Raw genomic sequence first — 109,019 nt, forward strand, 5'->3', positions numbered from 1 at the left:
GTATGGCTTTTATTTTGGTGATTTCGAAAACTTTTTTTTTAGTTTTGGCCATGTTTATGTCTATTGTAGTACGGAGTTAGACTGATGGCCTTAATCTTAGTTGTCTTGTGGTTGTTGTTGTTATTTGACTTGCATCCCACTGGGATTTTTGCACACAGCATTGGTGTACGGTGCTATTTCAGGAATATTTTGATATTTTTTCCTGTATTTTCTGTTTGCACAGTCACATAATCACTTTAAGATGTTTTCTTGTTCATGTTTTTTTGTTTGTTGCGGTTGCATCCGATTCAAGAGCCGAATGGCTCACAGGGCTATACCAAATAAATGAACTATGAACTATTTAAGCCTCATGTGGAGTGACGTCACGCGGAGGGCCTCATGTTGAGTGACGTCACGCAGGGGGGGAGCCACATGTGGAGTGACGTCACGCGGGTGTTGGCGTCAAGTAGAGTGACGTCACGCGGGGGTTGGCCTCAAGTGGAGTGACGTCACGCGCGGGACACATTCTTGGATTATTTTCGTCATAATTTCGGGCCCCTTTATCACACATGCTACAGGCCCCGCACTAGCTTAGTCCGGCGCTGCTCGACCCCACCTTTGGGGCTTCCCGAGACACCACCCCCCGCCCCACCCCCCCCGGAGTGGTCGACTTTTTGGGGGCGTTTTTAACAAACGACCGCCAACCACGGAGGCGGTGCCTCCGGAACGTTTCCCGTGACGTTTCGCGCGCGGCGATGATGTGCCCGCCACCAATGACGTCATGTAACCCGGTCCTCGTCGACGCCGGATGCCACGTGCTTGCTCGGTGGACGGAGCGCGTGGCTTGAGCGGTCGGAGTCTCCACGGCTAGGCCGAGTTCCAACTCCCGGCGATTTGGGGGGGGGGGGGGTTTCTTCTCGGTCGGATTTGTCTGGAAGCGACCCCTCGTCTCCTCTACCCTCCCCCAACTCCCCATCCCACTCTCATCATGAATCCGATGATAGCCGAAGTGAGCGTGCAGGACCTGTGCGATTGGTTCACCATCGACAAGAAGCCGCAGAACATTCGAGTGCTGCCGGAGAAAGCTACGGCCAGAAATGGAGGACTGTGGTCTGCAGCGCGGCCCCAGCCGTCGTACGTGCACGAGATGAGCTGGGTTTTGGGCTGATTGGGCAACACGCGCCCGCTAACATTGGGCGACACTTGTTTACTAACACTGGGCGACACGTGTTTACTTACACTGGGCGACACGTGTTTACTAATACTGGGCGACACGTGTTTACTTACACTGGGCGACACGTGTTTACTTACACTGGGCGACACTGCCTACTAATACTGGGCGACACGTGTTTACTTACACTGGGCGACACGTGTTTACTAACACTGGGCGACACTTGTTTACTTACACTGGGCGACACGTGTTTACTAACACTGGGCGACACTTGTTTACTTACACTGGGCGACACGTGTTTACTAACACTGGGCGACACGTGTTTACTTACACTGGGCGACACTGCCTACTAATACTGGGCGACACGTGCCCACTAACACTGGGCGACACGTGCCCACTAACACTGGGCGACACGTGCCTACTAACACTGGGCGACAGACACGTGCCTACTAACACTGGGCGACACGTGCTCACTAACACTTGGGACCTCTCAACATGCGTATAGGGCCGCTACATCCTAACACGGGCGCCTGTAAGTGCTCAACACTTTAGAAACAGCAATATCTGTACGAATTTAGTTTTTAAGATCTGTACATTAACACACGGGCACCTGTGCAATCATACACTGAGAAATATCACTTCAATATGGGGCCCCCTAAAGTAACAACGCTAACTCCCGTACCAGACCTTTCAGAATCCTTAGTAATTTTGTAACAATATTACTCGTAAATCGTAATTCCCGTATATCACTGGATGTAATGGCAATTGTAGTGACGTAAACAACTAGCAAAATACAAAATTACACCGTTAAATTACAATGTACGTACAGCCTAAATGTACTTTTACATAATTTCACGTGGTAAAAGTGACAATTCGGTAAGAAAACAGAATTCGAAGTAAAAAAACGTCCAAACATTTAAGAACTACATTAAATCAGATATAAATTTGCAAGACAGTGATGTTTTTAAAGAAAATAAAAAAGACAAATGAAAAATATATAATTTAAGATTTAAGTTACATTTATAAACGTATCAAGAAACAGCATTTCACCCCACCTCGTGTTTGAACTTGTTAATTTATCTTATTCAGGGGCCGTCCATAAATGACGTCACGCACCTAGGGGGGGTCAGACATTTGTGACGAGGGGGGGGTTTCAGAAATGTGATTGTTATAACAACACTAATTTTGATTAATTTTCAATATTAACTATTTGATTCCTATAATTGACTAAGGTCACCTTTTATTTACTCCATGAAGGAGCATTTTGCTTCTCCTGGGAAGAATGGAGAAGCATGCATTTTGAACATTTTTAATGATTGTTATTAAACATTTTGATTATAATGATTCTACCAGGGCTTTTCATTCTGTGGAATGAATATATGATTGTTATAATTGTACTCTCCATTTTGCTTCGTTCTACTACAAAGTTTCAAGTATTTTTTGTATAGTTATAATTACTTTAATATTTTATAATTACAGTATAAGGTAATTTCAATATAATATTCTGAACATCTGCAGTTTTAGTTAGACGTTGAATATTTACAAGTGAATTTATGCTAAATTTAAGCTTTCCAACGCCTTTTTAATACGTGTTTTCTCCTACAACATTAGAGCGTATCCCACTGTGATTTTTGCACACAGCGTTGGTGTACGGTGCTATTTCAGCAATATTTTGATGTTTTTTTCCTGGATTTTCTGTTTGCACATGCACAAAGTCACTTTAAGATGTTTTCTTGTTCATGTTTTAGTTTTTTTGTTTGTTGCGGTTGCACCCGATTCAAGAGCCGAATGGTTCACAGGGCTATACCAAAATAAATGAAACTATGAGTGCAGCGCCACATTAAATACGCACTACAATGACAATAGTTTAAATCGATTTTTTTCAAAATATAAATATGGTTTTGGGGGGGGGGATGCAGAGCTTTTTGACGTCATATTTGAGGGGGGTCTGACTTTTTGTGACGTCGGTGACGAGGAAGGGGGGGGGTCAAAAATCGTCCCAAATCGCGTGACGTCATTTATGGACGGCCCCTTAATGATCAAATAGTTATACTGTATAATCAATAATTGTTATACATGTAAGTTTATTAATTTTAATCATAGAGTAATATGTGATATAGTTTAAATTGCTTAAATGTAATACTTAGATTATATGAATAATAACAAAATTGTTTTGTAAACTTTCTACATTGAATTACAACATTATTAGTTACAACATTATTAGTGACTGAGCGGAAGTCTTTTTATTTTTCTCGTTTTCCTTTAATTACTACTTCATTCTCAAAAAAGTTTTTGATATAGGTTCACAAATACTAATTACCAATATTGTAGCTAAAAACACCAGAAAATTTGACAAAATCAGCGACTATAAAAACACGAGCAGCAACGAAAACAACAGCGCGTGCTCGGAGCGCGTGCAGACGAAACCACGTGACTCGAAGCGTCACTGTCATTGGGTAATAATGACAGCTCTGACCGGAGTGCATTAGAAGGTTCAAAAAAGTAAATTAGCATAGAGTTTTAGGCTTGTAGGTATATTGATACAGTACATGTAAGCTGGGCTTACGAAACATGTTTTTGTTATAACTAACTACAGGGATGCTTTTATAAAAATAAAAATTCTGCTTAAACACTGCACAAAAATGTTATAGGCAGTCATTTTGGTGTCACCCTCTCTGATGGTGTCACCCGGTGCGGTCCGCACCTCCCTAGTGATGCCACTGCGTACAGCCGCTTTGATAGTCTTATGATGGGACCGCTCAGAATTCAATCAGAACGTAGGTCTCTCGCTGAGACGAAAACTTTAAAACAGGACTTCTACAGTCACATGTGAGACTTCTCAACATCGATGCAGCACCTGTACTCAAACAGCGGGACCTCTCGACACTCATTACCTTGATCCGGCGCCTTTCAGCATTCATCAGGGGACGTCTGCGTTGACGCAATGGGAGCTTTAAACTTATGCTGTAAACCGTAGATCGGTGGTTCTTATTAACCTGGGGTGGGAGACATGGCCAGATGTTTTTTTTAGAAGGTAATTCATCGAAACACAAAGTAAGCACGGGCATGGAAGTGCAACTACTTTGTTCCATCAAACCTATGTGTTAACGTACAGTTTTTGTTTACGATTGAGAAACAACAGGCTGCAGTAAAGGCTTAGAATCACTGCCGTAGACTTATCAAACAACGTCCTCGAACTCTCCCAACAGGACTTAGGGAATCATGACCTCAATACCAACACCTGTACTATAAAGGAGACACATCCACACCTGGGGGTCATCCTCTACTCGCAAGGTGGCCAGGATTAGGGATCCTCCACACTCACTAGGTGCCTCCCGCACATAACTTAACCTTTTACACTCACGCACAACACTCGAGCTGATTCTCACTTACAGTGAAGGAAAAAAACTATTTGATCCCCTGCTGATTGTGTACGTTTGCTCACTGACAAATAAATTATCAGTCTATAATTTTAATGGTAGGTTTATTTGAACAGTGAGAGACAGAATAACAACAACAAAATCCAGAAAAACGCATGTCAAAAATGTTATCAATTGATTTGCATTTTAATGAGGGAAATAAGTATTTGACCCCTCTGCAAAACATGACTTAGTTCTTGGTGGCAAAACCCTTGTTGGGAATCACAGTGGTCAGACGTTTCTTGTAGTTGGCCACCAGGTTTGCACACATCTCAGGAGGGATTTTGTCCCACTCCTCTTTGCAGATCTTCTCCAAGTCATTAAGGTTTTCTAGGCTGATGTTTGGCAACTCGAACCTTCAGCTCCCTCCACAGATTTTCTATGGGATTAAGGTCTGGAGACTGGCTAGGCCACTCCAGGACCTTAATATGCTTCTTCTTGAGCCACTCATTTGTTGCCTTGGCCGTGTGTTTTGGGTCATTGTCATGCTGGAATACCCATCCATTACCCATTTTCAATGCCCTGGCTGAGGGAAGAAGGTTCTCACCCAAGATTTGACGGTACATGGCCCCGTCCATCGTCCCTTTGATGCGGTGAAGTTGTCCTGTCCCCTTAGCAGAAAATTACCCCCAAAGCATAATGTTTCCACCTCCATGTGTGACGGTGGGGATGATGTTCTTGGGGTCATAGGCAGCATTCCTCCTCCTCCAAACACGGCGAGTTGAGTTGATGCCAAAGAGCTCCATTTTGGTCTCATCTTACCACAACACTTTCACCCAGTTGTCCTCTGAATCATTCAGATGTTCATTGGCAAATTTCATACGGGCATGTATGTGCTTTCTTGAGCAGGGGGACCTTGCGGGCGCTGCAGGATTTCAGTCCTTCACGGCATAGTGTGTTACCAATTGTTCTCTTGGTGACTATGGTCCCAGCTGCCTTGAGATCATTGAAAAGATCCTCCCGTGTAGTTCTGGGATGATTCCTCACCGTTCTCATGATCATTGCAACTTCACGAGGTGAGATCTTGCATGGAGCCCCAGGCCGAGGGAGATTGACAGTTATTTTGTGTTTCTTCCATTTGTGAATAATCGCACCAACTGTTGTCACCTTCTCACCAAGCTGCTTGGCAATGGTCTTGTAGCCCATTCCAGCCTTGTGTAGGTCTACAATCGTGTCCCTGACATCCTTGGAGAGCTCTTTGGCATTGGCCATGGTGGAGAGTTTGGAATCTGATTGATTGCTTCTGTGGACAGGTGTCTTTTATACAGGTAACAAGCTGAGATTAGGAGCACTCCCTTTAAGAGTGTGCTCCTAATCTCAGCTCGTTACCTGTATAAAAGACACCTGGGAGCCAGAAATCATACTGATTGAGAGGGGGTCAAATACTTATTTCCCTCATTAAAATGCAAATCAATTTCTAACATTTTTGACATGCGTTTTTCTGGATTTTGTTGTTATTCTGTCTCTCACTGTTCAAATAAACCTACCATTAAAATTTTAGACTGATAATTTCTTTGTCAGTGGGCAAACGTACAAAATCAGCAGGAGATCAAATACTTTTTTCCCTCACTGTAGCTTATTCCCTTTAGTTACTTGCCGAACGGCAGGGCTTTGGCGCAAACTCGCTCCTTCCTGCGTCTTTGCTTGAAGTTGTCAGGTATCTTTTTGTTTATATTTTACTCTCTCATACTTTGCAACCCATAGGGTTTAACCCGTATTATTCTACATGGAAATTGGGTTTTCAGGTCCAAACGGCGTACAGACGTTTCAATACGGGCAAAACAGACAATGTCTTTGTGTTTCTCCCTTGTGATGGGATTTTGTAGGATGATTTCTTCGATTTGTAAGGGCACAGGGTGACCAATAAGGTTTGAATTGGTATGTAATAAGGTAGGGCACTGATAAGGGGTTGACAGGTATGCTTTCTCAACATCCAGAAATTTCTTGTATCATGCTTTCACCACCACTGAGCATGTGCCAAATCCACATCAGCTGGGCGATGGTGGCTAAGCTCGCGTTTAATAACAGCACCGTGGAGTCTCAACGGTTGGTGGATTGCACAAATGTTTGGAAACCCCATGGACTGCACAATAAAAAAAAGTGGAATTCCACTTGTTCCGTTTGTATGGGGATAGAGTGTCTCCCCATCGTATGCGTTGCATTTCTCCAGGTGCTCCGGTTTCCTCCCACATGTAAATATCTATTGGCCGATAAGAGCTTATTATATAGGGGACCGCAGAGCTTGGGAAATTGTTGGCACCGACTATAGCGTGGCTGCTGCCATCCCTGCTTGTCTGTGGTTCATTCTCGTGCCGTCTTGAGTAGTTTTTGGTTCTTTCGGTAAAGTCACGTAGGGTAAAAATTAAAATAAATTTAATCAAATCACGACGTTTCGGAGGCAACACAAGAAGCTTCCGTCCATCAGGTGGCAACAGTCACAGCAAAATCACTGTGGCCACCAGATGACGGAAGCTTGTGTTGCCTCCAAAACGTTGTGATTTGATTAACTTTATTTTTACCTACGTGACTTTACCGAAAGAACCAAAGAGTATGGATCATTGCAGTCACGAAAACTTCAAATCTAGAATTTACGTCTGAGTAGTTCTCTGTAGAGAGAGTGAATGAATACTGTTGCGGAGCGTTGCAAATTTGATCATTTTCTGGATTTGTCAAATCGAACTTCTCACGTGAACCTGCTCCCGAAGAGCTTCATTTCTCTCTTGACCACGGAAATCCATCCAACTGATGTTCTCCAATGCCATACCCACATTGCAACGCATTCCAGTCTCGTGTCTTTCTTTGCCAGGAGTGCACGGGTTTCTTCTGCGGATATCCCTTCACGCAGTGTGCAATGAATGCGCTCCGTTTATAGCTGTTCTGATAATAATTGCATTCGAATTAACGATGTCCAATTCACCTCGATGGCGGTATCAGTTGTGTCTCGGGTAACATGACAACGCGTGAGTGGAAACTTTTAAGAGGAGCCACGGTTGCGATTTGCGCCCATGCAACGCAAGCGATTGACCACATAGTAAACCGCTGTGGTCTCCGCTTCTTCAAAGGAGGAATAAGCAACACTAAATACTCGCCCGAAGCCTTCTCGCGGGTTGCAGACTCTCAGACGATGGCGTTTCATTCCTGAAGGTAGTGGTAGTTTATTTTGATTTACCCTGTGAGCCAAGAAGCTCTTAAGTAAGGTTTCATCAACAACAACAACTACACCGCCGCTTCTCCGACATACGCACAAGTCACAGTCAAAAATAAATCGATAATAACAAAAAAGCGAAAGGAAAAAAAATAGCAAATTATCGCAATGTAAAATTTTCCTATTTTTTTAAAAGACATAAGTTAAATATAGGTTATCAAATAGCATGCTGTATCTGTACAAATTACTAAGTTCACGTATTGGCATTATAGGCAAGACTAGAATAAAATGTGATCCATGCAAGGAATTCATTCCTGTGTATAATGATGAGGAATACTGAACAAGCGGCATGTGTTTAACCACCCTAGGTATGTGGAACTTGTAGCAAGTCTTAAGGTTACGTGTGAATGAATGCGCTAACATATGTGCTGTTTATGCTGTGGTGTTTGCAGTGTCCTCGTACTGGTCTGCCTTTTGGCGGCCTTTCGTTCACGCACTGGTGAGAGATTACCCGACGTTTCAAAAGCTCTGAGATTTCGCGCATAAAACTCCTACCTCTTTAATGTCCGTGTGCAGAACTGAGGAGCCTCGGCAATTGGCTGGGCGGCGGCGGCAGCAGCAGGAGCTTAAGCTGTTGGGGGAGCAGGGCTGCAATCAAGACTACGTGCAGGATTTCTACCAGCACCAGGCACACGAGTACATCCAGCAGCAGCAGCAGAGCGAACAGGAGGTGTACGAGCAGAGCGAGTGCGGCTCTGAGTCCCTCGCCGAGCTGACCGAGTCGGGTGAGAAGTCAGTCCCCTGAACTGGAGGTCAACTTGGAGGAGGGGTAGGGAATCTCAGAAGTAGTGTTCTGCTACATCAACTTGCATGGGCCACTCTAGCAGCAAGGGTCGCCGCTGCTCTCGACAAAAGTTCCGAGTGGATGCTTCGTCTCATGATGAGATGGCGATAAAACAAGTGGAGATAAAACTGCCGGGGGAAATTACCTTTATTAGTAAAAATAAAAATAAGAAGCAACCATTCAGTTTGTGCTAGAGATGGCTGGGTCAGGAGTGCTGAGCCGACCCTGCTAAGATCCTGGGTTCAGTTCCACCTGTGCTTAAAAAAAACACGGTTCTCAAGTGTAGTGAGTTAATGGTTTCAACCCGGTCAACAACGATTGCACAAAATAAATTCCGTGATATGAAATTTATTGGGCACTTGAAAATCAGGCTCATTTTTCTGCCACCCAGAGGCAGCTATTACCTCTGCCACAGGGAAACCACAAAGCGCCCCGGGCATGAGAAGCGCGACATAAATAATGACGGTTGTTCTTCCGCCCACGTGCGTGCAGTCACGACATTGGACAGCATTTACGATCTGGAGCTGGAGAGCTTGGAAGCGAGCTCTGCTTTCACGGAGTCTCAGGCGGGCCGCGTGGTGGGTTGCGACGTCTACCGCTTCTACAACTTCCAGCACACGTACGACGTGGAGCTGCCCATCGCCAAGCACCGCGAGAAGGTGCGCAGAAGGCAGTCCTCCACTGTTGACGATGTTTTGCTCAATTGAAAACTCATTTACTTTAGAACTGATTTGTGTGTTCCGTTTGTTGCTCCACCCCCCCCCCCCTAAGTACGGTGCGAAATAAGTTCAGCATATGCACATGCATTGATAAATGTATGATACTGTATTCGCCATATTATGACACAATCTCCCCCCCTCCTCCCCTCGGGACTGTGAAGCAGAATTTTTGTTGGACCATCTTGTCATCCGGTGGGCATGCGTGATTGTCACCAGATTTGTTTAACTTTTTCACACTGAGCACACGTTTGGTGTCTGTCTTACTTTTTTGGAGCGTCTCGTAATCTTGGCAATATGGTGATCTAATGCCTCTTTGTTTATCCGTGGAAGGGTCATGTCCTGGGATATGTGGTCAGTTCCACTCATGAGCGTTTAACTTGGTGTGGGAGGAGACTTGGGTACCTAGAGAAAAAATCCGCAGATGTGAAGGAAGCACACTTGGAAGCTTCCCACAAATTTATTCTGGAATATTTCATCTGCTACCCTTGCAGTCCAGTATATGTCCATCATTTGAGACGTACACACGCTGCACCAACACGATCACTGCCATTGCTTTGAGAGTGAGTTGGTTGCACTGCAACGTTGTGGTGACCGTTTAAGCACACCATATTTTCATTTTGTCCCTTTTTCCAATTGTGGAAAACCGATGGCATTATTAAATTACTTGAATGGTGGATCAATGAATTTGTCTTCCCGAGTTTGATTCTCTGCCACGACAAACATCATTGGTTGGCAACATTTGAACCAATTCTGGGCCCCCTCCATCACCAACCCGTGCTGACCTGGTCAGCAAACCCCCATGGCCGACACGGCGTGGAGGCCTTCAGCCAGCAGTGGAATTGACCGAGGGCTGAACAACATGCAGTCGAAAGGGTTGCATTAATCTAGCGCGTTGCATATTGCCGTCTATTCTAAATACGTTGGGCCTCCACCACCCCCATTCGCCAAAACCAGCACTGACCAGCATGCTATGGTGAAGTATGGTCAAACAATTATGGTCGACTGAGACAGCATGGAATGAGACCTTTGTTGCGATAACTTTTTTTGTTCTTTGTGCTTTAGTTTTGGTACTGTTTCTTAATTTGCTTATTCGTTTTTGATTGTGCTTGGTTGTAGGATTTCCATTTGCTTGGTAGTGGCTGTACATGGGATTTGGTCCTTATATATGCTGTGCTATTTTTATTTTACCAGGTAAGGGCCCATTGAGCTATTTTGATCTTTTCAGATGTGACCTAACCACAAATTATATCTCAACGAAGTGGCTCATCATGTAGAATTTTATAGCAGCCAAATTACTCAAAACGCACGTTTATAAATGTGGAGGGAAGAACCGAAGGACTTGGAGAAAAATTTATGTGACCACAGGGAGAAGATGCAAACTCCAAATATACAGGCATCCAGGTTGGGATCGAATCCACAACCTCCTGCATACAATGGCGGAGCCAGGATTTTCAGGTAGGGGGGGGCAACCCCTCCAGCAATGAAAAATAATAAGAGTTGTTAGTAAGTAAGGACTTGTCCCTTGCTTTTTATTTGACGCATGTGCGGCGATGGCGCAGCCATCGATTGAGGGTCGAATTCGAACCGCGTTGTGTGATCGGCATCGCGCTCGCTGAAGGTGTTTGCCTTCAGGGAAGTCGTGTACTGTATACGCAACTGCGCACAATTCCGAGTCACTTATAACCGCTTTGCCGTTACTTATTGCCAGTTATGGACTCAGACTATTGTCCTATCATCTCATAGAGTCCCTGGCATGTAATAATATGCTACACAGTAGCAGTGGGGGTCGCAAAATGCCGGTTTATTACTAATAAACCCCAATGATCCGATCGAAATTAGGGATTTCGATCGGATCATTGGGGGGGCACGTGCCACCCCACCCCCCTCACTGGCTCCGTCAGTGCCTGCATACCAGGCCGGGAAGTTAACATCTGGCCACCGTTTCGCTGTACGTTATAATTAACGTACAGCGTTATGGGATGCTATTCGCATGAATGGCGCTGTAAAAATGAAATTATTTATTGAACAAGTGGATAGACAGAGGGCTGTTTATTATTATATTCCAGACGGTTCCTCTTCTTTGCCGGCGCCAGATCTTGCAGATGATCGAGAGCAACCAGGTGCTGGTGGTGCAGGGCTCGACGGGCAGTGGCAAGACGACACAGATTCCGCAGTACGTGCTGGACCAGCACGCGCAGCTCGGCACGCACTGCAACATCGTGGTGACGCAGCCGCGCAAGCTGGCGGCCCGCAGCATCGCCGCGTGGGTCAGCCGAAGCCGGAACTGGGAGCTCGGCAGCATCGTCGGTTACCAGGTTACGTGGCTGTGTGTGCGTGTGCGCACGTACATCGCGCGTGCGTGTGTGTGCATGTGAGGGTGAGCGGTAGCGCAGCGGGAAGCACGCCGCGCTACCGAAATCCGCGACCCGAGTTCGATTCCCGCTCACTGCAAACACCGGCGATGGTTTTCTGAAACGGTCCTGGGCATCCCCTCGGTCGACTCAACATGAAGTGAGTACCTGTTGTGGTGTGTAAACATCGCCACCAGGGAGACTAAGGCGGCCGGGTGTGGTGCTGACCACCCACCCCCCGCTTGTGTGTCGTGCCGGGCTTCATAGGTGCTCGCTAACACCACTTGTCTCAATCTATGACGGCTATAGGGTGGATATGGGGCAGTGGGAGCTGAGGCTTGAATCTGTTTCACTTGACGTGAGTTCACGTGACGCTCACTTGATGTAAATGACTAAATTCCAGCACGAAGCCACCCGTTAGACCTGTGAATGTGCATCGATTCACCAATTCGAATGGATTCCGTTGCAATGCATGCATCGCATCGTGCGCGTGAGGCTATATTAATTTCTTACGTGCATATTTTGTTTTACGTAATGCCTTCACTTGACTCCTTCAGCCACTCGAGGCCGCTACCTTCGTGACACCGTAAGCATTGAATCAGGCCTGCGACGGCATTCACAGCTGGTGAGCGGCATTGTCCCTATTGGCCAAACGCGTGCGTGCCATGCCGTGCCATTGTAAAACACCTCCGGTGTTGCACGTCGGGGCTCACACCCCTTCGGTCTTCTCACTGCCTCAGGTGGGCCTTGACAAAATGGCCACCGACGACACTCGACTCGTCTACATGACGACGGGCATCCTGCTGCGCAAGTTTATCGCCGAAAAATCCATGATGGAGTTCACGCATGTCTTCATCGACGAGGTGCGTGCGTTGGTGGGTCTCCAAGGGCGCGGCAGCCCTTTGTTGAAATTGCATTGTTTCGTTTATATCAGGCTTGGGGAACCTGTTCTTGATGGCCGAGTAGGTACTTCCATTACCCGCGAGTCGGCTGCGACACATTAAGACTCGCACACACGTCGGTCACTTCGGTCTCAGAAAGAGCCGATTTTCTTTTGTTTTAAAAAGTACTTGAAAATGTATCTCTTCGTCGTGTTTTTGGGTTGTGTACCGCGTGTCGTTCGGGACACGATGCCCAACGTTTTCCTTCACATGCAGGGAGCTTCCTTCCAGCATGAGATTTCTGAAACGCCACTTGGCTATTCATATATTTACGGAAAAAGGAGAGTGTTGACGCGATTGTCTACTCTGGGTATGTTTTATTGTTCTCTTTGAATGGCAAAACAACGCAGCCGAACGTTTCTCTTATCTCTCTGTTTCGACACGACCAGGTTCATGAAAGGGACCAGGAAACGGATTTCCTCCTCCTGCTTGTGAGAAAACTTCTCCGAACAAATTCGAGAACCGTGAAGGTGTGTACAAGGTGCCTAATCTATCACTGCCGGAGTGCGAGGATGCACAACAGATCCTGTTCTTAAATTTGAACCGTTTAAGAATCACAGCATCGCCAGACCGATATTAGGCAACAGCCTTAATTTAAATGTTCAACTCTCGATTGGTTTTTGTTCTTTTGGGTATCGCCAGATAAATCATACTTGTAAAAAAAAGTCCATGTGCAGTGGCGAATTGATAAGTGCTTATTCAGTTACCCACAGCGCTCCAAAAAGACACATAATTAGTTGTTATACAACAGGTAATAAGTTGCCGTTCCACATTTCCATCAAAGGCGCACTGTGCAAGGAGTGGGCCGAGAGCTGTGTGCGTTAGCGCACCAAATACTTGGCTGCAGCTTGAGGGTGCCGTCGGTGAAAAAAATAATAACACTGCTAAGCGGCGAATTGTTTTGTTGGATGTATTTCCAAAAAAAAAAAGTAAGCTGACTAGTGCAGGGTCCGTCGCGATAAGGGATGATGTCTGACTGTGAAACATAGCGAGGGGCGTGGCAGCCAAGCGGTGGAACCCGCATCTTGAGAGCGGACGTCCGCCTAAAGGAGGGGGTTAAACGATAACATCAAGACGTGTCGAGGTGTTGTGGCATCGCAGGATGGTTGGAGGTGGCGGTGGGTCCTGGGGAGGTCTTCATCCAGCAGTGGATTGACCATGGCTGATGATGATGTTGGAGTTTGTTAATTTACACAAAGGTAGTGATACTTACTCAGGCAGTCCATTGGGAGTTCCAGGTAAATGTTTCCTCATCCGCTTTGTTGATTTGGACTCTAGTTAAAAACCAGTCCAATTTTGCCACGATTAAGAAATTGTTGCTGAACATTATTGGAAAACTACTGGGCTGATGAATTCAATGTTTGTGCCTATCAGCGATTAAACAAAGCCCCTGATCTTTTTTCCCCATTATTTTATCACAGCCCAGGATTAGCAGCCCTATTTAACACTTAAACACCGATGAAGCAACGTGCGATGTTCACACCTCAGTGTTCATCATTTTTGTTTTTTTACTTTTTGTTTATATTCCAAGCCAACCGGTGTTACAGTCCAAGGGAGTTAGAGGGATTATATTACTGATTGTGTTCGCCTGACTAGGGTGGGGTGCCCCATGTGCAGTGCTAGGTACCTGACTAGGGTGGGGTGCCCCCTGTGCAGTGCTAGGGGGACTCCACGCGTCTTAAGGGCACTTGGCTCTCTTCCCGCTGGCCTGGCGCTAGTGCGCCGCTGAAGAAGATGATTGCACAGTAAATGTAAATCATAAATATTTATGTTTTACCCGCGCGTGATTCGACGTCTCGTGTAAAGCGTAAGAATCAATTTGAAGTTACGACTTTCCGACTCGTCCCCATCCCGCCGGCCGCCCCCCCACCCCCGCCCGCCACTGCCCCCCTCACCACCGCAGGTGATCCTCATGTCAGCCACCATCGACTGCCAGGAGTTTGCGTCATACTTCTCCATGCCGCTGATGGATCGGATGCAGCCGGCGCCCATCATCTTTGTGCCAGACCAAGTCCACGAGGTGCAGGTCCACTACCTGGAGGACATGCCCATCTCTCTCAGCGAGGTCAGGGCACCAACCGTTCCCGGCCACTTGCCCCTGCATGTGCTTCCATAGTTGGCTCCATCGTTGGCTCCATTGCTGGCTCCATTGGCCGCCTTCCTCCCTGGCCTATTTCCCCTCCTTCCCTCTTCTCCACACGGTACAAGCGGGCCAATGCCACACCGCTAGAGAGTGTAAGATTTTGTTGGTGGTGGTTTTCCTCGTTGCTTAACTGGTACACGGCTCCCCCAGTGTGTTTCTGGGTTGCATTGCGGATTGTTGGGCAAGGTGTCCGACTTCCTAGGCTGGGCTGCCCAGGTGAGAGGGGATGGGCATGGGCTGTGTCTTCCCAGCCTCTATTAATCATGATGAAGTTGGTCGTAATCTCCAGAAAAAAACTTTCTCAAGTTGTAAATGTTGAGGGTTTGCTCTAAGACACCGGTGGTGCAAAGGTGGTAAAAAATTGACATGTTTTATTCACCTGACAAACCTTGATCATTGGCTGTGTCGGATTCAATTGGGTTTACGAAACGTTAACACTTAGGCATGTATGTTGAACTTCTTTCGCACCATACGTAGCCAACCATGTTAATTGGAGGTGCGGGAGGGGGGAAGGACAACAAACTAAACACAAAAAAATATTTTTTGTGAAATACGTTTTTTTAATTTAGAAGAAATTAGTTTTTTAATTGTATCACGAATAATATCGGCCGCTTCGTGTTAAATTAGCCTGTTAATGATTGGCAAAGTCACTGGTCTTTGAGTATCATTGCTCGATATTTTGAAACTATTACAAATAAAGCTGGCAGATGCAGTTCATTCAAGTTACCAATTACTCGGTGACTTGAACAGCAGCAAGCACGTTGCTCTGTGCATCGTGGAATGTCACACAACATTGAAATGAAAGTATAAATTAAATATTATGGACAGGAAAATTGCGCCGTTTAAAATTGCTTCAAATTGAGACGAGGATTTTAAAAGCTTTCGCTAAATGCTTTAACAAGCATTAATTAGAGCTGCATTTTGTGTGCTACAGGAGAGGATTGTAATGGGGAAGTATGGTCGGCAGGAGGTTCCTATTTTAGCAACAACAAATGATTTGATTGCAGGTTGGGGAAAATAATGGGCAAATATTGACTTTTCACAAGTGCATATGCTGCATTAAAATCATTTCCCCATGGAAAGCACTCTTGTATGTGTGTTTGTTGAACTTCTTTCGCAGCATACGTAGCCAACCATGCTAATCGAAGGTGCCACAGCATAACGTGAAATGTCCCAATATGAAAATGCATTTTACCACCTGTATAAATGTGTGTGTGTTTATGAATACTATGTGGGGAGCGGTAGTGTAGCGGTTAGCGCACTGCGCTACGAACCCGGCGACCTGAATTCGATTTCTGCTCATGGTCAACACCAGTGACAATTATCTGATCAGGTCCTGGGCCTGTTCAGATAAGTACCTAGTGCGATGTGTAAAATCATTGCCACTAGAGAGACAAAGGCGGCCGGGCCTGGTGCTGGCCACCCAACCCTTTGTGTGCCGTGCCGGCCTTCATAGGTGCTCGCGAACAGCACTTGCCCCAACAGTCTGTTAAGGCTATACATTGGATCTTTGTTTTTTAATAATATTTAATATGAATCTGTTTTAATTAGTGAATCGATGCATAGTTACTTACCACAATGACAAATGTCCCCCATATAGCCTTAACAGACTATTGCGTTCAAGTGCTTCTTGTGGAAGTCTCTTATGACCGGCATAACACACAAAGGGTGGTGTAGCTAACACCACACCCGGCCGCCTTTGTCTCCCCAGTGCTGATGTTTACACGCCACACCAGCTACTTGTATTAAAGTCGGGTCGACCTATTGGCGGCCCAGAACCGTTTCAAATATTCTTCTAATATTATGAAGCCACTGGAGCTATGCACTTTTACATCTGCATTGAAAACTAATTTCTTTCGAACTGCTTTTTTTGTTAAGTTTGTTGTCCTTACCCTGCCGCACCTCCGATTAGCATGGTTAGCTACGTACGGCACGAAAGAAGTTCAACATACATACTAGCCGTGAGCGGAAATCGAAATTGGGTGCGAGAACTACTACGCTACCGCTCCCCGCACGCCCACTGCATTCGAGTGCATAGCTGTCCCAGCAAAAGCCACAGCATGGCTCGGCCAGGGTTAAAACTCGCTGCAGGCAGAGTGAGTGACAGCTTGCGCACGGGGGTCGACCTTGACTTTGTGTTTTTCGGTGGCAGCAGTCCAATCGGGAGTTGTTGCTCCGCCGCCAGTCCCCGAGACCTCTCCGAGATGCCCGGGCTAAACGCTCCAACCTTTGCGTGCGAGCCGTCGGCCTTACAAGCCGCTTTACTGGTGCCGCCACGTCCCTTGCACAGTAACGACCGCCGCAAAGGTCGGCCCGATAAACGGGGGCGGGGGGGGGGGGGGGGGACCACCCCAGGCGGTTTACCAGGCACCAAGCTCTCGCACGCCAGCTCTGATGCGCTTCAAATTTTGGGCCGCACGCTGCGCCAATGCGTTTGACTTTAAACGCCCGCGCAGTGCCCGTGCAGCTCTCCGCCGCGTTTACCCGCTGCACCTGGTTGTCCGGCGTGCCGGGAGATTCTCCAGCAACTGAATCGTGTTCGTGCCCCGTGTTCGTGCTTTTGCTCGCGTCGCCTGTCGTTGCGTTCGCGCCAGGTGTCCGTTGCCGCGTACGTTAACCTCGCGTGTTCGTATCGCGTGTTCGTGTTGCAGGCGGTCATCTTCGACCTGTGCATCCCGAGCATCGCTCGTGAGAGCTACGCCATCACAGAGAAGCTCATCAGGAGCTTTTATGACATGGAGGCATACAAGCAGTACGTGGTGCGACGGAGATGGATCGGTGTTTTGAACGTTGGGAGTTACACTCCTGGCTTCGTAATACATCCTCCCATCCTTACCTCCCCCCCCACCTCCGCTCTTTTCCTCCCTGCTCCCCCACCATCTTTCCCCACATACCGCATGACAGGTGCATTGTTAACCCTTTCCCGTTCCGATGGCGTACGTGTACGTCATAGTTTTTCTTCCAATTTCATTCTGATGCTGTATACATGTGTTCCAGTGACGTATATGTACGTCATCAGAACGGAATCGGAATTTAAAAAAAATAACTTTATCGGTACCGAGACTCCCACAAAAGCCATGCGGGAGGGCGTGTGGCACAGTTTGGCGCCAGCTATCGTACACTGCGGTCGTGTCGCTATGGTTCTCTGTCCTTGGTAGAGGGCCCGGCGTCTCTTCTCCCAATTCTCTTGGCAGTTGATAAGCATCCTACCATACCGTTCACAAATTATCCTCGATAACGCAAGTCAAGTCATTGCCCGCGATTAAACATTAATTCCTGCAAAAGTCACGGGTTTCCTGGAAGCGTTTTAAAAATGCTCTTTTGACAACGGAATGCAAGTGACGCAGCCTCAATTCTCTTTTCGTGACCTTAAAAACATTTTGCAACAAATTGGTTGAATTGTATTTCTGCTTGTAAGCGCGCGTGGGGAGACCGCCGCGTCTGCTTGTTGCGAGCCGTTATCGTTGTGTTGCAGCCTGCAGACTGGCGTTCAGGAGCTTGGCAGCGTGCTCGTGTTCTTGCCAGGTACGCTCTTGGCCGCTCGTGTTATCTCGCACCAAACACACACACGCGCCTCGTGGCGGGAACCTCTGGCCGCTCTGGGGTGGGTGGGGGGGGGGCCCTCGTGCGTTCCTCTACTCCGTCAGTGTTCGAGTCTGCTTAGCGGGTCGCGATGACGACGCGCCCGTCCGTGTGTCGGACTGGACGTTCTCAAGAGGAGGAGCGGGAGGGGGTGGGCCCTGCGTTGGCCCCTGTGAAATTAAATACATTTCAGGCTAAAAAACTAATTATAAATCGTTATGCAAATTAATGTCACTCACCTGGGGGGGGGGTGGGGGCGGTCAGACATTTGTGACGATGTGTGACGAGGGGGGGGGGGTTTGAGAAATGTGACGTCACATCAAAATGCGCAACTTTAAATAAATATAGACAACACGTTCTACTTAATTAAATAGACTTTTTAATCAATGTTTTCTCCTACAACATCCGAGTGCAGCGCCACATTAAATACGCACTACAATGACAGTCGTTTAAAGCGATTTGGGGCAGAGCTTTGTGACGTCATATTGGAGGGGGGGGGGGTGTCTGACTTTTTGTGACGAGGGGGGGGCGGGGGTCAAAAATCGCGTGACGTCATTTATGGACGGCCCCTTAGTTGCCTCGGTAATAAGTTCACGGAGGGTAGACCCGACGAAGCTGTGGCGGCCGTAGTATCGGAAACGGAGTAGTATTTGGAGCAGAGAACCGGGACACACCCCCCCCAGGTGGTTGTTGTGGATGAAAATAAAATATTCCACGTGTCTTTTTGCCCAGTACCCATCGGCCTTTGGGTCACAGGGCAGGGAGCGGGTGTCGCCCGGCAGTGCTTGAGGAATGCGCGCCGTTCACTGACGCAGTTGTGACATTGCAATTCCGGGAGAGGGGATCTATCTATTACGACCGTGCAATTCGGCGTAGCCAGGGTCTTCCCAAATGTCCATTATTAAATAATGATACGTAGAGGGCAGCAGTGCGAGTGAGGTCGCTTAAAACTAAACGGCAAACGTTTGGTTGCTTGAAGATTTTGTCGAATAAGTGTGTCGTCGTCCCTCGGAAGTCGTGCCTCGCCCGTTGCATTTGGCGCGGCGCTCGTCACGTTGAGGTTTGAGAGATTCCCAGGAATTCGGCAACATCTCGTATTTTGGTGATACGGAGCTAGCAACACCTTTCAAACGAGATGGTCAAAACTAGACAACAATAAAGAATCGATCGCTATGCAACACAATTGTTGTTCCTGGGTAGTAAGTGTTATTTCGTAATTGCTTGTGCCTAAAAAGTATAGAAAATGTCTATTATTCCCCACAAACATTTTGTTTTTGTGACCAGGACAGTGATATTTTGAAATTTACCTATTTTCAATGAGAAAACGGGCGATTTTGTGTATTTTCGTTCACATGAAGCCAGAATTTTTTTTTTATGTGTGTTTATACTAAAGTAATACAAAAATGACTCCAAGAGATTTAGAAGTGAGTAGTTTTTCGAGATTTACGATTATACTGTAAATCACTTTCACGAATCAGCCCCCAAATGTAGTCTCCCATCATGTTCTCGTTATACTGTCCTTGGTAGCGGTGTTCAAAGTCCAGTATATCCTGGTGGAAGCGCTCGCCTTGCTCCTCCGAGTACGCTCCCATGTTTTCCTTGAATTTATCAAGATGAGCATCAAGGATATACAGTGAGGGAAAAAAGTATTTGAACCCCTGCTGATTTTGTACGTTTGCCCATTGACAAAGAAATGATCAGTCTATAATTTTAATGGTAGGTTTATTTGAACAGTGAGAGACAGAATAACAACAACAAAATCCAGAAAAACGCATGTCAAAAATGTTATAAATTGATTTGCATTTTAATGAGGGAAATAAGTATTTGACCCCTCTGCAAAACATGACTTAGTACTTGGTGGCAAAACCTTTGTTGGCAATCGCAGAGGTCAGACGTTTCTTGTAGTTGGCCACCAGGTTTGCACACATCTCAGGAGGGATTTTGTCCCACTCTGCAGATCTTCTCCAAGTCATTAAGGTTTCGAGGCTGATGTTTGGCAACTCGAATCTTCAGCTCCCTCCACAGATTTCCTATGGTATTAAGGTCTGGAGACTGGCTAGGCCACTCCAGGACCTTAACGTGCTTCTTGAGCCACTCCTTTGCTGCCTTGGGCCGTGTGTTTTGGGTCATTGTCATGCTGGAATACCCATCCACGACCCATTTTCTATGCCCTGGCTGAGGGAAGGAGGTTCTCACCCAAGATTTGACGGTACATGGCCCCGTCCATCGTCCCTTTGATGCGGTGAAGTTGTCCTGTCCCCTTAGCAGAAAAACACTCCCAAAGCATAATGTTTCCACCTCCATGTTTTACGGTGGGAATGGTGTTCTTGGGGTCATAGGCAGCATTCCTCCTCCTCCAAACACGGCGATTTGAGTTGATACCAAAGAGCTCCATTTTGGTCTCATCTGACCACAACACTTTCACCCAGTTGTCCTCTGAATCATTCAGATGTTCATTGGTAAACTTCAGACGGGCATGTATATGTGCTTTCTTGAGCAGGGGGACCTTGCGGGCGCTGCAGGATTTCAGTCCTTCACGGCGTAGTGTGTTACCAATTGTTTTCTTGGTGACTATGGTCCCAGCTGCCTTGAGATCATTGACAAGATCCTCCCGTGTAGTTCTGGCCTGATTCCTCACCGTTCTCATGATCATTGCAACTCCATGAGGTGAGATCTTGCATGTAGCCCCAGGCCGAGGGAGATTGTCAGTTCTTTTGTGTTTCTTCCATTTGCGAATAATCGCACCAACTGTTGTCACCTTCTCACCAAGCTGCTTGGCAATGGTCTTGTAGCCCATTCCAGCCTTGTGTAGGTCTACAATCTTGTCCCTGACATCCTTGGAGAGCTCATTGGTCTTGGCCATGGTGGAGAGTTTGGAATCTGATTGATTGCTTCTGTGGACAGGTGTCTTTTATACTCCCTTTAAGAGTGTGCTCCTAATCTCAGCTCGTTACCTGTATAAAAGACACCTGGGAGCCAGAAATCTTTCTGAATGAGAGCGCGTCAAATACTAATTTCCCTCATTAAAATGCAAATCAATTTATAACATTTTTGACATGCGTTTTTCTGGATTTTGTTGTTATTCTATCTCTCACTGTTCAAATAAACCTACCATTAAAATTATAGACTGATCATTTATTTGTCAGTGGGCAAACGTACAAAATCAGCAGGGGATCAAATACTTTTTTTCCCTCACTGTAGACTTTGAGGGACATCCTACAGCCCACTGTGCCATGGTTCTTCACCAGTCTCAACCAGCTCCACGTAGTTTTCGACCTTGTGCTTGCCCAGGAAGCCACGGACAACTGCGACAAAGCTGTTCCAAGCCGCTTTCTCCTTACTAGTGAGCTTCTTGTGGAATTCATTGCCCTCCAGGATCTTCTTTATCTGTGGTCCGTCCTATGAAGACACTGGCTTTGACCTTTGCCTCAGACAGCTCAGGGAAGAAGTTTTGAAGGTACTTGAAGGCTACCGACTCCTTATCTACAGCTCTGACAAATTGTTTCATAAAGCCCAATTTGATGTGCAGTGGTGGCATCAGCACCTTCCGGGGGTCCACCAGTGGCTCCCACTTGACGTTGTTCCTCCCCACAGAGAACTCGGTCCGATGTGGCCAGTCCCGCCTGTGGTAGTGCGCCTTGGTGTCCCTGCCGCCCCAAAGGCAAAGATAGCAGGGAAACTTGGTAAAACCGCCTTGGAGACCCATCAGGAATGCCACCATTTTGAAGTCTCCGATGACCTCCCAGCCGTACTCATCATACGTCAAGGTGTCCAGCAAGGTCTTGATGCTGTTGTCATCCTCTTTGAGGTGCACCGAGTGAGCCAGGGGAAGAGACGGGTACTTGTTACCATTATGGAGCAGTATGGCTTTAAGGCTCCTGGATGAGCTGTCCATGAAGAGGCGCCACTCATTCCAGTTACAGGCGATTCCGATTGCCTCGAACAGACTGGTCACATTGTGGCAGAAGCAGAGCCCATCTTGACGGGTGACGAAGCTGCAAAGGTTGGTGACGCTTCCTCGGATCTGCGACTTGCACACTTTCATCCAACAAGTGCCAGTGTTTGAGCCTAGACGTCAAAAGCTCGGCATTGGACTTGGTGAGACCAAGATCTCTGATCAAGTCGTTGAGGTCTTTTTGGTTGGAGTAGTATGGGTTTCTCTCTTCAGCTCCACCTCTGAATTTGTCATCTGGATCTTCAACGTCTTCCTCGCTCTCTGACTTGCTGCTCTCTTCTAAAAACAGCTGTTCTCTCTCTGGAGGAGTGGGTACGGGGAGCTCATGGCAGTGTGGCACCGGGGCGATGGATGAAGGAAGTTCTGGATACGTGATAGGTGCATTCTTGCCAGTCTGACGTTTGGAAGGGTCCACCATGCAGAAGTAGCAGTTGCTTTGAGTGGTTAGTGGGTTCCTGCCAAATTCTTGGGATAACAAACTTCATGGCTCTCTTTTCCCCTCTGTACCATCCTACAAAATTTCATTTTTTTTCACCCATGCTTATGTGCAAGAGATTCTCGCAACATTTTTCATATATGAAATATTTTTTCAATAACATTGAAAATTGTAAAACATTTTTTTATTAATTCTAACAAATTGTATAACATAAAATTCTGAGCAACAATTGTCCATCTTACCTTCCAGAGTTTTATTTTGCATTGCTCGCAGGTGAAATGAGGTGCCCAGGATTTGTCTTGATCCCCGACAGGCATGACGAAATATGCCCTGTAGGCCTCACACATCTTAGCAGAATCTTCCACAGAGTACTTTTTCGCTCTGGTCTTGATATATTGGCCGCAGACATAGCAAAATGCGTCTGCCGGATGCTTGCAGCCTCTTGATGCCATCTCAGAAAAATACAGATATGTATCCACTTAGGCAACTAAGGCCCCTGTATTTCTACTACTATTTATGTTACTGCAAAGTTCTAGAATTTTTTGAAGATACTCCAAGTTTACTCAGCACTGAATCTATCTGGAATGTTCTGGAAAATAGGTAAATTTCAAAATATCACTGTCCTGGTCACAAAAGCAAAGTTTGTGGGGAATAAAGCCATTTTCTGTACTTTTGAGGCATAAGCATTTAGGAAATAACACTACCCAGGAACTAAAAAAATGTGTTGCACAGTGTATCGAATCGTGACCGTTTGAACTGTCGTGAACCGTCGCGTGTCTTCTGCCCGAGCATGCGACCGTCGTGCAGTCATTGTGGGGGTGGTGGCGTGGGACATCTGCAGGTTACGGAGAAATCACCGAGATGATGGAGTGGCTGAGCGTCAACATGACCAGGTGGGTGGAGCGCTCGTGTTTCGCAGCGCCAAGCCTCCAGGCACTTTCCCTTGCAAATACTAACCAGGCTCCAACCCCTTGCTTTAGCTTCCAAGATATAGTGAGATCGTGGACATTCGGGCTGATATGATAGTCGTGGAGAGTTTCCGTGTGCCAGTGTGGATGTGTTATCTCAGAACCGTGCAAGCAAATCCATACCCCAGTATTCCCAGATTAGTGTCCCATCCTGGTATTCGCCAGACTCAACCCTCCCTAATTTCCCACACCTCGGAAAGCACGGTTGGCTACGTACGGTTCAATATACACCTATTAACGTGCTTCTGCCTGGATTCGAACTTGGCATCTCCGCGATGTAGGTTGTTTTTGTTGGTACTGCAACAATAACAACCTACATTTATTAAAATGTGCCCGTAATGTAACAAACGCCTCGAAGCCCAGATATACAAGGGAGGGAGTGGGAGGGGGTGGGAGCGAATAGAAGGGAGTGGGAGAGAGTGTGATGGAGTGGAGTGGAAGGGGAGGGAATGGGAGGGGGTGGGATGGAGTGGGATGGAGTGAGAGGGAGTGGGAGTGGAGTGGAAGGGAAGGGAATGGAAGGGAGTGGGAGGGAGTGGGATGGAGTGGGAGGGAGTGGGAGGGAGCGGGAGGGAGTGGGAGTACGAGACCCCTGAGCCCACCGACCGCCGCACGTTTGGGTTTGAATCCCCCACCGCGCTGCCACGGCAGCGTTGGGGGGTTGGGTGCCAGGACGTGCGTGTGAACACGGCGGGTGTTGACCTCTCCGATTGTCTCCGCAGCCTGAAGCTGCTGCCGCTACACTCATCACTCACTCCGCAAGAACAGAAAATGGTCTTTGACCCGGTGCAGCGTGGATTGCGCAAGGCAAGCCGTACACTCTGGGCCCACTGGCTTGCTCTTGTCAAAAAAACTCGTCTTCATTCATTCCGGATCATTCGAGTATTCTTGTTTTTGTCTACGAGTGATCAACTTGGGTAATGGTTAGAGGTGGGTCCCAGGCCCGGGTTACGAAGAGGTAGGGAAGCCAGACGGGAGGTGGTGGTCCGTGGGTGGGGTCGGGCATTTCATTCATTGCACCAGGGGCCCTATGGCAATTGCGCTACGGCCGCTGGCTCAACCGTGGGAGTGATTCGAAAATAATCATGGGTGACAACCCCTTCGTGTTAACGATCGCTTTGGGTAATAAGATCGTAAATAATCGGATGAGCCAAGTAAATTATTCGCAAAGTAAAACATAAAAAAATATCCTGCGCTTGAAAAGTTACTGACGAAATTACTGTTTCTGCTTGTCGTGTTTTGTTGAATTGACCCACTAGGTCATCCTTTCAACCAACATTGCTGAAAGTTCGATAACTGTACCTGACATAAAATACGGTAAGTGTTCTGGGGTGTATCGGTCTCAGTGGTTTTCCCACTGTGCTATCATTGATCTCTGGAACTGAACAAAACTAAGATAAAACTATAAACTTTTTTATTTTACCAGCTAAGGTCCACTGAGCTATGTAGCTCTCTTTCAGAAGCGACCTCGCCACAAATGATAGCTCAACGAAGTGGCTTATGTGGAAATTTATAGCAGTCAAATACTCTAAAACACATGTTTCTACATGTGGAGGGAAAACCCGGAGGCCCTGGGGAAAATCCACACGACCGCAGGGAGAAACGCAAACTCCAAATATACAGCAGGTGTCGCGGTCGGGATCAAACCCACGACCTCCTGCATACCAGGCGAGGTAGTTAAAATCTCGTCACTGTGACGCCATCTCGCTTGGTTCAACTTGAATACACGTGGGAGACTGATACAGCACAACCACGACAATATACCTCGCAGTTATGATATTAGTGGTAACGCATCACTGTCTGGTGCGGCGTTTCGCTACACGCAATTCAGCTGTTAGTCCATGTCCAGAGACAAAGGCGCTTCATTTGTTGAGCCCACCTGAGGTTGATAAACTCTAGTGGCACCAATCCCTTTCCACTGCCAATGAAAGTAAATTATGTGATAACCTTTACAAATGAGTGGGTTGTCCCATAAGTCACGTTAATTGGCCATGTAAATAAATTGGTGCAATTAACATTTAGCCACCCAGAGGTGGGCGGGTAGCTAAGCGATTAAAGCATTAAGCCGGCCCCACTGTGATTCTGCGTTCAAATCCAGGTTTCAGCTAACCATGATTAAACTGGGTTCTCGAGTGTGGCGAGTTGATGGTCTTGGCCTGGTTACCAATTACTACACAAAAACACCACCATATATTTTAATTGAACATATGGCAAAACGCCCTTTGCGGAGCATTAAAGAGTGCCCCCCCCCCCCCTAGTGTGGATAAGCATTTCTCTCGAAGTGACCTCACAAGTGGTTACGTTACGTCACATTGCTGGACCGTCCTCCGACACGCTATGTACGGAGTATGTATGTTGCTTCCGCACCGTACGTAGCCATTCCGTGCTCATCGAGGGTGCGGGGGAAGGGCAGCAAACTTAAACACAGAGCAGTCGTAAAGAACTGAAATACGCCGCTGTGATACACCACTGTCCACAGAGTTCCGAGTGGAAGTTTTTTCATCTCCGTGGCATGTCCGCCAACTACAGTTGAAATATCATTTGAGGGACGAGCAAAGGAATGAAACAATAAAATTGGCCTCCCCGTAGAGTGTGCCAATTTGTGTCGTGGGTCATGGACCGACCGTGTGTCGTCAAGAGCTCGGTTCACAGCTGTTGCCACCGATGCCCCCCCCCACCCCCCCCCCCCCCCCCCGTGCCGCCGCGCGTGTTGCAACAGTGATCGATTACTGCCTGGCCCGAGAGATGGTGTGCGAGACCGGCACCAACTACCAGAGCTTGCGTCTCATGTGGGCTTCCAAGGTCAACTGTGACCAGCGGAAAGGTACCCCCGCTGCGTGGCGGTAACGACGCGGGGGGGGGGGGGGAGGGCACTACCTTGTTGAATGTTGAAGCTGAACTTGGTAATGAAGAGCAACTTACCGGTGTGTGACTGAAAGTTTTGTTTTTAACCGTTGCATATTACCTGTTATGTGGATTAGTGAACAGGGTCACGGAGAGATGGCAGGGGGAATCCATGGATTTGAGAATGTACAAATTTGGACGTTTTGTGTCAACTGATAAGAAAAATAAGTGGGCTTAGGAAGAAGGCGTTGCTGGAAAGGGGGGACAATGGTCGTTGCTCGAGATTCGTGGCGGAGTGGCAGCCAAAGGCGCGAACGCGTCCCCAACAGGCCTACCACCAGGGAAAGGAAGTGTGGAAATGAGTTCGCGCACGGGTGACGGATAGATTGTTGCATCGGAGAACCGAGAGTAGGTGAGGCTGGCTCGGGGTGGGGGGGAGGCAAGCTACCATCCAGCAATGGTTTGACCATGGCTGATAAAGATGATGATGATGACAACGACCCGCCAGAGAACACCGTTCCTCCCATAATCCCCATCCACTGCTATTATCGCGTACACGTTCTAGTTTTTTGTCGCCGATGCGCGACACCTCTTTGCCCGTGCACTCGGTCAGTTGAACCCGTTTTGGCGTCTAAGCCAAGGTCGTTCGTTTTGACCGGAGAAAGGTCCACGCTTTCTTTTGAATGGCCTCTTGCAGGGTATCAACCAGTTACTTTTGGACAGCAGCCGGCTTTGGGTCTCAAAAGTCTGGTGCTGTGGCTTGTTTAAAATATTTTATAGATTTTTGCATTAAATTTGTTGTCACGGGGAATAGATTAACTTTCACCACTGAGCATCGTAAACTCACGGCTCTGCTTGTAGCCTTTGGGCAAGGGATCTCATGAGTGATGATGCCAAAATTCGGGGATGGCTGTGCAATTTGTAAGCAAAAAGGGGTGCATTAAAAGCCTCCATTTTCTGGAAGTGCCCAGGTGAATGAAAGGTCACAGTATTTAAGTCACCATTCCTGAGATCCTGCGTTCTAGTTTGATTTCAGCTGAACCGGGTTCTGAGTCTTAAATCATTCCTGAATATACTGCCGAAAACAAAATCATTAAATTTAGCTTTGCACCTAATTTTACAGAATTCCAGCTGTGACTGCCATTACAATGAACATTCCTCTGTCGCAGGGCATGTAAGCAGAGCGTGGCCATAATGCGTGGATTAAAGATAGCTTGTTTGAAGGGATTTCACAAGTAGTTCTACGAAATCTCCTTCCATGGGCCGTTCTCAAACACAGGAGGCGTTACGCTGCTCTTGGAGAATTTGAAATGGGTATTCGGTCTGGTGGCGTGACGTCGACTGATCGCACAATTGGAATGAAGTATGGAAAACCTTTTTTTTCATAATGGTTTTTGTGTTAGATCGCGTAAGTATAAATGTGTCGTAACCCTCCACCACCCGACACAGCCAGTAAGGGTTGTCGCGTAAATAATGCGCCAATTTACTACGTCAGCATCATCGAGCAATTTACCAGACGGATTGCTTCAGGTGGATTGCTTAAATATTCTGTAAAATCGCCCGCTGATGTAATTACTAGCGAAACGTCGTCACCAAATTGTAAATGTTGTGGATTTACTCTCCAACACACCGGTGGGCTGAAGTAGTCACTTATTGGCACATTCTTTACGTGACAGTTCTCTCTGTGCTGTGTCGGGTGGTGGAGTGTTACGGCACATACTTTCGCGATCTAACCCAAAAACCTTGATCGTGAATAAGATTGGTCGCGAAGGCCTACGCGTTAAACTCTTTTTGTTGTTAACGCCAGCGTGTTCTGCAATCTCTCCACCCGCTGCGCACACCGGCAGGGCGTGCCGGTCGCACCTCAAGCGGACACTGCTACAGAATCGTGACCAAGGATTTCTGGAAGAATAGCATTCCCGATTACTCCATCCCAGAAATGCTGGTACGGCTCGCACGTCGCATGCCGTCGACCTCGCTCGGCTCAATTGCTCTCTCCGGCTCGGTCAAGCCGTCCGGTGTTTGCACACGATGCCGCGACGGTGTCTTGCTGCACTCCCCTCACATCTTTCCTGCTCGCTAACGGTTGTCACGTTGGGCCCGCGCTGCGGTTGAGGGCGATGGCTTGCATTATTTATCCCGGCGCGCAGCGTATGCAGACGCTCGTCACAAAGGCAAACGTATTCCGAATTGACTCGGATGGTAATTTGGTGTCCCGAAGAGAGACGTACCATGGCCTATGTTTCCAATTATAGTCCTGTGGTGTTTTTTCTTTAATGATAAGTACATTTACCCCTGGGTGCATTATAAAACCTAAAAACTGGAAGTGTGAAGAGAGCAGTGCTCATATTACAAAAATGTCAATTTCTTCTTTCAAGTTACGGTTGATGGGCGTACCCCCCTCTCCCCCAAAGGCGCGAAACTCCCAAGTGACCAGCGAAGGACAGTGCGGGCGCTATTTTTAATGGATGATAGATAAAGAATGGATACGTTTCTCGAATTGAGCAAGATTGCAAGAACTTGGGGGAAAAAGAGACAACGGGGAGGTAATTCCCAAGCGGAGCTGTGTGCGGGAAAAAACAATCGGAAAGAGGTGTTGTTACCTGTGTGTGTTGAACTTCTTTCGCGCCGTACGTAGCCAACCGTGCTAATGGGAGTGCGGCGGTTGACCGCAGCCTGATAGGCCTGCGCTCTCAACAAGGGGAGTGGAATCCATGAGCGAAGTTCACGTGAACAGTAGCCACGGTCGAGCGGCAGTACTTGCTGGTGGTGGTGGTGGTGGTAAATGTCGATTAACAGATTGTTCTGCATGGTTCTCCACAGGGTCCTCCAGTCTCCTCCCATAGCTCAAGAAAACCCACGCAATGTAACTCGCGTTGGCCCAAACATCCTAATGCTGCAAAATTAGCTGCAATTTACACAGTTTGGATTGCACACAGCAGCAGCATCGCCTCCTACTGCTCAAACTTAGCAGGAGCCTCCTGAAAATGAGTCTTAAGGCTCAAGCTTTCCTGGGTAAACAGTCTCCAGGACAATTATTTGTCAGACTTTGGACGCTTGCTCTTCCATGAAACAAGATTTCGCTTGATGGGTTAAAGGAAAATCTTCATCTCGGGGACGGTGAAATTCTTTGCCTAAGGCTATCGGAGACTCGGATACCGTTGGTATTTTAAAATCTCATCTTAACAAAAAAAAATTAACTGGCCCTTTTCAATGGTTGATTTTTATTATTCAGGAGTCATTCATTTTGTTGTTTGTAAATGTATTCTGTTTTTGATTGTACAGCGCTCTGGGGTATTTGTTTTTTTTTCGTGAAAAGTGAGAAACTAAACAAAATATGATTGTTGTTATTATTATTCTTGACAATGGGAGAGTGATAATAATGTGACTGACTGGAGATGAGCGTGTGCCCGGAGTACATCGGTGGTGAGTGCTGGCGTATCGGTAAATCTGAATAGTTGACATGTCCCGTATTCTCCTTGGATATAAGAGGCACTTTTATTCCCTCTATTTGAAAGCAAATATTGGGATTATTACATTCTGTTAGGTGTGTGCGTCTGTGTGTATGTGGGGAGCGGTAGTGTAGCGGTTAGCGCGCTGCGCTATGAACCTGGCGACCCGAGTTCGATTCCCGCTGACGGTCAACACCCAGTGACGATTATCTGAACCAGTCCCGGGCCTCCCCTAGGCCGACTCAGCCTCAAATGAGCACCTGGTACGATGTGTAAACATCGCCACTGGGGAGACAAAGGCGGCCGGGCGTGGTGTTGGCAGCCCACCCCCTCGTGTGCCGTGCCGCCCTTCACAGGTGCTCGCTAACAGCGCTTGCCCCAACAGTCTGCTAAGGCTACACGGGGGATCCTTAATGTCGGCGAGCCTTTGACACTTGATGTGGCCCCGGAGTGCGCTTGGCTGGGCGGCGGCTGTTATTGTGCGAGGGCACATTTGTACGACTTCATTGACACCGGGCGCAAGTTCGGGGTGCGTCTAACTTTGCGGGGAGCGTCTTCCGATCTGAAAAGCGCGGCCTATACACCACAGCGCTGATGCTGTTGCATTGTGCACTCGCGCGCCGGTTGTGCGCCGTCTTGCTGCTGCCCGCTGCTGCCCCGCCGGCCCAGCGCTGCCCACTGGAGAGCACGGTGCTCAAGGTGAAGCAGCTGGACCTGGGCGAGCCCAAGGCGATGCTGGCGCTGGCGTTGACTCCGCCAAACCTCTCCGACATCAAGCGCACGGTGCTGCTGCTCAAAGAGGTGCGGCCACAACACTCCCCCCTCCACAACTCCCACCGCTCCCCCCAGCACTACTTCCACCGCTGCCCCCACCACTTCTCCCCCCATAATGCCCTCACCACTCCTCACTCTACCCCACTCTACCCCACTGTGCCCCTCTCACCCAAGTGTTAATTCACCCAAAGGTTTTTTTTTTCCTATCACGGTCAACGTTATCTTGGTCTCGTTGTCGGCGAGCCCCTCTGTTAACCCTCTCATCTGCAATTCCCTCCACCCCCGTCATCCATGCTGCAGGACTCCCTGCTTCCATGCATGTCGAGACTCAAGAGCTGGCTGACTGAATTGATTTAGTGACGTGATTAGAGGCCGCGTCACTCTGAGCGAGTCGAAAATGTTAATTGGCCATCTATGTCAAACATTTTTATGAGTTTGCCGATTGGATGGTCTGGTGAATTATGCACCTCGCACACGAACATTTAATGACAATGGGTGGGATTAATTGGTTTTTAATCACGGTCGCAGATTAATTACAGGCCCGAGAGGTCTGAAACGCCAAGTGGGCCAGCAACAAACGGCACACTTTTAAAGTTGTAACCGATAAAGGTTACAACATGGGACCTTTCTTGCCAGTGTAGTGTTTATAATGACGAATAAACTTCTTGTGAGGCACACTCTGTTTATTGTAATACTTCTCTTACACAGTCCTTAACACACAGAGGGGTATACAGTCCCCTCACCCGATACCCTAAGAAGGTACAGCCTCCGGACTTAGAGTGACCTACACACAGGTCTCTTGCTAACCTAAGGAGGTACAGCCTCCTATCTTGGCGGGACTTACTCACACGTCTACTGCTATCCTAGAGTCCTCTAGCTGGGATCTAGGGGAGGCTATCTGACCCACCGCTGGGCCGGCGGGTCTTGACCACTGGATGCGCCGAGCCTTAGCCCTCAGAAGGGCTGGAAGGCTGGGTCCAGGGTCCTGGCTATCTTCAGCCCAGGCTTCGGTCTTCGTGTAGGGAGAGAACTCACTCTTCTTATACCCGTTTGTGGCCAGGTGTAACCAATCAGACATTCCCACGTGGAACTGTCTGATTGGTTCTTACCAAACTGTGGCTACGATCCACTTCACCTCGTCTGACCCCAACCGTTAGGTACACAGAGGTAACGCTGCACTGCCCCTTTGATACCTGGTGGCAATGCAGGTTACCGAACAGTGAGTAGTTAACACCTCTACACCAGTATCAAAGTATTAAAATAGGTTTTACCCTTTCTGGCAATAAAACAGTTGTGTTAAGATGTTCGAACACCAAACAGAAACCTTTTTGCAAGAAATCACGTCTGCATTAACCACACGTACTTGTGGTGAACATGAATACAAAAACTTTTTCTGTTTTCTTGCCAGAAAGGGTAAAACCTATTCTTATACGATGAAACGTGAACACTTCGTGATTTAAGGAAGGTTATCAGAAATTGGGGGGAGAAAGAGGTGGAGGGAGGGAATTCCAGAGTTGAGCAGTCCGAGGGAAACAGTCTGCTTTAGGCGACTAGGTTTGGGGATTGACGAAATTAAAATCCACATACTGGGTACTCACAGGCACTTTCATGAGTGGAAGTCGCTTGCGACGGAGAGGCGGATGGACAGTGGCGTTGTGATTTTGATGCCATTGTTGCCTTGACCAGAGTGGGTTAAGAGAGGTCGTGTCCAGTTCACCTGCTGGGTACATTATTTTTTTGCAGACGGGACGTTGTCTTCTCTGCCCTGTCCACTTGGTACAGAATTCTTCTTGATGGTGGGGGGAGGGCAGCAAGTTTTTGTATGCCTGTGGACTCCCCCTCAAAGTGGTGGCTATTTTATCGACCCCAGAGGGATGATGGGCGAAGTCAAACCCCCAAACAAGGCCGATTTCTCTCTACCGCTGAGCCTTTTGGCCGAATTCTTAACCGCTTGGTGGTACGGATGTATGTTGAACTTCTTTCGCACCATACTTAGTCAACCGTGCTAATCATGGTAAAAAACAGCCTTCTGTTCTGGTCTAAAAGCCTGCAAGGCAGTCACATGTCCAACGACATCTAGTTTCCTGGCATGTTAATGACTTCGCTGGGTATACAGGAGGTCGTGGGTCCGATCCCGACCCTGACGCCTGTATATTTGGAATTTGCGTGTTCTCCGCGTGGTCACGTGGATTTTTCTCTGGCTCCTCGGGTTTTCCCTCGACATTTAGAATCACCAAGCCTTTAAAGTATTTGGCTTCTGAAAAACCGCTATGTTAGCTCAGTGGGCCTTCCCTGGTAAAATAAAAAAAACATATATACATATATAAGTTTTTTTACGCGACTCCAGTTGGTTAGGTGCCCTTTTTGCTAAGAAGTGAGGCATTGATTGGATGGATGCCGGAGAGCTTTGGGGCCAGCGGCGAGGCATTCCGTTTGCGCCGCACACGCCGCCGTGGAAGCTGCATTCGTCTGCGTATTGAGTTAAAGGCAACGTAATTGAGATAAGTGGCCTCGGCAACATCGCGGGCCACATTGGTTATCAGTGTCATTTTTCTGCGTTTGCATTTGGTGCTGCCTCCACTTGTTCGGGAGCGGGGGGGGGGAAGAAAAAGAACAAGCGGGGTGATCCTGAGAAATTTCCATCTCAAATATTCGTTGGTTTTGCATCCATTCCCTTGGTGGCGTTCATTCGTACTGGGGTATTTTTTTGTGAAAAGAAAATCCTCATAAGCCACGTGTCTGTCGTATTTTTGTTTACGAACAAAAGCACGTTTTTTAAATTGTGTAAACCTCCCATTGGACTTGAACGTTAAAAGCTCTCTAGTGTTTTTAGCACACCGTTCGCTCGCCGTGTTACACGCCTGCAGCTATTGATGGATATTTCCATGCTGTTCTCATCTACTAATAATAATAAATGCTTTAATTAGTTGTGGTAACATGTAGAGAGGCTATATTTCCTGTAGAGTAGAATGCCAATTTTTCAAAAGTTTAATTTACAATAAAACATAAAATTGGCCAAACATTTAAAAAAAAAATCCATTAACAAGGTTCTTTTCACTATTTCGCAAATATCACACCTCTCATAATTATTCTATAACTCGTGTGCTTGTTTGGGATGCTGCTGCAGTGCAAATGGTTAGCAAACTGGAATGTGAAATCCAGAGGTTGCCGCATTGCACATTCTATCCAGCAGAATGATCAGGTAAAACCACGCTTAGGCGGATCGGCAGGTTACGCGTCGCGGGGTAAAGTGTGGGTGCGACAACCTCTTCCAGGATGTCTGAACTGCATGGAAGAGGAGGCCACAATCCCCTCTAGTTGGCATTTGTAGAGCTTCTTCTCCTGGAGCCCCTTCAGCCAGCAGAAGCATGAGCAGGCTATTGTAGGGCAGCGCTTTTCACCTTATACTTGCGTGTTAATTTGTATGTACTTGAGAGTACGTATTTAAATGTGTGTGTAAATGTATGTATGTTTATATATATATATGCGTTTCTGGGTCTGTCCCGTGACCACCTGCAGCGGGCGTTCGACACTTCACGTGACCTTCAAGTGCACATAGCCTGGCACAAGCGCCGTGGAGACGTCACCGCCACTTATTGGCGAATGGCAGCTATTGGTCCTGTTGTTGTTGTGCGCGCTTCTCCTCGGTGTGACCTGGCTGGTGCTGGTGGACTGCGCCGGCCACCTGCACGGTGGGCACAGCCGTGTGTGCACGCGCTCGTGTGTGTGTGCGTATGCACTTGTCCCAACAGTCTGTTAAAGCCTATACGGGGATAATTGTGTTTGTGCTTGCATGTGTCCGTGTATTGGTGATGGGGCAGTTGTGGTTCAATTGAGAGTATTCCATACCTGGGCAGTGTGCTCATAACCGGCTCCGGTTTGACAACAGAGGTCTTACTCCGAATCAATCGAGCGGAATTATCTTTTCATCGGCTGCCTAACGCTGTGTGGAAGCTACCTGGCCTCTTGCTCCACACGAAGCTTCGGGTCTTATCTCCCACGGTCATGCCCTCCCTTCTCTATCCTTGCGAAACGTGGAACCCCCCCTAATGGAACAATTTCGCCGGTTAGAAAACATTTAGGCTGGCCTGCCTACGACCCATCCTGAGTTTAACCAGGCTGGATTGTGTGAGGAGCTCACAAAGCCTTAAAAGATCTGGACAAAGTCCCATCGGTGAGCTACTCCAGCAGGCAAGGCTGCGTTGGCTGGGTCATGTAGCCTGCATGCCCAGTCACCGCATGCCTAAACAGCTTTTGGCCGGATAGAGGGGGCTAAACGGGCGAGGCACGGGCTTGAGAAGTGATGGGGTACAAAAGGATGTGGAGCTGAGTGGACTTGCCGATGACTGGTACCAGTAGTGTCAAGATTAGCCTCTGTGAAGTACGCTTCTGAGCAGTTGGAGGCAGTCGCCCTGCAGTAACAACGGAGGGCAGAGGAGCGACGTTCACAATAACGAGCGGAGCGCCGGGTGGCTAAAACATAGCAAGTTGGCACAGTAGGGGGCACTGGAGGGGGCACAAATGGTGCATTGGCAGTCATCTCGGTCAACCCGTGGCACCTGAGTCTATCCCGTGACCTTCTGCCAGCGGGCATTCGACACTTCACTTGGCCTTAACGTGCACATGTCCCCGGCACAAGCACCGTAGTGACATAACCGCCGCTTTGTGGCGAATGGCGGTTGTTGTTTTGTGTGCGTGATTGAGCGTGCGTGCGTGTGTGTCGCCCGTGCATAGGTGCTCGCTAATAGCACTTGCCCCAACAGTCTGTGAAGGCTACATATGCCCATGCATATGTGTGTTTGCGTGTGCCGTGGGCGCGACCCGTCCCGGCGCAGGTCGGCGCCCTCACCATCACGATGGCGGACGGCGGGCTGAACTCGCACGACGGCGAGCTCACCACGCTGGGCCGCGTCCTCGCGTCGCTGCCCATGGACCTGCGCCTGGGCAAGCTGCTCGTGCTGGGGCACGTGTTCGGCTGCTTCTACGAGTGCCTTATCATCGGTGGGCCGCTCGCGCTCCCGCACACGCGTTCCGGCCACGCTTGAAGTCGTTCACGCGTCAGATCCGTCCGTCTGTCCGTCGGTCCGACTGTCCGTCAGAGGGGGGATGGGATTGGGGGGGGTGAATGGGGGTGAGTGGGGGGGGTGGCAGCTTAACCCTCGTAAAGGTGACCCAGCGTGAACAATACTTTACTCCGGTTCTTCACCCATTTATAGATGGTCAAATCAAATTAAAAACTAGTTTTTTTTAACTACTGCTTTTTGTGTTTAGTTTGTTGTCCTTCCATCGCACCTCCGATTAGCACGGTTGGCTACGTACGGTGCGAAAGAAGTTCAACATACATAGATACAAACTGATCAAAGTGCTGCCCAAAACTTGGAGCCGCAAACGCATATTGGAGGGTGATAATCTAACACGCGTATGCATGATTGCACTTCCTGGTTCCGTGTCGGGTTAATGCTTTGGCCGTGTGTGTGCCACTCTTTGTCTCCCACCATGGGGTCAGGATACCGCTTTTAAAAATGGGGCCAGCAAAGCTTTCTTGTAAAGTTGCGTTGCTGGGATGGTGAATCACCAGATGCTTAGTCCAGCGAGTGTGTTTTAGAATTACCCGGATGCCACTACCCCCCTCTTCTCTCTGCCGAGGCTATAATACGACTGGCTAACTGCACACGTCCACCCTCATGATCGCCCAGCATGGCCGTTGAAACAATGGGGCACGTTTCTTGAATCACCCTGCCGGCCTCTGTCCCACCCAGCAGTATTAATGGGTTCATCACAGTCGGCAGGTCGCATGTGGTGGTGGTGGTGGTTGTGTAAATTGTGGTTATGTAGCAGGCAGCGCAGCGCCGCGCTATGAACCTGGCGACCCGAGTTCTATTCCCGCTCATGGCCAACACCAGTGACGATCATCTGAACCGGTCCTGGGCCTCCCCTAAGTCGGCTCGGCCTCAAATGAGTACCTGGTGCGGTGTGTAAACATCGCCACTGGGGAGACAAAGGCGGCCGGACGTGGTGCTGGCCACCCACCCCATCCTGCGCCGTGCCGGCCTTCGAAGGTGCTTGCTAACAGCACTTGCCCCAACAGTCTGTTCACGCTTTGTGTTTGATGTAAATTGTGCTTTACTCGCATCTCTTTCAAGACATCTGGCCAGTGTGGAACGGTAGGCCCAAAGCACCCTCTACAGAGGGGATATTTTGTGCTCCCTCTAGCGGAAGGCCAGCAGCATTGCGAGCGAGCCATTGTGCGGGGGTGTGGTGTCATCCTTAAAGCCACGACGGAATTAACAATTGAGGAATCGGTAAAGGGCTCTCGCGCGCGAGCGAACCCAGCGACACGATCGCGACGGCTCGTCAACCTCGCCCGTCATTTCGTCCCCTTGCAGCCGCGTCGCTGTCCCTGCAGAGCACGTTCCTCACGCCCTTCAACGAGATGCTGAAATCCTTCCGGTGAGTGGCTATCGAGCGCACGAGCTTGGGTTTTTCGTGCGACTCCTGTCCCTGACCTGAATGGAAGTTGCCATCCTAGTTACCCACGAGAGGGCTTGTCCAGATATAGAAAATTTAAACTTATCTTTTTACAAAAGAAAATTGAACGGCAATGATTGCCAGTGTCAATTGCCCTAAAGAAGGTGGAACGCAGGGCGATTGATTGTGTCACTTAAGAGGCAAAGGCTGAACATGAGAAGTACTCTGATTAAGTGTTAAACAACCAATTCTTAAACGTGCTCTTTGTTTTTCATCTCAGCTCATTAGGCCGATGTCCAATTATCGACTGGGAATCCTACTCTAAAATCTGTGATGAAGGTTTTCGCAAATATAGGCCACATCATTTGCTTTTCTTTGCACTGTTAATTAGTTTTAGTGCAACCATCTGTTGATTCAATACAGTGCACGCACGTACAATTAATTTATAAAACGTCGCATTAGCGAATGCGTTAATTAACGGTTTTGACAAATACGATGGCTCTCTGATGGCCAATTTTTTTTCTGCCCTTAGCTGAGTGCTTCCCTCCGCTGCTGCTGTTACATAGGAATGAATCCGGACATTGCTGGGTTATCGGTGATGGGGAGGGCAGCGTGTCGCTATTTAATGACGACAAATTAACCTCGCTGGCCTTTCCGTTCCTCGAGGCCGCTCTGGGAAAATCCCAGAGCGAACCCATTTTGTTAATGGCAGCAGAATGTTAACCCCATTCCGATGACTTTACGTGTACTCTATCGGTACCGAGGCCCACACGGGAGGGCGTGTGGCACAGTTTGTTGCCAGCTATCGTAGAGCGCGGTCGTGCCGCTACGCCTCTCTGCGGTGAGTACAATGTCCTTTAAAAACAACGGCGCCATGCCTCTCTAAATGAAATGTGGAACGGTTGAACCCTCGAGATTCAGCGACGAACGGGGGGACACCACCCTGCGAAACTTGCGGTCGTCTCTGACCGGGAAAGGGTTAATTGACGTTTCGGTTTTTTTTGCTCGGCGGAGATGGCAATGTCTGCTGACGCTGCTGTGCCGGGCCGGTGTGTGGCATGCAGGCACAAGCTCGCCTGGTCCGATGGCTCCCACAGCGACTGCTTGGCCGCAGTTAACGCTTACAAGGCAAGTCGAGGTTTTTTTTTCACCCCCCCCCCCACCTTTTATGTTTTTTGTTTGTTTGATTTCGCCACAGCATCGGGGACCCATTGGCGACTCGGCCGTCCGCTAACTAAGGTTTATTTTTGCAGGAATGGAAGCATTGCAAGGAGAGTGGAAAATTTAGGACTCACAAGGTGTTGGATTTTTCTTTTCACGCACTCATCCGAATGATAGCGCTTTGTGAAAGGGCTCCCCGGTGTTTTGCACAGTTCACGTTATGCGGGCTACGGTGGCCGCGCACGCACGCGTGTAATCCAGGACTTGTCGAACTCCGTGACGCTCAGAAGCTTTGCTGCTCGTTAATCCTGCAACGATTCCCCCAGCCCCCCCCCCCCCACACCGTGGTCCCATAAATTGTCACCAATTCAGAGTCTCTATTCAATTCGAGAAGCGTAGGTTCTATTTTCGCATTGCGCCGAAGGGGGTCACGTGAACACTTGACATTCGACATGTATGGGGAATTCAAAAACATTGATCCTTGCGCAATTAGACACGTGTATCGTGAGCTTCGTGACCAATATCAAGTGGACACATTAAAAGTTCACTGCTTGAGAGCCGTCCCAGCCATTGCCTGCGGCCGTTGTTTTTGCACCTGCCGTACCGACGCCGCAAAGTTGCGATCGAGTCATTGTTCTTTTTTCCCCCAACGTCCTGGTGATGAAGGTGGAGAAGAAGTGGGGGTTGGAGAAGATGATCATCGTGCGCCGGATGCACGAGGTGAGCTGGGATCCGAGGGGGCACGCACCTGCCTTGCAGACTCCGGTCCACATTTTCGTGTTTACCCGTCAAACCCGCGATGTTCCCGGACCGGGTTTTAGGTTTCCGGCATTGCGTGCGGTGCATGCGGTGCGGTGCGGTGCGAAGAGATGGTTGTTTTTTTATCGTTTTGTTTCCCCAGGTGGACGAGCTGATGGAGGAAATAATGAAGCGGCTGTTAAAATTCAACATCCGTTTGGACAAACTTGATGGCATGGAGCCGCCCGACAAATACGACCCGTTTGTCCTGAAGGTTCGGATCCTGGCCGAGTGCTCGACAACGCGGCGCGGCAGTCAGCACGCCGGACTGGCTTTTTGAGGCCAGTCGAATCGTTGCTCTTTTCGAGAAGCCGTTTTGATCACGAGTGGCTGCCCCAGATTGCGAACACGCCGAATCTTGACAGTGCCGACAGACCTTGATGTTTGCGAGTCACCTTGATTATAAGGGAGCTGGCGTGCATTGTCAGTGTTTTGTTTTTGTTGTGTACGTGTGTGGCATAATTAGGTTGCTGCCGTGGTTATAGTAGCCCACCGGAATTGAGAATCAGAATATTTATTTTGACTGGAGGAGGAATCTGATGAGCTACAAAGCTCTTTTTCACCGATGTCCATTCGGGGCGGGTGAGAACGTAACAACAACGAACAGTGCAAAAAACACGACATGAGTGCATAGTACAAGAAAAGTAAACAAATCACCCAGCACACTTACAAAATAAAACTAAACCAATCCTACCAGACAAAGGCCCACCGAGGTATCAATTTATTAATTGCAGCCGAGACGTCGCCGGTTCCATTCGATCTTGCAGCGGGACAATCGAAACACTGGGCACATGTTTAAATCTCCACCCCCTGCCCCATCCATCCTCCATCCCGCGACCTGTCTCCCCAGCACAAACAAATGGGTGCAACGCAGTTTGATCGGCAGGTCACGTGTGCCCGGGGTGTGCAGTGTGGGTAACTCCCCCACCCCTTCCAAATCCGTCTTACCAATGTGGAAGAAGAGTGTAGGCCAAAAGGACCACCCTAGGGAGGCCTACCTAGAGCTTCTCCACTCATAGAGGCCCTTTCACCAGGAGCGGCGGTGACGGAGCAATTGCGGGGCTGCACCTTTGCCCCATACGTAGAGGCACAATAAATGTTAACCGCCGGCCTGGTTTACGCCTATTTGAACGCCGTATTTTTTGCGCCATTGTGGTTTTATTTATTTATTATTATTATTATTATCAATCCAGAGGTAACCGTCCGAGCCTGAGCAACTGACGAGCAGCGGGAGTGTTGGATGGTTTTACCGATGATGACCACGGGATCGCTTCTGCGAGCGTCTCGTAAAAACGCCTCGCTGTGACCCCCTCAAGTTTTACGGTTGTAGCCGACCCTGCTAGAGAACCACACCCAGGAAACCAACATCCCGAATCCCATCGGGGGTGGGGGGGGGGGTGGAGAGCGTGGGGAAGGGACTGTGTTTTCTCTTGATTTGTGCCGTCCTGATCAACACGCGTGGATTTGAGGCAACAGACACACGCACACACAGGTTAATGACACAATTCCGAACCGTTCAGGACCATTAAACAAAAATAAGAGGGCACAGAGGGTGGGGGCGTGAGGGTGGGTAGGACGCCCCGCAAGAACCGGGGGGGGGGGGGGGGGGGGGAGGGGATGGCTGACGGTTGAGAAGAAGAGCGACATGGTGGGGGTGGCCAACCGTGGAATTGAGCGCGTGAGATAGGACGTCCACCATGGAGATGGAGCAATGAGATCGGCTCGTGCACAGGTGCTCGGTGGATTGTTACATCGCCGGAGCGTGAGAATTGAGGGGGGGGGGGGGGGTGGGGGAGGCCTTTATCCAGCATTGGATTGATCGTGGCAGGAGCTGTCCTGAGTGGGTGAGAGTGTTTGCGGGGTTTGTTAAACCGACCTGGACAACAGATGAAGGGCGCACGCACAGTTAAAGCGAGTGGAATCCTCCTCTGGAGTTGTTGCGGCGCAAGAATTTGAAGAGGTGCCGTGATAGTGGCACTTCAGTGAGGGGGAAGAGATTCGCTGCCCCTTTAACCGGAGTCTGCGGAAAATTACTGCCAATGAAAAAATGTCCCGTAAATTATTGAAATGGGAAAAGTAAAAAAAAGGTCTGCGGGCGTGATATGACCTTCCGTAAAAAAATCAGTTTGCACGACTTCTCTCTCGCAGTGAATTGACATCAAATAAAAATAATACATTCGTTGCCGTGTTTTAGTGCAACGCGGGAAGCTTAGGTAAAACACATTCTCCTGTGGAGGGAGCTGGTAGGAACGTTGGGTTGCTCGGTCAATGGCCAGGGTCAACGGCGGCACCACGTGGTGTATTCCGCAAATATGCCCGACTGTGAGGGCGGGCACAAGCCGGCGTGAGTAGGTTAAACGTTGAGTTTTATAAGGGCACCACGGGGTGACCAGCCCCTCCCCACCCAGCCCCACCCCTCCCACCCCCCCACCCAGCCCCTCCCCACCATCCCCACCCAGCCCCTCCCCACCCAGCCCCACCCTCCCCACGCAAGCCCCTCCCCACCCTCCCCTCCCCACCCAGCCCCTCCCCTCTCCACCCAGCCCCACCCCTCCCATTTTTGGATACAGGACGGACGGACACAATAATCCCCTGTGGGCTGGTGTAACCAGGAGGTTCCTACCAGTATTAAGGCCACTTCTGTATGAATGCACATCAACAGAGCTTGGTGGACAACTTTTGGCGTCAGATCTGGCCGAGTTCCCCCTTGTTTGTGGCTTACCGTGCCACTGAACCATTCTTTCTCAGATTGAATGAAACCTGCACGTAACAAAATCCTAAATTATTGCTTTTGCTTGTTGTCCCCAGAATTATTTTGTTCCATTATAGTGGTGAGGCACATTACGTGTATTCACAAATGGTACATCGTTATAACAAACAAAAATACGTGAGGCTGCGTACCGGTACGAAGAGGGCACGTTCTGAGTGCACGGGAGCCCGTTGGGTGTGAGCCCGAGTACTCGTAACGTGTCCGACGGGTTGTGCTCACCGCGCGTTCTCTCCGTCCCCTAAAACGATTTGGGCTCCTTCGTTGGGCCGGATTCGTTGGCCCGGCTTGCCAAGTTGTCTTAGCGATTGACTGTCTCACCCTCAATAATACCGGTCGCTGCTGTAATACACAAGTCGAGCGACGTAACATGAACCCTTTCCCGTTCCGAGACGTCTGCAAGTTACAGGGTCGGTGTCCTGTTCACCGCAGAATCTCGGAACACGGAAGCAGTTCGCGTTCATTTTATTCAGTGAGGCAAAGCACCCTTGTTTTTGAAGACATTGTACTCGCCGCAGTGGGAAGGTGCCCCGAGGGAGGACGTCCACCGCCGGTCGAGAGCGACCGCTAGGGATGGCGACGGCTTGGAGGGGGGCGGGGGGGTGGGAGGGGGGTCCTCATCGAGCAGCGGAAAGATCATGGCTGATGATTATACTTTTTTTTGTTTCCGTCAATTGAGAGTCTTTCGCACGCGTAGCTGGAGAAATGTCCTGAGGCAGCCTGCCGTGTTGGTTAGGGGCCCCTCTTGTGTTTCTCATGCGCGTGGTTGTGGGGTCTGCCCTTGCAGGTGGTGTTGGCCGGAGCCTTTTACCCCTTCTACTTCGGCTGCTGCTCCATTAACGAGGCCATCGCTGCCAAGGACATGAACCTTCATGACCCCAAGACCACGGTCAAGGTATAAGGGACCCCAACCACCACCCACCCACCGCCACCATAGAGATTTGGGCCTGAAGTTTGATGTCATGCTGGAATTGAACTTGTAATTACGATAAATTATTTTGCTTTAACTGAGTGGCAGCAATATGTTGATATGTATTGATGAGGGTAAAGCACTATTGTGCAAAAAGAAGAGCGTAAAATAACTAAATGTGATGTAGTTTTGCCTCAAATCTATTTTTTTGCCATATACAAACCAGCCGAGGCAATGCCTGGACAAGGGGATACCAGCGATGGTGATTGTGTTGAGGTTGGTGGGAACGGTAATAATGGTCATGGATCGGGGTGGAGATGGTGGTTATTGATGACGGGTGATGATGCACAACCCCATAATTGTATCCTCATGCAGCAGATAATTTAGCCTGACCAGGTAAAATAACCAAAAAATAGTTTTTAGATTTAAAAAAATGGAGAGACTATTTGGGGACCACCTGTAGCGCCGGTAGATGAGATCCGTGATGATGCTTCCCTGGAGTTTGGCGTCTCAGCGGCTGCCCGCCGCCCCTCTTCCCCTTTCTGTTGTGTGCTGGTCCAGCTGTGGAACATGCCTCCCAAGGGCCAGTGCTACACCCAGCAGCTCAGCGCCGCCCTGGGGGATTGTGGCCGTGGAAAAGCAATCTACTTTGACGGCACAAGGTGGGAGCCTTTTTCAGAGCCAATAAATAAAATACCCTGGGGGGCAACGTCACGTTTAGTGTCGCGTCGTGAAAAGAGGTGGGGGGGGGGGGCGGGGGAACGGTGTCCGGTTTTGGTTTTGTGTCGGATTATTTGGGTGGCGCCACAGTGGCTAGGAGATGTTAACTCCCTCGCCTTGGTATACAGGAGGTCGTCGTGAGTTCGATCCTGACCCTGACGCCCGTATATGTGGAGTTTATATGGTCTCTCTCCCTGTGGTCGTGTGGATTTTTTTTCTCCAAGTCCTCCGGTTCTTCCTCCACGTTTAGAAACGTGCCTTTAAGAGCATTTGACTGCTATAAATTTTCACATGATGATAAGCCACTTTGTTGAGCTATCATTTGTGGCCAGGACGCTTCTGAAAAAGAGCTACATAGCTCAGTGGGCCTTAACCTAGTAAAATAAGAAAATGTTTTAGTTTAGTTTTAACACGTAGGCTTTCGCGACCAATATTATTCATAATGAAGCTTTTTTTTTAGTTAGATCGCATAAGTATATGTGTGTCGTAACCCTCCACCCCCCCGATACGAGCCAGTAAGATTTGTCACGTGAAGAGCGCGCCAATTAGTTACTACTACAGCCCACCGGTGTGTTGGAGAGTAAATCCACAACTGAACCTTTATTATGAGTTTAGTTTTAGTTCATTTCCTCCACTCGTAAAACAAAGTTGAGCGCAGCTTGTGGCTCTCCCCCCGCGTTTTTGGTTATCGGGTCGTACTCATTTCTTTAGAACTAATTTTTGTGATTAAGTTTGTTGTCTTTACTTTTCCGCAGCTCCGATTAGCATGGTTGGCCACGTACGGCACGAAAGAAGATCAACGTACACCAAGCACACAGGCTAACAGCCAGGGTCCTCGCGTGCTCCCCGCCCTCCCCAACCCCCCCCCTCCCCCGCCACCCCAGGGTGTTCATGGAATTTCAGCGAGACCCGGAGGAGCACACTGCGAGCGTGCTGCGGGCCGTGTACCTGGCTCTCAAGATGAGCCAGCTGCGCATCCCAATCCGGCTGAAGCTGCTGCACATGGAGGACAATGACATGGACCTCCAGGAGGGCACGAGGAAGAATCCCGCCACCGGCCTCAATACGAACAGGTCCTGGCGAGGCGGCACCATAACGCCGCCAGTACCACACTATTTAAACAATTTTTTTTTTTACTGGGTAATGCCCCCCCCCACTGAGCTGCGTAGCTCATTTTCAGAAGCGACCTGGCCACAAGTGACAGCTCAGCGAAAGTGGCTTACCGTCGCGTGGAAATTTATTGCCGGAACATACTCTAAAACGCACGTTGATTCTAAATGTGGAGGGTAGAAACCCGAGGATCCGGAGAAAAATCCACACGACCACGGGGAGAACATGCAAACTCCAAATATACAGGCGTCAGGGTCGGCGGGATCCAACCCACGACCTTCTGTATACCAGGCGAGGTGGACGACAGAGGACAAACGCCGAAAAGGCCATTGCATCGCAATGGGGGATGCAAGCGGCGAGTCATTCGTGGGTTGGGCAAACATGCCACTTAAATGCTAGGCCTACCTCTGCATCCTAACTAACCACACCAGTTACTCGTGCTTGCCCTCTCATTGATCGCATGTTAACGAACTCGAAAAAAGCCGCAGATGTTAGCTCTGTCACTGATCTTAGCCCGAATAACCTATTCACTATTACCAACCCTATCACTGACCCTAAACATGCAAGCTAACCAGCCGCTAGTATGAGCCATCTAACTGTTTTTATTCCAACCAATTGGCAAATGAGTCGCTAGTATAGGCCCTCTCATTGACTTTAACCTAAGCCAACTATACAATGAGCCACTACTACTATCTGTATCACTGACTCTAACCCAAACAAACTAGCCAACCAACCGCTAATACATGCCCACCCAAGGGGAGGCAGTCTCCGCTGAGCGCTTCGTGTTCCGGGTGTGTGTGTGGGCATGGTGCCGGCCTTCATAGGCGGTCCCTAACAGCACTTGCCCCAAAAGTCTGGTATAGGCTATACGGAGGATCTTTGTATGCAGGTTCTGGGGAGCGGTAGTGTCGCGGTTAGCCCGCTGCACTACGAATCCAGCGACCAGAGTTCCATTTCCGCTCACGGCCAACACCAGTGTCGATTATTTGAACTGGTCCTGGGCCTCCCTTAGGTCAACTCTGCCTCAAATGAGTACGCGGTGCGGTGTGTAAACATCGCCACTGGGGGGACAAAGGCGGCCGGCCATGGTGCTGGCCACCCACCCCCTCGTGTGCCGTGGTGGCCTTTACAGGTGCTCGCTAACGGCACTTGCCCCTCCAGTCTGTGAGGGTTATACGGGGGATCTTCGTCTTTGTTGTGCAGGTTCTGCTGCGACATACAGAACCAGAAGCTGATGGAGAAGACCCAGACGCTGGCGGGGTTTTGGCTCATGGTCTTCATCACAGAGGTTGGCACGAGTCCGGCTCGCAGCACAGAATCTTGGCACTCGGCGACTCAAGCCACATTGTTAGCACGGCAGTGCCAAAAGGATCGCGAAAGGAAAAGCGCAGTACTTGACCGACTGCCAGGAACATTTCCCTTGATCCAGTTAGCAGAAATTTTGTTAAATATTAACCCGCACCCCTCCCCCCCCCCCAAGTTTACCCTGGTTGTGGATGATCCGCGCTTGTGAAAAAATAAACATGTCTTCGGCTTAACTGTTCTGGACATCTATATAAGAAGAGCTTTATGACTCATCGGATTCCTGCAGTATAAATCAATTCGATTCTGTTCGATGCGCTTAGCTCTGGACGGTGCCCACTCGACCACGAACACGTCGGAGCTCCACACGGATGCATGACTGACCCCCCCCCCTCGCCCCCCCCCTCCCCCCCCCGAGTTACGTGGCCTTTGATGGTCGTGGTCACGTGTGCGTGCGTGCACAGGTGCTGGACGTGGGCCACTTCTTCGCGCAGAAGGTGGACGACAACTCGAAAGAGGTGCAGCACCTCGCCGAGCGGATCGGGGAGCGGCCCAAGCGGCCGCTGATGGCGCCGCCATCCCCGGGCGACCTCTGCCTCTCGCCGTACCCGGACGAGAATAGCCAGGAGCTGTACCGTGCCCGCGTCATGCGCGTGCCCAGCAGCCATACCGTCGAGGTCTTAATCAGCATCACGATGCCCCCCCCCACACACCCTCCTCCCTCTTGCCCCAACACCCGCCGTTCGCCACTAAGTGACGGTGACGTCACTACGGCGCCCGTGGTTAAGCCCAGGTGCACTTTGAGGCCACGAAGTGTCGAAGGCTCGCTGACAGGAGGTCACGGGACAGTCCAAGGTGCGATGGGTTGGCTGACAGATGACTGGCAGATGATGCACCAGCTGTGCCCTCCACTGTGCCGCCCCGCACCCAGCCTCACGCCATGGCCCCCGTTCCCCACTCCTTCCTAGTTTGATTTCCGGCCACGGCTGACATCATTGGGAGAGTGATATATGTGAACTGGTGCTGGACCACTGCCGCCTCCCCTTCACCAACCACCACTGGACCAGCTTGGGAAAGTATGGTCAAATGACGACCAGTGACTTGGGTAGGCTCTCGTCCAGCTGTCACTTGACACGGTGCTGAAAGTTAGCATTGTATATCTGCCATTGAATTAATGAAGGGCTGAGGTGACCTTTAACAAAGTTCTAAACCAGAGGTGGGCAGCCGATGGTCTGCGGCCTGGAAACGGCCCGCAACTTCAGGGCCCACGACCACTTGGAAACTGCCTGCAAATGATGCGTATCCCTCGCAGTAAGCGTGTTAGCTGTGTTGATCTCGAGTACCAGTGTGATCACACTTGAGTACATTTTGCCCAAGGTATTTGAAAATCCCCAAACACAAATTTTCAGGGGGGCGGGGGAGGCACTTCCACCGATAAGACATCAGCATCACATTTGAAAACATCCGGTTTGACAGCACGATGATTCTGGGGCTTTTCAAAATGTGTGTATTGTGGGGGGGGGGGGCACTAAAGGCCACCCGGGGGCTGCCAGTGGGCCTTGCAATGACGAGAAGTGGCTCAGCGAACAGCGCTCGGGTCGGTACGGCGCATTGTCGCACGCCCGCTCTGCTGCGTTGAGTGATTTTGTTCTCCGCTGCCTGCAGGTGTTTTTTGTGGACTTTGGAAACACGAGGAATATCCCACTGCAGGACCTCAAGGAACTTCCCCAGGACCTGAAGGATATGCCTTTCCAGGTCCTGCCGTGCGACGTGACGTGTGTATGCGCGTGTATGCGCGGTAGTGTAGCGGTTAGCGCGCTGCGCTATGAACCTGGCGACCCGGGTTCGATTCCCGCTCACGGCCAACACCAGTGACGATTATCTGAACCGGTCCCGGGCATCCCCTAGGTCGACTCAGCCTCAAATGAGTACCTGGTGCGGTGTGTAAACATTACCACTAGGGAGACAAAGGCGGTCGGGCGTGGTGCTGGCCACCCACCCCCTCGTGTACCGATCCGGCCTTCGTAGGTGCTCGCTAACAGCACTTGCCCCTACAGTCTGTTAAGGCTATATGGGGGATCTTTGTATCTTTGTGTTATTGTGCCAGTGATGATGACACCAGTGATGACTATCCCAACTGGTCCTGGACTTACTCTAGGTCGACTCAGCCTAAATGAGTACCTGGCGTGGGTTGCAAACATTGCCACTGGGGAGACAAAGGTGGTCGGGCGTGGTGCTGGCCACCCAGCTCCTCGTGTGCTGTGCCAGCCTTCAGAGGTGCTCGCTAATAGCACTTGCCCTAACAGTCTGTTAGGGCTATATGGGGGGGGATCATTTGTCTTTTTGTGGGTGATTGTGGGGAGCGGTTAGTGCGCTGCACTACGAACCTGGCGACCCGAGTTCGATTCCCATTCACGGCCAACACAAGTGACGATTATCCGAACCCTGTCCCAGGCCTCCCCTCGGAAGACTTGGTGTAATAAACACCGCCCGCTCAGGGAGACAAAGGCGGCCGGGCGTGGTGCCTGGCCACCCACACCCCGTCTTGTGCCTCGCTAACAGCACTCGTCCCCAACAGTATTTTTTTGAAAGGCGTGAGACGAGGATGAGACGTGGGCGAAGAATAAACTCTACGTGCCGGGCGCTCGGTGTTTTTTAAAGCATTGACTGCCACGCTGGGCACGTCGCACATGGGGGGGGCGGGGGGGCGGGGGGGTTTTACGAAGCCGCGTGAACCGCCAGGCACCCACCCCCCACCTCTACTGTCGTACAGGCCATGGAGTGCATGCTGTGCGAGGTGCGGCCTTCGGCCCTGTCGCGCATCGCCGCCGGGGGCAGCTGGAGCGCCGACGCTCGCAGCTGGTTCAGCCAACAGACGCTGGAGAAGAAGTTCTTCATGCAGGTGCGCGGCACGTCGTCTTAGTTGGGGAGGTGGGGTTTGTGGGGCGTGGGGGGGCCGGTTGGAGGGGTTGGGGCTGCGGTTTACTGTAACTTCACAACTGGGGAGAAAGAGGCGGCCGGGACATGGTGCTGCGGCCACCCACCAACCACCCCCCTCGTTTGGCCGTTTGGAAAACGACACCTGTGCGACCGTCCTCTCCCGCCCTCTCGCCCTTTGCGTGCGGCATTTGCATGCGATGCAAAAATTATGCTGTGAACTCAAAGGCAGGCAGATATCATTTACATTTCTAGTTGAATTTCTTAAAATGTATTTGTATCTTCTCATGTGACCCCCAAAAGTATCCCCGTTGAAAATTATAGCGAAAAATCTATTAACAGGACAATTGCGAAGTTTTGTGATTACGGGCACTCATCCGTCAATAGATTTGGCAAGCGTTAGGACTTGTCGCATCTGATGCCACGGTAGCTGGACAGCAAGCGCTAGGATGAGTCTGTCATGATTCGATTCGCCAATCGATTTTATTTTTTACGTTGCGGTGAACGGTAGCGCCTCTAGTGACCACAGTGGTGACGATTTACAACAACAACAACAACTAAAAATTAATTAACAAAAAAAGTTATCGGAACACACGTGACGATGAGCCTGGATTTTAATGAATCGATGCATCGTCGCACTCAAAATTCCCACACCCGCACTGCCCACCACGGTCTAGCATGGTCAGATATCTCACGGGGGGCCCGCACGGTGTGGGTATGCCGTCATATAGCGGTGGATTGACAGGAACGTACTGTACATGTGTACGTGTGAACACCAATCGACCGATTGCCAAATGTCAATGCAGTAGTTGCAACTTGGAACGGTTTTGGAGCAGGTGCTTTGTTTTCATCATTTCCTTGCCCTTTTTCGTCAGCGGTCACTTATGGATTTTGCATAATTTCTCCCCCCTCCGATGAGCATGATCGCCTACGTACGGCGCGAAAGAAGTTAAACGTACATAATTACAATGCATTTTATTCGGTCCGAGTAATCGGCGAAATCTTTTCGTGATGAAACGGATGTTGTTCGTTCACTTTCATTTATGTAACCCCTCACCCCCCCCCCCCCCCACTACACCCCGCCTGCACAAAGAGACTACGTTCGCATCCGGCAAAAACTCCGTTTCGGATACCTTGGGCCCTCTCCGACAATGAATAAATCCCCCTTAAGTCCTCGCTCGCCGAGCCAAACTGGATCGGCGGCCGTCCGTCGCGCGCGCAGGTTTTCTCCATGGAGCACGGCGTGCTGCGCGTGAGGCTCTCCGGGAGCAGGCCGTTGGAGGGGGCGGCGTCCGGCTCCGCGGTGCCCAGCCAGCCGGCGGACGTGGGGAGGATGATGGTGGAGCTGGGGTTTGCCGAGCCCGCCGAGGAGGCCTTCGAGTCGAAGGTGAGCGCGACCGAGCGTGGATTTACGGCGGGGGGGGGAACGGATGTTTCGTAGTGGTGTCTTTTTAATTTTAAAGGCGGCAACGGTGACTATGAGTGAGTGTGTGTGTTGAACTTCTTTTGCCACCGTACGAAGCCGTCCGCGCTAATCGGAGGTGCGGTGGGAAGGACAGCAAAGTAAACAAACAGAAAGCAGTTCGCGAAAAGTTGCGACTTGGAGAGAGAGTGGGCGTATTCGTCGAGCGTGTGACGATGGCCCAGGTATACCCACGAAAGGCTATCGTGATAAAAAAAATACGTACGAGTTTGAATAAAGATGCAGACTAAGGTTGTTTAGTAACGTTACGTCGAGGCTGCGGAGCACTGTGGAAGACCAAAACTGATAATTGGCCGTATCAATATGAAGGAATTGTTCGACTCCACGACCAACTGGCTGACCCGTAGAATGCTTTTGATTGGCCGTAGGCCACGTGTCGGCCAGCCAATCGGAGCACTCTCCTTGCAGGGCAGGAGGGGAGTGTTCTGATTGGCCCTGCATCTCTCTACGACAGGCTCTTACACTCGTTTGAAAATTTTAAACATATATTTAATTCACTGTTGGATGACCCAATAATGTTGGGGGGGGGGGGCGGGGGTGGAAACTGCACACCACCGTCTAAGAATATGTGACAATGCATTAGTCGCCTAGACACAGGGAGGTAGTAAATTAAATCCACACATTGAGGCCTGACTAAATTTCTACAGGTTGTCATTTTCGACTAGCCTGAGGCTCTGACTAAAATAAAAAAACGCCGGTTACTTTAACTCTGCGAGCCACTGCCAAGGGCCATCGTTCACTGTGACGCACGTGCGCGTGTGTGTTGTGGGGAGCGGTGGTGTAACGGTTAGCGCTACGCTGCGCTATGAACCCGGCAGCCCAGGTTCGATTTACGGCTAACACCCAGTGACGATTATCTGAACCGGTCCTGGGCCTCCCCTAGGTCGACTCAGCCTCAAATGAGTACCTGGTGCGGTGGGTAAACATCGCCACTGAGGAGACAAAGGCGGTCGGGCGTGGTGCTGGCCACCCACCCCCTCGTGCGCCGTGCCGGCCTTCACGGGTGCTGCTCGCCAACGGCACTTGCCCCAACGGTCCGTTAAGGCTACGCGGGGGATCTTTGTCTTTCATGAGTGCGGCCATAGAACTCTCGTCTATGTTCTGGTTGCCGTCGTTTTATTGTTAACCACCACCTGCTGGCTGGCTCATTGTTATGCTCCGGAGCACGGCGATAATCGGACCGCAGGGGTAGTGGTCATGCCGGGCTGGAAAGCAGCACGGGATTATAATGTGTACGTCATCGCTGCCAGCTTTATAGAGTCGCAAATGGTGCTCGAGGACGTTGACTTGAAGAATTTTATATCATCGTCGTCGGTCATGGTCAGGGGTCGGCAACTGAAATGACTATAAGAACCAAAACATTTTTTTTTTCGAATTCAGAAAAAAAAACCGAGCCGCAGTGCAATGTGAATACGAGACAGTGGTGGCCCTTCATAAAATCGCAACACGAAGCAGTCCTTAAAGAGCCGGATGCGGGCTCCGCGGCCGCAGGTTTGCCGATGCCTGGTCGTGGTCTGTCCACTTCTGGATGAAGTCCCCTACCCCCCCAAGCCGTTGCCATCTCGCACATCGCTGCCGTGCGTTAAAATTCCACCTCGCAGCTGCACGCGAGCTGCTTCAATCGCTCCGACGTTCCATTTCGTCTGCTGCCAGTCCGTCATTAGTCATTTCGATCGGCCATCGTCTCTGCTGCCCCAGGCCCACTTAATTTTTCTGAACGGTTTGATGCCATTAAGCTGCGTTTTCATATCCTCCGCACGCATTTTCTTTTCTTTTTACTTTTTATCTCTCGTTATGCGCAAACGCGCGTGAGCACCTACGCGGACGCATTAAGTATCCATTTCTCAAAAAAATATCTGGAGACATTTCTCAATTTAATAAAGCGGCAAAACAGTATTTGGCTGATAAAACATCTGCCCGCAATCTCCTCTAGAGACTTGGGTCTGTCGTTGGGTTGCATTCACAGGAGGCGGACGAGCCGCTCGCGACGTCCATCCACGAGCCGCGCTCACGAACGATGCGCGTCACGCCTGAAACTCTTTGACGTACGGCGCAACATGAACCTGCCACGCGGCGGGGGGTTATAACGTCGGCCCGGTGCGGCGGCGAGGATTAACGAACGCCAGGGTCACCCCCCCCCCCCCCTGCCCTCCCGTCGGAGGGTCACTGCGCACGGAGGCGCCGTCCGCAGGGAGCCCGTTGCCGCTTTCTCTCTTTCTCTCTTTCTCCATCGCGCCTTCAACTCCTCCGCTCGACGCCCGTCCGGCAGGTCGGCAGGTGCGGCACGGAGCCTGCCGAAGCCCCGTAGGAGGATGGACGGTGTCGGAAAGCGCGCGGCACCTCGGTGGATCCGGAGAAGCTTTTTACAGCCACGTTGGCGCGCGAAGGATTCTTACGTTCTACGAAGCCGAGTTCAAAGCGTTTAATATCCAAGAGGGGAGTTGATCTCTTCTTGATTTTTAAATCTCGGTTTTTTTTTCCCACCAAGGATCCGCTCATGCTGCATTTCGGTTAAATTAGTGCCTTATGCGTAGGCATGTTCCTTCCACACACACCCCCCTCCCCCACCCGCCAAGTGCTCTTTCCCCTGCAGAGCTTCACGATTCGAATCCAGTGGCCCTCCCAAACGCGCGCCTCCAGTGGCTGCAAGGTTCACGTAAAATCACGTGGTAATGTAGACGAGCTTCACGGGAAAAAAACATTTTCACGTGTGTGGTTGTGCTTGTATGCGTGTACGTCGATGCACATCTACGCACGCCCAGTGGTTTCCCCTGCATAATTGGACGCTTGCTCGTGTCGCTTGTTTGATGTTTGTGCGATGTTTGCACCGATGCTACATTCCATTTAATTCATTTGTTTTACAAAGGTCACCGATTTCATCTCCTGGTGAAACAGTCGAAGCAGTTGAAGTTTTTTTAATCCCCTCCCCACCACTACCACCTCTGTCCACCCAACAATTTAAATGGGTAACACCACCGCAGTTGAGTCAATGGGCAGGTCGCGTGTGGTGGGCTAAAGTGTGGGGACTCCCATCTCTTACAAGACTATTTAAACTAAGCAATTTTAAAAATATATATATTTTTCCACAACAAAGTTGCTTATTGTCATGTGGAAATGTATAGCACCCATATATTCTAAACGCACATTTCTCAATGTGGAGGGAAAAACCGGAGGACCTGGAGAAAAATCCACACGACCACGAGGAGAACATGCAAACTCCAAATTTACAGCAGGCATCAGGGTTGGGATTTAACCCACGACCTCCTGTGTACCAGGCAAGGTAGTTAACATCTCACCACCACGGCGCCCTGACACCTGGGCAGCGTGGAAGATTAGGCCAAAATACCTTCTAGAAGGTCTCTCTAGCTCTCCCTCTATTGGGGGAGGGGTCCTTTTGCCAACAGTGATGTGAACAAGACATTGCAGAGCTGCACCTTTGCCAAATCCCTACGTATTCACGGTCGGCTCTCGCCTCCATCTCCTTTTGATGGCTGCCGATGTAGATGCAGAGCAACAACAAAAATTTCACATTCAGGTGGTCCAGCCAATAACCGCGTGAGGAGCAGCAGCGGAGCGTATCGCTGTGATGTCTCCTTCGTGTTCGTGGATCTCGGGGCATTGCATCGTTATGCATTGTTACGGTCTGTTCTGGATGACCACAGTCGCACACTGGAGAGTTTAAAATTTTCCACTTGTGCATCAGGTATCCGCATCTGCCATTGTTTTTTTTGCGGGTGCGATTTAGGGGTGGACCATGGGCCCTCGCCTGAATTAACGGGATAAAGTGCCCCGCGTTGATGGACCGATCTGGCGACCTGTCCCGCATTTTCTTTTTTTCAGCAAAACCACGAATTGCTGGATGGCAAGTTCCCCGTCACCGTCAGCAACGCCCGGGCCTACCCGGAGGTGGCGGCGCGACCGATGGTGGACGGCGTGGACAACTTCTCGATGCTCTCCGTGTCGGCGTCTAGCCTTCATCGCGTGCGTGGTGCAGCACCGTGGCGGGGGGGGGGGGGTACGGGGGGGGGGGGGGGGGTACGGGGGGGGGGGGGGAGAGGGGGGGAGGGGGCGTCATTTTATCCGGGGCTCTCCTGGTCGGGATGCTGCTGCCCCACAGCGGTTTGAGGGGAGGGGGTTAGTGCACTACTGAACTTGGAATTGAGAAGGTAACACGCCGGTCCGGATCGCTCTCTCCCCGGCGCAATACGTTGAGACCCGACGGTGTACCGTGCGTGTTTGTCAATCTCTCCCCTGCACTCTGTCCACCCGGCAGTATCAAAGGGTGTGGGGTAAAGTGTGGATACCCCCAACCCACCTCTTCTTAAAAGATGCCTTCTTAAATGGTGCCACTTGTATAACCGCTGGGTGGACAGAGGCAGTGTTGCGCGGCAGTGGTATTTAGATGCTTTATGAATCCCGGTTGCATCAGGGCTTCTATTGGGTCAGTTCGAACTTTTTTTTTATATTGTTTTACGTACACTCTGATGTGGTACTACGGCCTACATATAACACCAGCAGTGGCCTGCAACACTATATGCGTTTAGAGTATTTGGCTGCTAGAAGTGTCAATGCGATAAGCCACTTTGTTGAACCATCATTCGTGGCCTGGAACGCTTCTGAAAAATAACTGTATAGCTTCTGGCCTTAGGTGGTAAAATAAAAATAAAAATGTTTATCATCGAGGGAGAACGCGAGCTGCTCCGTTCCGTTCCTGAAGCGGCGCCCAGCACTTGGAGCGAAACGACGGACATGGTACCGAACAACACGGAACCGAAAGCACGACGCAGAGCCACTGCGCAGCACAACCGCGACAACTTACCGCTGCCCCTCGGCGTACGGACATTATATATCGTGATCGAGTAACTGCGATAGATTATTTTATTATCCAGTCTACAACAGGTGGCACGTATTACCAGTGTAATACAGCGTGATAATAACCAACACTGTAACGTGCGCACATTTCGCGAATCGGACACGTTGTTTGATCAAAATCCCGGAAGGCGTGCGCCAGGCATCAAAAAGTCCCTCGTACTCAACCTGAACAGGAGAGGGCCTGAACAGGAGAGGGCCTGAACAGGAGAGGGCCTGAACAGTGAGCTTTAATAGGTGATTCTGAATAGGTGAGTCCAAATAGGTGAGAGCCTGGATAATTGAGAAACTGGACGCGTGAGAACCTGAACTGGTAAGAACCTGGACAGCCGAGAGGCCGGACAGATAAGAACCTAAATAGGTTAGCGTGAACAGGTGAGCCTAAACAGGTGAGAGCCTGGACAGGTGAGAGCCTGGACAGCTGAGTGCCTTGAGCTGCTGCATGAAGGCGGATGATGGTGCTTGGATGCTGCTGCTGCTGCTGTGGATGTGCAGTGGAAGAAAGAGTTCCAGATGGTTGCCCGTGCAGCTTCAGAGAACCGCCGCCCGTCCAGGGATGGCCCTGGGTTCTGGGGACGACGAGCAGATTTTTAGACGTGCTCCGATAAGCGGCCGTCCTACCTTGTTTTTTTCACTTGGGTTCGTCTCATTCTGCCTCGAGAATTCAAAGTTTGGGTTTTATTCAGATACATTGAGCGTCCCTTTGGAGGGGAAACACCATCACGTCAGTGTGCACAATGCAACGTTCAATGTCAAATTCTCAAGGGACTGAAGTGCAAGCAGATATGTGACAAGGTCGGATATGTGAACAACATCTTGAGAAAATGGCGCGAATACTGCACTGGGCTGCGGTCGGCTAATTTGTCAGGGCAGATCTGTGACGGATAAATAAACGATGGTTGTATTGGATTGAGAAGTGGCCCTGGTATAGACACGCAGGCTTATCTAGCAAAGGACAGACTCTGGACCCAACCTGCACTGTCGGAAAATTACCCATACTCGGGAATACCGACGAAGAAAATGCCTGACCGCGTTTTGGAATGAACGGAGCTCTCTCTTTCCCAGGAGCTGCAAGGGCCGACAAGTTCTTACGAGATGAGATTCTGCAGCATGACCAACATGGGCCGACTGAGGTAGCTGAGAATCCGGGCTTGGCCGCTGTTTTATTTTTGATGATGCGACATTTGGTTTAACTTTACCGCGTAGGTTTTCGCAGCCAATCTCTAACGATGCGCAATTAATTATTTCGATGAGACCAACGCTTCACGAGGTGGCCAAGCAAATTAAATTGTCACGCAGTGTACAGATAAAAGATGCTTGGCGTAGTTTAAAGCGAATCATCGCTGTATCCAACTGCTAAATTTGTCTGTGAGTGAGCTGAAACAATCGTACTTCGTTAAATCGCTTGTGCAGCGCGTGACAATTTAATGTTTGGCTGTGTCAGGCGGCGGGGGAGGGCCTTGTGACAGAAATTTTGACCGGATCGTTACGTGGTCTGTCCCCAAAAATCAGTTTGGAATTATATTATTTTCCGCGACAGGGCAACAATCGCGACGTCAGTTTCCTGCGGCTTTGTACTTCGCAATTCGTACACAATATTTCACCTAAATTTTGATTTAAAGCTTTCGTGACTGCAGTAATTCATATTCTTAGTTCTTTCGGTAAAGTCACGTTGAAGGGAAACAACAAAATAATAAAATATATATATAAAATATAATATTTATAATATTTCACCTCTTTTTTGCACAATTTCCCGTGAAATTGTATTCCGGGCGAGTTGCGGTCGCTGGGAGAGAGTAGCGGCTGGAGAAGAACCACCCCTGACTTGGCGGGGGCGGGGGGGGGGGTTACCGGTGTGTGACTTGCGTGCAGGTCGGTGCGCGTGGGGAACATGAGCGTCAACTCCGTGGCCGTCAACGACGAGCCGCAGGACTCTCACGATCGGCTCCTGGTTGCCGCCTCCGTCAAGGTCAACCAATCGGGTACCAGACGCCCCCCCCCCCCCCCCCATTTTGTCTACCTCGTGGTGATGTTTACACACCGTGCCGGGTGCTTATTTTAGGTTGAGTCGACCTAGGGGAGGCCCAGGACCGGTTCAGATAATCGTCACTGCTGTTGGCCGGGAGCGGGAATCGACCTCGGGTCGCCCGGGTTCATAGCGCAGCGCTCTAACCACTACACTACCGCCACCTCCCCGAACCAAAGACTTAATTTTTCCGAGCCTAGCCAGAGCAAGGCTCCCCTCTCACAGCACGGGCGGTTTTCCACTGGACCTTTGCCGAGCCAGGCCCCTGAACCAAAGCGTAATGTTGGCCGGGCCTCGCGAAGACGCGTGAATTCGGTCCGGGGCCAAGCAGGGCCGGGGGCGTACTTTTCGATCGTTTTCGGAGTCGGTTTGTACGCTTGAACGCGCAAAGTAGGCGGCACTGACTCGGGTTCTGTCGCGAGGAAAAAGACAACGTGGCGCGTCGGGACTGTGTGAGGCTGCTCTGAATGTCCACGCGATGAGCCGCTTTGTTGAGCTTTCAAGTTTGATAGCCGCGTCGCTTCTGAAAAAGAGCTGCATAGCTCAGTGGGGCCTTGCATCGTAAGATTAAAAAAAAAACCAGTTTGATACTTTGGCTGTGGTGTAACATTGCCGCTCGTCGACAGGGTCGACTATCCTGCTGCGAGACACGACGCTGATGCCGTCGATCCACGGCCTGCCGGCCATTTTGTGCCTGATCTTCACGCCCGTCATGGAGTTGAGGTAACGTCGGCGACCGGACATTTCGAGCTGGTGGTGGGGTGTAGTGGGGAGGGCGGGGGGGGGTGGTGACAGTTGTGTTTTGTTGGTGACTCGGCGTCTCGGCACCAAGGCGGCGTGCGAGTGGCGCCCGTGTGTGGACGCCTCAGTTTGAGGAAACTGCATTCGTATTCAAAGTCGTTTCCTCTGCTGCTTGTATCCTGTTTTGCAGTACCGAGACAGCGGTGGAAAATTCCACATTCCAGTGGTTGGGGACGAGTTGTTCCTTAAGACAGCGACTGATCCACACGTATGGTGGTAGTTTCTCTGCCAAAATTATCATCGTTGACCCTCCACCAGCCGACAAGATGGTCACGATATTATGATTACTTATACGTGCCGATGTGTCTTGGTGAAAATGTGCGACCGATAAAGCTTCTCTCACCCCCGGTGGCTTAGGAATTTCCACGACCGAATTTCACATCGACGTGCGGAGGCATTTCCCTTCAGCCCTGCGATGAGCTGCTGCCAGGTCGTGAACTTGGAAACGAATGGAGCTGTCGCCTTAATGACGAGAACAGTGGCAATTAAACTACCGCATGGCCTCGCCAAAAAAAAAATTACGACGTAAATCTACCGTTTAAGACAGTTGCTATTGACGTATTCAAAAATAGCACACTTGAAGCTGGATACAAGCACAGTCCTGACATAAGCAACAAATGCTTACATCACACTGGTGGGGTGACGGGGGGGGGGACCATGCTGAACAACCAGAATGCAGTACACATCGGAGAGCTAAATATAATCGGCTCGATTAAAATCGGATTTTCGTCGTGCGTAGCCAGCAAAGTGTTAACCGTCGATGCAACAGCTTTTCAAAACTGTACTTTGAAAGCACGTTCAAGCAAGTTACCGCATTTTATCATTTATTATTCCATCTGCACGCAGCGGCATTGGGGAAGTGGCTTTCGAACAGGTGTCGTCCGTTCGTGTTGGCTTATTAAGCCTAGGGGACACGTGGAAACCTGTCTCCAGGAACCTGTCTGTGCAAACATTGTCGGCAGATTCATTACGAGGAAGCATCGTGAGGAAACTTTTTCAAGACTCTCCGTGTGCATTGCCGCCCGATCGACGGCTCGCACTCGCAGAGCTTTTCTGAGAGAGATGCTGCCACCGTGGTGTAATGGGTTCGCACACTGGGCTTGCAGTGCAGAAGTCACCCGGTTCGGTTCATTTGAAACAATGATGCGAAAGTTTAAACGCCTCTAGCTGGGGTAAGCCACTGTTAGTCGATCCGCAGTTCGCGTGTGTGGGATAAAGTGTGGGTTCTCCCACTTCTTCCAAGATGTCCGGCCGGCGTGAAAGAGTAGGCCAAACTACCTTTTCAGAAGGACTTTCTGAAACCTCCACTCGTAGAGATCCTCTAGCACAGGGGTGGCGAACCTGTAACAGACCAAGAGCCAAAAAAAGTACCCATGAGTTTTGCAAAGAGGCAAGTTTTGTGTATGTATATATAAGTGCATATATATATTAACAGTTTTCGCCACAGCACGGGAGACATTCGTTATTCTTTGCTACTCCTGTGATGGTTACGCTCTACGTCACGTCCCTTTCGATAGAGCCGCATGCGGTGGATTAAAAAGAAAAAAATGCGTGCGGCTCGGGGAGACGCCAGTCGGCCACCGCTGCCCTAGCGCTCGAGTCGAGCGGTACATTTCAGGGTTCCCACCCTGACTTGGCGACTCGCCGGTTTTTTTTTCGAGGCAGGTTCACTCCTGGACCCTCTCCGCCGGGACCGGCGACAAGGCGCTCTTGGGGGTTGTTGGCGGTGCCCGCGAGTTTCCAAACCCAAGCCACTGAATCCGGGATGAGCTGTGTGTGTGGGTGTGTGTGCGCGTGGCAGACGAGAGCCATTCCAGCAGCAGTGGCGTGAGCAAACGATTGCAGGGTTGCACCTTTAAGTTTCGGTCGAACTCTGCCCCCCCCCCCCCACCACCCCCCCTCTCACCGCTCCAAATACAAAGATCCCCATATAGCCTTAACAGACTGTTGGGGCAAGTGCTGTTAGCGAGTAGCACCTATGAAGGCCGGAACGGCACACGAGGGGGTGGGTGGCCAACACCACGCCCGACCGTCTTTGTCTCCCCAGTGGCGATGTTTACACATCGCACCAGTTACTCATTTGAGGCTGAGTCGACCTAGGGGAGGCCCAGGACCGGTTCAGGTAATTGTCACCGGTGTTGGCCGTGAGCGGGAATCGAACTCGGGTCGCCGGGTTCGTAGCGCAGCGTTGCGCTGACCGCTGAACTACCACTTCCCCCCCACACCCCCCTCAACCCCCTCACCCCCCCGTGACAGACGGGACTACAGCAAGTCACGCTACACGGGGGCTCTGTGTGGCCTGGGCTGGGACCCCCAGACGGGAGAGGCCATTTTCACGGACCATGACATGGAGATCACCTTCGACACTTCCTTCGACATGGACGACATCATCATGGTACCTGCCGCTCGACAAAAATTATTAACTAAAAATGGGTAATATCGAGTTCGAATCTACTCGTTTGTTCTTGTGAAGTCGTGGCAACGATGGCAAGTGATGCGGTTATTCTGACTTGCTGGATTTCTATTCTGGCGTCCAAGATCTTGTTCTTTCAAGCAAAACGCCGTATCTGGCATGATGCTATTTCCCTCGCCTGGTTTGCAGGAGGTCGGGGGTTCGATCCCAACCATGTGACACCTGTATATTTGGAGTTTGCATGTCTCTCTCCCCGTGGTCGCGGACATTTTTTTTCTTCGGGTCCTCCGGTTTTTCCCTCCACATTAGAAGCTTGCGTTTAGATTATTTGGATGCATAACATTTCCACGTGATAAGCCACTTCATTGAGCTACTATTTGTGGCCAAGTCGTTTCTGAAAAAATAAGCTAATAGCTCAGTGGACTAAATACCGTTCCTATAATTTGAACTCTTATCGTGTTTTCATATTTTTTATTGTGTTACCTATCTGACCTGCCTCTACTGGACGTCTGTATAAAGTAAGAGCTTTACAGCTCATCGGATTCCTCCAGTATAAATAAAGGTTCTGATTCCCATACATTTTGTTGTGAGCATTGTACACCACGTGACAATTTAATTTGTTCGACTGAGTCAGGTGGTGGAGGGTCTTGACACGAAAACATGTCGAGATCGTTACGTGGCCTAACCGAAAAAAATCAATGAGGAATCTTAATTTTCTGAACAATATTTGATTGCCATTAGTTTCCGAATATTGGTTCCTCTTGCTCTCTCGGTGTAACTCTCAGCGTGCGTGTCTCTATTCTTCCCCTGCGCGTTCATCAGCCTCTGTTTCCACGGTCAGGTTGATCCCAAGTCAACAGGTTAATGTGTTGGTTTTAAAATGCAGGTGTGCGAGTGTGTTTAGTGTAATTTGTATCGCTTTGCTTAAAATATTTACCCTGGATTCGAAGCCCTATACGGCATCTCTTTAACATTGTAGATCTGACAACACAAACAAAAGTGGATTTCACGGTGGGTTTAATGAGAGAGGCCTGTCTTGAAGTCTGCGAACCAAAGCAATTGACTCACGACGACACGAATTCACGGGCGTGGGATGTTTGATAAAAAAAAACAATGCCAGGAATTACTATTAATTTTAAGAATATATACAATTGCAGAGGCGACGCAAGCAAATGTGTACAATGCAGTGAACTCTCGCTCGTTTTTAGCGACAAGAGTCACTCTCGCGAACGAGGCCACATCGACGGGTCCATCGGCTTCTGTGACCCGGCTGAACGAAGTAAAACTTGAAAACGACGAGACAAAAAAATAACGATCTCCGGTTTCGTTTCAACGGACGTTTACGAAACGAACGCGACGGGAGTGTCGCGATAGCCTCGACTTCCTCCCCCCCCCCCCTCCACCCACCCCCGTGCCTCAGATCAACTCGCTGCGCATGGCCATCAACGTGATGATGGCGGAGGACGAGGTGACAGCGCAGTGGAGCCAGGTGGCGGTTCGCCGCCTTCAGCAACGCACACGCAGCCGCCTGCTCGAGTGAGTGATGAAGACGGTGGGGTGGGGTTGGTGGCTCACGAATATGGGGGGGGGGGGGACGCTTTGTCTGGTAACCTCACTCTGAAATAGATCTCCAGCGACGTGTTTTTTTCGAGTTGTGCCACGTGTCGTTCGGCGCGATGTCCGACGTATTGGCACCCCCCCCGCGCCCCCCTTTAAGATAGTCTTTTAGGGGGGGGGGGAGGACCACGGCTCTAAATATGACTCTAAATATGACTCTAAATGTGACTCTAAATGTCTCATTCGCCACGCGGGCAAACCGCGCGCCCATCGGAGACTCGCGCATTTGGTTTGACGTGGACAAGCGTTGCTTTCGTGTGAGACTCTCTACCCCAGACAGCGATGGTGGTGGGGGGGGGGGGGTAGGTTCTGCATCACTGGGCTCTGATCGATCAGGTGCTCGTTTGGGATATTGATGTTCGTCCCAATTTGTGTCGCCTCTTGTCTATGGGTGCCAAAGGCCCTGACGGGTTAGAATCACTCGCTCACGACTGTTGGTGACCTGTGCGTGGGTGGGATCCGTGCCACGGAGTGCGGGGGGGGGGGGGGGGTCGCGTCATCGCGCACGCGAGCGTCGCCCAGCGTCGCCACTTCCTCCGACTACAACGACGGCTGTGCCTACGTGGACGTCGGACGTGCAGACATGTCCAAAACATGTTGGGACATGTTTGGACAAGTCCATTCACATGCGGGTAGTTTATTTGTATAGTGTCTCTCGTAGATCGCAAAGCCACGTACAAGAATGTATGATTAATATACTTCCTCATGTAGGTTCATTTCCATTCTGGTATCTCCTAATAAAGGGCAGCCATCGGAAGCACAGGAACTGTTGTTTTTTTTTAAATGCGCTACAGAAACAGTGTTTTCTCAATTATACTCTGCATTAAGATTATTCAAAACTGTAGATGATGAGAAAAGCCATCGGAACAGGATTATCGGTGCAGGCCAGAAAAGTTTGAAACAACAACACAGAAACGTGTTGTATTATGCCACAGCCACCAGCAGTTCCTGAAGAACTCTGAAGCTTCAATTATTACATGATGGCCGCGGTAACATTTTGTGCACCACCTCACACAGCGTACAGAGAGAATTTAACGTGTTTAATCGTCTACGTTGGTTCGCCTGGTTATTATTTAATTACGTAAATGTCAAAAGCATAACTTTTGGCAGTGGAACATTTTAAGGACGTCCACGGTCACACAAATAAACCATTCGCATTTCGATAAAGTAATGTCGTCGTACTTATATCGCCATTAAACCCCAGTAGAAAGGTTCCCTTCGATAGATCCCAAACTCTGGATTTTTTTGACATTCTGACAGAGCATCATCGGTCTGAAAAACATTTTTATGACCCCCCCCCCCACCCCACCTGTTTGTGTATTTATAACTTTGCAGAGCATCACATTCTCACCCCACTCTCTGTTGAAACCTGCCCAACACGTCCGTGGGAGATATCGCTTGGCACACCTCTCCGAGTTGTTATTTTTAGCTCGCGGTAATCGCTTTGAATGCTTAATGGCATTGTAACCTCTCGGCGCAACTGGAGTAATTCCTGGAGGCGTTAGGGACCGCGATAGATTTTTATTTCCTAGGCTGTAAAAAAAAAAAGGCGTCTCGCGACCGCCGTCTTGATTTATGACGTCGCGCGTGTCGCCGTGCCGGTCGGTGGCGTCCCACGCATAGTGGTAGACGCACGGCGTGCTACCAACGCCGCAACCTAGGTTCAATTCCCGGCCACGGCTAACGTCGGTGACGATCGTTACACATCTGGATCGGTCCCGGTCCTTCCCTAGCCTTGTGTAAAACCATCGGTGCGAGGGAGACAAAGGCAGCCGGGATTAACTGGCCCTGGCCACACGACTCATCCCCCCCCCCTCCCCCCATCCTGTGCCGTGCCGGTTTACACACGTGCCCGCTGGCCCCAAACTCAATCTGCAGCACCACTTGCCTGCCCTGCCCCCCCCCCCCGCCACCCCCCCCCCCCGCCATGGGAGCGTTTAAGGGCCGTGCGGGCGATGTTCGCGTTTGCCCGTTGTGTGCAGTCTCTTCTTCAATAAGCACTCGAGGAAGCCGATGGAGCCGTTCTTGTACAACTCGCCGTACCGCTGGAATCAGGTGAGGATGAAATGGGGTGGGGGGGGGGTCGCGCACGTCCACGGGGGGCGGGGTGGGGGGGGGTGTGAAGAAGGGGGCGGGGTGCGCACGCCCGGGGGGGGGGGGGGGGCTGGGGGGGGGTGAAGAAGAAGAAGAAGGGGGAGGTGCACACGTGTGACATCACTTGCCGAAGCGCGGCACTCCGGCAGGTAGCTGATCCGGCCGACGACCCATTGGGCTGAAACCGCCGGCTGCCCGCGATGATGGATAGCATCGTCGTATGTGAGGGGGGTGGTGTTGGGGTGGTGGGGGCAGGGGGGGGGGCAGGCACAGGCAGCAGCAACGTTGTGGGATTTTTGGGGCTAACGAAACCTGTTGAGCTGCTTAAGCTGCGATGAAACATTGAGCGAGGAGTTTGAAGCGCCGCGTGTGTGCGGCGCTGGGCAGCCAGCGGAATTCTGCCCCGCCCCCATTGGACATCTGTGAAAAAGAGCTTTAAAGCTCATCGGATTCCTCCAGTATGAATACACATTCCGATTCTGAATTCCAATCGTGTTACATCTCCGCCACACCCCCCCACCCCCTACGCCACCCGCAGATCCCTCCGGACGAGCTGTTGCCGTACAGCGACGAAGACGAGAGCGGCAAATGCCAGCTGTACCAGCTGCACAAGTCGGTGCTGCTGAACGTCCGCTGCCCCAGCAACGATGGCGAGCCGCGCTAGGGAGGAGAGAGCGGCGCGTGTGGCTTTCACGCTCGCACGCGCTTGCCCCGGCGAGTGTGTAGCGTGGACAGGTCGGGTGGTTGCGCGCGTGCGGACTCGCTCGCCGTTGCGCCCACCGTCGCCACTGCAGCGAAGCGCCGATAATTATAAATCCGGATTGCCGATTCGCCAGGCCCGTTCTCTCGCTCGTGGTCTGAAAAAAAAAAAAAAAATCCTAACCGGGGTCACCTTTACGTCGTGTCGTTTCGCGCAAATTGCACCTCGCAATTGGTGAGGAATCGCAGACAAAGACGGAAGATGTTTTCAGCCAGTGCGTGTTGATACATGTGGGAGGAAAGCAAAGTGTCCGGAAAGAAAAAAAAAACACATGCATGTGAGGGTGCTGTGCCACATTCTGTGTTGCACCTCTATGCCCAAGGGAAGACAATTTTCACAACATTTGTCTGATCCAGCAAACCCTCCTCCCTGCCTCTTCAGTATTGGATTACAGACCACGTGCTTAGCGTGACTTCCTCATGCAGCACCATCTCCCCTCACCCAACGATCTCCCCGCGCCCAACTACGCGCACGGCAACCCGAAGTCCACAGCGTAAAGGATGAAAAGTGTTTCATTTCCGATACATTTAAAGCGTTATATTATTACAAACAGTGTTACATATCACGACAACTTCGTCGTTTTTCTCAGGAAAATTCAAGTTGAACGTCCGTTCTACTTGATAGAAAAAATATAATTTTTTTTGAAGTCAGTTTTGAGATGTGCAGATTTGACGATACCTTAAATTGTGTTGTAAGCGCACGAGGATTTGTTTTATTTATTAATCGAGCAATCTCGGGGTTGGGGAAGCGTTGGCGTAACGGTTCGCAGACCGCGCGGTGAACCCAGCAGCCGGAGTTCGATTCACGGCCACAGCAATCTGAATCCCAGTACCTGGGCCTCCCTTCACCAACCCGCACTGACCGGCATGGTGAAGTATGGTCAGACGATCCCCGCGACCGACCGAGGTTAAGCGGAGGAGGGTCGGCAAATGCTGTGCTCCGGCTAGTTTGATTTACCAGGGGCTCTACGCGATTACATTGTCAGTTTAATCTTAAGAGGCAGGAAAAACATTTCGACCTTTTCTTGTTCCTGTTGTCATTTCTGGATTCCTTGACACGCGTGACTCCTTTGTCCATCAAGAATGTTGTTGGACGTCTTCGTCCGCGTGCGCAGAACCTACGGCGCTTGTCAACGCGCGTCTCGCTGTTGCCGCTGCTGGTGCCGCCGTTGTTGCATGAAGTGTTCCGCACGTTTTCCTTGGGAGATAATATTAGTTTTACATCTTGGCGCCTTTTACTGTTTGACCCTCGGAAGGTATTTGTGCCGCGTTCAGTGACGAGGTTCGTCGGTTTCACACTGTGTCATCTTTGCGCACCGTGACCCCGACCCACGTGCTGCCGCCAAGCCAAATCACATCCGGGTAACAAAGCAACGACAACAAAAACAAAAATCTTCGGAACGTGTTTGTCTCCATCTTGCTGCAGAGAATCGCATAGCTATCAACCCACACGGTTTACCCGTATTCTCGTACAGGGAAATTGAGTTTTCAGGGTCCATACGACGTACGGACGTTTCAAGACGGGCTTCGTAGGATGAACGTTTGAGATTTATAAGGGGCACGGGGTGACCAATAAGGTCTGAATTGGTCTGTAATAAGGTTAGGGCACCGATGAGGGTTTGACAGGTATGGGACCGTCAGCTCGGTCGTGTGCGTGCGATCACTTTACACGCGCACACACACACAGCCTGTCCACCTTTATTCCCACGTGCGCTTACGGGAATCACCCAACCACCTTACCCCCCCCCCCCTCCCTGCAATACCAGCGACGGGGTGATGATATGTTGTTGTTTTTTTCCCACTGGGTTGTTTTCTTGTCTGCACGGTTAGCCCTTGCTGCGAAACTCCGTGCGGCGAAATGTTGAAATTATTGAACGGCGTTCGCATAAATTCGCACCGGAATAAAGACGTCGAGAAACGCGCGATCGTCGTTCTCACAAGTGTCGTCCTTGGCATGACGGGCGGGGGGAGGGCGGTGTGAGCGAGTCTGGTTCTGTACGGTGTTTGCGTTCGAAGCAAATATTGACGTGGTGCACGTGCGTGTGTGTGTGTAGTTTTATGTCTGTGTGTAGTTTTACATGTGTGTGTGTAGTTTTATGTCTGTGTGTAGTTTTATATGTGTGTGTGTAGTTTTATATGTGTGTGTAGTTTTACATGTGTGTGTAGTTTTATATATATGTGTGTGTGTGTGCTGGGGAGCTGTAGAGTGGCGCTACGAACCCGGCCACCCGAGTTCGATCCCCGCTCACGGCCAGCACGCAGTGACGATTATCTGAACCGGTCCTGGACCTCCGATAGGTCGACTCGGCCTCCAATGAGGACCCGGTGCGGTGTGTAGTAAACATCGCCACTGGGGAGACGAAGGCGGTCGGGCGTGGTGTCGGCCACACACCCCCTCGTGTGCCATTCCGACCTTCATAGGGTGCTGCTCGCTAACAGCACTTGCCCCAAGAGTCTGTTAAGGCTATACGGGGGATCTTTGTGCGCGTGTACTGCGAGGAGGCCAGGTGGCCAGTGTTGGGTTTCGCTCGCTGGCGAGGGCGAGCTCGTCAGGCGGAAGCCGCCAGACGTTCGAAACCCCAAGACAGACGCCCGCGGTGTGGTTGTTTAGCCTCTGGTTGTTGCTGTACTTTAGTACAAAAGCGGTCACTGCATCGTGCGCTTGCTTCTGCGGCCGTCTGGAGAACGCTCTTCCGATATTTCGGAAGCCACCGGAGCTGTGCATTTTTAAATGATCTCGATTGAAAAACTCGGTTTCTTTTAGAACTGCGTTTTTTTTTAAATGCGTGTTTAGTTTGGTGCGCTGAGCACGGTTGGCTTACGTACGGTGCGAAAGAAGTTCAACACATCGCCCGGTTGTTCATCGTGAAGACGAGGCTGACCCGCAAAGGTCCAGCGACACAATCGCACGTGCAAGGCGCGTGGCGTTAATCGTCACGGGTTCAGAGACTTCACTTAAACGGCAGCATCTTTGCCAATATCTTCACAATGAGTCATTTCACCTACAAAACCCCCCGCCTCATAAATTCCCCAGCATTTCAAAATATGAACAAAGTGGAACGAGAATAACCACCTCGTACGTTTTTCAGGGTGCTTCAAAAGCCGTGATCTGAACGTGGCTCTCTCACTCCAGCGCTGTCCTACCAGACAGTCTCGCTCCCTTCACCTGATGAAGGCCGCTTGTGTTGTGGCCGAAACGTCGTGAGAATATTATTGTGTTATTTTATTTTATCAATTTATTATTTTATTCTCATTCTACGTGACTTTACCGAAAGAACCAAAGAAGATGAATCATTGCAGTCACGAAAGCTTTAAATCGAAATTTAACCGCCTCTACGGGGAGGGATTCCACACATCCTTAAGATCATTCAACAGACTTCGGGATAAGAAGGCTCAACTAATCGAGTCTCTCACCTTTCTGAAGAGATGCCGCGACTCTAAGGCTCTTTGTTCCTCTCACACAGCTTAAAAGCCGTGATCTGAACGTGGCTCTCTCACTCCAGCACTGTCCTACCAGACAGTCTCGCTCCCTTCACCTGATGAAGGCCGCTTGTGTTGTGGCCGAAACGTCGTGAGAATATTATTGTGTTATTTTATTTTATCAATTTATTATTTTATTCTCATTCTACGTGACTTTACCGAAATAACCAAAGAAGATGAATCATTGCAGTCACAAAAGCTTTAAATCGAAATTCACCCTGTATCTAGTTTTTGGGGGGTTTTTAATGTCGAGGGACTGATCTGTAAATTAGACGAATTATCTGCGTAGATTTTGTTCCAGTTTTTCTGGGGGGGGGGGGGCTCTGTGCATTCACATGCTTCCTGTTCACCGTGTTAACCACCAACAATTCTCTTAGCCGATGCCAAACATCAACTACTGCATTGCCAGTAAAATGTAGCTTGGTTATTGAAGCACCCTGTACAGACGCTAAATCGGCCTTTCGTTTCAACGGCGCCAAATCAACGAAGCTCTTCCCCCCCCCCCCCCCCCCCCTTAATTTGAGAGGACAAATTCATCGTCTCGAGTAGAATGAATGAGAGAACGTTCCTGGTGGCCCGGACAGGAGGGTGCGTGCATCGCCCAGCCCTACGCCACGTTCACCAGGTGTTCTGGAGTCGCACAATAACAACAAAAAATAAACAATGTTCGTGTATGTGTGTGTAAACACGCACATGGCAAGTCGCGGTTTCAAAAACCACAAAGGGAAATTTCGGACCGCGTTTATTTTTATCGAAGAATGTTGGCGAAACCAGTTTGGTGTCATTCAGTTGCTTTACTCACCCCCGCCCCCCAAATTTTTTTTGTTTAAGTTTTATTAAATGTCGCGAGTTTGGGTGCGCATTTAAACGGCGTGTAATGCACCTGACGCCCATGACCAACTCATCTGGAATGTCACCGATCTGGAAGCTAAGCAGTTTTTTTTTTGGAGCCTGTCTGTCTGCGGGGGCCCACGTGCAGGGCAACATGGGAGGATGGGGGCAGTGCATCAAAATCTATTAGACTGTACTTCCATGCTGCCACGAACTGTGCTCCCTGTTCGAATTCCGCATTGACCAGCGTGGTGAAGTATCGTCAATAACATCCACACGACCCGCACAGCGTTGCGAAGGCCTGCGTCCGTAATTGATTGGAATGAAAAACAAATAAAGAGTCTGAACACGTACAATACATTGATTCATCGATGGAATATACCTTAAGGATCAGATACATCGAATTGTATGCGTAATATATTTTGATGTTTGGAATAATACAGTCCTGCATTGACAAATGGTGTGCTTAAGTGATATTTTAGCGAATGGAGTGAACATCTAAAATAGTACAAACAAACACAAGAAATCCATCAGGATTTTTTTTGGGGTTAGATCGCGTAAATATCATAACCTGTCAACCCCTTATCAGTGTCCTACCTTATTACAGACCAATTCAGACCTTATTGGTCACCCCGTGCCCCTTATAAAACTCAACGTTCATCCTATCGCAAGGGAGAAACTCAAACAAATAGACACAAACATTAGTTTTTGCCCGTATTGAAACGGCTGTACGCCGTATGGAAAACTCAATTTCCCTGTACAAGAATTAGTCAAGTTTGTCACGTAAACAAAACATTCCGATTAGTTACTAGTTTAGTGTTGGAGAGTAAACCGCAATAATTTACAATTGGAGTATGACGTTTCGCCGGTAATTACAACCAGCCTCATCAGACTGGATTATGGATAATATTGGTCGCGAAAGCCAACCTGTCAAAAAAAATAACTAGAAACTGAAATTACTAAAATAGATTATTATGTTGAGTCGTGGTCCTACATTGCGACAATCGAATTTCCGGATGGGGTAAATAATTGCCCCCCGATGATTTCAGGGCTTGCTCTATATGGACAGCGTTGCATGGCGTGGGGTACTATGTATTTTAGAGATGTAATTCTTTGACAAAGATACATCGTTGACTTGAGAAAGCTCGGTGGGCTTGGGCACGACGTTACAGCTTACAAGGTAATCACGGCTAATGTTCCAAACCAGTTGTGTGACAGCCAACGGCACCTAAGAAAGCCGCCAATCGAGGAGATGGAGTGATGAAATCGGCTCGTGTGCGGGAGCGAGTGGGAACTTGCGAAATACCGATACACTTCGGGAGACCATCCAACAGTGGATAGGTCATGGCCGATCATTTTAGGAAAGGTTCGTATGTTTGGCGTTTGACCTTAAATGTTTTATTTTACTCTTGACGGCAGTAAGTGCGTGTCTTCTCCGAATGACGTGGACTCAACCGTAGATCAGTGGAAAAGAAATCATCATCATCATCGTCGTCGCGATCAGCCATTTTCAACCCACAGCTGGATGAAAGGAAGGCCTCGTACCCCCGCAACACGTCACCGTCTCTCACGGCAATGCTATCCAATCTACCTAACGAGCTCCTCCACGCGAGCTGATCTCATCGGGAAGAAAGCCATCTCCTCCTAATTAGCAACATCGATTACGTGGTCCAACCAATTGAATCCCCCCTCCCCGCTGTCGATTTATTACATGTATTGTTGTTGTCTCGTTTTCACCCTCTCCCCCCCCCCAACCCGAATTGATTTGTACAGTGTTTTGTTTGCTCCATGAGCCAGCACGTGACAGCGTATGGTTTGTATATAATTTACACACACTGTACATAATCAGCTCTCACCTGCGTGACTCGGTGCGTGCACCCTAACTCGTGAGCGGAAGATTCAAATGTATTCGACTAATGTCTATGCATCGTGCGCCACGGTGGCGAAGATGTTAACTACCTCGCATGGTATACAGGAGGTCGTGGGTTCGAGTTTCCACGTGCTCCCCGTGGTTGCGTGGAATTTTCTCCGGGTTCTCCGGTTTTTCCCTCCACAGTTAGAAACGTGCGTTTAGAGTATTTGGTTTGCTAGACATTTCCACATGGTGAGCCACTTCGTTCAGCTATAATTTCCAGTGAAGGAAAAAAAGTATTTGATCCCCTGCTGATTTTGAACGTTTGCCCACTGACAAAGAAATTATCAGTCTATATGGTAGGTTCATTTGAACAGAGAGACAAAATGACAACAAAATCCAGAAAAAGCATGTCAAAAATGTTATAAATTGATTTGCATTTTAATGAGTAAAATAAGTATTTGACCCCTTTTGCAAAACATGACTTAGTACTTGGTGGCAAATCCCTTGGTGGCAAAACCCTTGTTGGGAATCACAGAGGTCAGACGTTTTTTGTAGTTGGCCACCAGGTTTGCACACATCTCGGGAGGGATTTTTCCCCACTCCTCTTTGCAGATCTTCTCCAAGTCATTAAGGTTTCGAGGCTGACGTTTGGCAACTCGAACCTTCAGCTCCCTCCACAGATTTTCTATGGGATTAAGGTCTGGAGACTGGCTAGGCCACTCCAGGACCTTAATGTCCTTCTTCTTGAGCCACTCCTTTGTTGCCTTGGCCGTGTGTTTTGGGTCATTGTCATGCTGGAATACCCATCCACGACCCATCTTGAATACCCTGGCTGAATGTTGTACGGAGTCACGGCGAAGGACACTCTCCTGCGGGTTTAAGTTGGAAAATTCTGCACGAGGCCAGAATTTGAAAGGTCGTAACAAAAACCACCCACGGATAACAACAGAGCAGTATGGACTCGGCATCTTTATCTAGATTTCCTTTTATCAAGGGTCCTCGCATGCATGTCACAAGTGTTCGTTTGTGAAAGATCCGGTCTCGATCTGACCGGACCTCGGCAAGAGCTGGATCGAGATGGGCCCAGCTCATACCAGGGCGGATCTAAGCTGGCGCCAAGTCCCTCGGCTCTCGAGTTCACCTGTGGGAGGGGTTCTCTGCGCCAGGTGTGTGTTTTGTGTATTTCAGCACCGGGAATACGAAGGCGGCCGATGCGTGGTGTGCGTTAGAACGCTAGCCACGTGGAGGGTTACGCATGTATCTGTCCTTGGGCTCGTATCTATTAGCACAACAAGATATATATTTTTAAGAATTCGGAGAGGCTCCCTTGTTGTTAAACTGGCTTGGCAGGTTGTAATAATTATGCTGAATGTTGAACGTATGAGCTGTGCGCTGGTTAATGCAGTCATCGTGAGGCCTGAGCGTGATGAATAACATTCCAGATTGGTGGTGGGAATCCGGTTTTAGGTAAGCATCCGTATAAGCTACCCATACGGATGCTTACTTAAAACCGGATTCCCACCACCATCCATCCCAGAAGAATTCCCTCATCAAGACTCTATAGTCTATACCATAGAGCCCAATGCATCTCCGACCAGGAACACATTGCCAGTGAACTCAAGCACGTACACCAAGCTCTCAAGGCTAATGGTTACTCCGACTACACAATCCGCAAAGCCATCACTCCAACCATGAAGAAGGATCCTCTTGAGGAGCCATTCAAAACCATCACCTTACCCTACATTGCAGGGGTCGCAAAAAAAATCTCCAAAATCCTGAATAAACACAAGATCCAGGTCCGATTCAACACAGTACATAAAATCCGATATCTGGTCCCGTCTGTAAAAGATGTGGTTCCAGACATACAGCACCCGGGCGTCTACAAACTACGTTGCCTCTGTGGTAGCAGTTACATTGGAGAAACCAAATGACATGTCTCGGACCGCATCCGTGAACATAAAGCAGACTTTAAACACGGTAGGACGAACACCTCAGCCGTGTAAGATCATTGTTATAATTCAGTAGGCTCACATGACATTGACATCTCCAAGACGGAGGTTCTCTGCAAGCCATCCGGCTACCATGAGAGATTCGTTCATGAGGCCATTCACATATAAAAACAGAGACAATTTCAACCGAGAAGATGGATTCTGGCTTAGTAATCATTGGAAAGACTTGATAAACCATTTAGGTTCTTGATTTATTGTATTTTACACTGACTTTCAGACCGCAGTCCATTCGCTGGCACTGCCTCTTAGTACCTTTCACACGACGGTCAATGGTATGGTTTATAGCATGTTGTATAATGATAAATAGTATAACATTGTAATGTTTAACATAATTCATAAGGTAATATATAGTATCGTAATTGTATAGTGAATATACAGCAGTGTGGTATACAGTAGGGTTGGTAGAATAATACATAGTGTAATATTACAAGTCTAATATTTTTTATAGTCTCTAGATAAGGGTAGTGTATAGTAACGCATTGTATAATTCAATGGTGGGGTTTGTCTATGGCAGTGTATATTATGGTGTATAGTCGTGTAATGTAGAAGAAAGTTTAGTTGGAGGCATATCAATATAATGCATTATGTTAGAGCTTACATTGGGCTGTGTATACGATATTATACAATGTAGTTTAGATTGGAAGGTATAATATTGTAATGTATAGTAGTCAAGTTTATAGCATAGTTGTAACGCAACAGGACAGAGCAGCGCATCGTGGCTGTTTCTCTCTCTCCCCCCTCCTCCGTTCCGAGCATAGATGGACTCGTCCATCTGAACAAAGCTCGTCGCTTTCCGTGGTGCTAACGTTGAGGAAAAAAGAAACCGACACTTTTTTCGACATAGAACTGTAATGTATAACGACTTATTGTTAGTAGCTCAGCTTATTGGAGAATATGTTGAGTACATTGATTATATTGATGTACTTTATATTTAGTTCTTTCACATCGGTTTATTGTATGATAGTTGGGTAGTTGCATTTATTTTGCGTCAATGTACTAAATGCCTCTGTTGATATGTAAACTCTGACTTTAACATAGCTACTTCCGTGACCAGTTACATGCTAATCCCTCACACTAACATCATGCTAATCTCCCAGTTACATGCTAATTTCTGACTTTAACATCCTGCTAATCTATCACATTAACTTAGCTACTTCAATACTAAATTCTTCTGTTGATATGTAAACTCCTTTGTCAAGGCGCTCTGCTCCTCCCACCCAGCTTAAAAGACGCTGCCAAGCTTAGCAGTGTTCATTGGAGCGCTGTCTTTCCGACAGTTCTGTTTCTTCACCTGAGGAAGGCTACTTGTGTTGTGGCCGAAACGTCGTGATAATTTTATTTTATAGATTTATTTTTATTATTTTATTATTTCCCTTCTACGTGACTTTACCGAAAGAACCAAGAAGATGAATCCCTGCAGTCACGAAAGCTTTAAATCGAAAGTTATTTTGTGTTTCTTCCATTTGTGAATAATCGCACCAACTGTTGTCACCTTCTCACCAAGCTGCTTGGCAATGGTCTTGTAGCCCATTCCAGCCTTGTGTAGGTCTACAATCTTGTCCCTGACATCTTTGGAGAGCTCTTTGGTCTTGGCCATGGTGGAGAGTTTGGAATCTGATTGATTGATTGCTTCTGTGGACAGATAACAAGCTTTAATTAGGAGCACACTCCCTTTAGGAGTGTGCTCCTAATCTCAGCTCGTTACCTGTATAAACGACACCTGGGAGCCAGACATCTTTCTGATTGAGAGGGGGTCAAATACTTATTTCCCTCATTAAAATGCAAATCAATTTATAACATTTTTGACATGCGTTTTTCTGGATTTTGTTGTTGTGATTCTGTCTCTCACTGTTCAAATAAACCTACCATTACAATTATAGACTGATCATTTCTTTGTCAGTGGGCAAACGTACAAAATCAGCAGGGGATCAAATACTTTTTTCCCGCACTGTATGGCTAGGTCGCTTCTTCAAAGAGCTACATAGGGGCCGTCCATAAATGACGTCATGCACCTGGGGGGGGGGGGGGTCAGACATTTGTGACGATGTGTGACGAGGGGGGGGGGGGGGTTGAGAAATGTGACGTCACATCAAAATGCGCAACTTTAAATAAATATAGAAAACACGTTCTACTTAATTAAATGGACTTTTTAATAAATGTTTTCTCCGACATCAGAGTGGAGCAGCACATTAAATACGCACCACGATGACTAGTTTAAAGCGATTTGAAGCATTCTAGATTTGAAGCTTTTGTGACTGCAAGGATTCATACTTGATGGAGCTATCTTGCGGTAACTGTTCCACCTGAAGATGGAAGCTTGTGTTGCCTCCGAAACGTCGTGATTTAATTTAGTTTTATTTTACCTACGTGACTTTACCGAAAAAAACAAAGAGTACGATTTGAAGCATGTTTTATTATTTGGGGGGGGGGGGGCAGAGCTTTGTGACGTCATATTTGAGGGGGGGGTCTCACTTTTTGTGACGCCGTGTGATGATGGGGGGGGTCAAACATCGTCCCAAATCGCGTGACGTCATTTATGGACGGCCCCATAGCTATGTGGGGCGTTATCTGGGAAAAATTTTAAAAATGGATGCGGAGCTGTGGCGCAGTGGTTAGCGCACCGTGCTCACCCCCACTACCCGAGTTCGATTCCCGGCCACAGCTACCATCAACGGTGTGAGTTAAATCAGAACCAATCCTGGCCCGCTCTCCCCCCATTCAACCTGCACCGACCAGCATGGCAAAGTATGGTCAAACAACCTCCATGATCAATCAATACGGCACGGAGAGAGCCCTTCATTCATCCAACAGTGGATTGACAAAGGCTTGAAAATTATTAACACGACTCATCCCCAGTACATATTATGGCCTCCTCCCTCCCTCTCTCTCTCTCTCTTGGCGGCCATTTGTGATTGCATTGGCTGAGCCTCATGGCCGGCACGTGACCTAACCCGGTGCAATGAATGTGTTTGCTGTCGTCCCTGTGCAAACTTGAGCAAGCCATTGCAAGTTGTGCAATTGTTCTCGTCCATTTCTTACGAGCGCGTGTGTCAGTATGTGGGAGCTGTGGTGGAGAGGTTAGCGCACTGCGCCACGAGCCCAGAGTCCCGAGTTCCATTCCTGCTCACGTGACAACACCAGTGACGATTATCTGAACCCGGTCCTGGGTCTCCCCTAGGTTAACTCAGCTTCAAATTAGCACCTGGTGCGGTGTGTAAACTTTGCCAGTGGGGAGACAAAGGCGGCTGGGGGTGGTTACTGGACACCTACCCCCCGGTGTGCCGTTGTCGGCCTTTATAGGTGCTCGCTAACAGCACTCGCCCCAACAGTCTGTTCAGGCTATACGGGGGATCTTTGCTTTGTGCGCGCGTGTCAGTTGTGTGTGTGTGTGAGCGATCACTCTAGTCTCAGGCACAGGTGCCAAATGGTCTCCACGTGGTCTCCGCACCTCCGATGAGCACGGTTGTCTACGTACGGTGCGAAAGAAGTCCAACGTGCATACACAACGTAAAACAGCCAGCGACGTCAGTCAATGATACGTCGCGTTATCCATTTGGCTGTAATTAAATTAGCCGGATTTGCACAAAGTCAATGTGAAAAAACAAATTAACAAAAAAAAACAGCCGACCGCGACGCTTAAACAAAAAAAAAACCGCGTCTCTTGGCTGAACGTTTGTGAGAGAAAGACGCCAGCAAACAAACCATGCTCGCTTGCTGCAACCTCTGTGGCCATCTAGCAATTAAACCCGTGCAACGAAACGCTTCGTGGGTTCCTGCCAGCTCTAGCCATCCATTCAAGTGTCTCCGAGTGCTCTCCGTCTTGAGGTTTGACTTGTTAGCCTTGTGTGTGGGTAGCCTGCTACACGCGGGACCGAAACACGACGAGGTGTTGTTGTTGTTGTACGAACACGGCCAAGTTTGAAAGGAGACTTTGCCTGTAAATGTACTTTGCGCTACTGTCATGGTCTCCGTATTATTTGTCGTTGTAACGTTCTTACCCGTCCCTCCTGGACATCTGTGGAAAAAGAGCTTCATAGCTCATCGGATTCCTACAGTGTTAATACATATTCTGATTCTGACACTACGAACTACAAGAGAGATGTTCTATCAAACGGCAAGCCCTGCTGCGGAGACGGCACGTCCAGGGTGGTCCAGGGTGGGTAGGAGATGTTATCTCCCTCGCCTGGTATGCAGGAGGTCGTTGGTTCGATCCAGACGCCTGCTGTGTATTTGGAGTTTGAGCGTCTCCGGTGTCGCGTGGATTTTTCTCCAGATCCTCCGGGTTTTTTGCCATCCACACTTCGAATCGCGCGTTTAGAGGATTTGGCCGCTGTACATTTCCACATGACGAGAAGCCACCTGGTTGAGCTATCATTCGTGGCCAGGTCGCGCTTCTGATAAAGAGCGATATGTCTGCAGTGGGTCTTGCCTGTTAAAATAAAAAAATATATATAGTTTTGAAATTGTTTTCCTGTAACCAAAAATGAATTGCCCCCCCGAGCATGTTTTTCCTTTCCATATTCATTTCTGTTTTAAATAAACCTGACTTAAAACAATATGAAGTTTTAGAAAATTACGCAAGTGAAGAGCAATACTCGGTGGAAACCACTCGCTCTGTTTCGTCACAGCAGGATCTTGTAGCCATATCGACATGAAGGAAATGTTCCCATAACGCTATCATAAACGCGATCGCGTAATCCATTGTCTTCCTTTGTTTTGCCTTTACAACAACAACAACAAAAATGTGTTTTTTTTGCTCTTCACGATTGCACCGCCGATTTCCCCCTTATCTACAGCAGATGTGACAATGCTCTCCCTTTGTGATGGATGTCAGATGCGTGTCCAGATCTAATCGAGAATCATAACAAAAAAAGCCGCTTTCAAGATCCCTCCTCGGATCGATGTCGTTCACGCGGTCATGCCGCGTGTTGTCCGGCACGCGATTAAATTATCCGTCGTCGCCCGCCCCACGTGCTGCTGGGGAGTTGCTTCCGGAATGAAAACAACAACAACAACAACGCCGGAGAGCTATGCAGCAGCAACACAGCGGAACCACTAACGCAGTCTTGGCCTTTCCACAGCAGTCGCAACAGCTGTGGCGATGTCCCCAGGTGTTGGCCAAAATGATTTCGTTTTTTTCCGCCCTAGTCACAGCAGTGTGACTCGGGCGGACACTTCGCGCAAGAAGAGCACACAAGTGACGTCATCACATCTACCCCTCTATTTAAGGAACGAAACAGGAGGATTTCTACAGAAATCTGGCTGTCGCCTGATGAAGTTGGTTGTAATTACTGGCGAAACGTCGTACTAGGATTGTAAATGTTGTGGCTTTGCTCTCCAACACACCGGTGTGCTGTACTAGTAACGAATTGGCCACGTTCTGCTTACTTGACAACCCTTACTAATTGGCTGTGTCGGGTGGTGGCGGATTTAACGACACATTTATTTATATATATTTATGCGATTTAACCCCCCAAAAATACCTGTATTATGAGTGTGTGGGGGTTACGGTGTCGCTACAGGTGTCGCGAACAGATGTTGTTCCAGTCTAACTCGTTTTCCAACTCAGGTGCAGCCATCGCAACCCCACCCAGGCTACAACTTTCCGTGATTTTACCAACCATCGGGTGCGTGCGGTGTGTGTATGGTGGCTTAAATTGTCACCCAATAAAAGCGGAAACAAATGGCCAAATGTCCAGTGGACACCTACGGGCTATCTGCCCACGTGGATCGTGATGATGATGATGGTGAGAAGAGATTGGAGACCAGACACGGGAATTGTGTTGAGACCCACTGCTTGCGAAGGGTACTTAAGACATGTATGGTATGAGCAAGCGAAGTGTCGGAGCGTCGTGTATTGATTGTTGTCGTGAATGTGCCAAAATTGTGACGGTGGCAACCACTCAAATGTCAGACAATCGCCCCACGCACTGAAATCCTGGTCCCGAGAGATCCATTCCTCTGCCTGTGACATCGCAACCTCAGGAAGCCGTTGAATTAATTGCCAACCTCAACATCAAACTAGAACCGCTTCCCCCAGTCATGCGAAGAGAAGACCAAGCAGCAGCAGCAGCTCCGCAATTAATTGCAACATAGACCACCCTCTCTCTAAAAAGAGTGATTCTGGCCAACTCTTTCATGCTGGTCAGGGCAATCCGATACTCGACCCATTATCAGTCCGATTAACGCGACTAATCGGAAGACAGAAAAAGACGCGGGAAAAAAAATATCTCACATCTGTTTCCACTTGTGCCGCTGGACGGTAGGTGATGGGCGGGGCTTGGTGACGTAATCGGCATAGGCAACGTCACGCTGGGCGTGGCTTGCAGGGGGTTTCTCGCCTTCACGAGGGCGGAGGGGGCAGACACCCCTTTTTTAAGCCCCCCCCCCCCCCGCGTAATTTATCAAATAAAGCGGTTGTTTACGATTACTTTGTAATTTTTTTACATAATTTGACTCATTGTCCTGCCTGGAATTCTAAGTCGTGGGCTAGAAACACTGAACACAAGGAGGGGGTGATTCGTATTTAAATTTTAAAAAAATTAACTATTCAACAAAAAGTAAGAGGTAGAACTCATGACACGTTTCATTTCCCATTTTATTTGCTTATTTACTGAAGTAAGTGTAAGGACGCATTCAATTATTTGACAAATAAAGGTTTAACAAACATTCCGGATAATGTTTAAGCGTCCTTATAGAAAGAATAAAATAAAGCATTCAAATAATTTAATTTTATAATGAGAAAAATTAAGATCAGGGGAAATATTTTACTGAAGTATTTTGAAGAATGTTGAAAATATTCCAATAAAGACAAGATGTTTTATGTGTTCTTATAGAATGAAGAAAACATACATTCAAATCGTAACATTTAGAATAATGAAAATTACACATGAGGATAAATATTTTACTAAAATAAATGGAGCAATGTTGCTGTACTTCATATTATAAACACAGGACAGTACTGTAATGACTCACGAACACACCCGTTCAAACCTGCAACCAATATTGAACTGCATACCTTTAATTTTAACACTTGTGTTATTTATGAATTATTGCTAATTACTGGATAAAGAGGCTGAATGTTAGTGTGTGTACCGTATAGAATAATTACTTACAGTGCTTTGTCAATCTTCTTTTGGGAGAAGACCTCACCACGCCAAGTCAGTTTGTGTGGGGTTGTTTGGCCATACTTCACCACACTGGTCAGTGCGGGTTGGTTGAAGGCTGATTGATTGGTTCAAATATCGGAGAGGTTCACACATCGTTTGTGACGTTGTGGCTTTACTCTCCAACACACCGGTGTGCTGAACAATTAACTCATTGGCACGTTTTGTTCACGTGTCAACCCTTACCAATTATCTGTGTCGGCTGGTGGCGGGTTTAACGACGCATTTATATTTACGCGATCTAATCTCCCAAAATAAACCTCTATTATGGTCGGGGATTCAACATAGCAAAATGGGCTAATCACTGCACCACCTCTCCCGAAAGTATATGATCATTGAATCCAAATACAGTCATGTAAGTCAACTCTGAAACGCTCTTAATACATATTAATCAGCTCAATCCTGTGAGCCACGTGACTGATATGTGCCCCCCCCCCACTCCGCATCCCTTTTCCCACCCCCTGTAAAAACAGACGCTGCCCCGTGCAGCTCAATGCTGCCCTGGCGCAAACATCGTCAATCGTGTGGTGTGGCACGGGTGAAAATGTTTCATGCGCTGCTAATTTCCTACACGCGTCTGCACTGTTCCGTGAACACGTGGGGCTGCAAGCACAGGTGTGAGTGATGATGATGATGATTATACGCGTACCAACCGATCCAGTTTAATAGGCGGTGGCTTTTTTATTTTGACTTATGCGACACAGTAAAAAAATCACCCGTATAGGCTATACGGTATAGCCTATACGGTATAGCCTCAACAGACGGTTGGGACAAGTGCTGTTAGCGAGTACCTACGAAGGCAGGCCCCGGCACACGAGGGTGTGGGTGGCCAGCACAACACCCGGCCGCCTGTGTATCCGTATTGGCGATGTGTACTCATTTGAGGCTGGATCGACATAGGCGAGGCCCATGACAGATTCTGAACATCGTTACTGGTGTTGGCTGTGAGCGGGAATTGATCTCGGGTAACCGGATTCGTAGCACAGCGCGCTTCCGTGCCCCACGACACACACACACACACATGTGTGTATACACATGTGTGTATATATATACATATATACAAGAACAATTATGCGTGGTGGTGAAAGCCATGTCTCACAGTCACGTTAATCCAGACAAATCCAAATTAATCCGCGTTGGCTTTCATTTCATTCATCCAACACACTCACAAGCGTGTATTGTAATACGCATGAACGATCGTGAGTGGTTCGTGTAAATTATAATGTTGGGTATAAACGTACTCGAAAGCTGACATTCGGCACAAATATAGCCGGGCGTTTTCTTCGCCGATAATCCGCCCACTCACAGGGCAGACTCGGCCTAAACCTCTACATTGCTAAAAATCTCTTGCTCAAAATTTAAACGAAATATACGCGTCGCTGTGGAGTATGTAATTAACAAAATGAGATTACCAAAAACCTAAATATATCTATTTTATGTACAGATATACGATCGGCATAATCAGTAAACCAAGTAATGCGTTTCTCTTGGAGCGCATAGACAGTGAACAGTTTAAGTTCCATCTATTTATCCAATATTCAGTCATTCACTATTGATCCGTTCATAGTTATTTTGATTATGATCAGCCGTTGCTTGCGTGGCCCGTGTGTGTGAAGTCTTTGGGGGATTTTTAAGGGCCAACTTTGGCCAAAAGTGGAGGCCCTCCCCCCAGTGAGGTGGCACCACTCTCACAGGCCCTTGATGTTGCCACTCGGGCAGGAGTTTGGCACGCGTGCCACTTGGATTATTTAACAAACACAATGGAAATTACCATCGCCAATTACTCGCGTGGAATACTCGTCGGTTATATTCAAGTTTCATTTATTAGGTATAGCCCTGTGAGCCATCCGGCTCTTAAGTCGGGTGCAACCGCAACAAACGAAATATGAATCTACATTGCAGAAAACTATTACACCACAACCAGACAAAAATAAAGCTACAAAACAATGTAACAACAGTAATCATAGGAACTGTGATTTTAAATTTAACAATAAACAATATACATAACACGTGCGACAAAACCTGCAGCCATACCTGGCAGCACGACACTCCCAGTGTATGATGTGTGAGTGAGTCAGCAGCGTGAGTGAGTGTATGATGTGCGAGTCAGCGTATGGTGTGCGAGGCAGCGTATGATTGAGTCAGTATTAGGTTGAGTGAGTGTATGATGTGTGAGTGAGTCAGTGTATGATGTGTTAGTGAGTCAGTGTATGATGTGTGAGTGAGTCAGTGTGTGATGTGTTAGTGAGTCAGTGTATGATGTGTGAGAAAGTCAGTGTCGGCTCCCTCTGCTCGCGACGTCGCCCCCCCCCCGGCTCTGTCGCCCCCCCAGCTCTGTCGCCCCCCCCCCCAGCTCCGTCGCCCCCCCCCAGCTCCGTCGCCCCCCCCCCCCAGCTCCGTCGCCCCCCCCCTCCCCCCCGCGCAACAAAAAAAAACTGCTCTGCACCATCTCCCGAATATTGTTCAGAGTCACGGCGAAGGAAACTCGCCCGCGGGTTTAAGTTGGAAAATTCTGCACGGGGCCAGAATTTGAAAGGTCGTAACAAAAACCACCCACGGATAACAACAGAGCAGTATGGACTCGGCGTCTTTTTCTCGATTTCCTTTTATCAAGGGTCCTCGCACGCATGTCACAAGTGTTCGTTTGTGAAAGATCCGGTCTCGATCTGACCGGACCTCGGCAAGAGCTGGATCGAGACGGGCCCAGCTCATACCAGGGCGGATCTAAGCTGGCGCCAAGTCCCTCGGCTCTCGAGTTCACCTGTGGGAGGGGTTCTCTGCGCCAGGTGTGTGTTTTGTGTATTTCAGCACCGGGAATACGAAGGCGGCCGATGCGTGGTGTGCGTTAGAACGCGAGCCGCGTAGAGGGTTACGCATTTATCTGTCCTTGGGCTCGTATCTATGAGCACAACAATATATATATTTTTTTAAGAATGCGGAGAGGCTCCCTTGTTGCTGTTAAACTGGCTTGGCAGGTTGTAATAATTATGCTGAATATTGAACGTATGAGCTGTGCGCTGGTTAATGCAGTCATCGTGAGGCCTGAGCGTGATGAATAACATTCCAGATTGTATGTAAATGGGTGATGAATTCGGGAGTCGGAAGTGTGGGGGGAGTGCTCTCGTATCTCCCAAGCGAACGGGCCTCGACACGCAGTGTGGCGAACTGACATTGCTTCCACACACCGCCTCGTGTGTAAACATTCTGTGGTGAGCGTGGAGTTTTTTTACGTTCATGGCCCTCGCTCAATAAGTCGTCTCCTGGATTTATCGGGTTCAAACGACGTCGCAGCAAGCTCACTGTGGACTTGCAATCCAGAGGACGCTGGTTTGATATGATTCCCCCTCCCTCCCCCCCCTCCCTCCCCCCCCCACGTGCTCCAAGTATATTAAATCCTCCTCCCCACTCCAAGTATATAAAATCCCCCCCCCAACTTCCACACTCCCGTTTGAAACTATACACCGGGAGCCGTGTTTGTTGTTGGGTTTTCCGGAAATAATTTGCTTATCTCTGCAACACCGCGGGCCGAGAAACAAAGTATCGTGCGCCGTGCGGTGATGCTGGGATAAAGTGTCTCCCTGACCAACGTGAAAGAGTTGGCCAGAATCCATTTTTTTAGAGAGCCAGAGAGGGGGGAGGGGTGTCTATGGGGCAATTAATTGCGGAGCTGCTGCTGCTTCTTCGTTTTCTCTTCATATGGCTGGGGGAAGCGGTTCTAGTTTCATGTTGAGGTTGGCAATTAGTTCAACGGCTTCCCGAGTGAATGGTTGCGATGTCACAGGCAGAGGAATGGATCTCTCGGGGCCAGGACTTCAGTGCGTGGGGCGATTGACATTTGAGCGGTTGCCACCGTCACAATTTTGGCGAACATTCCCTGGCCTGTCCTCAAGCGGTCGAGGGGTTGTCCCAAAGTTTTCCGTAGCTTTTCGATTAAAAGCTTTCGTGACTGCAAGGATTCATCTTCTTGGTTCTTTCGGTAAAGTCACGTAGAATGAGAATAAAACAATAAAACAAAATAAGACAATAAAATTATCACGACGTTTCGGCCACAACACAAGTAGCCTTCTTCAGGTGAAGGAACAGAACTGTCGGGACGACAGTTCTGTTCCTAAGATTCGCAGCGTCTTTTAAGCTAGGTGGGAGAAGTAAAGCACCTTGACAAAGGAGTTTACATATCAAACAGGAGAATTTAGCATTGAAATAGCTGTGTTAAAGTGTTGGATCAGCAGGGTGCTAAAGTCAGAAATTAGACCAATTCCTCGACCACATCAACTCCATACACCCAGCCATCAGATTTACCATGGAGGTTGAAAAAGAAGGCAAGCTACCCTTTTTGGATGTCTTAATTAAAAGGAGATCTGATGGTTCAATAAGCCAATCGGTCTACAGGAAAGCGACCCATACGGATGCTTACTTAAAACCGGATTCCCACCACCATCCATCCCAGAAGAACTCCCTCATCAAGATTCTATACCTTAGAGCCCAATGCATTTCCGACCAGGATCACATTGCCAGTGAACTCAAACATGTACACCAAGCTCTCAAGGCTAATGGTTACTCCGACTACACAATCCGCAAAGCCATCACTCCAGTCATGAAGAAGGATCCCCTTGAGGAACCATTCAAAACCATCACCTTACCCTACATTGCGGTGGTCACAAAAAAGATCTCCGAAATCCTGAACAAACACAAGATCCAGGTCCGATTCAACACAGTACATAAAATCCGTGATCTGGTTCCATCTGTAAAAGATGCTGTTCCAGACATACAGTACCTGGGCGTTTACAAACTAAAGTGCCTCTGTGGTAGCAGCTACATTGGATAAATCAAACGACATATCTTGGACCGCATCCGCGAACATAAAGCAGACTTGAAACACGGTAGGACGAACTCCTCTGCCGTGGCAGATCACTGTTATAATTCAGTGGGCTCACATGACATTGACTTCTCCAAGACGGAGGTTCTTTGCAAGCCAACTGGCTACCATGAGAAATTTGTTCATGAGGCCATCCACATATACAAGCACAGAGACAATTTCAACCGAGAAGATGGATTATGGCTTAGTAACCATTGGAAAGATGTTTTAAACCATTTCGGTTCTTAATTAATTGTATTTTACGGTGACCTTCAGACCGCAGCCCTTTCGCTGGCATTGCCTCTTAATACCTCTCACACCACGGTTAATGGTATAGTTTATAACATGGAGTGTAACAGCGCATCGTGGCTGTTTCTCCCCCCTCCTCCGTTCCGAGCATAGATGGACTCGTCCGTCTGAACAAAGCTCGTTGCTGTCCGTGGTGCTAACGTTGAAAAGAAAAAACGCCACCCATTTTGTCGCCATATGGCATTGTAATGTATAACGACTTATTGTTAGTAGCTCAGCTGATTGGAGAGTATATAGAGTTTATTGATTACATTGATGTAGTTTGTAATTTAGTTTTTTATTAGTTTACTATATCGTATTCATTATATAGTGTAGTGTATACCCAGTTACTTTATGTTTATAGCTCAACTTATTGAAGAATATATTGAGTACATTTATTTTTTCACATCGGTTTATTGTATGATAGTTGGGTAGTTGACATTAACATAGCTGTTTCCGTGACCAGTCACATGCTAATCTCTCACATTAACATCATGCTAATCTCCCAGTTACATGCTAATTTCTGACTTTAGCGCCCTGCTGATCCAACACTTTATCACAGCTATTTCAATGCTAAATTCTCCTGTTTGAGATGTAAACTCCTTTGTCAAGGTGCTTTACTTCTCCCACCTAGCTTAAAAGACGCTGCGAATCTTAGCAGCGTTCATTGAAGCGCTGTCGTCCCGACAGTTCGGTTCCTTCACCTGAAGAAGGCTACTTGTGTTGTGGCCGAAACGTCGTGAGAATTTTATTGTCTTATTTTGTTTTATTGTTTTATTCTCATTCTACGTGACTTTACCGAAAGAACCAAGAAGATTTTCCGTAGCTGTTCCTTTTTATATACCAAGAAGACGGTCCCGAATGTAGCAGGTATCAAAAAAAATCTCGACACGCTAAGGCGTTCCTCGATGGTTCACATAATGCAGAGATGGTTGGTAACCGTAAAAATATAATCCTAGAAGGGATGACAACCTGAAAATTGGCAAAAAATCCGAGTGTACACTTCATTGTTAATTGTACACAACCTGAAACATGTCGAACCTTTTATTATTATTGGGCCCTCACAAATCATGACCGAAATGGTGTCGGCTGTCCTTCGTCTGGCAATGGATTGATCAAAGAGCCGTGCGGGTTTTTTTAAATGACGTAAAACCTTTTTTGAGTACTTTTTATTTTTACAAACCTGTAGACACGGATAAATCTAGACTGTACACAGTATGCATCTTTTGTCAATCATTACTCGGCCACTCTGGTTAAAATGAAACTGGACACGACCCTATCAAGATCTTACATGCTTGGAAATTTCTTGTCTTGTCAAAAAGAGGAACCACTCCGTATCGATCAAACCTAGGTGCATGCGTTACATAAGGTGCTGATAGTTCGCGTGCTTATATATATATTTTTTTTTAAACCGAGGATTATGCTGCACGGAATGTGGTTTTGGGTCATGTCCCACCCACATGGCAATCTGACCGATCAGAAAAAAAATTTCAGGTATGGTCAATCCAGTGCTGGATGGAAGGCCCTCTCCGTGCCATCGTCGCCACCGCTCGCGCACGCCAGATATTTGTGGAAATCCACAGGCGCTGGCACGCGAACTCGACTGCATTGCTCCATCCCCTTCGGGAGATTACCTCTCGAATCACCCTTCGGGAGATTACCTCTCGAATCAATTCCATTCCTTGGCTGTCACTCCTGCAGTTATACTTGACGGTTTTGGTCAATTTTAATCGGCGTTGTGAATGTTTGTTACATCTGTTAACATCTTTGTCTTTTATATTGTCTTTCTGTTTCTTTGTTATTCAATCAATACCTCGATGTCTTGGGCCAATGTAGTTGATATGCTGCAATATCTCGCCATTACTTAACGTAATATTCTGCAGTTGTCTGGATTTAGGTGTTCACCTTCGTCACCAACCTCAAGTTGGCACCACAAAATTTATTTAATTTGTGTTGCCTTCAATCGATGCATCTTAACCAGACATTTTTTTATCAGTAAATATGGGATTGTAAAATATCTTCATACTTGTGCCCCATGCACATCTACACACAATTAACTTAAATTCAACCCAACTTTTTGTCTTACGCAAGAGACAGGTTCATTTTACATAGCGGTGTCCCTTAGTTGAAATAAACTCACTGTAGTTTACAGCTTTCAAGTTCGCTAATTCATCGCTGGATGGTGTGTATGGGACAGGAGCCAGTGTCGTAGTAGGTAGCACACTAAACTATGAACCAGATGGGCCGAGTTCAATTCCCAGCTATGGCTAACACTGGCGAGTAATATCAGATGTGGTGTGTGGCCAACGCAACGCCCTGCCGCCTTTGTCTCTCCCTGGTTCTGATGTCTCCACACCACACCAGGTACTCCTTTTTAACGCCCAGTAAACCTCGGAGGGTGATGAGGCTTGGGAACCGGTTAGGGCAATCATTGGATATATGATGTTGAACTTCTTTTGCATCGTACGTAGCCAACCGTGCTAATCGGAAGCGCCGTGGCCTGGAACATTTACTGATGTTGACCGTGGCCTGGAATTTAATTGAGGTTTCCGGGTTCACAGCGCAGTGCGCTAACCCACCAGCGGGCGAGCGATATCATAACCAGTCCTGCAGCGTCGTCTTCTACGTCGACCCGGCATTAAATGAGTACATGGCAAAGTGGTATAACAAACATCGGCATTGGACATTCGGAAAGGTGGCCGGTGGATGGAGGAGGAGAGGAGCTGGGGGGGGGGCGCTTTGTCTCTACCGTGTGGGAGGAGGGGGACCCCCCCCCGCCCCTCACCCCCCACAACAAAACTCCACGTGTCCAAATTCCACAGCACGGGGCGCGACTTCGACTCCCCTCCACCCAGAGCTCGCACGGTGCAAACACGCGCGTCATTGTTGCCGTGCGCGTGTCTCTGTGCGTGGCCTCGTCAGCGCGTCCACGTGTCCCTTCCATCCAGCCAGAGGCGCGCGCACACGCACTCAAATAACTCCTCCCGCGTGCACTTACACAGACCGTGCTTTTGCAAAAGTAAAGGCGCAGTTGTGAAATTGGCGGAAGGGTTTCCTTGAAAGAGCTGGAGAGTTCCGTATTTAGATAGAGAGGTCTGTTTTGGCATACTCCTGCTACCCTGGGCAGATGTCTTTATGAATGGGAAGAAGAGTACCCACATTTTACCCTACCGCACGCGACCTTCCGATCCACTTAACTGTGGTGTTTACCCATTTGTACTGCCGGGAGGACAGACATGAGGTGGTGGTGGCTAACACCACCACAGGCCGCCTTTGTATCCCCGAAGATGTTCATATCACAGCACCCAAACCTTATAGAGTCGACGGGGCCAGAGCAAAAATTGGTACTGACGAACGTAACAAGACCTTGGTAGCACCAATTTATTTTAATGTGGCCAGGCTGGATATATACTAATCGGTGAATTATTTGATAATCCACTAATTTCAAGCGGTTATGACGTAATTCACTGTTACCGTATTTGCCGCAGAAGGCAATTGGAACCGGTAACATTACAAGCTATGTCAGGTGGTACCGACAAGTGAAATATCTGGTCTTTTGCTCATGGACTCGTAATTCAAGTAAGGCTGAGTCGAACCTCAGAGACAGCCCCCCAGGACAAGTTCTGATACTCGAACTCGGGCGGCTGGGTTCGTAACGCGGTGTGCTAACCACACCGCCACCGCTTCCCACGTTGTGTGAAACATGCATGTGGCTTTGAAAGAGGTGCGCTCGCATTGTTAAAGGAATATGCCTGCGCATTGTCATACACGAATGTAATCATCCACTATACACAAACGCGTGTGTGTATTGCATGTAAATTAACTATACGAACGTACATACCGTGCAAATGTGTGCCCATTTCCAATGTATGTATCAGAATCGGAAGAATCTGTATTTATACTGGAGGATTCCGATGAGTTTGTAAATCTATTTTTCACAGATGTCCAGCAGGAATATTTGTCAAGCGCATCATTGGATATAATACATTTTCTCTTGCAGCAATGTTGTCCTGCCCAAGAGCACATTGCCTCTCTTTTAACAGTGGAATCAACACTGTGTTGAACCTGCGTATGTTGTCTAAACTACGTGTTCCTCCTGCTATCCTTGAAATATATACACGGGCGAAATACCTACAGTGAGGGAAAAAAAGTATTTGATCTCCTGCTGATTTGTACGTTTGCCCACTGACAAAAAAATGATGAGTCTATAATTTTAATGGTAGGTTTATTTGAACAGTGAGAGACAGAATAACAACAAAAAAATCCAGAAAAACGCATTTCAAAAATGCTATAAATTTTTCTTTGGTTCTTTCGGTAAGGTCACGTAGAATGAGAATAAAATAATAAAATAACACAATAAAATTATCACGACGTTTCGGCCACAACGCAAGCAGCCGTCTTTTATTCTCATTCTACGTGACCTTACCGAAAGAACCAAAGAATATTAATCCTTGCAGTCACGAAAGCTTTAAATCGAAATTTAACCGCCTCTACGGGGAGGGATTTCACACAACCTTAAGATCATTCAACAGACTCCGGGACAAGAAAGCTCAACTAATCGAGTCTCTCACCTTTCTGAAGAGATGCCGCGACTCTAAGGTCTGTACCTTTCACCTGAAGACGGCCGCTTGCGTTGTGGCCGAAACGTCGTGAGAATTTTATTGTGTTATTTTATTATTTTATTCTCATTCTACGTGACCTCACCGAAAGAACCAAAGAAGATGAATCCTTGCAGTCACGAAAGCTTTCAATCGAAATTTAATGTTATAAATTGATTTGCATTTTAATGATGGAAAAAAGTATTTGACCCCTCTGCAAAACATGACTTAGTACTTGGTGGCAAAACCCTTGTTGGCAATCACAGAAGTCAGACGTCTATTGTAGTTGGCCACCAGGTTTGCACACATCTCAGGAGGGATTTTGTCCCACTCCTCTTTGCAGATCTTCTCCAAGTCATTAAGGTTTCGAGGCTGACGTTTGGCAACTCGAACCTTCAGCTCCCTCCACAGATTTTCTATGGTATTAAGGTCTGGAGACTGGCTAGGCCACTCCAGGACCTTAATTAGCTTCTTCTTGAGCCACTCCCTTGTTGCCTTGGCCGTGTGTTTTGGGTCATTGTCATGCTGGAATACCCATCCACGACCCATTTTCAATGCCCTGGCTGAGGGAAGGAGGTTCTCAACCAAGATTTGACGGTACATGGCCCCGTCCATCGTCCCTTTGATACGGTGAAGTTGTCCTGTCCCCTTAGCATAAAAACACCCCCAAAGCATAATGCTTCCACCTCCATGTTTGACGGTGGGGATGGTGTTCTTGGGGTCATAGGCAGCATTCCTCCTCCATACACGGCGAGTTGAGTTGATGCCAAAGAGCTCCATTTTGGTCTCATCTGACCACAACACTTTCACCCAGTTGTCTTCTGAATCATTCAGATGTTCATTGGCAAACTTCAGACGGGCATGTATATGTGCTTTCTTGAGCAGGGGGACCTTGCGGGCGCTGCAGGATTTCAGTCCTTCACGGCGTAGTGTGTTACCAATTGTTTTCTTGGTGACTATGGTCCCAGCTGCCTTGAGATCATTGACAAGATCCTCCCGTGTAGTTCTGGACTGATTCCTCACCGTTCTCATGATCATTGCAACTCCACGAGGTGAGATCTTGCATGGAGCCCCAGGCCGAGGGAGATTGACAGTTAATTTGTGTTTCTTCCATTTGCGAATGATCGCACCAACTGTTGTCACCTTCTCACCAAGCTGCTTGGCAATGGCCTTGTAGCCCATTCCAGCCTTGTGTAGGTCTACAATCTTGTCCCTGACATCCTTAGAGAGCTGTTTGGTCTTGGCCATGGTGGAGAGTTTGGAATCTGATTTATTGATTGCTTCTGTGGACAGGTGTCTTTTATACAGGTAACAATACTTATTTCCCTCATTAAAATGCAAATCAATTTATAACATTTTTGACACGCGTTTTTCCGGATTTTGTTGTTATTCTGTCTCTCACTGTTCAAATAAACCTACCATTAAAATTATAGACTGATCATTTCTTTGTCAGTGGGCAAACGTACAAAATCAGCAGGGGATCAAATATGTTTTTCCCTCACTGTATACGCGTTACATGAACACATGACAATACTACATGCTATATATATACACATACACACTGAATAATGTACGGGAAGTGTGAACTATTTAAAGAAGATGGGTTATGAAAGGGAATACATTAAAATGTTTCAAGTAAACCTACTCAAAGGTAAAATCCGTCAGGTTATTTGTGTCAGGCTGGAATGCGTTTTTTTGTTTGTTAGCGAGCACCTATTATTCTGGCCAGTGTGTGTGCGACCAACGCCACCCAAAATCCACCTTTGTCTCCCCAGCGCGCATGTTCTAAACACTGCAGCAACGAGGTTTACTCCTTTTTTTTGAGGATCCAGTCAATTGAGGGGGGTGGGGGGGGTGGGGAGAAGGCAGTCTCCCAAGGTCGGATTCAATTATCGCTCACGACTATTGCCCGTGACCCCGGAATCTAACTTGGGTTTGCTGGGTTCGTAGCGGCAGCGGCAAGTACGGCTATCGACCACGCATGCACATACAGCAAACGCGCACAGTGATCCAGTTTTAGAGTTTGGCGACTACCTAATAATTTTTGAGGTCGACACGATGCACGAGAGGGTGATGTGGCCAGCACCGCACCCGGCCGCCTTTGTCTCCCCAGTGCTGAAGATGATACGCCGCACCACAGCAGGGCGAACGAATGCAAGGACTTCATAATGGTTGAAAGTCAATACCTTGGGGTACATCGTATGGTTAATTTTGCAATTAAAACCACACCATCACGATGTTCACGAGTGCTGAAGTTCAAATAATTTTGATTAATGTTGACTTTGATTTAAATTTTACAATGTTTGTACGGCACTTTAAAAAAAAATTAGAGCTGCAATAACCAAGCTACATTTTGATGGTAATGCAGTAGTTTATGTTTGACTGCCTACGGGATGGTTGGTGGCAAACTCGATGAAGAGGAAGAATATAACTGCAGATAATTCGCCTCATTTACAGATCAGTCCCTCTACATAAAACATATATACAGGGTACTTTAAACAATGTTAACACTAAATATTGATTTAAAGCTTTCGTGACTGCAGTAATTCATATTCTTAGTTTTTTCGGTAAAGTCACGTTGAAGGGAAACAACAAAATAATAAAATATATATAAAACAATAAAATTCTCACGACGTTTCGACCATAACTCAAACGGTCGTCTTCACACCTAAGAATATAAAAAAAAACTAAGAATATAATGTTAACACTTCCGAGAATTTGCAACAAGACCACAATCAATGCACCTCTCAGGCTCTGGAGACACCACCTGGAGAAGATTCCAGGCACGCGTTGACAACGACGGCGAACAAGTGGGAGACTCTTTGACTTTTTGAAGCTATTAACTTACATTTGTTATCATGTTACAGTGTATTATCCGTTTCATTTTCCATGAAAAACGATAGTCCCGTCTAAGTGTTTACATTTTTTTGAAGCACACTGTATTTTACATGGACCCTCCTGGGAGTGCCCAAATTTCGCAGAATTTATTTCAGTAAAACTCCTGGACCGGTTTTGATACACACCGTCTCATCAGCAGAGTCAGACTTGAAAACTATAACAGCCCTGGGTCTACCCAATCCAACTTAATTCAAACCCTGCCAACCAGGTCCTCGCATACGTACAAAGATAAAGATCCCCCGTGTATACCCTTTGACACGGGGACAAGTGCCGTTAGCGAGCACCTAACGAAGGCCGGCAAGGCAACGCGAGGAGGGGTGGGTGGGTGGCTCGCACAACTCCCGGCCGCCTTTGTCTTCCCCAAGTGCTGATGTTTACACACCGCACCAAGTACTTATTTTGAGGCCACCGATGTGGAGGCTCGGGACCGGTTCAGATATTCGTCACTGTTATTGGTCGTGACCAGGAATCGAACTCGGGTGGTTGGCTTCGTCGCACAGTGAACTAGCTAACCTCTTGCACTACCGCTCCACAAAGACAAAGTGTCCCCACCCCCCGTATAGCCTTAACAGACTGTTGAGGCAAGTGCTGCTAGCGAGCACCTATGAAGGCAGGCACGGGGGTGTGAGGTGGCCAACACCACGCCCGGCCGCCTTTGTCTCCCCAGTGGCGATGTTTACTACACACCGCACCAGGTACTCATTTGGGGCTGAGTCGACCTAGGGGAGGCCCAAGGACCGGTGCTCAAATAATCGCCACTGGTGTTTGCCGTGAGCGGGAATAGAAACTCGGGTCGTCTCGCAGCGCGCTTCACCTGGTGCGCTCCCCACCCACACACGGGCGCAGTGGTCGAAGTCGCCCACTTCCACCCCAACCACCTCTCTCGTTCCACCCTCCCACTCCAGCCCGGGGCGTCTTCCCAAGCCCCAAGCGGCGCTGGACGCGCGCACGCACGCGCACCTCCACTCCCATTGTACCCCCCCCCCCGCCCCCCTTAGCCCCCACCTCCCCCATGACTCTTACATCATACACTCCTGCCCCGCGTGTTGACGCGAAATGGGCTGTTGCGTGATATACCTGTGTGTGTGTGTGCGCGCGCAAGTATAAATAGCCGTGCACTCAGGTAGAGTTTAAAGAGCGCCGGGCCGGATCGGCCAACAGGTGATCAGGTCGTGGCGGAAACGAGGTAATGATGCACTCTGTGTGCCAGTGTGTGTGTGTGCCAGTGTGTGTGTGCCAGTGTGTGTGTGTGCCAGTGTGTGTGTGCCAGTGTGTGTGTGCCAGTGTGTGTGTGCGGTCGTGCAGCGGATTAGCGTTGTGCGCTACGAACCTGGTCACCCGAGTTCGATCCCGCTCACGGCCAACACCAGTGACGCATTATATCTGAACTGGTCCTGGGCCTCCCCGAGGCCGACTCAGACTCATGAGTACCTGGAGCGGTGTGTAAACATCGCCACTGGGGAGACAAAGGCGGCCGGGCGTGGTGTTGGCAAACCAACCACCTCGTGTGCCGTGTCAGCCTTGAATAGGTGCTCGCTAACAGCACTTACCCCAAGTCTGTTAACTCTATACGGGGGATCTTTGTCTTTGTGTTGTGGGTACCCGTGGTCGGCTCTGCCTGACAAACGAGTAGTACCTGGTGCGGTGTGTAAACATCATCACCGTGGAGACATGTGGCCGGGTCTGGTGCTGGCCAGCCACCATCTCGTCTGCTGTGCCGGACATTCATAGGTGCTACTCGCTAATAGCACTTACGTCGGCGTGTGCTGGTGTGTGTCTGTGTACATCCGTGCGTGTGCTGGTGTGTGTCTGTGTACATCCGTGCGTGTGCTGGTGTGTGTCTGTGTACATCCGTGCGTGTGCTGGTGTGTGTCTGTGTGTCTGCGTGACGCCAATTTATACAACGGCCTTAGCTCAAGTTCAAGTTGTTTAGGCAAACGGCCTTCGGTTTCAAACACGGATATTTTGCATAAATATCACGTCCTAAAGTTATTTTTTTCCTGTAAATAGCACAACATTACTTATTGTGTGCAGTCACTGAATGGCAGTGACATTGCACACGTAACCTCGTCTGCCTTAACTCTGCGTACTTTAGCTCTGCTGTGTGAATGCTTGTACATATTTTAACTCTTGTTTTTACTTATTCCTTGGCGTTTAAACCACCCCGTGTACCTGCAGAGCGTGTATCGCTCCTATGTGCCCACAGGCGGCAGACGTGACTCAGAATCATTCCAATCCTATGAAGTATTACAATAGTCCAAGACCGCGTGTGTGTGCGTTGAGCCCATAGCTTCTGCATAGCATTTAGTTCAGTTGTGAAATAGTAAGCGTCTTTTTTATTACCTCAGCAACAAGGCAACGGTATAGAAGGGTCTTAACTGGTTTATACCCGGATAATATATTCAGGAAAACCTCTTTCTCTACATGGCGAGTCCCCCGGAACGTTTAGGCCTCGGGGTACTGACCATGTCGTGACTTGTCCGGTCCACTTTGAATCGGCCAAACTTTAGTGGCAGCAATGGGTTTAAACAAATATTGTTTTCTACTTGGTTCATAGCGTTTAATTTATGTGATAACCATTTTTAAATGACTTTGCTGCCACGATCCATTTTTTATCGATCGACTAAATAAATCCGAGCGTGAACGTTTTGTCACTTTTATTTTTGTTGTGGCACGGATACGGATGATGTCCGCTCGCTGTGTCACGTACGGGGCTTTGTCCCCCGTCAACGTGCTCATGGTGACAGAGCGTTATCGGCCAAGTGCGCGCGTGCGTGCGCGCGCGCGCGCCACGGCTAAAGCGCGGGGCCTGTTGGCTTCCATTTTTAAATGACGAGAAACCAGGGCCAGCAATGTTTTTTTTATTATTCTATAGCCCTTCAATTGCCTTGGCCGTGGACCTGACGGCAATCGAGGAGCCGTGCGACAATTCGCCGAAATTGACAGAGGGGGTGCGCCAGGAGGTCCCCCCTCGGGGTCTTTCGGGGGCGGGCACGACACGACCATTGTTCTTAACTTTTTTTATATTTTTTTATTTTTAACCCTCATGGCCCCCCCCACCTCCCCCAAGGCTTGACAGCGTGAGAGCGAGACTGGGAGAGCACTTTGCGAGAAGGTCACGGATTGGCCAATTATGGCCGAACCCAAATTGGTGATGCATCTAAACGGGCGGTCAGCGACATTTGCAGAAGGCGATTTTGTAAAAGTTGGACTCTAGCAAGACTGGTTCCACACTCTTTTTTGTTACGTGTTACCAACCGTAATCCTAACTACACGAGCAACGTTATCTTGCCTAAATGGCCTATCCGCGCAGAAAGTAGGTACCGGTAATGTAGTAGAAATATTGTTTTATTTAATTGCCCAAGCCATTGCTGGATGAAGGCAGTGTCGGTCATGGAGGGTTGGTAAGATCGTTCTTCGCCACGATGGTCGGCGCAGGTTGGTTGCAAGGAGGGCTGGTGCCAGTACTAATATCTACTTGGGTGTTCAAGTTCCATTGTTAGCCCGTGGCCCGGGAATCAGACTTAGGTCTCATTCATAAGCAGAGTGTGTGAACCACAATGCCCACCACAGCACATTACCTGCGCGAATTGCATAATGCTATTCCACTTCCACCGGTTGCTAAAACTGTCACATTTCGCGTTTGACGTTTGTTGTTATTATGCCGTGCTCATTGTTACTCCACCGTGGTGTTTGCACAGTCTCTGAGAGGTCGGCAACTGAATAGGGAAATTACTTTTCTGCACACACGAAGGAAGGTGCCCCCCTCTCCCCCACCCCCCCAGAAAAGATGAAGCTAGAACTAATATTGGCACCGTGCAGTGTATTGTCCGGCATGGGTTTTTTTTGTTAAGTCTAAACAATGCAAAGTGGTGCAGCTGAATCGATGTGCGAGATATATATATTTTCTGCAGGAGGGGAAAAAAAACCTTATGCAATGGATATGCTTTCTTCGTTTTTGTTTAAAAAAAAAGTTATAAATATCTTGACAACCCGTACTTACCGTACGTGTACACTCCTGTCAGGATTGCGGTTTGTCTGCGCACACGGTAATCTATATAAAGTGTGTGTGTGTGAGAGTATAAAGTGTGTGTGTGTGTGAGAGAGAGATATGTACGTTTGTCGAGCAACAATGACACCTGTTTTTTTAAAGCTCCAAAGACTGGGCAGTGTTTGGCGGTGATGAATTGCCTTTTCAAATATTTGTTTCTGTTTGCTCAGCAGTCTTTTTGTAGAAAGAGAAATATTTTCTACAGCCCCCCCCCCCACGCTGTCAGGCACACCCTCGCGCCTTATTATAGGCACCTGAGTGATTTGCGCCGGGACTTTTTTTGTGAACACTCCCCCCAGGGGCACTGTAGCGAACAGTCTCTCTCTCTCCTTGAAGATTGGGGGCTACACTTAACTATAAATATATCCTCGCCCCTAGGTGGGTGCGTCACCCCCCACCCCTCCCAGGTCTGAAATGGCGATGGTGGTGCTGACACGGTGAGAGCAATCGCCGAAACAAATTCGGGCGTGAACGATGTTCGAGTAATGTTGTAAGCCACGTGGTTGAGTTTCGTTTTTTCGAGCTTAACAGCGATGTGGAATTTAAATTGCCGGCTCAGAAAATTACCACTAAATAAGATTATGTTGGAATTCTTTCAAAGCTCTGTATTAAGCAGTGTGTATACATTATAATACAATGTTAAATATGTGTGTGTGTGCGCATACTTGTGGGGAGCGATATTATAGCGGTTAGCGCGCTGCGCCTACGAACCCGGCGATCCGAGTTCGAATCCCGCTCACGGCCAACACCAGTGACTTAATCTGAACAGACCCAAGACCTGTTCAGATAAAAACCTAGTGCGATGTGTAAAATCATTGGCACTAGGGAGACAAAGGCGGCCGGGCCTGGTGCTGGCCACCCACACCCCTTCGTGTGCCGTTCCTGCATTCATAGGTGCTGCTCGCTAACAGCACTTGTCCTATCAGTCTATTACAGCTACACGGAAAATCTTTGTCCTTGTGCATAATTGCAGTCTCTTGCGATGTAAGTCACCCACTTCAAATGTTTTGCATTTCCAGGCTGGAACTGCCTTCATCCGAGGAGCAGCGGGAGACGACCGGATTTGCCATGGTTACCGAGTGCAGTGGTTCTAACCAGTTCAACAGTTCTCTACTGAAATTGTGAAATGTTTAGGACCACTTGACTCGGTAGCTCCAGTTCTGCCCCCCCACCCACCACCATCGCCTGCCACCCACAAGCTGGAACATCCCAGCCCTCGGCTGTCGCGAGCTGCTGCCCCTCGTTCGCAACATCCACTCGGCTGCCCTGCCAGCTCTTTTTGTTGGAACCTTATTTAAAGTGGGGGAGGGCGGAGGGAGGTATGGTAGGTCAAGATTAAACAAACTTTAAGTAAATGTGAAAACGCTAAAGAGAATGAGGTGGGTAACAATACGATCTGCTTTTCTGTCGTGCGTTCTGCTCCAGCGCCCGTTCTCTGTGTGTTGAAGGTAGGCCAATGAAAAACCGCCACCGTTAAATATTGTGACAGCATATTTTTTTAGATCACCTATGATAATTTAGAAGTGGAGGAGGGGAGGGGGGCGGGGGGGATCGGCCCCTCTCTAGCCCCGTCCAACGTTACAGGACTGTCACCCTGCTTAGCGCGATGAGTGGCTCTGTTTAAGCGGATAGGCGTGTGACCAAATCTGGCCTAGTCAGGTGAGCCCACGGGGGGTTCACTTTTGTACATGAAGGGGTAAAAAACACACTGTTAATTTACACGCGGTGTGGGAGCGTCAATCCAGGTTTTAAATTAGTCGGACACGTGGCTCTTGGGCTTGTGTTACCGCGTGTCGTTCGGCACGGTGGCAGTTTCGCCGCATGTAGGCTGGGAGTTTCTTCAGGGAATTAATGGAGCAGTCTGTTCGGAGGTCAAAATATTTATACTGGAGGAATACGATGGGCTATAAAGCTCTCTTTCACAGATGTCCAGGTTCACTTCTTGCCTACCTACCTCGATGTCATGTGAACTGTCGTTTATGTTTTTATAAGGGAAGGCCCACTGAGCTACATTGCTCTCTTTTTTTCCGAAAGTGACCTGGACACATGATAGCTCAATGAAGTGGCTTATGTGGAAATTTAGAATAGCAAAATAATCTAAATAATATCAATGCATGTTTCTAAATTTGGAAGAAAAACCACTTGAAGAAAGACATGCAAACTCCAATATACAGCAGGCATCGGTGCCGAGATCGAACCCCCCCCCAACCTCCTGCATACCAGGCGAGATAGTTAACATCTCGCCACCATAGCGCCAATATAAAGCTGCTGACCGCAGCTCATGTTCGGTGCAGATCAGCAACGTTGGACATTGCGCCGAACATCGTTACGGTACGGCCTGCAAATTCATCGGAGATCCGTGCAGCACGACTGAGAATCTACGACCGTAGTCTTAATCGTACTTAATATTGTCTTTCCTTTGTTTATTAAACCGACGGTGGCAGCTATGGGACATTTATTGTGCGTACAATAATTGTGGACAACAACGCTCAAGACAATTGTTTGTTTCATGAATTTGCTTTTGTGGTAAAGGTGCAGCCCTGAAATGTATTACTCGTGCCACTGCTCATGGACGGGCCTCCTGGAGGGAGCTGTAGAGAGCCCCCTTTCCCAGGGTATTTGTGACCCAATGTTAATTTCACTGGCAGCAAATCCAATGTCAACAAGATTAACTGTTTTAAATGATGTGCTTGGGTTAATTGAGGGGATACACTCGTATGTTGAACAGCAGGATAATCCTACTTGGAAGAACCGCTTTTAAAAATAAATGAAGCCACACATACAAATTCGCTCTGCATGCCTTTTCATGTTGAGCTTACAAACATTTATGTACGTTAAATATTTGTTATATTGGAAATGCCACATTTACAAATGTACACTTTACTGGTGGGGGCTTTTTTTACGCAAGAGATTTCAACCACTTGCTTGGAGGCAGCCAAGTATACTAAACATTACATCACCCCAGTTAATCGCTGCATTTAATTTTGTTGTTATTTGTTTTGCATTGTGAATTAAACCAAATAAAACTTAGAAATGCGCGACACGAGCACATTTTGAAATTATGTTGACTTTGAACTCAGTGGGTTTTGGCAGGTGCAACTCATGAAATCGTGGGATGGCGTCTACACAACTAAACAATGTGCTTGGTCAGGAGCAATAAACCACGGACCATCTCCTGAGATGTGGCAATGCACCACAATGCTACTTAAGATTTGGCAATGCCAACATCAGACGCGGTGGCCTATGCAGAATAATGGGGAAAGGCCCGTGTAGAGGTTGGGCAGGAGACACGACAAAGAAGACCACATGGCGATATTCAAATAAAAAAGCATTCCTGATCTGGAGCTACGGCCATATTTCCCACCATGTGCCTGCCCATGTCATGTCAAACCTAAGCAGGGTTTGAACCTGGATAATGCAGTACTTTGATGCGTGACCGGCATGCACAACAAATTGTTACAGGCAGAGGGTAGTGGAGCAAAATCAATTGTTGTACTCAACTTCTGTGCTACCCATCTCTTTAAGCAACCCGCACCAACCCAACGTTGGTAAAGTGTTGTTGAAATAACCCCTCGCGACCTGCACAGCATAGATCAGGCCCTCATGTCCTCGTCAGTGGAATGACTCAAAAGCTGGACGTGGCACGGTGATTGCCATCGACTGGAGTGATAAAAAAAAAAAATACTTTTGTGGGCAGAGGCAGGTGTGGCAAGTGTTCTTGAACTCCTGCCCCCGGAGGGGGGTTTCTTCTTGAAGGTCTTGACCAGGAACTCCCACTACTTAACCCGTCTATCACCCCCCTACCCACCCCCATCCACAAACCCACCCAGCCGTCCACCCCCCCCCCCCAACCGCTCCTCTCTCGCGCGCCAGCAACGACGCGCGTGAAATGCTCCTCGCACATCGCCTTTGTAATTTTTTTTTTGGAAACGCAAGCGACGGCGCAGATGGAACTTCGACGGAGATGACACGTGACGGATTTCCAATGGGCATTGAGAAGTGCGACTCCTGCACAGATGCAGAACCTTCAACCGCAGCAGATATTCATTATTATTTCCGTATTAATGATGAAAATGTCCTTCAAACGTGCAACGTGCGTTCAATTGCAGTCGGCATTTCGATCTCTCGCAGCAGCGGTGGCTAGGATGTCGCACGTCGTCCCCGTGTGTAGAAGATCGCTGCCCTGTCTGTCCGAGGCCTTTCCTCCGAACGTGGGGTTTTTTCTTCTTCATTTAAATTGTCGGCTTAACTCCACGTTTTTGTTCACCTGTAATTTCATGGCACTGCTGACGCATGCTCTCTCTCTCTCTCTCTGTGCTAACAACCTCTGCCTCTCTTCAAAAGCCTCCATAATCAAACTATTCTCAATGGGTGGCTGCTCATTTTCTGCATCCCCCCCACTGTCTGGTATCATTCCCTCTGGGCATCTGCACAGCACGAACCCCTTACCCCTGTCCACGTCTCGGTCGGAGAGCCACCGCGCCGCCCCGTCTTCGTGTCGGCGTGTAGATAGCCCAGTCCACATTTTGTTGTCTCCCATCCATAAAAAAAAAATCCTAATTGTGGGCAAATAAAACACGTTACTGTACTCGTCAGGACAACGTATAATTTTGACCAAAGCGTACCTATTTAAATTGTAAAATGAAGCGTCTACATCGTGTGTATATATTTTTTAAATAGATCTCCCACTATGGGAAGGACTCGAGCCCCCTCCCCCCCCCCTGATGATATTTGGCCTACTTCTCTACGCTGGCAGAGACGTCTTGGAGGAGTTGGGAGTACCCACACTTTACCCCATCGCCTCCGATTAGCACGATTGGCTACGTGCGGCGTGAAAGACGTTCAACATGCAGCCTGCTGCTCGACTAACTGCGATGTGTGATGTTTAAACTGCTCATTGTTTTAACTGCCAAGCCGGGAGATCGAATCAAATCGGCCACCTCTGGATTATAAGTCCAGTGCGCTCACTATTGCATATTTAATTACAATGCCAATTTAATATAATTTTGTGTATTGCAAATACAACCCATTATGCTTATAAATTAATGGCAAGAGCGTGTTTGCCACCGTGAACCAGGTAGGATTTATTGAACCTTGACATTCGCAGAGATATGAAAGCGACTTTAATTTGTCCAGCAATTCAAAGCCAATTTAAGATCCACAGAGGATGAACGTGTTCAAATAATAAGTTGCACTGTGATACGTCTGCTAACGTGATTTGAGGGAAAGATAATGACTTTTATAAAATAAAATATATTTTATATTCTTGGTACTTTCGGTAAAGTCACGTACAAGGGAAACAATAAAATAATAAAAATATAAAACAATAAAATTCTCACGACGTTTCGACTGCAACACAAGCAATCATCATCAGGTGTGGTGTTTAAACTGGCCATTGTTTAAACTGCCAAGCCGGAAAATTTATTGTTGTGGTTTTCACACCTGATGGTGATTGCTTGTGTTGCAGTCGAAACGTCGTGAGAATTTTGTTTTATATTTTTATTATTTTATTGATTCCCTTCTACGTGACTTTACCGAAAGAACCAAAAATATGAATCCCTGCAGTCACGAAACATTAAAATAACAATTGGATGCAGTGAACATGAATACCTAAATATTAAACCGTTACATCCTGAATTGTTGGTGAAATATAATGGGTGTGATAGGTTAAGGGACTGGGGTAGTGTGAGTACTCGTATCTCAATTAAGACGGCTGACCCAGCCTAGCAGAGTAGATCAAAATACCCTCGAAGATGATATCTCTTGAGCTTGTTCTGCTTGGGGCATTTCTTCTGCCAGCAGTGGCGTTAGCGAGCAATTGCGGGGCTGCGCCTTTGCCTCTCGCATTTTTATAGCTCTGACAACCGCGTGTCGGGGCTTGCGCGCTGGTAATTGCACACACGTGGCTGGGTTTGGAAGGTGCGCTATAAAACCAGGGCCTTTCTTCTCGTCCCTATATTTTTGTTTTACCGAGAGGAATTTTACGACTCCCCATTTCTACGCCGAGCCAGGTCTCGTAACAGATTTTGAGAAGACTCGAACGCTCCTCTACATGGTTGCTATAACAAACAAACAAACCAAAAAGCAGCACATGACAAGACTGCGAGCGTGTAAAAAAAACTTTACCACTTGCAGCCAAAACAAAGCTTGTGATAAATATGCTCGACTCGATGTCTGCAATAATGTTTAAACATAAACGAGAAACGTACTTTTTTTACGATCTAAAATTTACACTGCAGTGAGTTGTGCGGTAAATGTTTACTATACTCTTGCAATAAACCGTTTTCGGTTCCTTGGCGGTAAATGCCACTTCTCCCTTTTACATAACTCCGACGTGGTAATACTTGTTAAACAATGCGCCGTGTGTGGGTGGCAGTTACCTTAAATCATCATCAACAGCCATGACCTCTATCCACTGCTGGATGAAGGCCTTCCCACGCCGTCCACATCCCACTTGGTTTTGCGACGCCACAATCTGTAATGCTCCTGCCCGTTAGTTAATTTAATTTAGGTTTTTTTAATTGTTAGTTTATTTAATTGTTAGTTTATTTAATTGTTAGTTTATTTAATTGTTAGTTTATTTAAGTGCCCCATCCCTGCTGTGGTGGTCCTCTCGCGAGTGTCTCTTTCCCCCTTTGGCGTGCATTCTGTCACCGGCCTCGTTCGTGAGCTTATCAACACTTCTCGCAAATGCTTTCCTGCCTGAGCCCACTTTTCTCTATATATAAAAGGGAAATTTGTGAATGTGTGTCTGTTCGAAATGTTTAGCATACTTCCCGACATGCAAAAAACTTGAAATTTGGCATGTGCGTAGCTTCCAGACTGTACACAATGCAAAAAGTATAAAAATAGACTTTTGTATTTTTTTTTGGGGGGGGGGGGGGGGGGGCGCAATAATGGATATATTTTGCACGGCAAGTGGGCGGTGACGTCACATCTGTGATGTCACCCGCATGCGGCAGCGTGCCTGCTGACGTCACGCATCCCCCCCACTCCCCGCGTAGGCCGTGTATCCCGCACAAATGCGCGGCTGGGGGGGGGGGGGAATAATCTATATATACGAGGACTAAACTATTAATTTAAACTATAATCGCGAAGCGTCTAATTGGTGGTCGCTCATCCACGTGCCCATCTTCCCATCTGTCAGTGCGATCCCAGCACGCATCTCGCCGAGTTTCTTTGGACAACCTTTTAAGCTTTTGCTGCCAATTTCCTTGTTGGTGTCCACATATCCGATCCGATGCCAAAGATAGGAAATATGCACAAATTTACAACTATCTTCCTTTGGCACACATTGGGGGATGCGTATTTATGAATCGACGTGTTTCACTTGGGAAATCCCTTGAGATGGGGCATTTCGTTCGCAAATGTGTCCAGTGTGTCAATTAACAATTGCTTTTCATTCATCGATCATCATCGTCGCCAGCCACGATCAATGGGTTGCTGGATGAAGACCTCACCCAAGGCAGCGCCATCTCTCACGATCCCTGGGATGCAACAAGCTTTGTATGATACATTTTTTTTATTTTTTTTCTTTTCCACAAGCGCCCTAACCTGCGCAGGCTCTCGGCTCTCCCACTCGAGCTCTTAACATTTAATAGGTTTGTGAGTTATATATATTTTTACAGCTATTAAGACCAAAAGAGAATGCCTTCTCTAGCATTTCATTTTTCGACGAGTTACTGTCACGCACCCACAGGCACGCTTGCAAGAGAAAAACATCTCATTCGAAATTACTTTTGGTTTTTTCAAATGTTCCCTACCTTTATGCTTCACTGGCGATATGTATTTGCTTTTTTAAAACACCCGCTGATAGGATTTTTAATGCGAAATTAAAAACATACAATCCCTTCAATTTCCTGTGCAAGGCTATGTTTAAGCCACTCATCCACTTGTGTGCATCCATTCACCGGCACACATGCAAAAAAAAACCCAGCAGTGTTGTCGAATTGCTATTTTACTCCTGGACAAATGTTACAAATACATAATTGTAGTCTCGTCGTTATCTTGGCTCGTATACCTCCTATAATCACCCAGGAATGTCTGTCAACGCTCGTGACGTCACTCCACATCGACCAGCTTCCCTCATTAATATTCATGAGCAGGTGACGTCCTCTCTAAATGGACACCCCCCATCCCTCATTAATAATCATGAGTGGGTGACATCACTCAATATAGAGTACTCCCCCCCTCACTAATAATCATGCGCAAGTGACGTCACTCCAGTAAATATTTTATTTGTGGGATGCCAAAGATTCGCTTTGTTATTTTAATGTCGCAGTATGTGCCAGGTGCCCTGATCTGTAGTGTTTAATGTACAATACTCTACCACTACGGGAAAATGGAAAGCCGGATATATCGTCCGTGCCTTTCCCTACCAATGTTGAGATGCATAAGCAGATAATAAAGTAATAGCATACATGTCATATGTAGACCTCATTAGGCCGCTTCTCATTGTCATTCTCTCAGAATCTATTTTATACTTGAAGTTGAATATATTTTACTCTGGAAGACTTCATATGGAAAAAAAAGACAGCAGAAATTCTGTCCAAAAATTCTAAGTCGGTGCCCAGTAGACATCGGAGCTTCCAGTTGGCAGTAAGTGGAATACACTATTGTCGATTCCACTCATCTCTGATTCTCGCAGATGAGTCTGCTAGAACATCCTGAAATTCCCATAAACACTAACGTAGGGTGTTTGATGTTAGTTTTTTTGTGTATTTCGTCCAGTGGTGGCATTGGGCATGAGCAAACCAAGTAAATAACTGAATAAAAAAACTATTGGTGCATCACACGCCAACTCAAATTTAAATCCGCCCAAAAAAATGAGTTCGTTAACATAGACGATTCATATCTTGTCATCTCACTTTTTTTCCTGTAGTTTCCTAACGTATGTAATGTTGAACTTCGTTCGCACCGTACGTCACACTACATCAGTATTTATTGTCATCTCACACCGGGAGTGGAAGGAGGGGGGGGTTCTAAAAGTGTTTCTGCTTAGAGCTCCCCAATAAGCTAGGATAACCACTGATTTTTATTGATTTGAGCGAGGAGTTCACGTTTTTGTTTTTTGCTCAAGAGGCCTTCGTGAATGTGTATAACAAACGTGATGAGCATGGGAGAGAGTTCGGGAGCACTGTGACTAAGCCAATCAGCCCAAGGGGACAAACAGTGCGGACCTGTCGGCCTGAAGTCTTATGGCTGAGTGCCAGCAAAAAGCCAAGCCGTGCAACTCGAGCGACTCCTAATGTGAGTCCCGCTGCCAGCATTGGTGGTGGTGGTGGTGGGGGGGGGGCAGTATGCAGATGTTTTCTTTTCTGGCAGCTCCCCTTTACATTTACATATTGGAAAAAAAAATAAGTGAGACGATAAAAGGGATGAAGACAATGGGGCATAGATACATGTATGTTGAACTTCTTTCGCACCGTACGTAGCCAACTGTGGTAATATAATCGGAGTTGCGGTAGAAAGGATAACAGACAAGCGGGGTGCAGTGAGAAATGTTATACAAACACAGAATTGTAGTAAGAATGAAAGACGCAGAGATGATAGAGATATGGATCTTATAAGCTATATGAAAATAGTAAAAAAAAATATTTAACCAGGTAAGGCCCACAGAGGAATTAACTTATTTTTCAGAAGCGACCTGGCCACAAACGATAGCTGAACAAAGTGGCTTATCACGCGGAAATGTATAGCAACAAAATACTCTAAACGCGTGTTCTTGATTCTAAATTGTGGAGGGCAAACCGGAGGACTCCGGGAAAAATCCACGCGACCACGGAGAGAACGCACAAACTCCAAATATACAGGCGTCAGGGTCGGGATGGAGGTCGAACCCACGACGACCTCCTGCATACCTGGCGAGGTAGTTAACATCTCGCTTTCGCGTTTATTAGGCTGCACGTGTGAGCCGTTACACGTGATGATGATGATGATGCCACCCCCTGTTGTTTACCCATGAATCCTGCGCACCTCGACTTACTCGGAGGTCCTAAGGTTGTTGCATGATTTGCTTATGCCGAGCTGACGCAAGTGATCCGTCATCTCTTTCGCTTCGCTTCCCCACCCTGTCCCTCCCCTGGCGTTTGCGGGAGAAATTGTTTACACAGCCGCCCCCTACCCCGCTCCCCTCCCCGGTTAACATGCAAGAGGGAGAATTGTGGGTCGGCGCACTTAACGATCGTTTTGGTTAAGCTGATTGATGTTGCGGCTGCACTGCGGATTTCTTCGTGCCTGGGTCTTGGGGAAGCGTGTCCGTGGTCTCTTTCCACCTGCACCCGATGCTCCCGGCCTGCAAGCCCCACGTGTGAATAATGATTGCCCGTCGCACCAGCCAGCGAGGCGTCGCATTTCATTACTAAAATGTCACCGCCTCCCCCCTCGCACCCTCTTTCTCTCTCTACGTGTGTGTGTGTGGTCGGCCTGTCAATAGTTACAATGCGTGGGTCATCGCCCCGGCGAGTTGGTGAGCACCACCTGCCGGTTGGCGTTCGCGTGTTGGTGGGAGATCATTGGCGTGGTCGTGGTTGGCAGCGTGCGCCCCTGGCGCAAAGGAATTTTATTCTTGATGTGACCGCTTGTTGTTTCCTTTTTTTTTACAAGGATTCTGCCAAGTATGTATTTTTGGCCGGGGGGAGGATGGGCGGGTGGCACTGATTTCCTCTGTATATTCCAGTGGAGTCATTCGCGGATATTTTTTTTCAAAATTTGGCTAATTTGGGCCATGACGGCGGCACACGATGGCGAATGACGTCATGCGATCTTTCATGTCCGTTGTGAGGCAGACGGGGCGAGTTGTTTTTTTTTAATTTGGTTCCTGCACCTGCAGTATTAATCAGAGCGGCCGCTGGAATGGAACCGCGAATCTCTGTAACAAGTGGCGGACGCGCTTTCCGCTGGGCCACGTCACTGCCTCAAACTGCTCCCCCAACCCCCTGAACAATTTTTCACCCCCCCCCCCCCCTCTCTCTTTTCGTCGCCCGGCACTTTGACCGCTCTGGCCCACAGGCCCTGGTGCAGTTGCATTGCCCCCTACGTTAGACAGCGATGCCCCAAGTGGAGACCAAATGCCAACATCATTAGACCTCCTTTGGTCAGTACCAAAATGTAATAATAGGGTTTTTCCCATTTTTCCTGGCAACAAAACTGAAACCTTTTTTTACAAGGATTCATGTCTGCATTAACCACAATACCTGCAGTCAAAATGCAAACAAAAAACGTACTATGATAATATATGCATTGTCCTTGAAACTTATTGTGGTCGAGCACCAATTGGGTCGAGGCTCAAAAGAAAGCCGTCCCTTGGTGTGGACCAATCAGTTTCAAGGACAATGCATATATTACCATAGTATGTTTTTTTGCATTTTGACTGCAGGTATTGTGGTTAATGCAGACATGAATCCTTGTAAAAAGGTTTCAGTTTTGTTGCCAGAAAAAAGGGGAAAATCCCTATTATTACCAAATGTCAAGTTGATCAATAATTTAGAACTCTGAACTGCTTTGTCTGCATTGTCAAATTCAAGTCCAGGCGTAAGACTGTTTTTTTCTCTCTACTCTTGACTGATCAGTTTCCCTCTGTCACGGTGACTCGAGTTGCACCTTCACGGCACGTAAGTGTTCTCCATCGCCCACACACACTCCTCTCCCTAACCTCCTTGTCCACGTTATAAAAATAAACTTTACTTAAAATAAAATTCCTCTTTTTCCTGTGACCTAATGCCCATATCTTTCTTCTTGCATAGCATCATGAGGTGTTAAATATTTATTTCATCGTCGTCCTGGACAGCTGGGCTCTATTCACCGCTGGACGGAGGCCTGTGAAGCAGATAAAGAGTTTCAATGCGGTTATTCACAGTCACGGCATTAACCGGGGTGTCCAATGGACTTGAACCGCGAGCCTCTGCAACGTACGGCAAAACGCGCTAGCGCTGGGCCACGTCGCGATAATGACGACAGTGGGGGGTCAAGTCGACATGACAACTTAGCGGCCCCCCGCAGCAATATCGCTCACCCACCAGCAGTCGATGA

The 109,019-nt window shown here is 48.5% G+C and overlaps 1 protein-coding gene across 1 annotated transcript; it reads left to right on the top strand.

The window, feature by feature from the left end:
- Positions 1–477: 477 nt before the first annotated feature.
- TDRD9 (tudor domain containing 9) lies at positions 478–66,881 on the top strand. Its single transcript, XM_032955911.2, has 37 exons — positions 478–1,113; positions 8,291–8,499; positions 9,051–9,217; positions 11,371–11,592; positions 12,369–12,491; positions 12,959–13,039; positions 14,473–14,634; positions 17,364–17,464; positions 18,188–18,237; positions 23,527–23,578; positions 24,376–24,460; positions 24,913–24,970; positions 26,373–26,477; positions 28,345–28,442; positions 30,619–30,750; positions 35,559–35,724; positions 37,110–37,173; positions 38,256–38,319; positions 38,445–38,489; positions 39,019–39,072; positions 39,254–39,364; positions 42,705–42,812; positions 43,389–43,489; positions 44,432–44,620; positions 45,861–45,945; positions 46,424–46,636; positions 47,625–47,714; positions 48,733–48,861; positions 50,119–50,283; positions 54,220–54,360; positions 56,314–56,381; positions 57,121–57,230; positions 57,901–57,997; positions 60,332–60,470; positions 61,909–62,024; positions 64,088–64,160; positions 64,738–66,881. The coding sequence occupies exons 1-37, from the start codon at positions 968–970 to the stop codon at positions 64,861–64,863; spliced, it is 4,245 nt and encodes a 1,414-aa protein (XP_032811802.2). The 5' UTR covers positions 478–967; the 3' UTR covers positions 64,864–66,881.
- The last annotated feature ends 42,138 nt before the right edge of the window (positions 66,882–109,019 follow it).

This window comes from Petromyzon marinus, chromosome 17, assembly GCF_048934315.1.
Source record: "Petromyzon marinus isolate PM22_M1 ecotype Great Lakes invasive population chromosome 17, UKy_Petmar_22M1.pri1.0, whole genome shotgun sequence".
NCBI lineage: Eukaryota > Metazoa > Chordata > Hyperoartia > Petromyzontiformes > Petromyzontidae > Petromyzon > Petromyzon marinus.

Bases quoted from the DNA above. Each gene is read 5' to 3' on its own strand.
- TDRD9 (XM_032955911.2), top strand. From the start codon at position 968: ATGAATCCGATGATAGCCGAAGTGAGCGTGCAGGACCTGTGCGATTGG. The intron at 46,637-47,624 runs GTCTTAATCAGC...CGCTGCCTGCAG, and splicing joins CCAGCAGCCATACCGTCGAG to GTGTTTTTTGTGGACTTTGG. The intron at 64,161-64,737 runs GTGAGGATGAAA...CGCCACCCGCAG, and splicing joins CGCCGTACCGCTGGAATCAG to ATCCCTCCGGACGAGCTGTT.